This window comes from Cnephaeus nilssonii (assembly GCF_951640355.1).
Source record: "Cnephaeus nilssonii genome assembly, chromosome: 9".
In the NCBI taxonomy this organism is placed as follows: Eukaryota; Metazoa; Chordata; class Mammalia; order Chiroptera; family Vespertilionidae; genus Cnephaeus; species Cnephaeus nilssonii.
The window spans coordinates 77,193,456-77,337,634 of NC_137080.1; the positions used below are offsets into that span (position 1 = coordinate 77,193,456).

The window sequence follows — 144,179 nt, forward strand, 5'->3', positions numbered from 1 at the left end:
CATGGGCAGCATGCCTGAGCCAACATGACACCTATAGGTGCTCATAAATGATGAATCAATAACCGGAGTGGTTGAACTATTAAGTGACAACAGGAGCATTTGCAAGCTGCCCAGCACCCTTGCTGGTGATAAAATAGATTTGTTTAAACAAGAGGGACATCCATAATTCTACCAGAGGAGCCTCAAGCCAGAGAAACACCATTTTCTTACTGTTATTGGGATAGTACTGTCCCTGAAGCTACCGTAGGCTAGAGAATCACTTGTTTTTTTCTACAGCTATTTAAATCTAATAGTCAGGCCACAAAATCCTTTGGTTGATGGGTGCCATATTTCACAACATGTACACTATAGTATCTGTGATAGTATAATTAAAATTTGTAGTTTTTAAATCTAAAAAATGTAGTCCATCAATTCAAAATTTTGAAATATTTAACACTGTTATCCATGAAACTAGGAATATTTATTCAATTAGATTGAAATCCTCAGAGAAATCCACTCCATAGCTTTTGGGGGTGAGAGGGAATATTTGATCGGCTTACAAGTGAGGATTTGGGGTATACCAGTATGTGTGATTTGTGGGGGTTGGAGATTTTTAATTATTTTATACTTTCCTACTTCTAGGGGCATATCAAGTATCATGACCTTCTCCTGGCAATGACTGTCTAGATAAAACCTTTCTTTAAGATGGGCCTTGTCAAAGTAGCCCTGGTCAAGGGTTGTGGCAAAGAGATGTTGACAGTACAACAATCCATATACAAAATCAGTTTAATGGTCATTTCTGTAAGTAGATTTAAATAAACAGAAAATAGTTCCAATGTTTCCTTGCCAAGCAATCAAGCAAAACACTGTGTCCAACACTATCTGCAGGCTGAGACCTTGAGGGCAATGGCTGGGCCCTCTCTGAGTAAGACGTGAGTGCCATCTGGAGGGTCTACTTGAAACTACAGTGCAGCAATTGTCAAACCTTAAGGTACAATTTGTGAAAAGGTGGGCAACATAAGCAGGAATGTAGGACCTTCATTGCGTGGCCTGAGCTCCTGCTGTTTTTCAAGCTTCCAGTAGAGGATTGAAAATGTTGCAGAATGAGGTACTTTCAGCCGACGTGCGAAATGAAACCCTACCATTGAAAGAGTATCAACATCAGCTTGCTAATTAAATATATAGGTCAGGAAGGACTCGGCAAGGGAGAAATGGGCAAATATGTCCCCAGTCTGGTACGTCCTACCGTCCCCTCATCCTACTCTGACTAGGGTCCGATATAAATCCATTAGAATTTTTATTCATAATATGTAAAATGACTGATAGATTAGTTTTTTCAGAGGCATTTACATTTTAATAGGTTGAAAGTATTTGTTTAAAAAAGAGAGAGAGATAATGAGCAGAATTTCCAGCAGATGCCAATTATTTGAGGGTCTGGTGGAGAAAGACAAGCACTTATCTCCTTTATCAATAATTATTTCTTTTAAATAAACCAAGTCGGTTCCTTACCATACACTCGTGTTAATGAAGATGTTTTAAAAGAGTATTTAATCCCTTAAAAGTCTGAGTATTAACGAACAGACATCTGCATTTCCTGTGTTTACATATTACTATCCCCTACCTCAAGGCTTCTCAAATATCTGTGGTGAAAACTTTTAAAAAAATTCAATCACTTGAGAGACCAACACTTGTGCAAATTAAACTAAGAATTGGATGGCAATATCTACAAGTTTGGTCTATCTTGTACTTACCTTGTTACAGACCATTTACAGTGTGCAGGCTGGCATTGGTCTACATTTCGAAATCACTGCCCTACTTTCTGTTTTCTCTTTTTTTAAAAAGACCTGCATTTGGCCTCAAGATCTCGGCCACCAGGACCACCAGTTACATCCAAGAGCTTGACTTACATCTTCCTTCCAACTTTTAAAAGAACATGGTCTTTGAATCCATACTAATGAACATTTCAAGCACTTTCTATTCCCCATTTTAAACTGACCCTCTACTTGTAATGTGTTTGCACAACTCCCCCATGCCCTTGCTTAGTCCAACCCCATTCAGTTTGCTAACTTTATTTGTGGTGGATTTGGCCTAGACACCAGAAAGCTCGTGTAAGACACTTGGGTAGCACAGAAGTTCACGTATTATTTGGGGATTAAAAGAGGCACCCAGCTAGGAAATCTACATAGCTGACAAGACATACATTTTCTTGATATAAAGATTATAGGAAAGCTTCAGTTGAATATTTTTCTTTCTTCTCTTCTTCTTCTTCTTCTTCTTCTTTTTTTTTTTTTTTTGCCAAAATAAGCAGGTTGAAAGAGTCTTTTGATTGATGAACAATCCTTCATCCACTGGTTGAAAAGCAACAAATTCTTTCTTTCTTATCCCAGTAACCCCAAACTGCAAGTTTCACATGGCCATATATTAAGGAGTGTTCATACATTTCCATTTATAAGGCACAAACCCACACATCTCTCAGAGAAAGAAAGGAAACAAAGATTTGAAGACAACGAGATAATCTAGTAATACAAGATGTTTGTCAAAGTGGAGTGAAAACAAACCACTTCCCTTTTCGGTAAATAGGAACCTTATACTGATAGGAAACGCAGCCTCCCGCGGCTCCTCTGTCAATGCAGCCCCTTTCACTGGACTAGAGCGAAGTTGGTCCTCAGGAGGCTGCATGGCCAGAACACATCAATGGCAAGTACCACTTATCCCGTAGAAGCTGCTGGGCAGTGATGTCCGAAATAGGACATTCTAGCTACAGGGTTCCCAACTCACCATTCATTCATACTCAAAGGAGTCCCCGGTGACCAACCCACAGAGCGCACACACACTTCCTGTCCTGGGGCTTGACTATTTTAAGGGTTCAGCGCTCAGCTGAGGCTAAGTGCCTGTCTGAGGACCCTGAACTGGGCTAGTTATGTGGGTCCTTTGTGGTGTGGCATGTACTTAAAAGGCTGGACCTTGGGTTCCTCTCGAAATAATTAGAACCAATTCATTCTACCAGGGGCTTAGAACCAATTCATTCTAACACGCTGGCCAACATCTGGAGAAGACTCCCTGGAGCAAGCCCCAAATCTTCTGGCCTGTCAGGCAGCTGTAACAGACCTCAAGTAATCCTCCAGTCCACAGGTATAAAACAGTGGGCCCTATGATACCAAACAGTATCCAAGCTTATTGGCTGGGCCTCCTGGTGGCTCTTGGCACTGTACTTTCTAGTACTGTTTGCATTAGTATTATATGAGAATAAGCTTCCTGGGTATCACATGGATCCACGCAACTACTTCACAGTCCTGTATATTACCAAGATCTGAAGGGAGTGAACAGCACTTTATAGGAAATAGCCAGAGAGATGTCATCCTGAGAAAAGGGTCAGAGTTAGAGTGGGTGAGAGATGAGAGATCAGAAATCAGATGAACTAAATAATTCACTGTCTGAAGGTTTCACTGAATCTTGAAGAGTCTGAATTCTCCACCTTGGACAATCTGAAACCCAAAGGAATATGGGTCCTTGGGTCAATTTATTCAGTTACCAAAGACCAGCATAGTAGGATGGTCGGTCCAGTATGGTGTGGACCAGCCACCTCCTTGTTTTCCAGTTCAAGTTTATCATCCCTCCAGCTCCAGGACTTGCCCCTGGAGGCCTTAGTCAGAATTTTACTGAATTTTCAGGTATGAAGAAGGTCCTTTATTCAGTGCCCCATAAATTCTTAGCCAAGGTCCCTTCCTTTCCTGTGTCTTGAAAGGCTATGACCTAGACGGAAAAGGAACACTCCTTTTATTAACAACTGTAACAACATAACTCTTGAATCCTTTGGCTTCCCAAAGCCATGGCCATAGCATATCCTTGGCTATATGTATTAATGTCAAAGCCATTAATACACATTAAAACTCTTAAAAACAAAAAGTCAGCTCCTGTTTTTGTATCACATTTCCCCCAAATCGCAATGGGGTGCCTCCACAGCCTGCCCGCCCTGCCAGCCTCAGGACTCTTTCTTCATCAGTCTGGCCTTGACTTTGCGCCTCAGGAGGGCTGCAGTGGTGGTGCTGCAGGCGGTCAACAAGAAGAAGGACAAACAGGCCACGTAGACAGACAGGGGGCTGTGGCGCTGCAGGAAGATCTCCTGCCGCCCCTGGTAGTCCAGGAGGATGGCCTCCAGCTGGGAAAGCGTGCAAATGGACAGAAACACGTGGAAGAGCTGATGCCCGTGGCCCACAATGTCACAGGAACCGGGGAAGTACTTCTCAGGAACCGGGCAAGAGAAGAAGTAGGCGCTGACCAGGAAGAAGAGGATCTGGAGGGTGTGGTACCAGGCGGCCTGCTCCTGGCAGCCAGCCAGGTGGCACAGGGCTACTCGGTGGGCCACGGGGCTGATGTCCAGAATGAAGGCCAGCCCTGAGGGCACCACCTGACATACCTTCTTCATGATTGGGTAAGGCTTCTGATAACGATACTTGGCATAACAACAGCCAGCGCAAGACAACCAGCCACAGAAGGCAGCTGCTGGCAGGAAGAAGAGCCAGAAGTGCTCGTACCAGGCCTGGTCGGAGGTGTAGAAGAAGTGGACCAGGGCGCTGCCGTACTGGTAAATGCTCACCCCGACGTAGTCCACGAAGTAGAACGTGTAGTGGGAGAGCTCCGACTGGGACTGCAGCAGGTGGGCCAGCACGCTGAACAGGAGGTACGTGATGGAGGACAGGACGTAGAGGAGCAGGGGCAGGGTGCTGGCAGAGGCCCAGGGCAAGGCCTCGGCCTCGGCAAAGGCCCAGAATCGCAAGAGGACGGCCAGGGCCGCCAACAAGTGGGTCCAGACGTTGACCACCTCGTTGTGTTTCTGGAAGAGGCTGAGGAAGTAGTAGCGCCACCTGTGGCCCGTGGGGCGGTAGCCGGTGTGGATGTAAGGTTCCCGGAACAGCTGGGGCACATCTGTCTCGGGGACGGTGCAAGGCATCTTGGGAAGCCCATTCTCCAGGATCTTGGGCAGGCGGCGCAGCTGCTGCCCACTGACCGACAGGGTGCTCAGGTGCTCCAGGATGGCCGTCGTCATGGCTGCCTGGCACGGCAGGGCGGGGGATGCAGCCTAAAGACAAGAAAGGAACATCAGCAAAAATGCAGCGAGAGAGGGACGGAGCTAAGGGAGCAAAGCAACTATGGGTGTTCCTAATGAATCGCAGCTTTCTAGTGCAATTCGGAGGCAGAAAGCTGCAGGCAGCTCTTTCAGCCTTGGTTCTTCTCTTTTAAAATTTAATTATTTATTTTTTAATCCTCACCTGAGGATATTTTTTCATTGATTTTAGTGGAAGAGAGAGAAAAATACCAATGTGTGCCCTACCCGGTTTGGCTCAGTGGATAGAGCGTCGGCCTGCGGACTGAAAGGTCCAGGTTCGACTCCGGTCAAGGGCATGTACCTTGGTTGCGGGCACATCCCCAGTGGGGGGTGTGCAGGAGGCAGCTGATCGATGTTTCTCTCTCATTGATGTTTCTAACTCTCTATCCCTCTCTCTTCCTCTCTGTAAAAAATCAATAAAATATATAAAATAAATAAATAAATAAAATAAAAGAGAAATCATCTCAAGATTGCTTTAAAAAAAATTAAAAAAAAAACAACACAAAACAACAACAATGTGAGAGAAACACATTGATTGGTTGCCTCTTGCACAGCCTGGGCCGGGGAGGAGCCTGCCAACCCGAGGTACATGCCCTTGACCAGGCCCTTCCTCCCCAGGCTGAGAATCTATCTTCTGAGCCAACTGGCGAGGGCCTTTTTTCTCCTTGACAGAGTTGGACCAAGCTCCCTTACTCCCCCAACATTCTAATTTTACCTCTACTACCCACCACACAGTGTAAGGCCAAGTCATAGCTTATAAAATGGGAATGTTAGCCACCCTGTTTTAATGATATTTAGAAAGTAAGGGTCACTTTAAAGGCTTCGGAGTTTTCTAGATGCTATTAAAATGTAATCATCAGACAGGCTCTACTAGTATGAAACATTATATTAAAATGTAAGAATTACAAATATTGATATTACTAATGATAGCCTACATTTCTTGAGCACCTAATCTTAAAATATTCACTGATTTCACTGGTCACTTGAAAATCTGAGATAAGCAATAGTAACTTGAACTCAAAGTAAAGACAAACACATGAATCATCAATTAGGTTGGTAAAAACCCATGTATATTCTGGGAAATATTTGACGAGTTAAACAAATTTAACGCGTGGCCTAAATTTAACATAAACTCTAATTGCAAAGATTGTTTTTAAGTTATGCTCTGGAAAGGAGCTAGTTTTGGGTTTGTCTCTCCTGGATGCTTAAATCTCTGCTCAATGAATTTTAGGTCCCCCAACTGCTGAATGTACATTTGAAATTTTTGTTGACAGGTGAGCCAGCTAAGCACGGCAATTATTTCATAAAATAGCTGCAAAGTTCCAAGTGAAGTTGCTGAGTCAAGAAATGGATTTTTAGCATGTCTACAGTTACCTTGTGTAATTCATATTTCCCAAACGCTTTTTTCTCAGAAAAGCGCAAAACCTTCCTTCAGAACCCTCCGCTGGGAGAGATACAGCAGGTGCTCCTCAGGGCACTACTAACTGGAGTGAAAAAAATGTCATCTTCCTACTCATACACCGTACTCAACATTGAAAAAGAAAAAATATCGAAATGGTCTAAAATGTAGGACATGGAAATGAATAAAATGTGAAAGAAGTTCAGGGAGACCTGGGGTCAAGCCCCCTGGCTTTTTGGCCACTTACTGGGTAACCTTGGCAACTTACAGAGCTCACTAAGCTTCAGTTTCCTCATCTGCAAAGTGGGAGTAGCAATTCAACGTATCATATGGATGGTTGGGATGGCTAAACGAGAGAATTTAACACATCAAGTGCGTAGCACCCTGCCTGGCCCAACATGAGTGCTCAGTAAATGCTAAGTACTGCTGTTATTTGTACCCACCATGAGCTGGGTTTTGTGCTAGGGACACAAATACTAAAAAGAGATGCTGCCTGCTTTTCAAGGTCAGAGTCTACTGAGGCAGACGAGTAGGGATGTTATGACCAAAACATGGATGCGTGCTCCACGGAGGCGAGCACTGGTTCACGGTGTCTCTGCAAACATAAGCAAAATAGACAGTAGGCCAGGGAGGGGTGTGCAAGCCTCTACAAGTGACCCCTGAACTGAGTCTTGAAGGAAAATCAGAATTCCCAAGAGAAGATGAAGGGGAAAGAGAGCTGTAGGCAGAGAGCAAGGTCAAAGCACTTATGCCAAAATAAGGACCTGCGCAGCCTGGAGCAACCGAGGAGGTGACGGGTGTGTGGTCTGAAGTAGGACATCGGCACCAGAGACCTGAGCCCCACCCTCCACCAGGACAAGCCGTGAGCTCCAGCCTGGGCTCTGTCATCTGAGGAGTCGAGTGACTGATAAAGAGAAGCTGCCTCACAGGCTGATGTAAAGACTATTATGACGTAATGCCTGTAAAGTGTTTAACAGAGTGCTTGGTTCCAAGTCCACAAAAACATCTGCCATTATTACGACTATCTTCAGTGGGAGAAGCGGGGGCGGTTCATGAGTGGATGACCTAATGCCCCCTACGTGCCTTGTACCTACTTGTACGGTGGCCCTGTAACCTGGGACTAAGTCATTTCTTCAGCTGGTACTGGCCAGTGTGTCCCCACCAGGACCGGGCCATCAACTAGTGCTCAATATAAAAATTAGAGAACCTTATTAAGAATCAGAGTGTCAGCCAGAAAGACAGATAAGGGTGGGAGAGAGAAAATTGTCATCAGAATACCTTAATTCATTCAAAACGAGCAAAACAAGAAAAAGCTAAGCAGTGCTTTTGCCGCCAGTGAGCAGAGGGATTGAGAACCTGGGGGTTAATAGATGGAGATTCCAACTGACCTGGGTGGCAGTTGGTGACAGAGCACAGCAGGGGTAAGGGAGGGGGACACCAGAAGGTGGAACAGGTCGGGTACACTGTGGGGTTGGGCCCGGGACATGGGACGACATTTCAAACCGTCCTGATGCTGGTGACTGACAAGCATGTAATCTGGGGGCACTGGGCTTGTTGGAGCTCTGAGGAATTAAAGAGCTCTACTCTTTAAATACAAACACGGAGGGAAATCAGATGAAAATATTGGTTTAATTTTGTGGCTGGGATATGAGCTGTAGGACTCACTGAAGATGCTCCTCAGCACGCGCCCACCTGCATTGATCAAGAGAGTTCCCATCATCTCTGGGCACCCAAAGCAATCGCAGGCCATTCTGCTCCCAGAGTTGAATAATACATGACTGCACCATTTCTGCTCATCTTTGCATCCTCGAAAATAGGATGCCTGGCACAATAGCAGGTTTTTATAAACTGATAACACAGCTGAATTTCTAAAGATTAAAACCTTGGGTCTCGGTTGTCTATTGGTTGGAACTAAGTCCAGTTCAGACCTGGGAGCCAACTGGCACCTGTTTGTTCTGAGGAAGAAAAGAGAGATTATGATGCTGCTTTATTGGCAATTTCCAGAAAACCCCGTCTGACCCCGAGTTCCTCCAGCCCTCATCTCACCAACCTAGCCTCATGGCTTTATATTGACAAGTCCTTATCATGAAATCATTGCTACTTCTCTCTCACTTACTGAAACTGAACTAGGAAGAGGTTTATAGAACTAAGAAACAGAGAAGTGTAAGACCAAAAGGATGTTCACTTTAACTTCAAAGGAAAGGGTGCACAGAGGCCTCCTTTCTCAAGGACCCTTAGAATGCAGCCACACCAGTCTCAGGGGCTCCTTAACTCCACCCTCTGGAGTGTGTAACCCAACACTCACCGCACATTCCAGGGACCTGACCTCCAAGGCCTCCAACTCAGGACACCATGTCTTATCTCCCTCAGCAATGAGGTGATAAAAAGATCTAGGTCCTCTATCTGTGGGCGACAAGGACCTCAATTTCCCTTTGGAAGTCCAAGTTCATAAAAAATTCTAAACTGATGGTTGCAAATAGTGGGAATTAATTTTTGATCCTTTGCTTAGCAATTACCACTTCCACAGCCATAAAATTCTCCCTTTGTGTGAGAGCAGCCACCACTGCCACAGTGATAAGTTACAATTCTTTATCATCATTAACTTCAGAAGCCGCTGTCCAGTGGGGTCCGACCACCTCCCTAGGCAGGCCTTACTTTCAGATAGGCTTCAAAGGGCCAGCTGTAAAGTTTGGGAGCCCGTTTTGGAGGAAGCACATATTGGCATCATGATGTTGGTGCAGAAACACATTTCTCAGCCTTCCCATTGCCTCCCTCATTCCTGGCCTCTGTCCCCATGCAACCTCGCCAAGCTCATGTAGTCATCAGTCAACTAAGGTGCTCCCTTAGAATGGTCTCCCTGCACAGGGTGCACACCAACTCCTCTGCTGAGGCAGCTGAGATGTAGATCTTCCTGAAGAGGCCCCAGCATACTTCTCTCCTGGGCTCCTGATCACGGGTTCACTCTGCTCACTTCCCAAGCTCCTTCAGGGGCAGGGACCACATGGTGCACAACTTCCCCTGTCTAAAATAATCACACACCTTGCCCAGCCAGTGTGGCTCAGTGGCTGAGCGTCAACCCATGCACCAAGAGGTCACCGGTTCGATTCCAGGTCAGGGCACAATCTCTGGTGGGGGGCATGCAGGACGCAGCCAATTGATGTTTCTCTCTCATCAATGTTTCAATCTCTCTCTCCCTCTTTTTTTAAAATCGATTAAAAAAATTAAATAATCATACACTCGATAATCATTACTGAATGGATAAATCCTTTAGGCCCAGACACATGGCACCAATTTCCTTCTTTTGGGCAAGACTGAGGAATAAAAGAAATAACAGCTTGGATGTTGGGAGGTCGGGCTGTTCCTGGCCAACTCCTATTTATCCTTCACGACCCAGCTCAGGTTTCCCCTGTGAAACCTTCCCCTCAGGTACTACTTTCCTGCCCACTGCACTTGTAGTCCTCCATTACAGCAATTTGCAACCTTTTCATCTCATGGTACACATAAGCTAATTATTAAAATCCTGCAGCACACCAAAAACTATATTTTTTGCCAATCTGACAAAAAATAGGTATAATTTTGATTTATACACACTAGACGGCTATTGTGTTGGTTGTCATTTTAAAAAATTTGACAATCTAGGGAAAAGAGATCAGTGCTCCTGACTAGTCAGGTATTGCATGTTTTATAAATTCTTGCAGCACACCCGTGTGCCATGGCACATGGGTTGAAAAATTGCTGCTCCCTTACAGCACTCTCCCTACCGTACAGCTCCAATGTCCCACTTTATATTACCTGTCTCTCTGCCCACTACACTGTAAAGATCCTTTGAGGACTGAGAATCTTTTATCACCTATCACTGTGTCTAGCACATGGGGGATGTTCCAATAAATTGTTGATTCAATGAATGAATGGAATGAAAATGTCAAAGTAATGACAAGGACAAACACTTATATGGTGTTTATCATATACCCCGTAGTATTCTAGGCTCTTCACAAATACTAGAAGCCCAGTGCATGAAATTCATGCTCTGCGGGGGGAGTCCCTCAACCTGGCCTGCACCCTCTCATAGTCTGGGACCCCTTGGGGGATGTCCGCCTGCCGGCTTAGGCCTGACCCCCTTGGGGATTGGGCCTAAGCTGGCAGTTGGACATCCCTCTCACAGTCCGGGACCCCTCACTCCTTACCGCCCGCCTGCTCGCTGCTCCTTACCGCTCAGCTCGCTGTTCCTTAGTGCTGCCGAGGAGGCAGGAGAGGCTCCCACCACCACCACTGCGTTCGCCAGCTGTGAGCCCGGCTTCTGGCTGAGCAGCACCCCCCCTGTGGTAGCGCACTGACCACCAGGAAGAAGCTCCTGCATTGAGCGTCTTCCCCCTGGTGGTCAGTGCACATCATAGCAACCGGTCGTTCTGGTCATTCCACTGTAACGGTCACTTAGGCTTTTATTATATAGACCAGAGGCCTGATGCATGAAAATTTGTGCAAGAGTAGGCCTTCCTTCCCCCAGGCTGCCGGCACTGGCTTTCCTCCGGCACCTGGGACCCAGGCTTCCTTCTCTCTGGCCAGCCACAGGCACCCAGGACCCTGGCCGGCTTGCCCTGGGCTGGCTGCAGGCCCCCGGGCCCCCGGCTGGCTTGCCCCCAGCCCCAGCTTTGTCAGGAAGGATGTCTGGAATGACATTCGGAAGACGTTTGGTCTAATTAGCATATTACCCTTTTATTATTATAGAAGATTAACTCATTAAACTTCCCAACAACTATCTGGCATTGGTACTATTTCTTTTTCTTTTTTAAAATTCTCACCCGAGGATATGTTTTTATTGATTTTTAAGAGAGAGGATGGGGTGGGGGGCAGGGAGAGAGAGATGAGAGAGAAACATTGATGGGTTGCCTCCTGTTGGGGATTAAACCCACAACCTACATATGTGCCCTGACCAGTAATTGAACTCTCAACCTTTTGGTATATGGGAGGACAATCCAACCAAGTGAGCCACCTGACCAGGGTGGTACTATTTCTTATCATCATTCTCATTTTACAGATGAGGAAACAGAAGCACAGAGAGATTCATTAACTTGCCCAAGGCTACTCAGTAAATTGCAGAGTCAGGAAGTAACATGAAGCAGTCAGCCCTATGTCCTCAAAAAATGTACTCTATGATTAAACCCAAATATTTTTCAGCGATATGCAACTCCGGATATGCTACTGCAACACTGCTTTGCTCCATTAACAAAGATACCGTATTTTCCGGCGTATAAGATGACTGGGCGTATAGAAGATTTTCCTGGGTTAAAAAGTCATCTTATATGCCGGAAAATACGGTAATTGGCAGTTGGCCCTACAAAAGCAATCAGTATTTCAAAGCTCCTCAGTTCTTTGCCACTGAGTTTATTTGTAAATCAGAGTCCAGTAGTCTCCAAGAGAAGAAAATGGGACAGCCACATAATCTGAGTGGCATCTACCAGACAATCCAAGTGGGTGTGCAACCCAGAAAAAAAGTGACCACACACCCTGCGGGCCTCTTCATCTTAAAGAGACCTGCGTCCTAGCGGCTGGCTTGCAGACTGGTGTGGTAAGACATTCCAGTGATAAACCTAAAGATAAGGTTGCTGACCTGGCCTGCTGGAGGAAAGCACACAGTCCTGAGAACAGTCAATGATTCCGAGGCACCCACAGCATGCTCTCTAAAACCTTTCCCCGGGTAACAAAGTAGAGAATGAAATAAAAAGCTCCATGTTTGGGAAATGCACATAGTTTGGTGCCATCTGGTGACATTTTTATCTGAAGGCCAAAGAGAAGCGCTCCAAAACACTGGTGTTCTTTGGTCTATTATAAGGACCTTACTGGAACAGATCGCAGGTTTGGATTAGCGGGTGCCCTGGAAAAGCACTGGACGAGGAATAAAAAGTTTCCACTTCTAGGTCTAGCTCTACCGCTAATGATGGGACTGTAGGCAGATCACTCAACCTCTCCCTGTCTCAGTCCTCTAGTCTATAAAATAGGAGTACAATCTCTATAGACTCTAATACTGTAAAAGTCCATAATTCATCTGGGCTGTGTTTTGCTTTGTATGGAGGATCAAGCAGTGTGCTAAAACCACCAACAAAGAGCTCCTGTGTCATCACCTCACGTCACTGTGTGTGGGCTCGCACAGATGGCAGGGAGGCGGCCTGCTGCTCATTGGACAGAGGACAAAAGAGCAGCCATTTCCATCACAGAGGGCAGAAGAAACGCTTCCAGAAACCACAGAAACCCAGCTCCCACACCACTGCATAACTATAAATGGCCGAGAAGGAACAGCAGCCAAAGTGCCAACATGGTGTCCGTTTGTTAAGAACTGCAGCCATGCTTGGGGCAGCCTTTGGTCCAACCAAGAGACAGAGGTGGCGTTGCAAATAGCCTCAGACGCCACTAGGATCTCCACAGTCGTCCATCAAGTGAGAGGCGGCTGGGCCCACACCAACCTTTGCAGCCACAGCTGCCAAGTATATCACTGTTTACAAAGTCACTTTTTAAAGAATGGCACCCCTGGCAGAATCCTATTATTAGCAGAGATAATTTTAACATGAACTCAGATTCACCCATGGTCAACACATATCCTCTCTATACTCAAGCAAACCTGCCCTAGCCGGTTTGGCTCAGTGGATAGAGCGTCAACCTACGGACTGACTGGTCCTAGGTTCAATTCTGGTCAAGGGCACATGCCGAAGTTGTGGGCTTGATCCCCAGTGTGGGGCGTGCAGGAGGCAGCCAATCAATGATTCTCTCATCATTGATGTTGCTATCTTTCTCTCCCTTTCCCTTCCTCTCTGAAATCAATAAAAATATATATTTTTTTTAAAAGAAAACCTGACAAACACAAATAGTATCTTGATATCCCCAAATGGGAGGTCTGATTTAATAAATTATGATAAATCTATAAAATGGGATACTATGCACATATTCAAATATTTATGTAGATATATTTGCCTTTATTGTTACAGAAAGGTGCACATGAAATACATGTGCTCCATTTTTTTTCACTGTAGTGTCCCCTGCATTAGATTGACCAGCACATAGTAGATGTTCAACAAAGATTTGCTGAATAAATAAAGGAATGAAAGATATTATTACAAGAAACGAAGCAAATTAAAAGTATGTGTCCCACCCTGGCCAGTGTGGCTCAGGTGGAAATTATGAAGAAATCTGCCCTAAACACCCATGTGCAGGTTTTTCTGTGAACCTATGTTTTCAACTCATTTAGGCAAATACCAAGGAGCATGACTGCCAAATCTGAATTTTCTTTATTTCTACTTCTATACTCTCCACGTCTCAGCTCATCTTCCCACTTCAGCAGGTACTGTTTTTCAAATAGCACAGCACCCACCTTCCACGTGCAATAAACAGTACCCGTGTTTAATTGTGGTGGAAGAATTCGGAGGAGCTGGGGAATTTGGAACACACTGAAGCAGTCTAAGGTCAACCAACAGTTAGCTGGAGGTGATCCTTTTTCCTGAGAGACTTCCTGTTTGGGTAAAGGTGAGCTCTGCTACCTGCAACACCCGTTAATGAAAGCCGAGGGACAGGAGTCTCCCAGGACCTTCCGCAAGAGTGTAACTAGCAGCTTCGTTAGTGTGGCTTGGCTTCAGCAGCACAGCCTCTCGGCTTGATCTAGCCTTTCCGTCGCCCATCTATCTGCAAACCTGCTGGGACCTGGGCCAGCCCAGGTGAACCCTGAATCGAGCTGCAGATTTCCACTGGCAGGAAATCCATCTTGGAACCGTACTTTCCATAGCAGAGGAATCCGCTTAGCAAATTAAGTCTGGGTTGGAGCACTATGTGAGGAATGCGGTCTCCTAGCTGTGAGAAGCTAACCCTTTTGCAGCTGAGACAGTGCACTCCCTGGGTGGTCCCAAGGCGAGGGCTTTTTATTTGCTAAGAAACAAGCAAGTCGCTTCATTCTCAGTTTCTTTTAGATATCCTCAAGGCCTTAGTTCTATTCCACATTGGCCATGAAGAGGTCTTCTCCAGCCCGGCCAGTGTGGCTCAATGATGGAGCGTTGACCCAGGAACCAAGAGGTCACTGGTTTGATTCCCAGTCAGGGCACCTGCCCGGGTTGCAGGCTCAATCCTCAGTAGGGGGAGTGTGGGAGACAGCTGATGGATGATGTTTCTCTCCATCCCTCTCCCTTCTTCTCTCTCTCTCTAAAAATCAATAAAATCATATTTCTAAAGAAGCTTTAAAAAGAAGTCTTCTCCAAGTCATCTTGATTTCTTTGCTCCCTGAACACTTACCTACCTATTCCCCACGTTTGGTATCAGAGCATCGGGACTCACGTGCTTCCCCGCTGCTGTGTGTGGAGAGCCTCGTCTCTCCTGTGTGTTGGGTTGCAAGCTCCTTGGGACAGAAACACTGACTTACACATTCTCTAGTTCTCCTATCAGCAACTCTCAGAGGAAAGCTGCCCCAGAATGTGTCAATAGAAAATTGTTCAAACACAAAGTGAAATAAGACTCTCCTGTGGCCCTCTTTGCTTCTAAAGGTAAAACTGGTGAGAGGTGAGATAATGAAAATGGAAGCATTTTTCAAAAGGAAACAACATTTGAGTTGGCTCTTGTTTACCTGAAGTAATAGTTCATAATCAGTAGCTGATCTGGCAGACAACCATTCGTTATTGTACAGAGTGAATCATCAACGTGGTGAGTATCCTTAAGCGTATTTAAATTGTTAACTGATTTCCAATCATCCGCTCTCATTGGGCCTATCTCCCCTTACCATTGGTAGTACTTTTGTGCCCAATAATGCCTAAGCAGAGATGCAGGAAATAGAGAGGCCAGGCAGAGAGAGAAAAAAAAAAGGCAAGATAACATTGAAGCAGGAGTCAGGAGACCTAGTTTTTTATTCTTGTTGCTCAGAAGGCAGAATAGACTGTCCTGGTTCCCTGAACAAGCCACACACATCACATTGCCAATGCTAATTGTGCCCCTCTCTGCCTGGCAAAGCCTGCTCTCTCACACTCAGGCTGAGATGTAATCTCCTGTGAGATTCAGCAACAGCCTCAAGCAGAATGAAACACATCCTGTTACATTAAGCACATCCAATGCACTCCCCAGCGTTATGCTGTAAGTGGATGTACTTGCTTCTTCCTTTATAAAACTTTACAAAAAATGTTTTTAAACTTGGGGTAGTGAACACACAATACAATATACAGATGATGTATTATAGAATTGTACACCTGAAACCTATATAACTTTATCAACCAATGTCACCACAATATATTGAATAAAAAAAAATAAAACATTAAAACGTTTTTAGTTTGTGTTACTTGATTGTGAGGATAACTGAAGCACAGAGAATGTAAGCGACCTACTCAAAGCCCCAACCCAAATCAGCCCTAAGGTGGGCAGACCTCTCTGCTTCTGATTTCTGTGTCCCAAAAGCCCAGCCACCTGTGCCTCAGGAAAGAAAGTCCATCAAACACGAACAGAAAAGGAAGAGATAGCTGAAAAGTGAGTGCCCGTCTGCCTCTGAGCTGACGACAGACTAGGAATCCCGGCTCTCTAACATCCTCGGTGTATTACCCAGGACACCTATCCCAAAACCTTCCATAAGGGCTCCTTCTCCTAAGGGCACCCCTGACCTCACTCCACTTCCCAGCATGGCCTCTCCTACAGTGTGAAGTAATAGTTCATAATCAGTAGCTGATCTGGCAGACAACCATTCGTTATTGTACAGAGGAGCTTTGTTTGAAAGGTCTACCTACTCAGTTCAGATCAATGGCTGTGAACTGTCACACAGCTCCACTCCCACCTCCATTATGTGACAAGTGCCCCCCCCCCAGCCTGCAGGTCCTACCTCCGTGTGATTGCCGATCCGTCGGGATTACTTTCACTCCAAGATCTCAGATGTGAAGTTCCCCCTTCCTGATCAGAACACTCCTGACTCCCACAGGTACCATTCCCGCACGTCTGCGAACACACTCTGGGCTCCTCACCCTCCAGTCCTCCGGCCTTACTTCTCTCTCAGTCCACCTGCCTCATCTGGCCCCGCTGCCATCTCAACACAAACTGGGCCCCGAGCCAGCCACTTCTCATCCCCCCAAGCCAGACTCCTCACCCCCACCCTTCGCTGGGTCCACCTGCCTGACCCGCCTTGCTTATATCTGACTTCTCTTTCTTCCTCACAAGGTGCTGTGTACAAATATGGAAAGTCATAAAACATTCTGAGACCACTACGAATCCATGCCTTTAATCCTCAACTGAGAGGTCACCTTACTCATCTGGATGTCCCATCAGCACTTTAAGCACTGTGTGAATAAAACAAACTTTCTCCTGCGGTCCCTAGTTCTAGTTATTGGTGGGACCAACCTCCCAGTCACCAGCCTTGAAAGCAAAGTAAAATTTCTCCTTTTCTTTCTCCTCCTCACAAATCCCAGACATCAAATCCCTTTTTTTAAAAAAAGTGCAGCTTATCCCAAACCTATTCCTTCTTTTCACTTCTCCTGTAGGCCTGTGTCCTGTCCCAGCTGCACGATGGTGGTAACCTTCTTCCTACCTGACCTTGCATCCTCCAGGCTCTGGCCCCAGTTCCATCTGACTGACTGGGCTGAAGTTCAGGCCTGATGATGCGACGTCCCAAAGCCGCCAGGAGCCCTCTCCTCTTTGCCAACTAAAGCTCACATTTCTGAGGCTCGCAGCTGAGCCTTCCATGCCCTGGCCCTAATGGACCCACAGCTTGATTTCATGCAGAACAAAACAGAGGAAATAGAACAGAGCATGTTAGGGTGCATTATGCATATTAAAGTACTATCACGAATCTCCTGGTTCCTGAAATAAAATATATTTCTTAGCAAGGTTCATGTTAAATTTTGAAAACCACTGATCTACCCCATCTAGTATTCCTCAACATGCCCTGTGATTTTCTCTTTCATTTAAAAATTATGAAAGACTTCTAGCACACAGAAAAGTACAGAGGATAATACAGTGGTTTGTCAACTCTTAATATGTCATATTTATGTCAGATTAAAAAATATATGTATACATATACATGAGTGTATGCATGTGTATGTATATATATGTTTGTGTGTGTGTGTGTGTGTGTGTGTGTGTGTGTGTGTATATATATATAACAGATACAACTGAGAGCTAGCCTCCTATTCCCTTGTTCCCCAGCAGCAGCCACTATACACAGAATTTGTTTTTCATTCTCATGAATGTTTTCACATGAAAACGTTATGACACTTGAAATTATATAACTACTGTATAATTATTATATAACTAGGGGCCCAGTGCACGAATTCGTACACCTTGAAAGGAACTGTGGGCCGTGAGGCTGCGGTGGGCACAAGGGTGAGTCTCAGCCCATCCTTCGAGCCCCCCCCCCCCAGCTCCTCCCAATGACAAGCGATTGGGGCCGGCGCCAGGCGCTGGCAGCAGGTATGAGCACCAGGCGGGACGCAGCACATGGGAGCAAAGAATTTTCAGTAACCACCAGAGGCTCGCCCTAATGACAGCAACCAGTGCCCCACACCTTGGTCTAGCGCCCCCGCTCACCTGCTCCACCATCCTGTTGTGGCCTACGCCCGCCATGTTCCATGTGCGCCCCCTGGTGGCCAGCACACGTCATAGCGACCAGTTTGTTTGCATATTAGGGTTTTATATAGAGAGAGGCTATAATAAAATCATGAAATTAAATACAGTATCCATAAACATATTGTTTTATATATTTTTAACCTTTATGTAAATTTTTTACCTAACATTCTGCAGCCTTCTTTCTTTCATTTAATACATGCTTTTTTTTTTTCACATTAATTATGACATGATTCTCTAATTGACTCATTTTCTCTGCTGAATATTTCCTGAATGCCACAATTTATCTGTCCATCCTCTTGTGGATGGACATGCAGGCTGTTTCCGGTTATTTTCCATGACAAGTAAGGCTGTGGTGTAGTTCGTACATGCCTTCTTGGCACGTGCCTAGAAGGGGCTTCCTCTGCAGGTCTCTGCCCAGGAGACTGCTCCCTCCTTACCCTTCCCTGATGGCACCTCTCAGATGCCGAGTCTCCCATGTAGCTAACTCACCCAGTCAGAGCTACAGTCTCCGTCCGTTCTCCTGCAAACTTCAGTTTGCATCACTTAAATGATGCCATTACATACAATCTGTCCAGTAGATATTTGGGTACTTGGAATTACATTCCCTCTCCTCCCCGCTTAGAGCCTGGCACATACACTGAGTGGCCAGATTATTATGATCTCTGAACGCATAATAATCTGGCCACTCAGTGTATGTCCTATATAATAAAAGGCTAATATGCAAATTGTCCCCTTGACCAGGAGTTCGATCAGCAGGCAGGACAGCCAACCGCCCATGTCCCCTCCCCCTGGCCAGGCTGGCCGGACTCCACCCATGCATGAATTCATGCACCGGTCCTAATATATATACATATATATACACATACACACTGAGTAGCCAGATTATTATGTGTTCAGAGATCATAATAATCTGGCCACTCAGTGTATATTTGCCCAGAGTGGACCTTTGATGAATATCCGTTGAATCCACTGAGCTTTCCTTCTTTTGCTACTAAGTACTGCTATCACCATCTAAGGACATACCTCCCATGATGACAATACACACACACACACACACACACACACACACACACACACACACACATAATGGCTGCGACATTCCCATGTACTATCATTTCACCACGGGGGTCAGGAGAAGCCTGTCTCTATCATCCTATGTTGGGAGAAACTGGAGGTCTGGGGGGACACTCCCAGCCAGATGACTGCCTGGGACACTCCCAGCTAAATGACGATAAGCAGTCACTTATGAGTAAGGTAAGGAAAACATTCTCCCTCCTCTCTTTATTGTCAAAGTACCCAAAATATTACATTTATGCTAAAAAAAAAGGTATAAGAATTTTGTTCAGAACTAAAAATCAAATACTGGTCAGATAAGAATGTTACTAAAAATTGGAGGCGGGAGGGGCATTTTCAAGATTGGTGCTGTGCTTATTTTGGTCAACCAGTGTTAATTGTCATCAGTAGAGACAGGATTTAAAGAGGAAATCTGTTTCTCCTCCTCCCACCTCATCCTGTGACCTTAGCAATTATTATACAACATTAGCCTGGGGACAGAGTCACAAATAGCCACGTGTGTGCTGAATGGCTGTGGAGTAGTTCCAGAATCCTTGGCCAGGGACAGGCTTGTGGAGTGGCAAAGGTGGCTGTCTACCCACAGGTGTCCACAGCTCCTCCAAGGCCAGTGGGGTGGGGGTGGGAGCATGGCTAGAGACTTCTTCCTGATTCCAAAGTAGAGATTCATACTCGTTACACTTCTTTTTTATTAGATATGGAAGTGGTTAAAAAGTGAGATGTGGAAAAGTCAATTCAAGAATCCAATACGGCCATAAAAAAGGATGAAATAGCACCATTTGCCACAACATGGATAGACCTTGAGAACATTATGCTAAGTGAAATAAGTCAGACAGAAAAAGCTAAGAACCATATGATTTCACTCATAAGTGGGATGTAAAACTGAAATTCGTGAACACAAACAGCAGTGTGGTGGTTGCCAGAGGGGAGGGGATGGGAGGGAAGAAGGGGGGGTCCTAATATGAGGTGACAGGAGATTTGACTTTGGGTGGTGGGCACATGGTGCTATATACAGATCTTGTAACTTAGAAATCCACGCATGAAACCTATATGTTTATGTTGACTAATGTCACCCCAATAAAATTTAATAAGAAAAAAAAAGAATCCTGTACCACAACGTCTCTCAACTTCTTCATGAATACAAAGTATTGGCTTAAATGATGGAGAGTTGATGCCTGTTTATCCTAGCCTCATAAATTAGTAATACAACATGCTCAGGTCACAGGATTTACAACGAGAAGCCATATTACCTACCAGACGGAGAATAACTCAAATAAGTACCCTTGAGCTGCCCTCCCTAGTTTATGGGTTGACAGAAAGGTCAGCTGAAGTCTTGAAAATCCTCTTCTTGAGAAGGAGTTTAAAACTTGTATTGGGGGTGGCTTAAGCAACAATATGCAAACTCAGGACTAACTAAAAAGTCAAACTCCTGATGGTCATTGCTAGGTTATAGAGCTTCATTTTAGAAAGGGCCAAGTATAGAAGCAGCCATTTCTCTTTACTGTAACATAACCTCAAGTCTCAGGTGACATGTGATTATAATCTGTGCAAGTGCTACCCGAGGGCCCGGATTGTTTTTCCTATCGAGTTGAAATGCCCACAGCCATGACTTCTGCATCAGCTGCCCACCAGCATAAGCTTTAAAGACATACACCACTTGCTCATGGCCTCAGCACCGCCACACACCACCTGTGGGCCCTGGAAGATGCAGACACTGATTACAACAGCAGCCAGGAGGAAAACAACTCCTTCCAGTGCTTGCTCAAATACCACCTTCTCTCAGCTGCACCCTCCCCAGCACCCTAGAACCCCCTTCCTCTGCTCTTTTTCTGTTTTCTGTATCACTTTTTACCTTGTGATTTATTATGTTCTCATGCTTTTAAAAAATTGTGGTACAATACGCCTAACAAAATTTCCCCCCATCTTAACCTCCTTTACGTGTACAGTTCAGGAGTGTTAAGTATATCCATACTGCTGTGCAACTAGTTTCCAGAACTCTCACCTGGCAGAACTATTAGATAACTCTCCATTCTCCCTTCCTCCAACCCCTGGCAGTCACCCTCTACTTGCTGTTTCTATGGAGTTGACTTCTCTAGATACCTCGTATTGTGGAATCAATCATGCAGCATTTGTCTTTTTGCGACTGGCTTATTTCACTCAGCATAATGTCCACCAGGTTCATCCATGTTGTAGCATGTGTCAGAATTTCCTTACTTTTAAAAACTGAATAATATCACCTTGTAAGTATATACTAGATTTTGTTCATCCACTCATCTGTTGATGGACACTTGAGTTGTTTTCCACCTCTTGGCCATTGTGAATGCTGCTGCTTATACACATAGGTGTTCAAGTATCTCTTTAAGACCCTGCTTTCAATTCTTATGGGTATATACTCAAGTGGAATTTCTGGCTCATTGGCAATTCTATTTTTTAATTTTTTGAGCACCTGCCATACTGTTTTCCATAGTGGCTGCACCGTTTTACAGTCTTATCAACAGTGTATAGGAGTTCTAATTTCTCTGCATCCTTGTCAGCACGTATTTTCTGTTTGTTTTTCACTGTAGCCATCCTAATGGGTGTGATGTTAATATATCATTTTTATTTATTATGCTTATTATCTGTCCTCTCTAATACTGCTGCTGGTCCAAAATATAAGCCCCATTAGCACAGGAATCTTTGTCTAATCTGTTCATTGATATGTCCCCTGCACCTAGAACAGTACTTGGCATACCTACAGTAAATGTTCAGTAAATATTCATTGTAAGAATCTATAATAATAAAAGCATAATATGCTAATTAGACAGAACATCCTTCTGGACAAGGCGGGGCTGCGAGGGAAGCCTGGGTCCCGGGTCCCAGGTGCCGGAGGGAAGCTGGTGCCGGTAGCCGGCAGCCGGCAGCCAGGGGAAGGAAGGCCTACTCCTGCACAAATTTCGCGCATCAGGCCTCTAGTGAATAAATAAATCGGTGAAAGACACACTGAAAATATACTGGCTTTTACTTTCCTTGTTTGTATGTCAAAATGTCAATCTGACTTTGAACTAATATTTGTGTGTGTGCTTATGCCTGCATGTGTACTAGTATACGGTATCTTCAACCAAACTACTTAGGACCTTATGAAAGCAATTATCCCTTTAACAAATAGTTGCTGAGTGCCTACTATGTGCCATTATTATTTTCAACGTTATTCAGATGGGAATTCTGTAGCACATGGAATTTAGTTTTTTTGTAGAGCTTACAAGAAAACAAAGGGGAGAATCTGTAGTACACAGAACACTTAGTTATTCTCTGGCATGGGGTATATACTCATTTGATAGCTAATTCATAACAAAGATACCTCAAAATGATCACAACCAAAAGAGAACTGGGTGTCCCCCACTGACCCTGCCTCTGTCCCGTTCTCCTTGTTCCTGTCTATGTAGTAAATGATAGCATCCAGGTGCTCAAGCCAGAAGCCAGAGATGCATTTTTCTTTCATCTTAACCTGGTACTCCTCTTTATCTACTCTCTAATCTCAGTATAATGACTCACATATATTGAACACTCACTCTCTGCTAGGCACAGTTCTAAGTTCTTTGCGTGTTATTAAATCATTTATTCCTCATGACGCTGTGAAATGGAGTTGAAGGGGTTCAGAACAGGCCTCCCCAAGACAGGCTACTTTGCATGTGGATGTTTTGGGCTTAAGGAAACCAAGACCCTGGAGGCTCAGGAGAAACTTTTATCTCTCCCTTGAAGAATTTAAATTAGGGGCATTGTCCATCATCAGAGTTATTACAAGAGATAACTTTTTATGATCTATCATATGGCAAGTCAAACAACTAATTACTGAACATCTGCTCTTCTTATTGTCCTGGAATTACCCTCTACCCCTCTGAAGCCCAGGGCACCTTACCTCATTCTCAGTATGTTACACATACCTCATTTTTACCTTACCATTCTGTCTCTAAACTTTTTTTTTTTTACAGGGGACAGGGCCAGGGACAGAGAACAAGGGACAAGAAACTTCATATATATATATATCATTGGAGTTGCAACTTTTTAAAAATTAACTTTTTCAATTACTGTTTACATTCAATATTATTTTGTATTAGTTTCAGGTGTACAGCATTATAGTTAGACAATCATATACTTTACAAAGTATTCCCCCTGATATTTCCAGTAACCACCCGGCACCATACATAGTTATTACAATATCATTGGCTGTATTTCCTATGCTGACTTTACATCTCTATGACTATCTGTACTTCTCAATCCTTTCACATTTTTCATCCAGCCTCCAAACCCACTCTCCTCTGGCAACCATCAGTCTCTGTATCCATTAGTCTGTTTCTGTTTTGTTTGTTCATTTATATTTTTCTTTAGATTCCACATATAAGTGGAATCACATGGTATTTGTCTTTCTCTGATTGACTTAATTCACTTAGCATAACACTCTCTAGGTCCATCCATGTTGTCGAAAATGATAAGATTTAATTCTTTTTTATGGCTGAGTAATGAAACACAGCTTTTTAAAAATATATATATATATTTTTTTATTGATTTCAGAGAGGGAGAGAGATAGAAACATCAATGATGAGAATCACTGATCAGCTGCCTCCTGCACGCCCCCTACTGGGGATCGAGCCCACAACCTAGGCATGTGCCCTTGACCAGAATGGAACCTAGGACCCTTCAGTCCTCAGGCCAACGCTCTACCCACTAAGCCAAACCAGCTAGGGCTACCACAGCTTTTTTATCCACTTGTCTATTGATGGGTTGCTTCCATATCTTGGCTATTGTAATAACACTGCATGAAGTTTTTATGTATATGGTGTTTCCATACATACCTATGTGATTAAATTTGGTTATTTTCTCTTGTTAATCTGTCTCAGGTTGATTTAATTATTAGACCAGCTGAAAAAAGCTAGCAGAGTAGAGGAATGCTGGAAGCTAATTCCAGCATGTCATAATAAATGCAAGAAGTCCTCAAAAGGTTGATGGGCTTCTATATTCAGCAGGGATGAATCACATGGCCTTTGATATGTATATCTGCTTTGCCTTAGGGCAATTTGTGTTAATAAAAAGCTAGGGGTCCAGAGATTCAGAGAACTTGGTTACTGAAGCTAGGTTTCCTCTGGCTCCCCAAAATGTCTTCCAAATTTATATTTCATATCTAGTCTCTCTATTAATTTACATACCGTCCCTTCTCCAGATTCCTGAACCCTTCTAGTTGCCGAGAAACCCCTGGCAGAGGAAGATTTCTTCCTTCCCCACAGAGCACCGATGAGGAAACAGGTTAAGTCCCTTGCCCAAAGTCACCCAGCCAGGAAGTGGTGGAGCCAGAATCCGCACACAGGAAGTCTTGCTCCAGAGGTAATTCCTGAACTTCTATGCTACTCAGGAAATGCTATTTCTGCTTTATTTATTGAAAATCATTCTAAAATGTGTTTGTTTACTTTACTAAATGTGTAAGTGAAAATAATTTGGGTAATTCAGAACTATCCGAGTACTTCATCTCCTTCTCTATCTCAGTGATCCTTATGCAGCTCGGATGATGGACCTACCAATGGTTGAGAAGACTAGATGGTGTCTCTGGTGAGCCTAGAGCCCTACTGGGAAGTTGATCTTAAATGAAAGTTCTAGTAGGACTTCATTTCCCTGTGATTTCTGTGTGTGTTTTTTTCTTCAAAGTGGACGATGTCAGTAAAAATTAGCTTAATTGAAGACTTTGGTTAATCTAAGTTATATTGTAGTAGATACACTGTAATTAATATCAATAAGACACATCCATTATACAGTCCATTTAGAAATGGAAGAACTTTTCCTTCTTTGAGGTTATATTGATCTTGGAGGCAAGGCGAGTTGGAAGGCAAAAGGCCCAAATCCTGCTCTCATCAAATTAAATGAATCACATACTTAAAAATAAACCACAATCCTTCTGGCACCAGTAGCACCATCTGTAAACTGAAAATAATAAAGGCCAATGACTTAAGATTTCTGAATTAAAGTTGAAAAAAAAGAAAAAGAAAAAGAATGTAATTACATGCCTAAGACAAGATGACTGCAGGTCCAGAAAGTATCACTTCCCAGCTGTAAGCTTATTCAGTATGTAAAAGCCAACATTACATAAGTTCACCACGAAATTAACATTCAAATAAAATGCTTTTCAATAAGAGGATTTTAACCCCAATGAGTGCATTTTAAAGTTCCTGTGTCTTTAGAATACAAAGGGTACAGTGCCAGCCAGAAGCTATTCCAGATCATATGGTCTTGGGAAGAGACAAGCACTTATTGTTACCAGAAAATTCAAGATCAGTATTTACAGTTTCATTTCCAACACCCCAGCGGCTCCCTTGGACAAAGGATTGTAGTATCTACTGACAGTTGCAATTATTCCCCAACTCTGTTTCAGCCTCACCAGCCATTCTTCCCATTCAGAGAATCTGACTACTTCGGACTATTTGTTATTCCAAAATAACAACAGCAAATGAAGTTTTGTGTTTTGTTATTGTTGTTGATTTCTTTTCATATTATATCCAAAAAGATGGAGAAATTAAAGAATAATAGTAAGCCAGAAGTGATTTCTCTGATTTTTTAGATAAGCAATGCTAGATAAAAGTACACACTTAAAGGGGGGTGGGGGGAGCTCTAAATTTAACGTGATTCTTTACATATATATCTTTAACATACCTGGCCAATCTAATGCTTGTTTGACCTGGATGGCTCCCCCCATCTTTCTCCTTCCAGTTGAGACTTCTGGTATGGAAAAGGACCTCTGCCAGTCCTTCCTGGTAAGTCAGAGCACCCCAGAATGAGCCTTGATTTAACTTTTTTTTTCTTTTGGCAAAAGAATGTTCTGTTGATTAAAACAAGAGAAAACCACACTTGTACTCACACAGCCTGATCCTAACCACCCAGACAGCAGCCTGGCATCCTCTGTCAATCTTCCAGGGGCGGCCAGGCCTGGAGCAGCCCACACAGCTTCTTCCCCCACAATTTACCAGGAGGTAATGATTCCTGGTGACTACAGACTAGCCCAAGCCGTTCCGTTCCTACAGCCCAGTGCACTATCTATAATGTGGTCATGAACAGTTAACACATCTTCTGTCAAGGAAATCCTGTTGCTTCATATTTTCTTAATACCCTCCAAGTTTCTTCAAAAGTAAAGAGAATTGCTAATCACCTGAGAGTTAAGTAAATTTCTTGCTTTCGCATCTCATTAAACGACACTGAATTTTAACTCAGCTTAATACAACTGCTATGCCAGATTAGGAGCTCTAGGCTCTGGGCTTCCATTTCCCTTATATTCCTCTTACGCACTAAGCATTCCATTTCTCCCATGAAAGTTGGTTACTGACTAAACCAACCAATCCTACAGACCTACTGTGGGTTGAAAAGGGAGAGTCACGACCTCCAAGAACCATCAACATTTAAAATATTTCCCCCTGTCATCTGCTCTCCAGAAGGGTTCAGCATTTTCCCTCCCTCTGATCTGATTTTGGTGAAAGAGGAGAGAGCTGGTCCCTAGCTGTTAGCGACCTAATGTGAGCACAAGAAAGGCTCATAGGATTTTCCAGACCACTTACTTAGGAAACAGCAAATGGATTTCAATCCTCGTGCCAACCTGGTTGGTAAAGGCTTCCTGAAGTCCCACACCGAGAGGTATTCCAGGCCTGGGCTGAGCTCAGAGGAGGAGGTGCTGTGACGGATGCACCATGTCTACCCCAGGCTCTCAGGGGCACCAGGCTCAGGAGAGAGCTGGGCACGGAGCCAGGTATGCGCCATCCCTGAGCAGACTCTATTGTGGAGAGCTAAGCAACTTGCAACCCGCTGTTCCCCTCCCCTCCCCCAGACTTCTTAAAAGAGTGGAAGTCACATCAATCATAAAAACAACAACAACAACACTATTTTGAAACATTTACAATAAATGTATTTAAAAAAACAATCCCAGAAAAAGGACAAGGGCTGAGGTCCTCACTGGCATGTCCCAGAGAGAGCCAACGGTGGAATTTCTAAGCTCTTTCTGAAAAGTACCTCAATGGCATCTCAACAAGCACCACCTTTCAGTGTTCCAAGGGCTAGGGGCTAAGAAGGAGCTGGGCAGTTCTCCAGGAGCTATACAGCTTCTGTGATGGGACTGCCTGGGGGAGGGGGAAGAAAAGAGACCAAGAGCTGAGAAGCAAGCAAATGTTAGTGATCCCAAAGACAAAGGAAAGTGCTAATCAGACCAGTCAATGCGATGTTTGTTTCAATAGGGAAAAGGGAGACTCAATTTCTTTAACTTGAACTAGCAGAGCTCTCTGGATCAACCAATAGTATTCACTTGCTTTCTGCTTTGTTCTTAACACCAAGTGGGCACATACAAGGCAAACGACATGGTCCCTTTCATAGCCAGCTTATATAACCTCTCTCCCGCTCCCCTGAGTGGGCAGAACACCAGAGGCCAGGTCAGACCTCTGGGAGAGACAGAGTTGGCCTCTCAACATTTACTCCGTGTTGTCAGCCAACTGGCTCCCAGGTGAGGAGAATGCCTTTGGCAGCCACAGTATACACACAGACAAGAGAGCTCAGAAAAGGCAAGGGAGAGGAGGCAGACATGTGACTCCGGAGACAAATAAACACAATTAGCTGCGCTTAAAACAAACTGAAAAGACTCAGTGGGACGACTTTGATTCCTTCTGCCAAGAGAGAAAACCAAAGGAAAATTCATTTTTAAAAATGCCTTTTACTGGGTCCTTTGGCAGCCAAGCCCAGTGACTGTCATATTTTCTGTTGAGTCCTTTTCATTGCGGGCTTCTCCAACATTTCAAACACTCTCAGAATCGTGTTACTTTATCAGTTTTGCTGTCCAATGAGGATCCATTAATATTCCAGACTTTCATTCTTGGAGATGACAATTCCAAGCCTTTCACAGCCATTCTGCCCCTATGTACCTAAACAGACCAATTCGCTACAATGGTCCGGTGGTTGAATTCACAGAAATGAATTCGTGTTTTCACAGAAATGAAGTCGTGTTTCTGGTAGTGTGCACTTCTAACTCCAAGGTCTGATTCCACCCTGGAGGATCGGCAACAGCAGAGGGGTTGGTTGCAACCACCTAGTAGTTAACAGGATGGGCTCAGGATATAGGCAACTTGGGTTTGAATCCTGACTCTGCCACTGACAAGTTGGGGGCCTTGGGCGCATATTTTAACCTCCTTGTGCCTCATTATTTGCATCTATAAAATAAGGATATAATGGTATCTGACTGACAGGGTTGCTGTGAAGTTTAAAAAATTATCATAAAAGAGTCTTTATCTGCTCAGCTGGTGTGGCTCAGTGATTGAGCGTCGACCTATGAACCAGGAGGTCATGGGTTTGATTCCTGGTCAGAACACATGCCCAGGTTTCAGGCTCAACCCCAGCATGGGGCGTGCAGCAGGCAGCTGATCAATGGTTCCCTCTCAACATCGATATTTCTATCTCTCTATCCCTCTCCCTTGTTCTCTGAAATCAATAAAAATATATTTAAAAAGAGTCCTTATCTTTCAAAATACATTCTGAAATGCTCACAAATAATGATAAGATGTCTGCAGTTTACTTCAAAATCACCTGGCTCTACAGCAGCGGTTCTCAACCTGTGGGTCGTGACCCACAGGTTGAGAACCGCTAGCAGTGTCGCCTAAGACCATCGGAAAAAACAGATATTTACATTACGATTCATAACAGTAGCAAAATTACAGTTATGAAGTAGCAACGAAAATAATTTTATGGTTGGGGGTCACCACAACATGAGGAACTGTACTAAAGGGTTGTGGCATTAGAAAAGTTGAGAACCACTGCACTAAGGTCATCCACTATTGTCCAATCTTTTCACCATCAAACCTGTTTTAGATTATTATTAGTTTCTATATTTTGAAAGTTTTCTAAATAAACCACAGCCATTAAGTAGTCATTATCCCATACTTTTTAGTCAGATACACATAAGCACAAGTCAGAATTTTGAGTCAGAGTTTAGATGAGGTCTAAATTGATCTTTTATTGCCCCAGCCAAAAGAAAGCACTACTGAGTTTTAATGGCCTGTGCAACTATTTGACCCGCATATATGCGGTTTTGTAGGCATATGAAATAATGAAAAAATAGCTCAATACCTCCCCCAACCCTGCCCCCTGCCCCCTGAGTCTATGCCTCCAATAGGTTCAGGCAGCCACATATATAAATCCAGAGTCAGTACCAGAATCTCCCAGCTTCTGGAATCGCTTACACAAGCTGATGCGATGGAGGGATAGGAAATGCCAGGCTGGACCAACTTCAGGCTAGATATGCACTCTAAGAGAATTAAATCCAAACTCATCTGCCCCCTGCCCTTTCACAGACAAGGAATCTCCAATCCCAGCTGTGACACTAACTGCAATGGCCTTGGGCTAGCCACTTCATCTTTGTTTTCCCCTGGGTAAACTGGAATATCTCCCTCCTATGGTTGTTTTAGGACTTAGAGAGAATGTAAATAGAAGGCATTGCACAATGCCTGGCACATAGTAATTACTAAATACTTAGTAGCAATGTTACGTCTCTATATGCCTTCATGTACAAATGGATGTATTATCATTACCTCCTTTGTTAATTTAGTTATATATCTAGACACCACTGGCTCTCCAGGTTATGAGACATTATCACAAACACATAATTACACACAGTTTAAGATTTTCTTCTTTCTTTTATGCGAAAAAATTTTAATGCACATGTATTCAATCTTCTTCACAGAGCTGATAGATAACAATGTTATTGTGATCAATAACCACATATACTCTCCTATGTGGTTCCCTCTTCTCCTTCCATAAATGTCTTGTTATAATATCTTTTATAATTTAAAAAATTATTTTTTAAAAAGTCATGAGAAAAATATGACCAAATTCAATTGTAGCCAGGCCATTCTTTTTTAAAAAAAGGTGTTTTTATTGATTTTTTAGAGAGAGTGGAAGGGGGAGGGATAGCAAGATAGAAACATCGATGAGAGAGAAACATCATCAATGGGCTGCCCCCTGTATGCTGGGGATGGAGCCAGAAACCCAGGCATGTGCCGTGACAAGGAATGGAATCGTGACCTCTCGGTTCTTGGGTCAACACTCAAAGACTGAGCCACACCAGCCGGAAGGCCATTCTTATTTCTATTGTGAAACACTTGCTGCATGTCCACAGTGTGCATCATATATTGTTGAGAGGATCAATGGATGAGACAGGTGTAAATAATAAAGCCGGAACTCCATTAGCAAAGACTTTAGTCATCATGCAGGATGTTTTAAAGAGAGAGAAGTCCATGTGATCCAAGAAATATCTATAGCACTTTATGAACTAACCTGAACCTCTGCAAAAAACTGAGATTTGATGAATCAGTTTCCAACTGCCTGAAATGCTGTCCAGTTTCAATGTCATTTTTTTTTTAGGTTGTCATTTGGGGGTGTTTTCATTTTATTGTATTGTATTTTTTTACATAACAAAATCACTTTTGTTGGCATTGTATAAATAGATATATATTTTTCAAATCAATAGAAAACATTTTATTATTCAACACATGATTTTTAAAAATAATCTCATTTCACCAATGTCATTTTTGGAGCTTTACCTGAATCTGTTTGTCTGGGTGACATTCGAGTACTGCAGCCAATTCCAACCTCAGTATTAGGCAGGCATGAAACTAACTAATTCCACTTTCTAAAGTGCTCAGGATTCCTGGCAACCCAAGAGAATAATATCAACGCCTTTTATCTTGCTTAAGTGCAGAAATAGAAAAGCTAAGATGGGGCTCCTGGAATGAATTCTGTGGACCAGAGTTAAATATACCACGAAGAATATAAATTTTCTAATTCAAGAGCCATTACACTCCAATTCTGACTTTACACCATCTTCCCTTTCCTTCCATATTTTATACAACTTTACCAATTCTCTTTAGAATAAGCCTAAAATGAAAATGAGATAATAGTTTTCACCAGCAAAAAGTTTTATTTCTCATGTAAGTATGTTCTACAGGCAAGATTCCACAGAGCAAGTGTATTTTTATTCCATCTTGATTGAACTGGTGTGGGTAAGTGTAGCCGTCTTCCAGTTTCCTGACTATGGACTTACACTGAACCTTGGGAATTCTCTTAGACTCCAAAGAGCAGGTGCTACCATAGGGCAAATACAGTTTCAAGCTACTAATGAAAAGCAAGAAATTCTTTATTTTTTCTTCTTTCTTATTTATTTTTTACCTTTTTAAATTTATTTTTATTGTTGAGAGTATTACAGATGTCCCCCATTTCCCCCCCTTTGCCCTCCTCCTGGCTCCCGCCCCACCCTGGCCTTCACCGCACTATTGTCTGTATCCACGGGCTATGCATATATGCATATAAGTTCTTTGGTTCTTCTTAATCTTGGCCTATATCACCCTAGAACAGTGGTTCTCAACCTTTCTAATGCCGCGACCCTTTAGTACAGTTCCTCATGTTGTGGTGACCCCCAACCATAAAATTATTTTCATTGCTACTTCATAACTGTAATTTTGCTACTGTTATTAATCGTAATGTAAATATCTGTGTTTTCCGATGGTCTTAGGCGACCCTACTAGCGGTTCTCAACCTGTGGGTCACACTGCCCTAGAAGGATAAATGTCATTGCCCTTAATGCTATTTGTGTCTCAAGACCCACAACAATCTCTTAAACCAATAACCCTACGTCTGATCTTCAAATTCTTACAGTCCTAGGAACTGGGGACTGGTTACAGTCAGGAACCGGTTCAGCCTGGAAAAGGAGGAGAGCTTGCCTTGGTTCTTCTCTGAGTGTACTCATCTCGAAATCTTGGCATTCCCCATTACCTCTATTATACTAGTATACCAACATTCATAATTATTATAATCATAATTATTATTCACTCATTTGACAAGTTGCACTCTTATATAGTATTGAATCCTCCTCACATAAGAAAATAGGGACAGTTATTATTTATCTAGATAGCTAGGAAGTTTGAATCCTCCCAGACAAAGAAGAAAAGTCTTCCTAAAACCTGATCATCCAACCCAGGTGACTTATTACAGCAGAGAGCAGTTCCCCCACCGGTGGGGAATTGTGGTTTCTAAACACCATGTGTGATAATGTGAAGTCTAACTCTTTCTCTCTTACTTTCTGAGTAGGGAACCAACCAGTGTCCTCCCCTATTGACATGTGGCCAGAGCTTGACTTTGGCCCTGTGCACAAGAATTTAAAAGCCATAATAAATAATTTATCTACCTATCTTTGTATTGGAAGGTCACATCTAAAACTTACCTATAAACTATAACCTTCATAAGGTTAGGGACTGCATTTTTGCCCATCATTCTATCCCCAGTGTATAGCATAGACCCTGGCCCTTAATATTTGATGAATGGATGAATGGATGAATGAATGAATAAATGAATAAATAAATAAATGATCGAATGAACAAGATATCCTTTGGTTCCCAGACCACTGATCAAAATCTCACTCCACAAGGTTTAGTGTTCAGGTTCCTCCTCAGCCAGGGCTACCTAAGCTACACAATGAATTTCAGTAATTCATGCCATTAAGTATCACAAATAGCCTGAGCAAATTTCCATAAAGTAGTTCTACGCAACAGAGAAGGCTTTCCTGCCTTAATCACTGGGTGGTTTGGGCGGGGATTTCTAGCCACACACACAAGGAAAGGTGAGTGGAAGCTATAGGTACTAGGGTGTTATGAACTGAATGTTTGCACCTCTACCATCTCTAATGTTATGTTGAAGCCATAATCCCCAATGTGATGGTATTTGAATCTGGGGCCTTTGGGAAGTAATTAGGTTTAGATGAGGTCATTAGGATGGGGTTCGGGATGGGAGTAAAAGGGACTGAGAGCTAACTCTTGCTCTCTAGGGCATTCACCCAGTGCTCGCTGTCTGTCTGTCTCTCACACTGCCACGTGAAGAACAGCAAGAAGGTGGCCATTGACCCTGCCCTTAGCGCTGAGGAGGCAGGAGAGGCTCCCGCCAACCCCGCTGCGCTGGCAGCCATCAGCCCAGCTTGTGGCTGAGTGGAGCTCCCCCTATGGAAGCGCACTGACCACCAGGGGGCAGCTCCTGTGTTGAGCGTCTGCCCCCTGGTGGTCAGTGTGCATCATAGCGACCAGTCAGGTTGTTCAGACGTTAGGGTCAATTTGCATATTACCCTTTTATTATACAGGATTTCCTGACACTAGTAAGTGGTCCATCAGTAATTATTTGTACAATGCTGAGGCTAGACTCATGCTCTATCACAGTTCCTTTACACAGGCTCTGCTAAATAAGGAGAGAAAGATGTCATCGACAGAGCCTGGTGGCAGTAATCTGAAGCCCTGGGTTTGAGTCTTTGTTTTTGCCATTTTCTCATTATGACTTTGACACATTTTATACCCTCTCCAACTCCAAGTTCCCTTCATCTGTAAAAAAAATAAATAAATCAGTATAATGGTATCTCCTCTCTACACCTCCTAGGTTAGTTGCAAAAGTCGTATTACAGATCCTTGCATGGAAATATTGCAAGAGGTAAATTTGTCAATATTCATTAAATACCTCTAAGGCTCTAAAACAATGGTTTTCCAACTTTATTTTTTTTTTACTGGAACCCATTTTAAGAAATATATTTTACATTACAGGCATACATTGATCACTAAAATGAAAGCTTAACAAAATGTTACTGTTATTTTGATATTTTTAATTTGGTTCTGTTCCTTTTTTTTTCTTTTTTTCTTTTTAAAGCAGGTCATTTATTTCACAAGGCATAGTCCTGACCCTCAACTCTTACTGGGCATCAGAGTCATCTGAGGAGCATTTTAAAAATCTGATTCCCTGGGCCCTACCTGCCAAGATTCAGAATCAATGGTTTGGAGTGGGGACTGAGCAATTCTTAGACAGCCCCAGGTGGTTCTATTATTGTGCAGCCAGGACTGAGCACCACAGAACTAATGGCTTCAATCTAGCTCCCAGCTAAAACACCACTGGGTGAATTATTTACATCCCTGTCTGCTAACACTCAGCACCAGGATGTCACCCCACCCCCACCCTGCTGAAGGTCTGCTGGTGCCTGTGAGTGGATCACTTACTCCTGTGGCTTCAGTGTGCTCCAGGAAACCCAGAGAGGAATCAAGGTCAAAGTGGAGCCTGGCTTTACGGGAGGCCTCCTTTCTCCTTCCAGATGGCTGGGTGACTCCATGCAGAGCAAAATCTGGAATGGATTAGGAGGATATTGCTAAGAGTGAAGGGACCCCTTATAAGAACTTTTCGCTTGAGTAGGAGGAGCTAAGGAAAAGTAAAGGGAAACTGCTGGCCTCCTTGCCTGCTCTGACCTCGCAGAGACAGGGGTTTCAGTAGAGCGTGGAGATAAGCTCAGTTGAAGGGTCTTCATGGCCTGGCTGTCTCCTTCTAGGTGTAGCCCAGATGAAACAGAAAGCTCTCCATCCTCAGTTCATCGTTGCTGTACAGAAGAGAGGTCTGGGGACTGTCCTGTTCACTTGGTTGGAGTGATCTGCAGTCTACACTGAGCTGCCTAGCAGAACCAGGCAGAACCTGGGCCAGAATGCAGAAGGTACCACGAATGGTGGAGGCCGTGAGTCTGTGTCCCTGCCCTTTTCTTGGACACACGGATGGGACTAAGAAACCTGTACTGGTTCTGTACACAATTGGTTAAACACACACACACACACACACACACACACACACACACACACACACACACACAAATGGCCCAGCCAGCGTGGCTCAATGGTTGAGTGTTGACCTATGAACCAGGAGGTCATGGTTCAATTCCTAGTCAGGACATAAGCCCAGGTTGCAGGCTTGATCCCCAGTGTGGGGCGTGGAGGACACAGCAGATCAATGATTCTCTCTCAACATGGATGTTTCTATCTCTCTCTCCCTCTCCCTTCTTCTCTGAAATCAATAAAAACATAATAATAAAAAATACACCTCAAAGCCGTGTCTGTTTGAGGCATATAGTCCCTGGATTTACTAACCCAACATAATAATACTAAGAGTGACCATTTACTGGGTGCCTTCCATGTACTATCTCACTTAATTCCATGATGTCTCTTCAGACATGCATTTTATAGATTCTCAGGTTTAAGGTACTCACCCAGGGTTGTGCATTTAATAACTGGTGGTGCTAGGATGCTAATGCAGGTTGATCCCTCACTCTAGATCCCATGCTCTAGACTAGGGTTTCTCAGCACTACTGACATTGGGATTGGATAATTCTTTGTTGTGAAGGTTTGTCCTATGCATTAGAAGATGCTTAGCAGCATTTCTGGCGTCTACCCATTAGATGTAAGTTATGACAATCAAAAATGTCTCAGACATTGCCAAATGTCCTCTGGTGATTGGGGGGGGGGGTGTCAAAATCACCCCTCCTCTACTTTAAGAACAACTGTATTGTTTCCTGGTACTTTGTAAGTACAACAACAATATCACCCTATCTATAGTTATATATCATTTTACAAATCACCAAGTACTTTTTAAAAATATATATTTTATTGATTTTTTACAGAGAGGAAGGGAGAGGGATAGAGAGTTAGAAACATCAATGGGAGAGAAACATAGATCAGCTGCCTCCTGCTCGGGATGTGCCCACAACTAAGGTACATGCCCTTGACCAGAATCGAACCTGAGACCTTTCAGTCCGCAGGCCGACGCTCTATCCACTGAGCCAAACCAGTTAGGGCTCACCAAGTACTTATATAGCATTATATCCTTATGTGCAATTTGAGCACATGCTAGGACTTAATCCTGAAAGAGTTAATACCCCTAAAAATTATGACCACTATAAAGAGATCTATATATTTAGCCTTCTCCAAGAAATTGAGAGAAAAGAACATGAGTGAAGTCCATTTAATCTTTGGCCCACAAGCAACTGGGAGAAAAACACTTTTGCTAATGCATATAATCCTTCGAGAGCACATTATGTGACTTTCTGGAGGACGAAGTCTGTTCTTATACATCTATCTTCTGCACATAGAACACAGAGAAGTCTCACTAAATGTCGAACATTTCATGGAACATCTACCTCATAGCAACGCTTAACCATTTCAATAATTTAAAATTATATTCCCACAGTTTGTATCTTCCTAGTTTACATATGTTTTAATAAAATTAATATTCTGAAAAAAAAATTAATGGCAACATTGACAGAAGAGCTGAGAGCTCAGTGCTAGGTTATCATTGAAAAAAAACACAGAGCAAAACTCAAGTTTAAATGGAACAAATGTTCACTAGAATCATCCCTGTCAATACAGGCCAAGGGAACTGTAGCTGTTTCATTCGAGTAGTATTTTATTGGATCACAGAAAAAAAATTCCAGGAGAAGCTTTTACATTTTTTCCTTCAGATCTTCACTAAACTATTATACCTAACAATCAAAACAGGAATGCTTGTTTTTAAAAACATCTGAATCAAAAATAAAGTAGCTAACTACAGCTGCTTTTAAGGTCGCTCTTTAAGAACTCCTAGGAGGCCAGGAGAGTAGAAACCAATGTTCTCATTCATATATCCATTTGCCCAGCTGAAGAGAACAGCATTACCCGGAAAATGATAAATCCATTCATGGCTTCAAAGAAATTTTAATATAACTATCAATAATCAATATTAATAACAAAAATAGCTGGACTCTATGGACCATTTTTGTGCCAGGCACTGAACTCGTGTTCTACATGCATAAATCTTACTAAATCTTCATTCCAGCCCATGTGGTACATACTCATTAGCATCTTCTTTTTAAGGTAAGAAAACTGAGGCCAAAAGACATGTAATAACTTGCCCACGATCACTGCCAGATCAAGAGTCAAGCGATGGCTGTATAAAGCTTTAGGTTATAGAATCTGAAAACAACAACCACTGGGAAATTAGAAAAACAATGGAAGAAAAGGGAGATGTCATGTCAGTTTTTCACAGTGTGTGCCTTAGAATCCCAAGACTGAAATTTTGGGATTTCAGAAACCATTCTCTTCCTCTTGCTTCTACTAGTATATAGATCCTTTCACATAAAATCTCAAGTACTGGGCATTAACTATACACATGGGGTTAAGTAACTTTCTGGGTACTTTTTTTTTTTTTAGTGAGAAAAACACATTTTTTTGGTTTTGTTTTCTGTAAAAATGCACAGTGATGAAAAGGGCCCGGTGAAGAGTAACCACACGGGAAAAGAAAGACTTACGTTCTCCGGCTTACTAGGCCACAAAGCACACCAACAAAGCCATAGGACCAATTTTTGCACATACATACCAGAACATATACACCCAAAGGACGGTTGCACTTCCATTACTTTCAATCCTAAGCACATACTACACACACCTTCACTGGATGCCTGTTTTGGAACCACCAGTCCCTCAAGGCGTCTCTCATTACTTTAATGGGCATACTTTCTATGACAACCTCGACTCCCCACCTCAGAGGCCACAGTGGGCCCCGCATGGTGTTTGGCTCTTTCCCAAGTGAGGAAGGTTTGGCATCAGGAGGCAATTCAGTTAAATGTGTTGCAAACTCTGCAGGCAGTGCCAAAGCACGAGCTCCCAAATTATTCTCAGCAATGACAGCATCCCCGGAATTAGTGCACAGCTTGCCAAGACAGGGCTTTTGAAGGGGAGGAATACTCACTTGAATGTATAAGTGTTGGCATATTTCTTTTAACATTCGGGTAAAGAATTGGAAGAATCGGCTAGCTTTTAAGTCCAAGTGAATAAATATTCTGCTGCAATAATGATAATGCAGATTTTTGGGTAAGGTTCTGACCACCCCCTTAATGAAAAATAGCTTGTCCTGAAATGATACTTGTAAAAAGCATAAATCACTTTCCCGTCAACTTGCATAATTATTGAAGAGATTTCCTTTTCATGAAAACACACACACACACACACACACACACACACACACACACACAAACCTGGGCCCAAACAAGTGTTAGTTGCCAACATAGTCCTGGATTCTCCCAGGAAGCTCAAATCTCAGTGTGTGCTAGAAGATGGATCTATATCCAGGACAGAGGAGTGGGGGGCATCTCTCCTCCCCTGGACCCCCAAAGCCTAGAAACCTTCCAATAGAAAAATCCACATAATAGAATCCCGGGCCCTGAATTAGCTGTTATAACAAATAAACTAATTACCATACAGAAAGGGAGCTGGCGCCAAAGACAAACAACAGAGAACAGACAGACACTGCACCGGCCATTTGTTTATCTTCAGACACACTTGGACAGCCATCCGCTGAGGTCCTGAGCAGCCTGGCTTCCTGCCAGGTGACCTGGGCACCTTAGGGCTGGGCACAGCTGTGGACGTCTTAGGAGGGCAAAGGCAGTCCACCTTCCCAGTAGATAACATCCTATTCACCTCGGTAAGGGAGCCCTAATGAGCACAAACGATCCATAAACTGTACAACACTCCTGGTGTTTACTTGGCTGAAGAATGCAGCGCGTTTGTGGGCGGGTGTGTGTGTGTGTGTGTGTGTGTGTGTGTGTGTGTGTGTGTTGTGTGTGTGTGTGTGTGTGCGCGCGCGCGCCCGCACATTGCTGATTTTTACTCAGAAACAGCCTCTCACAGAGAACAGGAGAGTGGGGAGCAAATAGCTCATGTAGATGAAAAAAAATTACACACCCCTTTGTAGATCTTACTGTGTATTTGAACTCTCACTCCATACGTATCCTCTTAACTCCCTGACCAAAACCACTTCTAACCCAGTTCAGCAATACAGGGTGCAACAAAGAGCCCTTCTGGGTCTCCCCCTCGTCGGCCGGTGGTTGAGGGGCCACAGCCGCCTTCAGGTCCCCGCGCCGGGTTTGCGAGGTGCACCGCCCCACCCCGCCTCCCCCACCCGAGTTGCCGAGTCCCGTAGCTAGCTCGGGGTCCCCACCTGCGCCGCCTGGGGGGCCCGGTCTTGCTCTCTCGAGTGACTGCCCTCTTGAGGTGCCAACATGGATGTTTCTATCTCTGCGCCCTTGGCCGAGACGGTCCGAATCTCTGCCCCACCACCCACCCGGCCACCTCGGGTCCCCAGCCGGGTCCCACACTTCCAGGCCCCTGTTCTCCACACCGGACCCAGCCGCCCCGGGCTCCCCGCACCACTCCGCCTCCCCCGCCCACCCTCTCAGAGAGGCCCCTTCCATCTTTCCCGGAGACGCCACAGCCTCGCCCCACCCTATCCTTTCTGGGGTTCCCCTCCCTCGGGCTCCCCCTCCCGCCCACCCGCCTCGGGTTTCCTCTCCACTGCATTCCCCTCCCGGGTTCTGTTCTCCGCCCAGCGGGGGGCGCCCCAAGAATGCAGACAGAGCACCCCCGGTTCCACACCCCCCCCCCCCAACCCCCGTTCCCGCACCAGAGGTCCTCTAGGTCGCGCGCGGTCCTGACCCCTCAGCTCTCCAGGTTCGGGCTCCGAGACTCCCCACCGTCGCGATCCCGATCCGCCCTCTCGCCCTCGGGGTTGGGGTTCAGAGAGTCCCCAACATAGGGGCATTGACACTCCGCCCCGGGCTCGGGTTCCTCAACATCGCGACCCCGAACGCCCCTCTGGGCTCGGGTTCTGGTGCTCCCCTAAGTCGCGATCCTGACATCCCCGCCCCGCGTGCTCGCGCCCCGGGCTCCCCAAGAACGCAGTCCTGACCCCCGGCCCGACCCGCTCCGCGCCTCCAGTGACGGGACACAGGGGCGGCGCTGGGGCGGTGCGCGTCAGGACTCACCGTCAGGGCAGCTTTGGGTCCCCTGGGTTCCCGGCTCCCAGCTTCCCACAGGCGGCTGTGACCCCGGCCCGCGCTGCACTGGGGAGCGGCCAGGAAAAGGGGACGGCCGGGGGCGGGCACCGCCGGGCTCCGCCTCTAGCCGCGGGATTCGCAGACCCGGGCAGCCCCCCCACCCCCCGCACTCCACCCCCGCTGCCTCCCGTGCTGCCGCCGCCGCGGAGGAAGTTGGCTGACGCCTCTTCCTTCCACCCGGGGCTCCGATCCACGCAGCCCCCTTTCAGCTGTTGAAGGCCCGAGGGGTTGGGAAAGAGATACGGGCATCAAGTGCATCGCTGTCCAGTTCTTTCCAAGACCCCACCCTGGGGGGCTCTCCCAAGTATTTCAGGAGGGGGACAAACAACAGCAAACTTCGCCTTTGATCTCAAGACTGATTCACATCCTCGTCTTCTCTCCACTGGTGTCTGCACATGCAGGGTCATTCTGCCTGTGAAGTCATGTTATACCACTCCCGGGAGGGCCCTTGCAAACACACACGCTTTCGCACCCTGAGATACATGGGTGAAGGACTCTCCCGTGACTTACACACAAACACACCTCTTACACTGCCATGCTGGGAATCCATTTCTATACCACTTTATTCTCCTTCCTCAGCTCTCTAGCCCGTCCTTATATAGCAATGGCCCACACATACAAGCAGCAGGGAGGCAGAGGAAATTCCACATCTGGCCCCAGACTTGCTCCTGACCCACAGTCTATATTTTACCATGAGAAAAATACACTTAAGCTGCAGGAGCATCGATTAACAAATCAAATGGTCTTTGGGGCTGAAGAAGCGGTCTTCATTATCTGGAAAAAGAGAAACTGATCAGATCCTGGAAAGATGGCCAACGTCAGTGCTGCCCCAAGGGGATCATTTACTAGTAATTCATTTCATTACATTTCCGAGACAATCAGGCCTATTTCCTGGTCTGTTGATGCCTGGCACTTTCCCATTACACCACTCTGCTTCAGTGACCTGTCTAACAACGCCTCACGTGTGTATAGTGTCTTCACATTTCAAAACACTTGAATATCCATTATTTCCTTTATCTTCAGCAAAACATCATGGAGCAAAGGTAGTAGGCTATCCCGTTGGGGTGATTTTACTAGGAAAGAGTCAAGCGCCTGGCCTTCAGGGCCTCTGTTCTTCCCACAGAACCACGAGCCCAGCACACATAGGTACTGGTGGAAATGTCCCAGTAGGCCTTGGAAGACTTGCCCTCTCCATCCCAAGATATCAATGAATTCTCCGTATTCACAAAATCTCGAGCCTCCACTATTATCAAGCATTTATTTCCAGCCAGAGGTCATAACTGTACAACAGAGCTGATTGAGAGGAAGTGAAAAGTCCCTTTTCTTCCTTTCTCTGCCACTCTCGAAACAAAATTGCAGGTCATGAAATATGAGGTTCCAACCACAGGCTCAGTACAACTGAAGTGAGCTGTTGGGTGTGAGCTGATACATCTGTGAAATACATGTTGATTACTCTTAGTTTTGTTTTGTTTTGTTTTGTTTCTCCCAGAGAGTTCCTCTGGCACAAGTGTGGAGGAGGTTCTCTTGTTTTAAAAGAAGATTAACAAGTCTTGTAATGCCTTTTCAATGTCACAGTAAGAAAGTGGTAAATGAGTGAAATAAGCCAGGCAATGAAAGAAAAATACCACATGATCTCACTCATTTATGGAAAATAAAGAACATTATAACCCGATGAACAAAAAGATAGATCCAGCGGGAAGGCTGGGGAGTGTTGGGGAGTGGGGGGAAAGAGATCAACCGAAGGACTTGTATGCATGCATATAAGCACAACCAATGGACTCAAGACACTGGGGGGACGGGGGGCGGGGGGGATGAGGGCATTCGAAAGGGGATAGGGGAGGCTGGGGGAAGGTCAATGGGGGGGGGGGAGAAAGAAGATATATGAACTACTATGTGTAATACTTTAAACAATAAAATAAAATTAAAATTAAAAAAAAAGAATATGGTAAATGTTCCTTTCCACCGAATCTTCCTCTAGGGGGCAGGTATGAAAGTGTAATGGGTGTTAGACATTTTTACCTGTCGGGGAGGGGTGCTGTCCAGAGCCACTTAGATAAGAGCAGCAGTTTCTCATCCTTCATGCTTTTTTGTTGTTGTTTTTTAAAGTGTGGTAAAATACATATAACATAAATTTTACCATCTTAACTTTAAACATATTTTTAATTGTGGTAAATATGCAGAATATAAAACTTACCTCTTTAACCATTTTTTAATGTACAGTTCAGTAGTGTTAAGTACATTCACATCCCTCATGCCTTTTAAAACTACTGGTATCTCACAGCATGGAGGGACCTGGAGAGTACCATGCAAAGTGAAATAAGTCAGTCAGAGAAAAACAAATATCACATCTTACTCATATGTGGAATCTAATTAACAAAATAAACTAACAAACGGATCCAGGAACATGGAAGCATGGAACAGAGTGTGGAATCTCAGAGGGAAGGGGAGGGAGGTAGTCAACCAAAGACCTGTATGCATAGATGCATGACACATGGACACAGACAATAGGGTAGTGAAGGCCTGGGGCTGGGGGTGGGGGCTAGCTGGAGGGGGCCAATGGGGGGGAAAGGGGAACATATGTAATACTTTCAACAATGAAGATTAAAAAAAAAAACTACTTGGATCTTACACTAGTTTCTTCCATATTCTACTCTGAAGTGATGGCCCAGTTTGGGCAATACAAATGATATTTTGGTGACTCTGGAAACAAGAATCCTAAAGTGACCGTAATATTTTTGAATCATAATAAAAAGCTCTTGGATCTTTCATAGAGGACAGTCAGGAGTGCCTTTAGTATATGGAAATTCACAGTCAACTTCCCGCTATGAAACACTCTCATCTGGCAACACAATTTTGACCTGTGGTTCTTCCAAAAGCTGGAAATAGGCAAGATGTTGGATACTGCAATATTCCCTCTAAGAGGAGAATGCTAAACTGCTAATCCAATCAACATTCTAGTAGATGTGTTTCTCTTTCAGAATGCCCTTGAAAGCCACAGACACAGGGCAATATACAGCATGATTAAAAAATAGACATGTAAGATTAAGGAGCTATTTTTGTCTCAAACTCTAACAAAATAATCTGATCTATTTTATGTTGTATACATACCACACTGCCACTGTTTTCTGTCACTTCTGCTGCATGGTATTTTTTATCCTCATTCGAGGATATGGTTATTGATTTTAGGGAGGGAGAGAGAGAGAGAGAGAGAGAGAGAGAGAGAGAGAGAGAGAGAGAGAGAGAGAGAGAAACATTGATGTGAGAAACATCACTCAGTTGCCTCCTGTATGGGCCCTGACTGGGGATTGAACCCACAACTTTTTGGTGTATGGGACAATGCTCCAACTAACTGAGCCACCCAGCCAGGGCTCTGCTGAGTGTCTCCATAGCATCCCTTTTTCAAGAAGTTCAAAGTACATGTGATGATAGTATATCACTGAACTTCATACATTTTATGTGAAGAAGGAATAGGTAGGAACTATTGGCCTGACTGTAACATGGAGAAATGGCAGTGTGAGGTAGTTAAAACATTTTCCTGAAACATCTTAGTATACAGGTTTATCCACAGGTCTATCCTAAAAGAAGACCTACTCGTGAAAACTCTTGCAAGAAACAATTGTTTAAAAGCCCTACCTATTTGTTTTCTTTCTACATCTTATGAAAAGACTGAGGGCTATCCTTCACCATCTTGGAGAGGACTTTGCACTGTGAACTTGGAATTCAGATCTTCCTGAGTCTGAGTCCCAGTACCACCACTTAGAGCTTTGGTAAGTTTTTACCTATCTGGGCTTCAGGCTCCTTATCTGTAAAATGGAAATAATAATCATACCCACTGCATATAGTTATTTCTGGGATTAAATAAAATAATACACATTAAGCACTCAACACTGCGCCTATCACATAATAAGGGCTTGATAAATGTGGGTGAAAAGGTACTGGCTTCATGTAAGTGGTAGTTTATAGGAACCTTGCTCCAATGTTTTTCTACTGGAAGAAAAGATGTACTACCCCTGCAGGCTGCCTGGGGGCAATTCGAAGAATCTTGAAGATTTGTTTTTCTATCCCTTAAACCAAATCTCTCCATTCCTTAACGTTTCATAACAAATAGCCATCGATACTTAGCTTATCTATTTAGACGCTCTGCCAGCTGGCCAATTTGAAAAGCAACCATGACACTAATTTTACCCACAGGAAGCTAATGAGCTATGGTTGAATCGGGTTAAAAATAAAAATCAGAAGAATGGTTTTCCTGTGCTGCATATCTATGTGATCGCATTTAATGGTGAAATGGTAAGGGTTCATTCATTAAAGACTAATTCCATCTGGAGTGGTTCATTCCTTTTTAATTTTTTCCATTTTATTTCTTAATATTAATAATTAATTGAAAATTCAGGGAGCAAACCAATTAACATGTGTAGACAAGAGAGATGAAATGCAGAAATTGTTCTTGGGCCTTCAGCAAACCTGGACACCTGTGAGGCTGCCCCGCCTTGCACCTGCTCTCCTGCTCTCTGAGGATATGTTTATTGATTTGAGAAAGAGAGAGAGGGATGGGGGGGGGGAGGCATCAATGTGAGAGAGACACATCAATTGGTTGTCACCCACGCATGCCTTGACCAAGGCCAAGTATTGAACCTGCACCCAGGTATGTGCCTTTGACCGGGAATTGAACCTGAGGCCCTTCGGTGCATGGGCCGACTCTCTAACTACTGAGCACACCGGTCCAGGCTGAGTCTTTTGTTTCTTACCAATAATCTGCTTAAAATAATATCCCTAAAGGACATATTTTGGGGTGGCAAACTCTATTCTCCCTCAGTGGAAACCTGAGGCTTGAATGTCTGGACTTTGCCACAACCCTGCTGGTGTGTTGCTAAGGGAAGGACACAATCCCTTACAGCTCCTCATTCCAATCTACCATCCATCATCTACATTATGCTAAGGAGTACATCCACAGACTTCCTCTGTTGAACAGCTTGGGTCAGAATCCCCAGTAGTGGCCAAGTGTTCTGTCTGTAGCTTTTTAGTTGATGTCTGTCTGGAGGAGACTTATCGTGGTTCTCAGGTCCTTTAACTAGGATGCAAATATGAAAATTATGAAAATAGCAATCTTGGACAACATGATAACAACTGCATTATTCATGCTTGATTCTGGCTTGGTTTCAGGGTTTTAATGTAACAATTGACCAGTTTAATTCAGTCCATGTTTGCTGACTGTTTTTGCTGCCTAGGGTGAGCTAGGGGGCCAGAACTGGCTTTCTATGTGGCCATCTGGAAGGCCTCTCAGAATAGATGAGACCTGGGCTACACCCCAGCCCCTACCTCAGGACTGGGGGAGATAAATTAGAGTCTTCACCAGTTCCTATGTCTACCTCTCTGAGTGAGTTCAGGGACACAGATATTGGGCCAGGTTTTAAGTTTGTCAAGGGTGACCTCTGCTCCTATGAGACATCGCATCTTGAGCTGACCTCTCTTACATCATTTCATTGTTTTGTAATTCGCTATTTAGTTCTTCGGTAGACTGTATGCACCTGGAGAGCAAAGTTGGTGTACATGCTATTCATTACCAACCCCATATGACCTAGTACATAGTATGCGCTTTAAGAATATTGTTGACTGCATGGACCTAGTACTGTGAATGCTTAGCCTATTTGGAATTCAGTTACTCTAGGAGTGCATGATAATTTACTCCAGTATTGCCGAAACCGGTTTGGCTCAATGGATAGAGCGTCGGTCTGCGGACTGAAAGGTCCCAGGTTCGATTCCGGTCAAGGGCATGTACATTGGCTGCGGGCAGGTCCCTGGTAGGGGGTGTGCAGGAGGCAGCTGGTCGATGATTCTCTCTCATCGATGTTTCTAGCTCTCTATCCCTCTCCCTTCCTCTCTGTAAAAAATCAATAAAATATATATTTTAAAAAAAATTTACTCCAGTATCCTTAGACAATGCTAGCATAATCTAGAAATGCACTAGAAGAGAATATGCTAGGGGTGGAAATAATGAGGATAAGATAAAGCAACTGAGGAGAAGCACATTTTTCCACCTGGGAGAGGGGAGAGAGAAAGAAAAAGAAAGAACAGGGGTAATTCTGGGTTCCCAGCAGGATGTGCTACAGAAATAGACCACTCCATTTTTTTTTAAGTGTCCAAGTGAATTGAACTGAAGCAAATTGAGTTGCAGGAATTCGGCCTACTGAAGGGGCATCCTGAAGAGTTCAAACTCCACTAAAATGCTTCTTCCCCTTCATTCCCTCTCCCAATGAAATTGAAAATCTCTGATTACCCTTCCCACCAGAGAGATCCTTCAGCTCTGAGGACACTCAGGGAAGATTCTGGAAACTACCTTGGGTGTGGAGACCCAACTTCATTGGATCTTTCTCCCCAAGTGTTCCTGAGAGCCTCCAAGAATTCCCTAACAGCCTGGGAGTTTTGACCTGAGCCTTAGACTCCTGGCAGTGCCAACTGGAAATTCCAGCAGGAAGCTTACGAGGCAAGTAGTCCCCGGGGTAAGATATGATGACTGAGGCCTGACCAAATTAGCGAGGGTCCATGCACGAGATGGAATACTGTACAGCCTTTAAAAATTATAGAGACCATATGGCATAAAGAAACATGCAGTGATATCCAAATTAAATATATGCCCTAGATGTTGATATTCCAGAAGAGCTTACTTTTCTTTTTTAAAATAATTTTCTATGTTTTAAAAATATCCTTAATAAAATACACAATATGAATGGCTGCTATTCACTGATCCTATCTAATAAAAGAGTAATATTCAAATTGACCATACCTCTGCTACACCCACAAGCCACACCCACCAGGCAATCAGAGCGAGTATGCAAATTAACCCAAACAAGATGGTTGCGGCCACGGAGCTGCAGCAAGCAGGAGGCTTGGGTTTCCCCAGCAATGGAGGAAGCCAAGCTTTACACCTGCCCTGGCCGGCCCGGAACTCCACTCAAGGCTACAAAGTTTCAATTGTAGAAGATAAATAAATCCCAGATACCAGGGCCTCCGCTTGGGTTGCCGGGGGGCATGGCCGACCTGCAAACCACCACAGGCCCCTCACCCAGACCACCCCATGCCCCAAGGGAACCCCCACCCTGATCTGGGATACCCTTCAGGGCAAACCAGCTGGCCCCCACCCATGCACCAGGCCTCTATCCTATCTAATCCTATCTAATCAAAGAATAATATGCAAATTGACCATCACTCCAACACACAAGATGGCTGCCCCCATGTGGTCAAAGATGACTGCCCCCATGTGGACATAAGATGGCCAGCAGGGGAGGGCAGTTGGGAGGGACCAGGCCTGCAAGGGAGGGCAGTTGGGGGTGATCAAGCCTACAGGGGAGGGCAGTTAGGGGTGACCAGGCCAGCAGAGGAGGGAAGCTGGGGGCAACCGGGCCTGCAGGGAAGGCCAGTTGAGGGGGAACCTAGGCCTGCAAGAGAGAACAGTTGGGGGCGACCAGGCCTGCAGGGGAGGGCAGTTAGGGGTGACCAGGCCTGCAGGGGAGGGCAGTTAGGGGCAAACAGGCTGGCAGGGGAGCAGTTAGGCATCAATCAGGCTGGCAGGGGAGTGGTTAGGGGGTGATCAGGCTGGCAGGCAGAAGTGGTTAGGGGCAATCAGGAAGGCAGGCAGGCAAGCAGTTGGGAGCCAGCAGTCCTGGATTGTGAGAGGAATGTCTGACTGCCCATTTAGGCCCGATCCTACCTGGATCGGGCCTAAACGGGCAGTTGGACATCCCTTGGGGGGTCCCAGATTGGAGAGGGTGCAGACTGGGCTGAGGGACACACACCCCCGTGCACAAATTTCGTGCACCGGGCCTCTAATCTATATATAATTCCCATGAACTATAATTAACTGAACATTATTATAGGTGAAAATATCATGCAGTAAACTGTTGCAATTGTGATGTGTGTGGTGCTTTATGAACACCCTGTGCTTCTGAGCTAATAACAAAGAAGAATCTTTATTCTCTTTTTAAAATATATGTTAAAAGAGGTAACCTGCTCAAAGCAACCATAACGGGGTCAGGGTCACTCCGTTATCAGTGGTACCATGGGAGGAGGTGGCAAAGAGGTCAGACTCAGCATGCTCTAAGTCCAGGAACCTGGGCTTCTTGGGGAGGACTGAGTGTCATAGGCAATGTGCCCCTTCTCCCAACAGCCACTAATGGGCATGACTGGCTGCTTCGGAGCTGAGCAGTCTCCCTTCCTCCCATACTCCTCTTTAATGGTGCACTCACCATCCCTTGTCCCCTCTATTAAATCAGGGCTGGAAGAGAACTGCCACTGACCCAATTTTATTGAGATTGATTTCAGTAAACTTTGCAACAAGATGAGGTCTGGCTGCTTTACATCTCCCTCTTCCTCTGTCTTTCTCTTTAGACAAACCCAATTAGCCCTGATCCCTCTACATTTCTGACAAGGGATCAGCAAATGGTTTAGGTCAGAAGCAAAACACCTTCTCTGGAGGCTGTGAGGATACTAAACTAGATTTAGTCTGGGGACAAATGGACATGTGGTTATTATTCAACTAGTGACCCGGTGCACAGATTCATGCACATTAATTAGAAGGTGGCTGGCGGGGTGGGACTGGGTGAGACGGGCTGGACATGCCCTGGAGCCAACCTCCTGATCCCTCCTCAGCTGGCTCCACCTGGAGCTGCGCCATGGCTCAAAGGGTGTCTGCGCCATGGCTCAATGGGGTCCCTCTGGCAGTTGGGGTCCCTCAGCCTGGCCTGCAGGGATCGGGCTAAAACTGGCTCTCCAACATCCCTCGAGGGGTTCCCTGAGTGTAAGAGGGCACTCTGCAAAGTTGCTGTCGTACAGGGTGTGGAACGCAAATACAAGTGTGCAGTAAACCAGGTTCTGGGTCCACAGTGCCCCAGCAACAACATAACCCATGGCCAAAGGTGGAATCACATGGCCCCAGGAGGAATCGGGTTCCCTCCTCTATAGTTTTGGGGTGCATCACCCGAGAACCACTGCTGCCAAGTCACTGCAGCTCGGCAGCTCCTGCATTGAGCATCTGTCCCCTGGTGGTCAGTGTGTGTCATAACTACTGGTCAGAAGAACACTTAGCATATTAGCCTTTTATATATATACTAGAGGCCTGGTGCAAAGATTTGTGCACTGGTGGGGTCCCTCAGCCTGGCCTGCAGGGATCAGGCCGAAACCGGCAGTCCAACATCCCCTGAGGGTTCCTGGAGTGTGAGAGGGCACTCTGCAAAGTTGCTGTTGCTCTGCAGCTCCTGCATTGGGTGTCTGTCCCCTGGTGGTCAGTGCTCATCATAGCTACCGGACAGTCACTTAAGCTTGTATATATATAGATAGATATGCAGTATTCTATTATTTATTCATTCATCTATCCAGAAACTATTTATTATATATGCACCATTATATGTACAATATTACAAGGAACAACACATATAATAGAATGCTACAGAGGCTGTAAGAGAGGTACACTGGGTGTTATGGAAACACAGAAGACTCGTTCTCTAGTCACTTGGCATTTTAGTGTTGGGAAGGCTAGCAAAAGTTCCATTCTGAGTCATGAAGGATGAGACCTAAAAAGCACACAAGTGGGAAAGTGAAGCATTCCAGGCTGAGGGAATAGCAGGCTCAGAAGCTCAGAGGTAGACAATAGCATGACTGCAGGGAATGACAATGGCTAGTATGTAGGGCACATACGGGTGCAACCCCTGCTTACAGTCCTCCACATGAAAGGGGAGAGATGGTGCAGTTCATAACCACAGGGTTTTACTGTTAGTCACCATTAACACACAAGGAACATAAAACCAAGTAAAAGCAGTCCCTTTACTCTGGGCTCCAGTGGCATGTTCTGACTCACAAAATCCTCAGGGGAAGAGATATTCAGAAGTTCCTCTTGCCCGACAAGTTCCTCTCACCAGCACCAGATGAGTTAATTCATGAGGCACCAATAGTCTTGTTTATTGGGGGATAAGGATTGGAAGGAGAAGAGCTACTATATTTTATTCTTTTCTCTTCACCCCCATTCTACCAACTCCCAACTCCTTTTCCCCAGGCTGGTGCTCAGCTAGCATGCTGTAGCAGTCATTAAATATTGTGAATATCATCCTTGCTTCTCAAAGCTCCATGCCTGCACCTGCACATACCCTTCCCTGCTTCTCAAAGCCCCATGTCCACACCTGCACATACCCTTCCCTGCACGCTCCTGCCACCACAAGAGGATGTAGGATCAGAATCAGGTTTTGTTTGAGTGGAAGGACATTTACTAATGTGCCATTCCTTGCACTCTAGAATGTTAATAAATACATTTTATTTATTAACTTTATTTATTATTTATGTACTAGAGGCCCAGTGCACGAAATTCATGCATGGGGGGAGGGGGTCCCCCCAGCCCAGCCTGCACCCTCTCCAATCCAGGACCCCTTGGGTGATATCCGACTGCCGGTTTAGGCCTGGCAGTCGGACATCCCTCTCACAATCTAGGACTGCTGGTTCTTAACTGCTCACCTGCCTGATCGCCCCTAACTGCCCGCCCTGCCAGCCTGATCACCCATAACTGCCTTTGCCTGCCAGCCTGATCACCCCTAACTGCCCTCCCTGCTGGCCTGGTCGCCCCTACTGCCCCCGCCCCCCCCCCCCCCCCGCCAGCCTGGTTGCTCCCAACTGCCCCCCCTGCCAGCCTGGTTGCCCCACACAGCCTGCTGTTCAGTCATTTGGTCATCCCTCACTAACCCCCCTGCTGGCCTTGTTGCCTCATGCAGTCTGCCAGCCTGCTGTTTGGTCATTACTGTTACTGTTTTGTTGTCCCAGACAATTTGCATATCCCTCTATTATTAGTATAGATTACTTTTATCTTTGCTATCTCAAGCGAAATTCTGTTATTGATAACCAAGAGTTCTAACTCAGAATGATTTTAGTAGAGACCTTAATTTTTTTTACTGGAGTTGGAAGAGACTTTAGAAATCACTCCATCATCTGAAAGATGTGAAAACGGAGATACTGAAAGCAAAGGAAACTGGTCTGATATCACACAGATGTGTCATATGGAGACTATGGTCCCCTTGCATTCACTTCAAGTGTCTTTCCCCTTCAACATTCTCGCCTCAGTCCACAACCCTCTCATCATGCAAATATGGATGCATTATTTAATGGCAAGAGAAATATTAATTAGTGCTTGCACTATTTACCATGATCATTGTCACTCATAAGGAGAATATAACTGTATTTTAGGGAGGGTCTGTGGCCACTTTGAATCTATTCTTATTAAATGGCTAGGAGATTTTGACTATGCTGCACACAAATTTACTGCCAAATTAGTGGCTTAAAAGAAAGCTTTTTTTTTTTTTTAATATCACAGTTTCTATAGGTCAAGGGTTTGGTCACAACATAATAGGGTTTTCTGCAAAGCTGCAATTGAGGGGTCAGACAGCTCTAGGTTTTCATCTATAGGCTAAACTGAGACATAGTCCATCTCTAAGCTCATTCTTCTTGGTAGAATTTGTTTTCTTGCTGTTTTAGAACTGAGGTCCCTGACTTATTGCTGGCTGCCCTCAATTTCTAGAGTCCACCCACAGTTCCTTGCCGAGTGAGCTTCCCCAACATGGACACTTAACTTAATCAAACCAGCAAGAAGAATCTCTAGAGCAGTCTAGCAAAAACAGGTCTTACATAAACACAGGAATGACAACCTTTACCTTTGCCATAGTCTACTGGGTAAAAGCAGTTCATAGGTCAAAGATCCCACCCATCCTAAGAAGGGAAGGATGAACCAGGAAGTGAGGATCCTGAGGTGCCACAGACCTAGTATCGGTCTGCCACAGACACCATACATAGCCAGGCCTGCATATACCCAACTCATTTACCAGAAGAAGGGTGATGGGAAAGTTTTCTGGGAAATTAAAAATATAAGCTCCTTCAGTTCACATGAAAGTGAAAGAGACATTATGAAAATAGAATTGCTGAAATTTGGCAACTATTGAGTTGGTATAGGAAATGGAAGAGAAAGGTGACTCGGGGCTTAGAGCCAGTGACTGGAAAGAGGACAACACTATCACTAAATCTGGGCACTCGAGCAGAATGAGTGAGAAAGGAGGAATCTGAAGAGATTCATTTCAAGTTCCCATGGGATGTCCACCTGGAGTTGTGGATCTAGAGATAAGGATAGAGGCCTGGGGCACAGATTTGGACAGCATCAACCTAGAAGTAGATGAAATTTACAGGTGTGGGAATGGATGGTACATTTGTATATGTAGCAGCAGGAAACCATGTTACACATTCTCCTGCTAAAAGTCTTTCATATTTCCACTCATACTCCTTAAGCCTGCAAGGTCCTTCATGGTTTAGCTTTTGCTCACTTCTCTATATTCTTTTATTTTAATGTGTTTTTTATTTTATTTTATTTTAGAGAGAGAGGAAGGAACAGGGAGAGAAACATGGATATGAGAAAGAAACATGATCGATTGCCTCTGGTACACACCCTGACCAGGGATTGAACCGGCAACCTGGATATGTGCCCTGATCGCGAATCTAACTGGCAACCTTTCTCTTCATGGGATGATGCTCAACCAATGAGCCACACTGACCAGGGCCTCTCTACACTCTTATAGACTCTCTCCCTAGAACTCTATTATACTCCCTACAGGTCTCCAAAATGTCCTGCGCTCTGTTTTCTCCGAGCCTTTGCTTACCATTTTCCATTGCATGAAACACTTCATCTCTCTCCCCATCATTGCCTGGCTACGTATCCTTTGAATCTCCATGTAGATTATGCCCTTTGGAAAGACTCCAATGATTCCATTAAATAACTTAGGTATTCCCTCTTTGTGCTTCCAGAGCATGCTGTATAACCCCTTTCTGTAGTTCTATATCACTATATTGTCATTACGTAGTTACTTGTCTCTTCTAGATGACAAGCTTCTTGAAGGTAGGCATGGGGTCTAGCCCACAATTGGATGTCCAGACCCTAGCATAGTCCTCAGCACACAGAAGATGCTTAATAAGCACTTGTTGAATGAATGAGTGAATGCTAACCTATTTCTATCTTGTTTAAATTTATTTGCTTACAACTATTAGAAAACTCAATCGAAAAAGGAATTAATGCTTAAGCAGAAAGGAGATCTAATGGCTCATGTGAGCAAAGAAGTCCAGAAGTTATGCTACTTTTGAGTGTGATTTAATGCAGATTCCAAATGATGTCATCAGGTTCCTTTGGCTTTGCCTCCTCTAGCTTACTTTCATTCATGGACTGGGTCTCCCTCATCATAGTAGGATGGCTGCATTTGCACCTGGTCTTACATATTTATACTTCATTCTCAGTGGAAAAAGTGCCTCACTCCCAGAAACTGTGTAGAAGTCTCTTGGAGTCTCAGTGATTCTAAGAGGAGTCCCTGCCCATTCCTGAACCAGTCACTGTATGCCCAGGAGCATGCAGGACTCTGATTGGTTAGGCTTGGGTCACATGCCATGCCCAGATCTGTTCCTTCAAAGCCACTCAGAATGCGGGCAGAGGATGAAGATGGAGGTTGGGAAGAGGTAGGCTCTCCAGACAGAAATCTTGGACTTTTCCTGGAATTTTGGTGAGGGCACTCCCCAAAAGCAAATTTCCCTTAAGCAATGACTAAACAGGGAGATAAGGAGGACAAAGATCAAGCAAAAATTCTAAATGAGATAAAGCAAAGAACTAAAAAAGGAAAAAAAATGCATAGTGTCATCCAGGAAAGAAGACTAATATTTGTTTAGCATCTACCATGTGACAGGAACTTTTCATACATTATCTTATTTAATCGTCACAATAGCCCCAATACACAGACTTTTTAAATCCTTAGTTGACAGTATCTCAGCGTAAACTGAGTCTCAGAGAGGATATGTGACTCCCCCAGGCCACACAGCTAGTAAGCAGTGCAGCTGGAACAGGAGTTTTCTGCCTTCAAAGAACTGTGTTGTGACAAGAGTTCAGCAAGATGTCTAACCTGGCAAGAGTGCTGAGATGAGTCAGTGCTAAAATGAGGACTGGCCATTTGGAAAAAGGAGGTCCCAGCTGACTGTCATGATGGCTATTTCAGAAATGCTGTGAGGGCCTCGGGGACTAAGCAATGAGCAGGTGGTTACGCTCCCAGGAAGCTTGACAATGAAAAGAACGAGAAAGGTGGTGGCAATAGATACCTGCTTCAGTGTGTCTCCCCAGGCACAAAGTGATCTCCTCAAAGGCAAGGACCTTATCCATTTTTATGCCTCCAGCCTAGGAGAGGTCTTGCGCATAATGCCTATCACTAAGCATTTGTTCAATGAATAAGTAAATCATGGATTGGATGAATGAAAGAAGAAAAACTATATCCCAAAAGGAAAGGAAGACAGAGAAAGAAATGTAAAGATAGGTTAATTTAAACATATTTCTAGGGCACGTACAAAGAGGTTGACAATGAAAGAAAAAGTTGATGAATGAAGCCAAGTCCCCTGTGAGGCTCAAATCCCATGGAGGAATAAGCCTTAGATAAGATTTCAATTTTTTCCTCCCCCAAAGCAAGGGGGAGGGAGGAAAGGATGGGTTGTGATCTTTAGAACATCTGCAGTGAAGGGGAAAAAAATCAAGAGCACTTTTATCTACAGCCCTCAGTTGTCACTGTGAAATAGTAAAGTTGCTCATTTCTCTAACTTAGCTGCATGTACTTTTGAGGCAGGCCCAATATTTCATCCATGCCTTCTCACCCCCATAGTCCCAAGACAGAATAGATGCTAAGATAATTGTATAAACTCAATGGGTTGAGTAGAATAAAATTAAATTATCCTATATAATAAAGAGCTAATATGCTAATTAGACCGGATGGCAGAATGACCTTCCGGAACAACCAGTGGGCGGGGGATGGGGCCATGGGGCCTGAGACAGCTGGGGCTGCGAGGGCCGAGGCAGCCGGGCCCTCGAGGGCCAAAAGGAAGCCGGGGCTGCAAGGGCCAAGAGGCAGCCGAGGCAGCCGGGGCTGCGAAGGCCTACACTTGCATGAATTTTGTGCATCAGGCCTCTAGTCTTTCATAAAAATCAGAGCACAGCCTGCAGAAAGGACGGCTACAATATAATTCTAATTTGGGCTTGTAGGGTGCTGTGAGAAGATGGAGGAGGGCAGAACAATGTGTACTTGTGATCTGCTCTACAGAATCTTTGCTGAGCAAATAGCTCCTTATCGTTTACTTTTCTAATACAGGCTGACACCCCACTCCTTCGGAACACCTGGGCTTGGGCAGTGATTATTAGGTTGAGCGATGGTAATCACAGGTCTGTCTTGGGAAATGATAGACTGTGAGGTCTCAGAGATTAGCAATCAATAGTGATTTACTAAGGTGCCTGTGGGTCAGGGCCTGGGCTCTCCCTCAGTGGGCCTGACTCAGCCAGCATTGACCCAGCTCAGCAGGTAGCAAAACTGATTGCACCACCCCGACCCCATGCCTACTCCCTACAGGTCCCCGACAGTAGCCAGAAGAGTAAATCCTAGGGCTGCATGGAGTGCCTCCAGCTGCAGAAGGTAGCCCAACCTTGAACTCTAACCTGACTTTAAATTATTCATCTCCTAGAATGAGGTAACAGGGAAGATGGATGGCTACTAATTAGAACAATGGTGAACTGAAGAAATAAAATAATCCACAGTGAAAAGCTCCCTCCCTTGTCTGTCTAACAGGAATAAGGATAAAGTAAGTGGTGGGGTGAGGTGGTGGCATCAGCAGGCCCCTCTTTGGGTGTGTTCCGCTGAGGAGGAACAAAGGAAGGGCACTGGAGAGAAAGGAGTTTAAGTCCCTCTTTGTGGTAGTGCAGGGCCAAGGGCAGGCCGGGTTAGGCAGGGAAGCAGAGCTCACTGCTTACCTCCAGGGATTTCTGGTCTTCCTATTTGTACACGCAGGTGGTTTATCTCTGTGTAAGCTATGTTGGATTCTTACTTTGCCCGGAGTTGGTGTGTGCTTTCTGCTGAGACCCAAAAGGGAGGGGAGGGAAGTTGGGCATTGGAGCCAGCCAGAATGAAGCTCTGGATATATGAATCTTTTACCTAATTTTAAGCAAATAGATCTGCTCTCTTTACTCCTTCCACTCACCCAGCTCTACAGGCACAAAGTTTCCATCTTTACCAAGAGGTATATGCTTTCCAACTGCCCCTTTACAGTGGAGTGTCTATCACAGCAACAAGGGCCAGCCCTGGGCAAAACTACGCAACAACTGAAACGAATCTCCAGCTCCTCTTTCTCTTGTTCCCACCTCCACCAACTCCATAGCACAATCTAGTTGTCAAGGAAATCCATCAATTTCTGGATGAAGGGATGACCTTCTCCTGGTGTATTTTTATTCTAATAATAGGCCTTATATTTTGATCTCCTGTACCTCATCTCATTTGGCCAGCAACCCTGTGAGGAAAGCAGTGATAGTCATATTTCCCAAAAGATATTTTTGAGCACTTATAAAATGAACTATCATTTACTGAGTATTTTACATGCCGGCCGCTGTGCATGGCAATGCCTTACATACCTCAATTAATCATGATAACCGCTCCTGAGGTTTGGGAGTATCATCCCCATCTTACAGAGGAGGAGCTAGGTCTCAATAACTTTCCAAAGGCCATTCAGCCAAGTGGCAAGCCAGGATTAAGCCCTGGGTCTGGCCAAGTCCAACTCCTGGGCTTTACCTCCTACACCCTCTGCCTGTGCCAAAGGCAGGCTCCACCTGTGTGCCATTCTCTAACGGGCTTTTCCTGTTTTAAAAAGGGCAGTTCAGAGGACTGTTTTATAGAACTAACAGAGTTAGGGCTAAAGGCCCATGGAATAAATGATGCCAGAAGACAAATTCCTGCATCTGGAGGGACTGAACCGCCAGGCCGCAGTTTCAGGCACAGTAATAAGCATGTAACAATCTCCTTTGTACCTCTCAAACCGCATAATAACACAGGTTTTGCTATCCTAAAGCAAACGGTCTTATGGAACCTTTAGTAAGCTGAAATGGCCTAAAGTGAAGAAGCAACTACTATTAATTTATATGGAAAAATTTTTGAGCATTCCCAGACCCAAAGAGTAACCTACCAAATCATACCAAACATGCTAATTTTGTCCAGTTTTACACTAAGCATAACACCCTTACGAGCTCTCTTAGTCTCCTCTGATGCCTCCGGACACATCTTGCTAACAGATGCACAAAGCGAATTGAGACACACACAGATGCTCACAGACACAGAGCAAAGCGCTGGTGGCTTGATGCTGGGATGCCGTGTGTGGTTCCCAGGAAGGAGCCTGGAGCAGCCACTCCCGCTGCTCGGGTGCCTGCTGCCTCTCTAACAGCTATTTTTGGGTTTGCACCTTTTTTTCATAACAGTGAAAATCCTCTTCAGATTTCTTTTGATTGGCAAAAACAGGTCTTTTTTTAAAAAAAATGTTAGTCTTTTGTGAAAGCCAAGTGGCGAAACACAAGTTTTCGAAAAGCGGGGGATTCCTGTACCCGACTCTAATAGCTGACTCTTACTTCATTAGTTGAGTCCAAATGAAATGGAAGAATGTCCTAATTCCCCTGCAGCCTGGTTTCCTCCCCTTCCATTGCACTGAAATTGTTCCTGTCGAGGTCATACCTGGCTGAGCTATTTTACTTTACATTCGCACCTGTCTTGGCCCCTCTGCAGCAGCATTTAATTGCTGACCACTTTTTGAAACCCTCCCTCCCTTGACTTTGAGGCAGCAGCCTGTCCTGGTCCTAGTGCTATTTCTTTGGCCTTTCCTTCTCAGCCTCTTTCAAAGGCTCGGGCTTCTCTGACTATATCAGTCATGCAAAAGGCAGAATCCAGCCTGGCGAGGGTAAGCAGAAAGGCATAATTACAGGTATTGATTGGGTTATAGTATCCAGGGGATTCCTGAAGAAGCAGACCCTGGGCGGAACCAAGCCACTCTCAGGAGTGAACTGCCAGGGGAGTTGCTGCTTCTGCCATGATTGTGAAGTGCTTGCTGCACCGGGAAACTGCGCTACAGCTGCCATCCTGAGATCTAGCATTGCTGCCCTCCACACCAGCTCAGTGGCTGCCGCCTGCCAGGCCTGCCCCCCACCCCCCGCTTTCTCCCCTTCCTCAGCTCTGAGGTTGGAGTCTCACGTGAGTGGGTCTAATGCACAGAAACTAAGTCACACCCTCAGAAACCCTAGCTACAAGGAATCTGGGAGATGTCCTTTTAAGCTTTGCAGTATGGGAAGTCTTACTAAAAGGTGATTGAAATAGATACTGAGTCACACAGTCCCTTGAAATTTTGGTGCTCTTCAGAGTTATGTTCTCAGCTCTTTTCTTTCCTGGCGCTAAGACTATCAACCTCGTGGCTTCAGTCACTATGTGGGTTACCTCTAACCTTGAACCCTAGACCTGAGTGTCTAGCTGGCTGCTAGGTAGCTCTACTTCCTCTGAAGTCAGCATCCTCCTATATTTTTTTTGTATCAGTGAATGGCACCACCATCTATCTAGTAACTCAAGTCAGAAACTGGGGACAGTGCTCTGTCTCCCGTATGCTCATATAAATGGTTGTGGTATGCAGTTGGTCTATATTTCCCAGTCCTTTTGCAATTAGCTGGGGGCATCTGACTACCTCCCGGTCAATGTAATTTGAACATAGGTAACATGAGCAAGTTCAGGTGAAACCCATGGAAGTAATAACCTTGCACACATTATCTGCACTCTTTCCCCATCTACCAACTGAAGGGAGAGCACTTCAGGGACCTAGAGGAGGGCAGAGCCATAGATGGCAGGAGCCTGGTTCCCTGAGTGACTCTATGGAGCTCTGCAGCTCTCAGAATTGATCTGCATTGTACTGTGAAGTGAGGGTGTGGGGGTCACAAAAGTTGCCCTTCAGATCTCCTACTGGAGGGAACACGATGTACTAGTGCCCCAGTCGCTGCCCCGTTGGATATATCAATTGGCTATACTTCCCAGGGGCTGCTCCCAATGACAGAGCATGCAGGGCATACAAATTTGAACCCATTCCTGCAAGACACTGGATGCCGCCAGCAGGTGACTTTGACTCATGGGTTCTCCAATGGTGTGGCTGAACTTTTCTGGGAATTACAGTGAAGACCATGACTCTTTCTACCCAATCCTCCTTCCCTGTTCCTCACCTTCACAGGAGTCAGACCTGTCCTGTGGTCTGAAAGCTCTCCTCACCTCCCTTAGCATCCTCCTACTTGTCTTCCACAGGTATTTCCCCCAATAAAGCTCTTGCATGTCTAATCTCATCCTGGTATCTGCTTTTCAGAAGACTCAACTAACACAGGGGGAGAAATATATGTTTAATATATCACACCATAGAGATTTGTTTTAGTTCCAGTAGTGAGCCTACCTTAATGTGATAATCAAGTTTTGAATATTTCTAAAAGTTATTCTTTCTCCTCTTTGCACATGCCTTAGTTTAGGTCTCCTGAACTGTCTTCTACATCTCGTCTTGGTCAGCAACCCAGCTTCAGAGTCCACGTCCACATCCCCTTCACGGTAACTGTTCTACTACTGACCACCCATTTTTAAACACCTATACCAGCACTAAATACACGTTCTTTCCCTTATCACAGCAATCCTGCAAGGGAATAATTATTAGCTCCATTTTACACAGAGGGAACTGATTTAGAGAGGTGATATATCTTGCCCTATGTTACATGTCTGGTGACTAACAGAAGTGGGATTTGAACTCAGATCTGTCAGCAAAATGTGTGTTCTTTTCACTACCCCAGCATTGCCTGGATTAAAAAACTTTTTTCATGTTGCAGTATATCATAACCAATGACTTTCACATACATTACCTACTCCCTCGAGTTTATCTACATTCTAATGCAAACTGAGCTGGAAAGTAGAGCAGATAGACCACAGACTACTTGGGAAGGACTATTATACTCATAAAAGCATATTATAAACTAGAAGCCTGATGCACAAAGATTCGTGCAAGAATGGGCCTTCCTTTCCCTGCTGCCGGCACCGCCTTTCCACTCTTTCCGCTCTGGCCCTGCCTTCCCAAGCTTCCCAGAGGCCCTGAACAGCTGGGGCGGTCCAATGCAAGTGTCCATCCTGCCCCCGGCTGCTCAGCGCCTGTGTATGCCAATTAACCCACCATCTTTGTTGGGTTAATTTGCATACTCACTCCTGATTGGCTGGTGGGTGCCACGAAGGTACGGTCAATTTGCATCTTTTTCTTTTATTAGTGTAGATGTGTGTATAAGTATCCATTTAATGATATTGATGCTCTATGCATTTTTTATTCATTTATATTTTCTCTCCTTTTAAAAATAAAAATGTAATCATTAGAAAAAATAAAGAAAGTGGAAATAAATACAAAACTATAAGTGAACACAATATTTCAACCTCCACTGGTATGAGAGGTTATGTCAGGTGCATCTCTAACAGCAGGAACAAAGATAAGCGGGGATGCAAGTTATGCATGCTACTCCTGCAGCTCTGGTGATGATTCCAAAATAACATTTTAAAAGCAAGTGGCTTAGAGCTCTATTATAGGAAGGTACAAAAATGTACCTGTTTTAGTTTACTAAAAGCAAGTCATTTATAATCTCAATTATTTATTATTATTTTCAAATTTTAAATGCAACTGAGAGAGACAGAAACAAGCTCCATGCATGGTGTCAGTACCACACCTCACTGGGCTACCTACAGATCTGATTATGTCATGCCCTGCTTAATACCTTTCAGAGGCTCTAAGTCCCATTGAGCATAAGGAGTAAATTCCTCAGACCAGCATCCCAGGCCCACTGTGAACCGGCCTTTGCTTCTCTCCTGTGACAGTCTTCGCATCCGCACTCCACTCCTCCAGCCCTGGCAAGCAAGGGACCAGCTCTCCAATGCACCAGGCTCCTCCTGCCTCTGGGTCTTTGCAAATGCCATCCCTGCTGGAGGGAACATCTTCCTTCACTCTTGCCATCTGAAAACTCTAAGAATTTCTTCACATACAATTCATGTGTCACCTTCTCCAAAAAGCTTTCCATGAAACCATTCTCAGCCATACCCAACTCCCAGGCTGAAGCGGGCACCCTCCCCACTGCTACCCTCTCTTCACCCCTTTCTTCCCTCTGTTACAGCACACTGCTGTCATTGTGTATTTCCACTCCGTTCTCCCCATGAACTGCTTTGACTCAGAGATTGATTTTATGTCAATGTATTACAGTAAGTACTTAGCAAACAAATGTTTGTTACATGAATGAGTGACTAGCAAACAAATTTGGCTTCTCTAGTTCACAATCTATGTATGCTTTATGTAATTTATAAGGACTATTCATTTGTCAATAAAAAAAAGACTTTGCATCCTGTTGTGGACATGTAAGTGTATTATTACTTTAGCTAACATTTTAGGGTTAGAATTTCAGGATCTGAGAGTGGTTATGAACTGGGACTTTTTCAGGGGTCCATGAACTAACTGAAACCATATGCAGACATGTGTTTGTGTGTATATGCACAAGTGTACACCTCATGTCCATGTGTGCTTCCTTCCCAGGCAGGTCCACAGGGATCCTTTAAAAGGACACATGGAACACGGCCGGGTCTATTTCAGACAAAATGCCACGGAAACACGCTCATGGAAAAGGAAACTGGGGACAGGAGAGGTGGTCATTAGAATAGGAAGTTGGCAGCTCCGAAGAAGGGATAATTTATACATTATAATTTATTATTGGGTTCTTGTCATCTGTTGAGGTGTATCACCATCAAAAACAGCATTAAAAAAGTATAATGTATTTACCAATTCAAGTATGACAGGATCAAACTTTACATTCCCGCCCTGACCAGTTTGGCTCAGTGGATAAAGCATCGGCCTGTGGACTGAAGGGTCCCAGGTTTGATTCTGGTCAAGGGCATGTACCTTGGTTGCGGGCACATCCCCAGTAGGGTGTGTGCAGGAGGCAGCTGATCAATGTTTCTCTCTCATTCATGTTTCTAACTCTCTATTCCTCTCCCTTCCTCTCTGTAAAAAAAAAAAAAAAAAAAAAAAAAATCAATAAAATATATTTTAAAAAATATTTACATTTCCCCTGCACTCCCAGCAAGGAGTCTGTGTTTGCCCTTTGCATGCTGTTGAGGGTAATAAGTAATGGGGACAGGAAAACTGAAAGGTGCAAAGAAAGACTAAATTGATTTACATACATAAAACCGATTTGCATAGATACTTGGGGAAAGAAGGACTAAATCCAGAGGTGGAGTTTTGCCAGCAGCAGAAAAGAAAGATTTGGAAAGCAGCAGCTTGGGAGGATGAAACCTAGGCATGAGCTGTTCCAAACAGGCTATTTAGGAAGTGTAATATTTTTTAGGAAGTGTGATGAAATGTCCTCGGCCACATTTCCATCAGGCTTTGGTAAAGACATAAGTGATTTTTCAAGGTCGTGGGTGTCAGATTTATGTTCCTTTTTAGCGTGGGTGCCATATGTCAATAAGCCTCAGAGCAGAAGCACACAGGCCTCGAGTTATTTGTGCAGGTTATACAGGTCTGCCTGTTTGTTCTGCTAAATAGCAGCCTGGAGTCGTCACCTGACACACCTATTTTTGGTCTGGGCTGGGCAGGTTGAGGGGAGGTGAGTCATGAGAAGATCACTGACCCTATCAGCAGTTCCACTGACCAAGCTGCTCCAAGTTTCTGTTTGTTTTGTGGGAGGTCTCGGCATTCTTCAGATGGGGAAACTTCCTCAGGAAGAACCACGAAGTCTCTGGACAAAAGGACACAAAGGATGTCACCATTTTCTCCTGAGCAATTTTCAGAAAAATCACTTGATTTCTTTTACTATTAAAATATAACTATAACAGCTTTAAAAATGTTTGCAGGGAATGCTGTAGTGTGCTGCCCAGACCCAGGTCTGGATTCCTTCAGCTGCTCAGAGAGTAGATGGCTGACAGTAGCCAGTCCAGAGCTCATGGTAAGAGATGTCATTATAGAATTGGATTATTTAATAATAATGAGGATGACAATAGCCTGAAATATTAGAGGTCAGGTGGCAGTGTTTAACCATTAGATGCCAGCTAAATCCTTCCCCTGTGATCATCCTCTGCTGATGTGAGCCACTTTATCCAAAGTTATGTGCCCTTCCCAGAGGCTACCTACACTCAATGACTGGTCAACGCCCTCAATTTGCGGACAACTTATCAGGGCCCTCTCCGTTCCAGAGGCCCTCATGGAACCTGCCTCGGCTGATGTTGTGACAGCATCACAGCCAAACTTCTCTTGCTCAATCCTGCTTCTTCACACTCCTATACGTGTTGATCCAAGAGCATCCTCCAACAAGGCTTCTGTTGTTAAACACCACTGCCGAATCTGCCTCCAGATGCTAGAGCTGGGCCACCACCAGCTGTCTGGAAGTAAGGACCCCATTGTGGGAGGTTGGTAGAGCATGGACAAAGCCGGGCACACAGCAGCAATGAGACTGTTGTCATACCTTTGGGAGGGAATGAACTGGCCTGGGAAATGGAGGCAGTATTTGAGAAGTATGGGGGACTTAGTGATTATAAGGACCATGGTATCAGACAGCTGTTGCTGGGGGAACGCAGTGTTCTGGAGAAAGAAAAGGAAATGCTGGGTGAGGGTGATTAATCAGCAATTAAAGGCTAAACATAAAAACCAGCCCTAGCCAGTTTGGCTCAGAGTGTCGGCCTGCGGACTGAAGGGTCCCACGTTCGATTCCAGTCAAGGGCACATGCCCAGATTGCAGACTCGATCCCCAGTAGGGGGCATGCAGGAGGCAGCCGATCAATGATTCTCTCTCATCATTGATGTTTCTCTCTCTCTCTCCCTCTTCCTTCCTCTCTGAAATCAATAAAAAAATACACTACCCCCCCCCAAAACAAACAAAAAAACCAGAGGGCCTCCTTGACAAATTACAATGGGATTTCATCTCCTATAGCTGAAAGGTAGAAGATTTGGACTTAAGCATCAAGAAGCAGAGCTCCAGAAAAGATTAAATCCCCAGTGGCAGGTCTGGTATACCTGGATCCAAGCTCTAATTGGGAAAGAGTTGGACATTGATAAATGGGATGTGGGTGTTTGGGTTGATGCAACGAAAACCTTGTATCTGCATATCCCACAGAAGCCGCTAGGCCTGCAGAAAGGGCCCACTCCTCCCTGTCAAAGGCCAGTGCTCATCAGTCACTTGAGGACAGTGCCTAGGTCTCTGCCTTGCAAGACATGTGCTACCATCAGATCTGCTACTATCATTTCCCTTCCTGGTGGTAGACCCATTATAATCTACTGTAACATAACCCATTAAGTCGCAACAAACCCAGTCAAGGGATGCACTGGGTCTTCTAAAGGAGGAAAATGAACTGTGCCCTGAAGGAGCCACAGCTTCTGGCTAATACTCTACCAGCAGAACTAAGAGAGCATGTATGGGCTTAGATTCTGAGGAATCAAGAGGAAGTAAAACATAAATTTGGCCAAGGAATTGTTGATTGATATGGGAGCATTCTCCGGGACTACAGCATTAGTAAGCTCTGGCTGGGACCCCAGCACACACTGCTAGGATGGCTCTTAGACACTCACAGAACGTGATGTCCACAGTCAATTAAGAGTAAATGCCAGAAATCTTTTGCAGATGGTGGAAAAAGAAGCAAATGTTTCATAGAAGAGGGCATGCATAAATGGGTTTATTATATAAGGCTGCAAACCCCACCAGAAGACTATTTTCCCTGAGAGGGCTCAGAAAACACTCCCTTTACCAACGCAATAAGAAAGGACCTAGTAAGAGGGACTCAGATTCACTGATAAATGCACTGGTGGCTGTCCTTTATAGTCCAGAGCTCATGGTAAGAGATGTCATTACAGAACTGGGCTCTTTGTTAATAATGCGGATGATAATAGCCTGAAATATTAGAGGTCAGGTGGCAGTGCTAACCTATTAAAGAAGCAAAGTGGGTTCAGTTATTTGTAGTGAGAGGCAAGGTTGGAGAGGGGCCTGACCCACAGGAAGCTATGGAGATGGTTAAGAACAGAGCATCCTTACGGGCGATATAGATGGACAATCGATAAGAGCATTGTTCAGTCTACTTAATCAAAGTGATCCAGGGCAGCTGCCCCCACAAAAAACTCGATCCTTTGCTCAGTTTCCAGATCTGCGTCAGTTTTCACAGCCAGAACTCTTGACTGACCCACAGAAGACACTAAGCACTGGGCAGACAGAATGACTCAGCCAGTTGACGTCAGCCAGCCTCTGTGTCGTGCCTCAGTGTTGCCATACAACAAAAGAGCCATGGTGGCTGGGATGGAAGCTATGCAAGGGCTCAAAAGAATGGGCTCCCATTCACCAAGACTGCTCTAGCTACTGCTGTTATCAAATTTCCAAAATGCCAGGCAATAGGGACTAACTCTATGTCCCTAATATGGCACCATCCCTTGAGGGAAGCCAAACAGCCAATTAGTGGCAAGTTGACTTCATTGAACTCCTTCCACCCTAGAAGGGACAATAATTCGCCTTGTCATGTTGACTGAAATCAATAAATATTCCAGCTCTGAGTTTGCCTTTCCTATTTACAGGGCCCCAGAGAGCACCATTTTCAAGGGCTTCCAGAGAGTTTAATCACTCACAGGGGATCCTACAAAAGATCACATTGGAAAAAGAAATACACTTTATAGCAAATGAGATAGTGAGTACAAAACCATTGGATCCACTGGCTTTTTCCCGTACTTCACAAATAGAGCAACGGAATGACTTGTTCAGGAGTGTTTTGTGCAGGTCTCAGCCTATGAATAATAATGCTAGAAATCCCCAGTAAGCTTCCCACAGGTGTCTCCCCTCTTTCCAAACCAATGTTGGAACAACCCTTGCAATTCTTATTATGATTCCAAGTCCTAAAGCGTCCAAGGCATGAACAGCAAAGTTGCTCATAAAGGGTGAGCAGGGGCCTGGGGTTGTAAAACATAATACAAACAGACCCACTTCACAGTGGAGTTGGAGCTGCCATCCCAGAGGAAACTCCTTGCACATCTTACCTTTGGAATGCTAAAACTAGGCAAAATAACCTTCGAACTGAGCCTAAAGCAACACTGCATCTGAAACAACTGTTTGCTATGATTACAGAACTGAAAATGGGACTAACTGACTGAAAACTAAAGACATTTTTTTTAGAATTACCGTCATATGCTAGCTTATCTGCCATCGTATCAGGCCGAAGACACTGATTCATTCCCCCAGCTGCTCGAGTGCTGTTTACTTAAGACTCCAGGCTAAATTCCTCCCAAGGAATTGTTCTTCTCAGCCAATAGGAAGTGACACTCCTAGGGTCAATGGTATCCAATGACAGATTTATGCAGGACTACAAATGCCTGGCCCTCTTCTCTCATTTTAAGACAACTCTGAAAACCAGTTCAGTTCAGAGCTCATGGAATTGGCTGAAGCTTTATTGCCACTGCATTTTACTTCGACTTCTCCCTCTATTCAATTTTGCTTCCTTCACTCCATTATAGGTGTGATTCCTGAGAGTATTCCTCAGCAAACTTCTTGCTCCCAAATTTCTGTCTCAGAATCTGTCTCTTGGGGAACCCAATCGTCAAAAGGTCTTTCTTCTTTTGTTGGAGGCACACCTCACATATTCAACTAGAATAAATTTTAGCTGAATCAAAGCTTTGAATGTAAAATTTTAAAAAATTAAATTACACATGTAGTGGAAGAAACTAGAGAATTCTTTATACTCTTATTTGGTTTTAAGTATCTGAGGAAAGAGTAAAGACACAAATATATAAAATGGAGTCACTTTAACCAAGCTGCTAAAAGTATGAACATTATGAAGGTTGAGTCATGAGAAGAGATTCCATTCCTGTTCTAACTCACCTGGAAACTTAAACTTTTTAAAATTTTCCAATCCTGAGTCAATGCCTGGATATATATCCAGATAACCCTCTAATTGCTCCCAAATACACACATATCTAGTCGCCTGATTTTTGCCTGAAGGGCTCACGTGTACATCCACCTGACATCCATCATCCTGACTGCATGATATCTGACTGATAACCATCCTGGACCAATCCAGCCTAAGAACGCAGGACTGATAATTCTCAAGAATGTACTTTTTGCTATAAGAACTTTTAACTTTTCTTTTGAACACTTCCTGGTTTTTGCATAGCTGTTTCCAGTTTATAAACACTAAGATCTTGAATAAGTCTCTCTCTACCATTTACTTCTAGCAAAGCCTCCAGACTCTTTTTGAATTTGACATATCAGAACCCATTTTTTTTTTAAAAAAAGATGGACTTTTCCACATTGGAATAAAATTCTGATGAATGGATAAACAAAATGTTACATATGTAAGAGATGTCATCAGCCAGCCTCTGTGTTGTGCCTCAGTGTTGCCACACAACAAAAGAGCCATGGTAGCTAGGATGGAAGCTATGCAAGGGCTCAAAAGAATGGGCTCCCATTCACCAAGACTGCTCTAGCTACTGCTGCTATCAAATTTCCAATATTATTCAGCTTTAAAAAGGAAGGAAATTCTGACACATGCTACAACATGGATGAACCCTGAAGACATGGTGCTAAATGAAATAAGCCAGTGACAAAGGGCAACTGCTGTCTGATTCCATTTGAATGAGATACCTAGAGAGTCAAATTCATGGAGACAGAGAGTAAAATGGAAGGTACCAGGGCCTAGGGGGAGGGAGAAATGGAAAATTATTATTTAACTAGTGACCCGGTACACGGATTTGTGCACTTTGAAAGGAAATTAATTAGAAGGTGGCTGGCAGGGTGGGACTAGGCAAGACAGGCCAGACACACCCTGGAGCCAACCTCCCGTGGTCCCTCCCTGGCCGGCCACACATGGGGTGGCGCAGTGGCTCAAAAGGCGTCTGCAGAGTGAGTGGGATCCCTCCAGCAGGTGGGGTCCCTCAGCCTGGCCTGCGGGGATGGGGCCAAAACCCGCTCTCCGACATCCCCCGAGGAGTCCCAGAGTGCGAGAGGGCACTCTGCAAAGTTGCTGTCATACCAGATGTGGAACGCAAATGGAAGTGTGCAGTAAACCAGATTCAGGGCTGACAGTGCCCCAGCAACAACAAAACCCATGGCTGAAGATAGAATGGCGCAGCCCTGCGTAAGGAATCAGGCTCCCTTCTCTCTGGTTTTGGGGTGCAACACCTGAAAACTGCCGCTGCCAAGTCACTGCAGCTTGGCAGCTCCTGTGTTGAGCATCTGCCCCCTGCTGGTCAGTATGCATCATGGCGACCAGTCAGATGGTGGGACACTTAGCATATTACCCTTTTATATCTATAGACTAGAGGCCCGGTGCACAAAATTCAGCTCAGCCTGTACCCTCTCCAATTGGGACTCCTTGGGGGATGTCCGACTATCAGGGATCGGGCCTAAACTGGTAGTCGGACATCCCTCTCACAATCCTGGACTGCTGGCTCCTAATTGCTCACCTGCCTGCCTGCCTGGTCGCCCCTAACTGCCTCCCCTGCCAGCCTGATTGCCCCTCACTGCCTCTGCATGCCGCCTGATCGCCCCTAACTGCCTCCCCTACTGCCGGCCAGGTCACCCCCAACTGCCCCCTCCCTGCTGTCCTGGTCACTCCTAACTGCCCCCCCCCCCCCCCGCACTGGCCTGGTCACCCCTTACTACCCCCCTGCTGGCCTGATTGCCCCCAACTACCCCCCTGCCAGCCTGCTTGTTCAGTTGTTTGGTCGTCCCTCACTACCCCCTCCCCCCCGCCAGCCTGGTTGCCCCATGCAGCCTGCTTGTTCAGTTGTTTGGTCGTCCCTCACTAACCCCCCTGCCAGCCTGGCTGTAGGCAGCCATCTTGTGAGGGCATGAGGGTTAATTTGCATATTACATCTTTATTATATAGGATGGGTACAGAGTTTCTGTTTGGGATTCCTGTCCTAGAAATGGGTAGTGGCAATGGTTGCACAATATAGTGACTGTTCTTAATCACTGAATTGTACACTTACAAATGGTTAAAATGATAACCATTTTGACATAATAAATAAGTAAAATTCTGTTTGGCAAAACCCACCAAAGTGAAGAGAAACAAAATATTTGAAACTTCTATCAGAACAAAGAATAAATTTATCTACAAAGCGATAAGGAAAAGGCCCAAAGTACAATAGAAAAATGGGGGAAATGAACAGAGAATTCACATAAAAAATAAAATGGCTCTTAGATAAATAAAAATACATTCAAGTTCACTCTTAAAGAGATATGCAATTCAAATCACATTGAGATACCACCTGACAAACGTATTAGGTTAGCTGAGATAAAACAAAGTTTGTAAGATGTCTTGGCTGATGTTTCTCAGTGGTTAGAGTGTAGGCCTGCACATCAAAGGGTGGAGTGTTCGATTCCTGATAAAGGGTATGTACCTGGGTTTTAGGTTCTCTCCCCGCCCCCTGATTAGTGTGTTTCTCTCACATTGATTTTCTCTCTCTCTCCCTCTCTTTACCACTCCCTCCCGTCCTCCTTTCCATTCTCTCTGTAAAGCAAAGGAAAAAATATGCTCTGGTGAGGATTAACAACAACAAAAAAGTTTGTAAGATAATAAATGTTTACTGTTTTAAGTAAAAAAAAAAAAAGTAGTGAGATTGTGGAATGGAAAACATGAGTGGGCATTTCCTCTTTTACAAGCAGCAAATGACAGTCAAACCACACATGATGTCCACATTTCTCATGGATATCCTGCGAAACTGGCAAGTTAGCCCTGAAGTGCATGGCCAAAACCTAGACATGGATATCTAAAGACCATCTATTTCTCACCCTGTCTCTAATTCTGAAACCAGCCAAAGTAAAGCCATCTTGGTGATTCATAACAACCATCTGCAGAAGGGACAAAGGTGCTTTCTTCTCTGATCCGAGGAAGAATTAATGAGCTGTTTTGTATTGCTAACTTCTCAGTCAGGATGCCAAGATGGCTCTCTGCCTTCCACCTGAACTATGGCCAGTAATCCATTCTAACCTCTCTTGAATTCTTAATAGCAGCTTCAATGACTGAAAGTTTGGGGACAACTTTTTGAGCCTTAAATATGCACAAATAAATTAGATGGCTATTCAATATTGGGCATTCTGATCTGTATCTGTAATAAAATAGATAGGATATATGCATTTTTTACATTGTCCTGTGAATTCAATTTTGTAAGATTTATGAGATGGTGGATATGTTTGCACTTGAATTAAATTAAAAACAGTGGCCATCATCTATCACGTACACTTAATTTAGACTTTAAGGCCATAATTTTCCATTTTTATAGCAGAGTATGCCTTTATCCCTCAAGATCATGTCAAGGGCACCAAATTGTGCCTTAGATCACCCAGGACATTTTGTTTCCACTGGGTGGTTCCACTTGGAAGGCTATCAAAACTAAATTTCATCAGGGATGTCAGTTCTGCAATGTGGCCTCTAAGCCCAGTTTTCATGCCCTGGAGAGCTCTATGACCTTCCCAATATTTAAAAAAGAAATCCCCTTTGTGTTTAAATCAGCCAGAGTTGGCTTCTGTAGCTTACTACAGAGAACCCGAAATGATATATACCTCTCATACATCAGTAAAATGTGAGTAGTGATAATTACATTTACTATGTTAAACAGCTGGTCTAAATACCTCTCTTGCTAATATTACCAAGAAAATTATTTCACATTTAAAAATGAAATTAATTTGTATGGAACTACAAAAGACCTCAAATAGCCAAAGCAATCTTAAAAAAGAAGAACAAAGCTGGAGACATCAGCTCTGGGATGTTGGGTATATAGTGACTGTTCTTAATCACTGAATTGTACACTTACAAATGGTTAAAATGATAATTTTTATTATATTTTACCTCAATAATAAGTAAGTAAAATTCTGTTTGGCAAAACCCACCAAAGTGAAAAGAAACAAAATATTTGAAACTTCTATCAGAACAAAGAATTTATCTACAAAGCAATAAGGAAAAGGCCCAAAGCACAATAAAAAAATGGGCAAGTTCACTTTATGAGTGAACTTGAATGTATTTTTATATATCTAAGAGCCATTTTATTTTTTGTTCTGGAGTTTTGAAAAAAATGTATACCTTGTTTTCACATTATTTCTCACACATCCACCATCTCATAAATCTTACAAAATTAATTTCAAACTCTGTATAGAGCTACAATAATAAAAAATAGCATGGTATCAGCATAAAAACAGATACATAGATTAATGGAACAGAATAGAGAGCCCAAAAATAAACCCACATATATATGGCCAATTAATATACAACAAAGGAGCCAAGAATATACACAGGGAAAAGACAATGTCTTTAATAAATGGTGTTGGAGAAACTAGACGGCCACATGCAAAGAATACAACTGGACCACTATCTTACATTAGATACAGAAATTAATTCAAGATAAAGATTTGAATATAAACCTGAAACAATAAAACCCCTAGGAAAAAAACATGGAAAAAAACTCCTTGACATAGATCTTGGAAATGATTTTTTTAATTTGATACCAAAAGCAAAGGCAACAAAAGCTAAAATAAACAAGTGGGACTACATCAAACTAAGAAACACAGTGAACTATCAATAAAATAAAAAGGCAACCTACTGAATGGGAGAAAATATTTGCAAATTATATATCTGATGGGGGTTAATATCCAAAATACATAAAAAATGCATACAATTTAACAGCAAGAAAACAAACTATCTAATCTAAAAATGGGCAGAGGATCTGAAGACATTTTTCTAAATAAGACATACAGATGGCCAACAGGTACTTGAAAAGATGCTCGATATCAGTAATCATCAGGGAAATGCAAATCAAAACCACAATGAGATATCACCTCACACCTATAGAAATGGCTGTCATAAAAAAGACAAGCAGTAATAAGTGTTGGAGAGGATGTGAAGAAAAGGGAACCCCTGTGCGCTGTTGGTGGGGTTGTAAACTGGTGCAGCAGCTATGGACACCAGTATGAAGGGTCCTAAAAAATTAAAAATAGAACTACCATATGATCCAGAAATTCCATTTCTGGGTATATTTATACTAAGAAAAACAAAATCTAATTCAAAAATACCATGTTCACTGCAACATTATTTATAATAGCCAAGATATGGAAACAACCTATATGTCCATTCAGGACAAAGAAAATGTGGTATAGATTTGCAATGGAAAATGGTTCAGCCATTAAAGGAATGAAATCTTGCCATCTGTACACCCAGCAGCACTGAGAGCCTCTACAGTGATTAATGCTCAGATGATGCTGTATCGGGCAGCATGAGAAAAATGACAGCAATATTTGTGCCCAAAACACAAAACATAGTCCTAATTTTCTCCCTCTGTGCCCCTATTTTCCATCCTTGCAATGGAGATTGAATAATTGTGTCTTGATTTAGAGAGAAAAAAATATACACTCATGGTCTAATTACCTCAGATTCTCAATGATAAAAAAAAATAATACAAAGTAAATTTATGGCTCAAATTGTTATGGAGTTTTGAAAAAATGTATACCTATTTTTTCAATTTAAGATTTTTTAATGAACATAGGGGTGCATATATCTTTGCAAATACAGGATTTTGAGGTGTTCGGGTATATACCCAGGAGAGGGATTGCTGAATCATATGGTAGCTCTATTCTTGATTTTTTGAGGAATCACCAGACTGCTTTCCATAGTGGTTGCACTGGAAACAACCCAAGTGTCCTGCAATGGAGGACTGGATAAAGAAGATGGGTACATATACACAATAGAATACTACTCAGCCATAAGAAAGGATGAAATAGCACCATTTGCAACAATATGGATGGACCTTGAGAACATTATGCTAAGTGAAATAAGTCAGACAGAAAAAGCTAAGAACCATATGTGGAATGGTTTTCACTCATATGTGGAATATAAAACTGAAACTCGTGAACACAAACAGCAGTGTGGTGGTTGCCAGAGGGAAGGGGGTGGGGGGAGAAGGGGATCCTAATATGAGGTGACAGTAGAAGATTTGACTTTGGGTGGTGAGCACATGGTGCAATACACTGATTTTGTAACATAGAAACCCACACCTGCAACCTATATAATCATATTAACCAATGTCACCCCAATAAATTTAATAAAAAAGGAATATCAGGAAAAAAACAAAGATTATTTAGTGAATCCATGTCAGATTATCTATGCTTTCTCACCTATGCCAGCTATGGTTGAAACCTTGAATACTTCGAAGTTAATAAGGTGTAGTAAGGACATAAGAGAATGAAAAATAGGATCCCTGCTGTCGAAGAGCACTTAGAATCTCAACTGTGGATGACAGTGAGGATTTGCAGAGCGGTGTCCCTAAAACTCATCTCTGTTCTTTCCCCAGTTCACTGTCTACCCTGCAGTTCATCTCCCACTCCTTTCATCATGTCTCACCAACTATTGTCAATGGTTCCCCATTATTACCAGAACAGTTTTCAAGGCCCTCTACGATATGGTCTGAACCTACCTGTCTAATTTAGTCTTCCACCATTTCCAAGTGATAATCAGATAGCCAGGCCAGTGTTCAACTTTCTGAGACCAGCAAACCTATCTTTTGTTTTTTTAAATATATTTTATTGATTTTTTACAGAGAGGAAGGGAGAGGGATAGAGAGTTAGAAACATTGATGAGAGAGAAACATCAATCAGCTGCCTCTTGCACACCCCCTACCGGAGCTGTGCCTGCAACCAAGGTACATGCCCTTGACCGGAATCGAACCTGGGGCCGTTCAGTCTGCAGGCCGACGCTCTATCTACTGAGCCAAACTGGCTTCGACCAGCAAACCTATCTTTACAACTGGCTTCTCTTCACGCTGCTCCCCAACTCAAAAAGCCCAGTCCCACTTCTCCATCCATCCAAATCCTGCCTATAAGTCATCTTCCTTGTCTCTTTCTTGATTTCCTTTTTTCTTGTTTGAAGACTTCTTTTTTTTAAGTAGTTTTAGGTTCACAGCAAAATTGAGAGGAAGGTACAGAGATTTCTCACACATGTATAATCTCCCCCATTATCAACATCTCCCATCAGAGTGGTGTATTTGTCACAACTGATGGACCTACATTGACACATCATTATCATCCCAAATCCTTAGTTTATATTAGGGTTCACTATTGGTGGCTATTTTATGGAATTGGACAAATGTATAATGACATATATCCACCATGCCAGTATCATCGAGTGTACTGTGATTTCCTTTTAATTCTAGGCATTTTCACATTGCTACTTACTTGCTCTAAGAGTATGCCCTTCCTCTCTTGTTTATTAAACATACTAGGGGCCCAGTGCACGAATTCGTGCACCTTGAAAGGAACTGTGAGCCACAAGGCTGCAGTGGGCACAGGGGCAGGTCTTGGTCCATCCTCCTGGCCCCTCCCACTGGGGCCCCTGGTCCCCTGGGTGCTGGCAGCCCTGCTCCCACCGCCACCACTCCCACACGCTGGTGACACTCGCACCCACTGACGGTGTGGAGCAATTGGGGCAGGCACCAGCAATGGGTGTGAGCTGCGGCTGCTATCCTGATCACCCCTCAGGAGCAGGGGGAGGTGGAGAAGCCCTCAGGGGCGATCGGGGCCAGCAGCCACCACTCACACCCGCTGACAGCGCTGAGTGATCGGGAGGGATCGGGACCGGCCCTGGGCGCTGGCAGTGGGTATGAGCGGCAGCTCCAGTGCTGGCTGCGGTTGCAAGCAGGGCTGGTGCTGGCAGTGGGTGCAAGCGGCAGCTCTGGCACTGGCAGTGGGTGCAAGTGCTGGGCAGGACTGTGGTGCGTGAGAGCAAAGAATTTTCAGTAACCACCAGAGGCTTGTCCCGATGACAGCGACCGATGCCCCACTTTGGTCTGGCGCCCCCCACTCACCTTCTCCATCATCCCACCCCATTGGATGCCCCCCATGTTCCACACACGCCCCCTGGTGGTCAGTGCATGTCATAACGACCAGCTGTTCAGTTGTTCAGGTTGTTCTACCATTCGGTCTATTTTCATATTAGCCTTTTATTATATAGGATACTTAATGAACACTTACTGTCTGCCAGACAATGTGATTTACACTGAATATACAGCAGTGAACTAAACAGACCCGGTTTCTACCCTCCTAGACTTTATAATTGAATGAGGCAAGTTAGACTGTAAGTAAACAAACAAAATAAACAGAAAGTAATTTCAAGTGGTAAGTGTTGCAGAGGCAAAACACAAAAAACTGAAAAACATTAGAAAGCTATGAAAGAACAACAGAGGGGACCTAAATTAGATAGAGTGGAGGGTGGGGGCAGGGTGTGCTCAAGGAAGGTCTCTGAGGAAGGGATATTTAAACAGATAAATTAGGCAGCCAGGATAAGATGGCAGGAAGAACATTATAAGGAACAGCATCTATAAAGGCCCTGCGGTAGGAAGGAAGGAGCTCAGTGAATATGAGGGACTGAAAGAAACCAGGGAGGCAAAGGAGAGTTGGGAAAGATGAGCTCCTTCTAACCAACTAGACCTTGAACACCTTATGCCTGGGGTTTTTCCCATTTTATCATTTGTGTATCATTTTATCTTTTTTATATTAGGCTTAAATGGTCTGAGTACTGAGCATAGTACTTAGCTTACAGTAGATACACCAGTAGGTTGAAGGATTTGACCACTTGTTGATACACAACTCAAGTGACATAGGAAATTAGAATAAAATATGAAATAATGCATAATCAAGCAAAGCTGTCTGAAGACTCTGGAAGATCCTCGGCACTCTCACTCTCAGATGCCCTACTACTCCCACACGATTAAAAAATGAACCTAGGGTGGGCTGGAGGGGTCACTGGGGGAAAAAGGGCGATATATGTAATACTTTGAACAATAAAGAATTATTAAAAACAAAACAAACAACAAAAGATAGAAAAAAATGAACCTAGAGTTTACATCAAACATTAATTGTATGTTATCACCTCAGAATAGAGTTGAAGTTCATTGCTTTCCATAATACTAAACTATGAACATTTAAAGATACAAACATTAACTTTTAGTTTGTAAAGTTTGTTTGAAGTCCATTTTTTTTCACCTCTCAAACACCCTTTTAGACCTTATAGAACCATAGGTCCTCAGCACTTTGCCTAATGGGCACAGCCCTGTAATCAAGGGCTGAACTCAGTAGAACAAACAAAATGCTACAGGAGTCAGGGAAGAGAGACATCAACAGGAGCAGGAAGGCTCACATGCTGTGTATCTAGTTGATTTGCCTGGCCAACAACTACAGCTCCTAGAAGACAGAGCAAGTAAGAGGCCCTGTTAGTCTGGGCCCAACTTGGACCCCAAAGCAGAGATTAGTAGGTCAATTTGAAGCACTAGGGGTCTTGGGAAGAAGTAACCATGTCTTTTTAAAGTATGCAGTACCTGACAACGGACAGATTTTATGAAGGTAAATGTCAAACCATTCAGAAAAAAAGCATAGGTCTGTTTACCTGGCCTGAGACACTGCACAGGAAGAGAACTATCCAAGCACAACACGGAGAAGACAATGGATAATGGGAAGGTGGGAAGCTGCGTAGGCCGAAATGCAAATTCAGTAATGAGGTCAGAGTCGAAAAGGCCACACTGGGATAGAGAGGGCATAGATAGAAAGTGTCTTAGTCTGTTCAGACTGCCAGAACAAGATGCCACAGTCTGGGTGGCTCAAACAATAGACATTACTTCTCACAGTTGTGGAGGCTGTAAGTAAACAAACAAAATAAACAGAAGTCCAAGATCAAGGTGCTGACAAGGTGGGTTTCATTCTGAGGCCTCTTTTCTTGGCTTGTAGGTGGCTGTCATCTCACTGTGTGTTCACCTGACCTCTTTGTGGGCACAGGAGAGAGAGAAGGAGAGAGAATGCACATGGTAGCTCTCTGGTACATCTTCTTTTAAGGGCACACATCCCATCAGGAGGCACCCACTATCAAGACCTCATCTAATCCTAAGTAACTCCCAAAGGCCCAATCCCCAAATACTGTCATATTGGTGTTTAAGGCTTCAACGCATGAATTTTGAGGGAACATAATTCATGTCTATAGCAGAAGGATACACCTAAAAGAGAAACAAGGGACGGAGCCAAGGGTTGAGAAAAATAAGCACAATTCTTTTTTAAAGGTACTGTAATAGAGCAGGAGCTTCCTAGACAGTGCTGGGCTGAATCCCAGCCTTGGACATGTTACTTAATATCTGTGCGCCTCAGTTTCCACAGCTGTAAAATGCAGATAGAAATGCTCGTGTTATAGGGTTGTTGTAAAACTTAACAGGATAGAGGGGTTAAAGTAGCTGGCACAGAGAAAAGACCTTTCAAAGGTTTTGATGGAACATGGAAGGTACAGGTATGTTGCTCAGGAGCAGAAGTTGTGATGGTAACTTGTGACGGAAAAAAACTGTTGAATGCTGAATGCACTGTGTCATAGGTACTAGTCTCACTGAGTGGAGTGTGGAACCGAGTAACTTCTCCAGTACCTTCCAACTCCTGTAAATCCACTTATCTCTGAGGAAGCAGATCTATTCATCTCATCTGCTTTGTTGTTGCTATCAATTCCTGCTCAGCACTCTTACAAACATTATCTCCTTTAATCTTCACTACATTCTGACAACCAAATAATAATAATCATAGCTCTTATTATTCCAATTTTATAGATGTGCAAACTGAAGCTCAAAGAATTGGGTAACGTAGTCCAAGGTCAGACTGCTAGAGAATGACAGAATCTGGGTTTGCATCCAGGACTTCCCGGCTTCTAGCCCAGAACACCAGCTTCCCTGCTCCCACTTCAGTGGAGCTGCGTGTTGGTCATACAAATACCAGGAGGAAGATGGTAAGAGAACACTAGGCTTTGAATGAGCTTGTGTCTCCCAGCTTGGACAAATTCTGGCTGGGCTATCAATAGAATTCATATACGAAAAGACTGTTGGCAGTTTTTCAGGGACTATGGAGCCAGGGAGAGATGCCAGAAGACTGTAGATGGTACACACTGTTCCAATTTGTGAAAAGGGGACGAAAGTTGATTCTGCAAACCGTTGATGCCAGTCCTGGGCAGAGTTCTTGAAGGGCAATTTGTGAACATAAAAAAAAGAGAAGGAAATAAAAGTTACTAGGCTCTAACAAATATTCACTGAGAAGAAATTATTCCAGATGAACCTCACTCTCCTTTTTGATAAGGTACAAGACTGGTATGTTTTTATTGAGACAATGCATTTTGTCCATTATAATGAGCAAGTTAGAAATGTGTGGACTGGAGGTGTATATATAGATGGATTCATAACTAGTTGAAAATTTATTTTTTCATATTAAGAAACAATTTTAAATTTTGTTTCCATAAAAGAATCATTTTTTGGATTTACATACAGTTGTAAGAAGTAAAAGAAAGAGAGATCCTCTGTACACTTTGACCAACTTTCCCTACTAGTTATATTTTGCAAAACTATAGTATAATGGTACAATCAGGATATCCATATTAATATAATCCACTGATTTTATTCAGATTTCCTCAGTTTTACTTGTACTCATTGTGTGTGAATTAAATTCCATACGGTTTTATCAACTACATAGAATTGCCTATTCATCCACCACATCAAGGTACTAAATAGTTCCAACTGTAAAATCATTTTTAATGTAGAAGATAAATGTTTAACTAAGCCTTGAAGGACAAAGGAGGGGGAAATATTTCAGGTGAGAGAAGAGCAAAATGAGCATCTGCGACATGAATGAATATTGGATGTGGGGAGGGCATCAGTGCTATTAAAGGGAAGGACTGCTAAATTATAGAAGAGGTAATTAGGTTAGGTAGGTAAGATGTATAGCCATATTATAAAAGGCCTTGACCATCACTCATATTAAAAATAGTATGCCACCTAACTCTTAGAAGGCACTCAGAAAGTCATCCTTGCACCCAATGTTACAAAGGGGCATCGTGTTTTGTGCTTGTTGTTCTTTCCACCTGAAAACTCTTCTCTGGATACTCAGGTCTGGACCCATCTCATTAGTCAAGTATAGCTTAAAGGTCACCTCCGCAGGGAAACCTGTCCTGATCACCCATCCTAGGGTGCCCACCCTGCTCATTCTACCCCAGCTCCTGCTTTATTTCTTTCATAGCTCTTATTATTTTGTTAAACTTATGTTTACTTGTTTATTATTTCTTTTCCCCCACATACATTTTATGAGAAAAGAAATCTTGACTGTTTTGCTTACTGCTGTATCCCTCTGCTGAGAAAAGCACCAGCACACAGTAGGTGCTTACTAATTGTTGAATGAATAAACAGGTTGCCTGCAGAAGTTGTGGCATATACCGTTTCTGAAGCATCTGTAGTCTTCTCATCCTTCTTCCTCTTCCTATCCTTCCTATTCTCTCTTACCTTGTGGGTTCAGAACAAGAAAATATGAAATGGGGGAGATTTCATCATTACTACTGTGTATGTTTCCCCAATTTCACTTCAAACCATACGAAAATCAGATGCTGAGTAGTGAAAGGATAGAAGGGTATTATTTGTTAATATGTGATCAGGCTAAAAAAAAAAAAAAAAAAAAGACCATTCACTGATTTACATATTTGTGCCCATCTTAAGTTCAGGCAGCCACCAAGAGACCCTATCTTCAAAGAACTCAGAGCTTAATGTGGGAGACAGGCATGCAAAATTATAGTAAGTGCAAAAAGCACTATAACGGAGGCATGAACTAGGTGCAACTCGGACAACCACTTAACATCTGAGTCAAGAAGGGATTAATAGAGGAGAGACCATTGAGATTGGGACTGGAAACAAGAGTGGGTATTTACCAGGTAATCAATCAGAAGTAGAGAAACACAGGGCAGCTTCACATATTCTGGAAGATAACTCTATACCTCTCCCCAGCAGTTTTTCCCTCCCTCCCTCCCTCCCTCCCTCCCTCCCTCCCTCCCTCCCTCCCTCCCTCCCTCCCTCCCTTCTTTTCTTCTCAAAAATTCAATAGTTTTTTTGAGATATGTAAGGGAAGATTCACCTCCCTGACCTCAAGGTGTTCCAAGGTACAGACACCAGAGCTCCCACCCTAGAATCAGACCCTGGGTTCAAATCCCAGTTCTACCAGCTCATTAGCTTTGTGAAGTAACTCAAACTCTCTATTCTCTCAGCTTTCTCATCCATAAAATGGGGATAAAAACAGTACTGTATTAACCTTGTAGGGTTGCCTTGTGTACAGTAAGTATTCAATAAATATGGCTGTTATTATTTTTAACAAACTATTAAGAGTTATGGGACTAGAGAAGAGGGAAAGGAAGAAGCACAGGACCCCAATGCTAATTACAACCATATTCTTTCATAAGTGTTTTGATATTCTCTTATTAGGTCCTTCTCATTTAGACTGAAGTAATATAATTTTCTGTGGCCAGATTCATTTATTTTTCTCGTTAATCAATTTGTATAGGTTTTATATCAATTGAAGGCTTCATCTTGGTTTCCCAAAACATTTTCTCATGCTTGGGAGAGGTAGATCAAGGTCCCAAAGAGTCCCTATGAAGTATGAGAGTGAAGATGAAGATTACCTGCTGGGAAGTGGTGCCCCCAGGTGGTTAGACCTGGGGTAGAGCAGAAGCCCTCACAACAAATGCCTGCAGGGAACTGGCAGGAAGCAATGTGTGAATCTTGTTCCGTAAGAATTTTATCTACCGTGTCTGATAACTGTCTTTTGCTGATATGTGGAAAATACAGGTTCAGTGTTTATGGAAACTATGAATCTTTTCCCCCCAAAAAAGCTAGAAATCCAAATTTTGTAAGAAATCTAGTATTTTAATGATAGCAACTAATTTAAAAAATTAAAACAAGTCTGCAGGCAGGACCCAGCCCATGGGGCCATGAGTTTGGCCTCTGGGGGTTCGATGTTCAGGTGCAAACAGCCTTCCAGCCTTGTACATGCTCCCTTGCAGAGGAGGAAATGACGGTGGAAGCCACACAGCTGTTGTAGAAGCCACAGGACTGGAACTGTGCTGACAAAGCCAGAGTAATCTTGCTACAGGTTGAATTTAAGCATTTATTTCTCTATCAGTCAAAGTCCTGTAAGGGCCAACTTCTCGCACTAAGGATGATCACTTCTGTGAATTTTGTTTGTAATCACTCAGGGAGCTCTTTCTTGAGAGAGGAAGTGGAAAGCCAGAACTTGTAGGTTTTATTTGTTTTAGTTTGAATGCTTTTTTCTCCTCTCACTTTTTTTTTATTTCTATCTGGCAGGGCTGCAGAGTGGGTACGGGTTGGAGGTGGACACCTCCTGGGCCACCGGTTTAGGGTTCCCCAGGGAGGGAGGAGTGAGGCAGATCGGGGAACCGGGGAACAGCTGGTTCTCACCTGCCCTCCCTCTCCCGAACCCAAGTTCAAACTCAGTGAACAGAAGCCCTTCTGCGAGGTGAACCAGTCAGTCAGGAAAGCTAGGCATTTAGGTCACGGTTCATCTGCATCTTCTGCATGGCCCTAGTATAGGTTTTCAAGTTTATCAAAACACACCCTTTCCTTCACACACCACGGGGAGGGGGTAATGTGGGTAGGGAGGAGAGAAGAGCAAACCTTTGGGAGAATGGAGGGATTCTAGCAGTTAGTGAAGGTAAGATGAGAAAAATAAAGTTCTTCAACTGTCTTTATCCATTTTTCTTCCTTTTTTAAAAATATGTTTTTAAAAATTTTTTATTTCAAAGAGAGGAAGGGGAGAGAGAGAGAGAGAGAGAGAGAGAGAGAGAGAGAGAGAGAGAGAGAAATATCAATGATAAGAGAGAATCATCGATTAGCTGCCTCCTGCACACAACCTACTGGGGATCAAGCCCACAACCCAGGCATGGGCCCTGATTGGGAATCGAACTGTGAACTCCTGATTCATGGGTCCACACTCAAACACTGAGCCACACCAGCAGGTCTCTCTTCATTTTTTAAAGGTGTGTGTTGGATATGGTGTTAGCTAGGAGCCCTCATTTTTCATAGAAAGTGGTTCATCGGCAGCAGAAGGACTTGCTCATAGGTAGGCAATGGGATGGGGAGAAAAAAAAGCTGGGAACTCCCTTCACCTCCATCTCTCCTCATGGAGTCCAATGTGACCAGACTATGACCACTTAGAAAAACTTTAAATGATTTGTGAAAAGACCTGACATCTCAGATGGTAACTTGAGTTAATAACTAAGGAGGAAGTGGACTCCCTAGGCAATGAATTCTGAATATGTTAGGAGGACGTATTACTCAAGAGTAATCATGAAGATGTCTTCTGTCAAAGGAAGCCAAAAGGCAAAGAAAGCAGAAGAGACACTCATGGTTTCTCTTGATCAGTGGGGGTTGGTAAGTTGTCATTTCCAAGTGGAAGATGCTGGATAGTTTAGTAAGAGGATGATTTTTCCAAACGGATGGGTGGGGAATATACTCTTATAATGAGGCTACAGTAAGCCCCAATGTGTGACAGTAACTAATAAACTCTTTCCAACCCAGATAGTTAGAGTTTTAGAAAATACATTTAATTACTACATGAAAGGAATCATCTAAATCATTAAAGTGCCAAAGTGTTTAGTCCTGCCTAAGAATCAGCTACCAATGGTAAGCACAGACTTTTCAGTTAGAAACAGCTACCTAGGGAGGAATGACTAAATACCACATATCCTTTCTCCAAGCTCCTGATCTAATAACCCACATGGCATTCAGTGTGTCTCATGGCTGTCTCATTTTATCCCCCATGCCTATCACAATTTCTAACACATATGACTCAGTAAGTATTGGTGGAATGCATTGTTGAGTCCATAATGTTTACCACATTATATTTATGAGCCCACCTTAGAAATAAGCTCTGGGATGCAGTTTCAGCCATCTTGGCTAACATCTTATGGGATTTGGCGTCTAAATTAACCTCAGGAAGTTAGGTCAGCAAGGGACCTTTAGGCTCAGTGCAATCTATTTGTTTAACAAGAACACTTGAGACACAGAATTCTCTTAGGATAGTAACTTTCCTAAGATCACACGATCTATGCAACCGGATATGAACACTCCTAGTCCTGCCTAGGATAGACACCAGCCCTTCAAGAAAGAGAAGCCCAATTGTAGAAGTAGATTTTCATTAAGGAAAAAAGTCAGGAAAGGCATTGCAGTGGTGTGTAGAAAAGTTCTTTGCAGCCTCTTAGTTCTAGCATCAGGCAACTTGCACAGGCATTCTAAGTGACTTGGCCATGTCGAAATCTGAGGTCTACAACTATCCAGTGCTAATGATGAAATCTATTTTGCCTTATGGTTGTTCATTCTGAAAACTCTAAGGAACAACTGATCTTTCCTTTTTTTTTTTTTCCACTCTTGTAAAGTAGGTCCTTCTTCATAATAAAGAAGTTGAAATCCAGAGTGAATTTTTTAACTGAAAGTCAGGTGCCAGAATTGAAAAGGATCTTGTCTTTTGTCAAAAACAACAACAAAACAAAACACTAACTAACCATCTCTTCACGTTGCTTCCTCGTGAGGGCACCAGATGATCAGGGCAAGTAAAACTGACTGGTGAAGTAGTTTGGTTTCTCTGGGCACTCCATGATTTTAGTGCGTGAGAGGGGACTTCTGGTAGAATTTCACCAATGTGTTTGCTTGGTGAGGAAAGAAAGCCAGGAGAAATGAACAGTCCTCTAGAAGGAGTCATTAAGGAGAGGAAGTCAGTCTCTGAAGAAAAGAAGGCAAACTGATACCACACTAAGAACCTAGTCTTGTTTGCTCTGAGCCATTTTATCCTGACTCGTACTGTAGACCAGTGGTAGTCAAACTCATTAGTCAACAGAGCCAAATATCAACAGTACAACGATTGAAATTTCTCTTGAGAGCCAAATTTTTTAAACTTAAACTATATAGGTAGGTACATTGTTATTAACTTAATTAGGGTACTCCTAAGCTGGCCTTTGCTAAAAACTCAAGGGGCCAAAGAGCCGCATGTGGCTCGCGAGCCGCAGCTTGCCGACCACTGCTGTAGACCAACAGTCGCCAACCGGTGGTGTGTGGACCACTGGTGGTCCGTGAGGTCCGAAACGTTGATGGCCGTGCAGGAAGCCATCCACTGTCAACACTATCATGAAAGTGCAACAAGGAACTCAGAAGGCCAATGGACCTTGGACGATTAGCAGGGCTAACACCATGCACCAATTGTTCTGTTGAGATAGTGATGGCTCGAAGCAATTTCCTGACCTAATAGTCTCAAAGTAAATCTTTACTGATCTTCTACTGACCTTTGATTTAGTCTGTCTGCTACCGGTTTGCCGTGCTTAACTGAGGGCAAGATGTGTATCTAAACTTGAATAAAAGCTGAGAGGTCCAGGGTTTCGGAGAGCTTCTCCACTAGAGGGAAGTTTCCGCCTGGCCCCCCATGCCTTCTAAATTCACATTTCTTGTCTAGTGTTTTCATTTGTGCGTCGGCCCCTTCTTCAGATCCTGAACCCTAGCCGTAAATGGATGTGGCACGACCACTGCTGTAGACTGAATCTGTAAGAAAATGGACAGAAGTTGCTGATATGTGGTTTACACAGATGTAATTACATTCGTACCCTTGGCCAATTCATAATGGTAGACATGATACTCATCAGCTAACTCAGCCCTGAGCTTCCTGGTGCTCACACCTGCCTGGGAGATAAGTAGTTCATTGGGAAAGGCATATACACCCACACATCACTCTGCCCAACTCTGCTTAATGGCACCCCTGACTCCCAATGCAACTTCAAAGGAAAGTCACCCACATGAAGTTGGCTCTCTCTGGGGCTCAGAAAGTGGCCAGTGGACTGTATCAGCCGGCCTCCTCAGTGCTTCTGCATTGTGTGGCCAAGCTACTGGGGAAGGCAGATCTAGAGGTAGGCGTGCCTTCTGTGAGGTATGGATGCCATCTGTGCTATATTTCAGCACCTCCAAGAAAAGCAGCCTGACAAAGAGGGGGTCATGAAGAGGTTCTGGACCAAATGTGGCTTCCCAGTGTGCTGGGGCTACTGGAGGCACACACATTGAGGTGCCCAGCCCTAAAAGTCAGGAAAAGAACTATCCAAATGGGTGTCAGTACTTTTCAGTAATTCCTCAAGCCATGCTGGTCCTGACCTTCATTCCATCCAAATGTTTGTCAGCTTCCCAGGATTCAGCCATAATCCACAAGAATTGGAGGAAAGTCAGCTTGGCTATAGGAGAGATAGAAGCACTCTCTCACCCCCATCCAAAATAAATATGGGGCCTGTCCTCAGCGGTGAGGGAGCATACCCTCTCCATCAGTGGCTGACAGCCCCATTCCACCAACCCATCACCCCTGAAGAGCTGAATTTCAACCAGCAGCTCTCGACTGTGGGGGCACCACTGAGCAGGCCTTCAGGCAGTTGAGAGGACAGTGGCAGAGTCTCCAGGACAAAGCACTATGCTAGGCAAAGAGCATCTGTGGGGTGGCCACTGGCTGCTGCTTGCTCCACTACCTGTGTGTCGACTGAGGTGAAGCCTTTTGCCTGGAGTGGGACCAGAGCTTCCAACCTTGCTGTGGCATGGAGCAGAACCAGCCTGCTAAGCGGCAGGAGGCACAAAGGCAGCTGGGGTTCTGGCCAAGCCATCAGTTGGCACCTGTCATTCCAGGCCCAGACAACTGAGGATGATCCCACTGCCGGAAACCGAACATTGTCACTAGGTAGTTATGTGAAAAGGGAACCCGGGAAGGCTGGTCAACCTTGAAACTAAAGGTCAGAGCAAACCACTCCCTATCTAATTGACAATGGTAACTGAGGCAACTTCCCCACCAAATAATCATGTAAATCCTTATTGATAAGATAATCTGTCTGTTACTGGAATTACCTGCCTAAGGGCAATGGGTGTATCTCAAAACCCCAATAAAAGGGATGGCAAAAGCCAGAGCAGCGGCAGTCCTCCCACTAGAGGTGGGCTCCCGCCTGGCCCCCCATTTACCCAAATTGAATTTCTTCAAGTCTCCATTCATTTGTGTGCGGCCCTTCTCCAGAACTCGAACCCTGAACTGGAACCCTGGACCACGCGGGACGTGGAAAGGGATTTCTACATCTGGCGCCCAAAGTGGGGCTTCTGGAGGAGAAGGTATTTTTCGCCTAAGAGCGAAGGAAGAAAAAAGTACACCGAGGAAAGGTGTGGAAAATTCACCGGAAAAAGGTGAGGGAAGTTCACCGCACACAAAAGCCCACGGCCAGCTGCAGAGTCGCGAACTGTAAGTAGGGTGGGAACTTCTTTTTCAGCCAGGCTAATGGGGAAGAATTAGGTTATAAATATAAAGTAAACTTTATTATAGAATTTTGGTTTTGTATGCTTAAAAAATGTGGTTTCTTGTTCAAATTAAAATCTTAGTTTGTATTTGGAATTTAAAATCTGTAATAAGAAATGAAACTCCACTGCTGAAGCCGCCTCAGGTGCGGAGGAGAAATTCAAAGGTGGCAGGAGAGGGCAAGGCTATCTGCTCTCCCGCAATGAGATTACTCAGTGCTTTGTTTAAAAATTATAAAAGAACTCGAAGAGAAGTTCAAATCTTGGCCAAATTGGGTGTTAGTTATTATTTTGGAAAGAAAAAAAGGAAAAAAAAAATTTAAGATCTGTCTGTCTTTTAAGTATGAAAAGAAATTCGGCCAGATCTGTTGCTGAAACTTCCCCCAAAGTAAGTAGGATGTGGGGGAAGGGAGACACGTGGTGATCCAATATGGACGCCACTCCCCAAGAAAGCCACTTCTTCGCCTCATCTTCGCCATCTTTATTTATTTTCCAGCTAATGACTTAAAGCTTTTTACAAATTCATAAATGCATCCGGGATTTCTGTGCACATGTAAGGGGAAAGGGTCAGTTTAAAAACGAGTGCGCATAGTTTTGAGCTGAACTTGACCTTTTGCTGTGTACAGAATAAAAACCCGAGACTGTTTTGGCCTTTAAAATGGCGGAGATGAACCGGGGAAAGAAATACAGGCTAGTTTCCCAAGGAAATGTATTGAAATTTACATGTGAATAGCTATGGGTTTGTTTCTTGACTTCCCCAGCAGGAAAAATTCTTTAAAAAATTTAGTGGCTGTGCCAAGCCTATTGGCTGGAAATTTAAAACTTTTAAGTTCAAATGATCTAAATGTATTGAAATTTAAAATAATGAAATGTTGATCTGAGTATGCCTAGTATGAAGTCTAGGTGATATAAGTTAATCTATTAATTGAATATGCCTTATATTTTATTTGAAATATATCCTTAAAAATGTAAAAGTATTATTGATTTGAGAAATGCTAAGTATTTAATTTGCTACCTAAGATTTAAAGCTCTGAAAGTTTAAGGTCTCTTTCCTTGCCTTGAAAAAGTTTTTAAAGCTACACCCTTTGTTTATGGAGGGAGGGGTGGACACGCCCTTCCCCTAGCGTGCAGGTAGGCTGGTTCCAGCTAGCGGCCATCTTTTAAAGAATGTTAATTTGCATTTCAATGGCTACACCTTTTGCTAGCCGACCTTCCCAGGAAAGGTCAAGTGGTTTTTTCCTGAAAAGGTGGCTCGTTTAAAATCACCTTACCACCAGTAGTCATTTTTTTAATACTTATAAGTTTGCTTCTCAGTTTCCCTAGGCAGAAAAAACATGGTTTAAAGTTAATTATTAGATTTTAAACTGCTAAATATTTCACTTACAAACTCTGGAAGTTTAAGGTTCAGATTGAATTGGGAGAACTTACATAATTGTGGTAACTAAATGCCTAGAGTGTAGTAAAATGTGTTTTTGAGAAAATAAAATGTTTTCTCTTAAATAATTAGGAATTCAAAATATGTTACTTCTTGGTCTGATTTAAAAGAGAGGATTAATTCTGTGATCCAGATTAAATTTAATTGATATTCTTTAAGATAATTTAAGTATATGATCTTTAAATCATATATGTAAATATATATATTTGATCTTTCCAAGTTATTTCAAGGTTTTGAGAGTGACCTTTGAACATTTCATTGGGCCCTGGAATGTTACAAAAGTCTATTCTCTCTTAAAAGAAATATTTTTTTAATTAAACCAATTGATACTTAAAATCTCATGGAAAGCTTTATCAAATAAAAATTAATTAATATATTTTACTTACATACATATATATTAAATGTTATGAAAGTTTTTTGCCTGTAAGAAGGGCAAAAACAATATATATCTAAATACAGCCAAAATCCAGGAATGCTCAGGGCTTTCTCAAGGATGCAAAATAATCCTTTTCATTAATATTTACAGAGTAAACTAAGATTGTTCTTAGAGTATTAAATTTGACAGTAAAATAGTCAAGTTTTCAAATTAATTTAAATTAGCTAAATGAAATAAGTCAATATTCCAAAAAAAAATGTAATTGTACAAAAGCTGTTCCTAAAGTATTAACCAAAATATCTATTGATAGTTCATTTCATGGTAAAATTACTTAACATGCAATGAACCTAAAGCAGTCATATTTTTGTGCAAAAAATTAAAATTTAAAGTTATCAAGACTGCATTATAAAAATTTTCCAAAAGCCTCCTAATAATTAAATAAAAATAAGGGGGGATAGTGGAGTAATATTCTGTAAGGAAAAATATCCTAAAAGTAAATTACATCTAGAAATTTTTCACTTTGAAAATTAATTTTCATTTGTAATGCAAACAGCAAGACACCCATGAAAAACATATATGGTGTCAAAATAAGCCAAAGGAAAATTATTTGGGAAAAAAAAATAGGTTCCCAAGAAAAATTTATAGAAAAGATTCCTTTATTAACTTTTGGTCGAGAATATGTTTGTATATTTTCAGAAAACAACTCCGAGACTATGTGGATTCCTGCAACAGAGAGGAATTGACAGGAGTGCTCCAGCCATGAAGTCAGAAGATAAAGAGTCCAGAGATGGAAGACGCTGACCATGCCTTGCCATACTAACAGTCAGCAGATGTGCGTCACTGCAGATTGCCCAGGTCCAAACCACAGAGGTAGGACCTGCATCGCCACCGTTTGTCCACCATCCAGATATCGTTGCTGACATGTACACTTGAGGAACTTTTGGACATTGAAACTTTGGACTCAGAACTTTGGGACATTGAAATTGGGACTCAAACATATTTTGTTCTTATGTTTATTTCTGGTCTGTAAATGCAAGATTTTTTTAAGGAAGGAATTGGGGGGAGATGCCGGAAACCGAACATTGTCACTAGGTAGTTATGTGAAAAGGGAACCCGGGAAGGCTGGTCAACCTTGAAACTAAAGGTCAGAGCAAACCACTCCCTATCTAATTGACAATGGTAACTGAGGCAACTTCCCCACCAAATAATCATGTAAATCCTTATTGATAAGATAATCTGTCTGTTACTGGAATTACCTGCCTAAGGGCAATGGGTGTATCTCAAAACCCCAATAAAAGGGATGGCAAAAGCCAGAGCAGCGGCAGTCCTCCCACTAGAGGTGGGCTCCCGCCTGGCCCCCATTTACCCAAATTGAATTTCTTCAAGTCTCCATTCATTTGTGTGCGGCCCTTCTCCAGAACTCGAACCCTGAACTGGAACCCTGGACCACGCGGGACGTGGAAAGGGATTTCTACATCCCACTATCCATCCTGCTTTTTCACTTGAATTTCTTCAGGTGTTCTTTCTTCTTTCCATGTTAACCTTCCCTTCTCCCCTCCAGAGAATAAAGCACTGAGGTTAATGTTTCTAACATTCTAAGCTTGCTGTATCTTTGTATAAAGTGTCTGGCCATCCCCAACAGAAGGGGAACAAATTGTCTGGATGGCTAGAGTGGCCTGTAAGAAACGGATTACAGGTGTGTGGCTGCTTTATAGTCCGAGCATTTTATAGTGGCAGATCTAAGCATCTTAGTTCTATTTTAAATTTCTTGAGTGCCGATTTTATCATAAAGTCATATGCATTTTCATAAACATCTACATTTACACTTGTACACACATACACACGCACGCACACACGTCTGTCCTTATCTGTACTAACCTTGTTCAAATACTAATAACCTGTATTAGTTTCCTATTGCTACTGTAACAAATTGCCACAAAATTAGTGGCTTTGCCCAGCTGGTGTGGCTCAATGACTGAGTGGCAACAGGAGGTCACAGTTCGATTCCCGGTCAGGGCACATGCCCGGATTGCAGGCTCAATCCCCAGTTGGGGTGTTGTACAGGAGGCAGCTGATCAATGATTCTCTCTCATCATTGATGTTTCTCCCTCCCTCTCCCTTCTTCTCTCTCTCAAACCAATAAAAACATATTTTAAGAAATTAGTGGCTTAAAACAACACAAACTTATTATCGTGAAGTTTTGGAGATCTCAAATCAGTTTCAGTGTGCTAATGTCAAGATGTGGGCAGGGCTATGTTCATTCTGAAGGCTCTAAGGCAGACTTTGTTCCTTGCCTTTTCCAGCTTCTGGATCCCACCTACATTCCTTGGCTGGGGTCCCTTTCTCCATTTTCAAAACCAACTACATAGCATCTTCTCTCCTTTATGACTTCTGCTTCCCATTCTCCATCCTACTTTCCCAGCTACTATCCACCCTGCTTCTCTTGAGTTCTGAAGTCTCTTCCATCTGACAGTCAATGATTCCAGTTTCCCCAGCTCAGATAAAGTACTTAACAACTGGGAGAAATACACAGGTATGCTGAAGGAATCCTTCAAGGCAATAAGTCATCTTCCAACCTCTCCTTCCTGGGTAGTGCGTATATCCTTGAGATCAGTCATTCACTAAACTTTTTGTGTGCCTGCTAGGTATGTGAAGGTGAAAAGGCGACAGTCTTTGCCTTCAAGAATTTCAGTTGGGTGAAAAGCTGAGCAAACCAATAGTTGAAAAACAGTAAGACATGACACAATTAAAGCTGGGCACATGGCTACTTAGAGGAGGGGGTACCAAATTGAGTAGACTACATCAAACTAAAAAGTTTTTGCACAGATAAGGAAACTATCAACAAAATGAAAAGACAACCTTCTGAATGGGAGAAGATATTCACCAATGATACATCTGATAAGGGGTTAATATCCAAAATATATAAGAAACTCATACAACTAACACCAAATAAACCACAATCCAATTAAAAAATGGGCAGAGGACCTGAATAGACACTTCTTCAAAGAGGACATACAGATAGCCAACAGACAAATGAAAAGATGCTCAACATCATTAATCATCAGGGAAATATAAATTAAAACCACATGAAATATAACCTCACACATATTGGAATGGCTATCATCAATAAATAAAACAAGTATTGGAGAGGATATGGAGAAAGGGGAACCCTCGTGCACTGTTTGTGGATTATAAAATGGTGCAGCCACTATGGAAAACAGTATGGAGGTCCCTCAAAAAATTAAAAATAGAACTACCACATGACTCAGTAATTCCATTTCTGGGTATTTATCCAAAGAAATCCAAAACACTAATTCAAAAAGATATATGCACCCTATATTCATTGCAACGTATTTACAATGATATGGAAGTAACCCAAGTGCCCATCAGTAGACAAATGGATAAAGAGGATGTGGTACATATATACAATGGAATATTAGTGATAAAAAAGAACAACAACAAAAAAATATATATATACTAGTAGCCCATTTGCAGGAAGAATCCTGCAAGCGGCCGCTGTGGCCGCGTGCGCCGCCGCCATTGCGGCCGCCACCGTTGCGGCCACCGTGCCTGCACCCACGTGCTGCTGCCGCCCGCCCCGCCCCGCCCCACCCGACCCTGTCCCGCCTGGGCTTTCCCTCTGGCAGCCACCTTGCTTTCCGCTTTTCCTCCCTCTTACTTCTAAGTTGTCTTCAGTCTTCACTCCTCCCTTCCTCAGCGTATACAAATTAACCCCCATCTTTGTTGGGTAATTTGCATACTCACCCTGATTGGCTGGTGGGCGTGGCTTTGGCTGGTGGGCGTGGCTTGGGCGTAGCGAAGGTGCAGTCAATTTGCATATTACTATTTTATTAGGTAGGATTGACTTCAGAGAGAGGAAGGAAGAGGAAGAGAGAGATTGAATATCAATGATGGAGAGAATCATTGATTGGCTGCCTCCTGCATGCCCCCTACTGGGGATTGAGCCTGCAACCTGGGCATGTGCCCTTGACTGGAATTGAACCCGGGACCCTTCCGTCTGCAGGCTGATGCTCTATCCATTGAGCCAAACTGGATAGGGCAAAAAAAAAAAATAATCTTAACATGTGTGACAACAAGGATGACCTAGAGGGTATTATACTAAGTGAATACCATATGATTTTACTTATATGTGGAATTTAAAAAACACAAAATAAATTAACAAACTCATAGATACAGAGAATAAATTGATGGTTGCCAGATGGAAGGAGGATTAGGAGAACGGCTAAAGAAAGGTGAAGGAATTAGGAAGTAAAAATCGCCAGTTTTAAAAATAGTCATGGGTTGTAAAATGCAGCATCAAGAATATAGTCAATAATTTATAATAATAAAAGCATAATACGCTAATTAGACAGGACAGCTGAACGACCTTCCGGACGAAGGTGGGCTGTGAGGGCCAAGGCAAGTCGCTGCAGCTGTGAGGGCTGAGCCCCTTGCATGAATTTCGTGCATTGGGCCTCTAGTATTGTAATAACTAGGTATTGTGTCAGATGGGTACTAGACTTTTTGGGGTGATAACTTTGTAAGATATATAAATGCCTAATCACTATAATGAACACATGAAACTAATATAATACTGTATGTTTACTATAATTGAAAAAAGTTTTGGTTAGTCTGTTTTATTTCCTTTAAGATTTATGGGTTACCTTGGCAGAGGTGATAGGTAATTCATAAATGCTTTTTAATGTTAATGATAATAATAAGGCAGAGAAGATAGTGTTATTTTGGTTAGGGGACACTGTTGCGATAGAGCAGGTGTTTAATTATTTGCTAATTTGGGGGTGAGAAGAAGAGGAATAAGCTGTGTGCCTGAGCTTAGCTTGTTTCAGGCTAGAGGAGAGAGAAAGTCTGGTCTTAGGGGTCAAAGAATTCTGGGCCAAAGAATTCTAAGCAGCTGGAATCAGTGACCAGTAGAGAGGGGCTGGGACACAAACCTTGGATCAGAAAAGTAAAACCATATCTCAGGCCCATCTTTTCCTTGCCCCTGCTCTTTGCTATGGGGCTGAGATAGAATGAAATGTAAGAAAAAAACCCAAATACTAGCTTTCATGTGAAGATCTTATTATTAAAATCCTAAACTCCTCTGTCTTTTATTCACCCTGTTATCTACCCCTTTCCTCTATTCAATTTCCAAATTTCTCCTAAAAGAAAAATGAGGAGAACAGAGAAGCAAAAATCCCAGTTTCAGTGGAGAAATCTCCCCAAGGTCCTGGGGAAGCAGGATATGGCAGAGGCAGGAGGTCTCAGTCCTGGCTCAGGTGGCCTAGAGATGACTTTAGGAGGGCTACTCCCTCATGGACATCACCAACAATGTCCTTAAGAATGGCCACCACTCCTGGCATTGGATGTAACTGTTTCCAACCACCATAGACCAACACAATGCCCACAGGATTGCCATGTGCTGGTCTATGTGGCACTGCAGCTGGGCAGCTGATTCCCCAGCCAATTTGCTGACCAGGCACTTGTTCTCTGCCATTTCAATTGCAAGAATTGCAGCAGCACTCTGGTGGCGCCTGAGGGTCCTGCCTTTGGGCTGGAACTGGCACACTTGGCCTGCCATGCTCTAGGGGACACTGTCGACACCCCTGGAGCCTCTGGGACTAATGATGGAGTCTCTCTCTGAGGCTGGTTTCCATCTGGAGATTCTGGCCTCCTCTGGACTTTGGTTGGAGAAAAAAGAGCAAAATTCTAACTGCTCTCCTGATCTTATTCTTTGCAGGTGCCATAGAAAAGATTACCATGATGCCCAGTTATCAGCTACAATTAAGGCAAGAGCCAGTTACAAGTCAGTGGAAGGGTGACTGGGCTTGGGTTCTAGTGTCAGCCTTAGCATTAACTGGGAGTGTCACCTTCTGCAAATTACTTTCTTCTGAATTCATTTTCTTATCTGTAAAATGCAATGGCCAAAGATGGTCTCCAGCTATCCCTTCCAACTCTAATATCTGTAGTGAAACCAAGCTTTCTTAAATTTCCAAGAACCCTGAGGGGAAACCAACCTTGGTTTTATCGTTTATAACTTCCTTCTCCTCTCAGTTCTGTGGCATCAAGGCTTTGGTAGAACACATTAGGCCACTTACCTGTCCCAGACCCTTGGACATCCTGGCTTATGTCCATCTCAGTTGTCTTGTCCACCTGGGCTTTCAGGACTGAGGCCCCTAGACAGCTCTAGTGCTTCTATTTACAGCTTAAAATGATCCTCTGTCTCTATCTCCACCTCCGGTTCTGGTGCCTCCTGCTACTCTTGTGGAGAGTATCCTTCTGCTCACCCACCTTCTTGCTCCTTGCCTTTTTTCCTTCCCTGGGTCAGCCAGTGGTGGTGGTTGAGATTACAAGGCTGGGTCGGCTCCCAGAGGTGGTCTGGGCTGCTGCCACCTGTGAACTGCTTTGTAAAAGGGGCAGCCTTGAGGGGCTCTCTCAGAGTGTGGGATGTCCATGTGGGCATTCTTGCAGGCCACCTCATGGGCCTTGAACTTGGTTTGACACTGATATGCATGTCGGACACATCCCTGCTCCTGAAGGCACCTGGCCACATCTTCATAGACTGAAGTGTTGTGGTGAAGTGTCTTTAAGCACCTCTTGATGGCAGGCTTCTCTGTGATGGTGAGCAGGTGCTCAGATCTCCACTGGAGCCCAGTGGACACCTGATGGATCCTCCATGGTGCCTGGGATGGTTCCACTGGTTCCTGGCCTGGGAGCATGAGGGCTGAGGTCATCAGTACATGTTCTAGACATGTCCTATCAAAGAGAAACAGCATTGGATACTTGTTAGGTCGGCAAGACAGATTTTATTCAGGTTACTGCAGTAGGGGAGAGAAACTCCAAGATAAAGTGAACTCAACACCAACTAAGACAAAGGTGAGTAAGGTTTTATAAGGGGCAAAAGGGAGTTAGCCCATTTAGAGATAACTAACAGGGGCTTAGGGGAGTGCAAAGGGGAGAACAAAAAGGGCTAGGGAAAGATGGAAAATTACTGAAAAGTTTGGCTACAAAGCATATTTTGTGGTTTTGGCAGAATTGTGGTTTCTTGAGTAAAGACTCAGCACAGGGGCTGAGGTCACTTTTAGGGACACAGAAACTGGGGTCATCTTTAGGGACACAGATTAGTACAGGAGGAAGCCAGACTAAAGTTTGGTCAAGTTTCTTGGCACAGTGTTAAGGCAAGTCTTTTGCAACACATGGGAGATAATAGTTCACAGTTCATAACTGGTGCATAGTCTCCCCTCTGGAGCAGTCTGGAGGCTGTGGGCCAGTAAGACTGGGGTTCTTGAAGGAAAAACCAAGATGGCGGCATAGGTAAACACCTAAACTGCTGCCTCGCACAACAATTTCAAAACTACAACTAAAAGACAAAACGTCTATCACCCAGAACCACGGGAAAGCTGGCTGAGTGGAAGTTCTACAACTAGAAGGAAAGAGAAAAGAGCATTGAGACGTGCACAAGAGCTGAAAAGCTGAAGTACAGAGGTGCGCAAATCGGGCTGGTGGCGGGCTACTGGCTGCAATGCCTTTTTCAACCTGAAGGGAGACAAGCTCCTGATTACTCTGAACTCCAGTTTCTGGGGAGACGCTGGGGACCCAAACTCCTACAGGGAGAAGCTGGACTGTCTGCCATCGGGTCGGAAAGTGAGGACAGCTTACTTGCAGAGGTGCGCACAGCAATCATTGTTTACTGCACTGGGGCGCAGGGCATGGGGACTTGGAAACGCAGAGACGGCTGACTGGCAGCCATCGCTGTTTGCCACGTCCTAGCCTAGTGACTCCCTGAGACCCCGCCCTGCACAATCTACAAACCCACCCAAGCTCCACGCAGCAGCTTTTGCATATAAATGGTCTGCCCTATCGCAGCTTAACCTAACAAACTGCAGCTCTGGTCAGACAGCTGCAAAACCTCCAAACCCCAAGCAAAGAGGAGAAAAGTGTAGTTCGCGCTGTAGCTCTTGCTGGGTGGCCTCAGACAGTAGCCGACCTGCACCCCATTGGAGATCCAGAAGCTAGTGTATCTAGTGGTCAATGTGAGACGACACCAGATTTCAACTACTCACATCCATAAGAGACACATTCAAGAGGCAGACTCAGTGAGCACCAAAGCCCCATTGAAACAAGTCTTGTCTCATAAGGGTGTCTCCAGCACAGCAGTTCTTCCATTATAGACACAGCGGGTCCTCACAGCCAACTGGACTGAAGGTCACTTCCTCCCAGTGATACCAACAACAATCAAGGCTTAACTACAACAAGGCTGTCCACACAGTCCACAAAGGGGTGCACCAAGAGTGTCCACCTCAGGTAACTGGGAGGCTGACCCACTGGGCCATATAGGACACCTAGCACACAAAGCCATCCTACCAACTCAGGGAAGCAGCAAAAATGCGGAGACAAAGAAACAGATCACAAATGAAAGAAATGGAGGAAAACAAACGACTGGATATAGAGTTCAAAACCACGGTTATAAGGTTTTTCAAGAATTTTCTAGAAAAGGCCAATAAATTTAATGAGACCCTTGAGGATATGAAAAAGGACCAACTAGAAATTAAACATACACTGACTGAAATAAAAAATATTATACAGAGACCCAACAGCAGATTAGAGGAACGCAAGAATCAAGTCAAAGATTTGAAATACAAAGAAGCAAAAAACACCCAACCAGAAAAGCAAAAAGAAAAAAGAATCTAAAAAGTTGAAGATAGTGTAAGAAGCCTCTGGGACAACTTCAAGTGTACCAACATCTGAATTATGGGGGTGCCAGAAGAAGAGAGAGAGCAAGATACTGAAAAGCTATTTGAAGAAATAATGACTGAAAACTTCCCCCACCTCATGAAAGAAATAGACTTGCAAGTCCAGGAAGCGCACAGAACCCCAAACAAAAGGAATCCAAAGAGGACCACACCAAGACACATCATAATTAAAATGCCAAGAGCAAAAGACAAAGAGAGAATATTAAAAGCAGCAAGAGAAAAACAGTTAGTTACCTACAAGGGAGCACCCATACGACTGTCAGCTGATTTCTCAACAGAAACTATGCAGGCCAGAAGGGAGTGGCAAGAAATATTCAAAGTGATGAATAGCAAGAACCTACAACCAAGATTACTCTACCCAGCAAAGTTATCATTCAGAATTGAAGGTCAGATAAAGAGCTTCACAGATAAGAAAAAGCTAAAGGAGTTCATCACCTCCAAACCAGTATTATATGAAATGCTGAAAGGTATTCTTTAAGATGAAGAAGAAGAAAAAAGTAAAGATAAAAATTATAAACAACAAATACATATCTATCAACAAGTGAATCTAAAAATCAAGTGAATTAAAAATCTGAGGAACAGAATAAACTGGTGAATATAATAGAATCAGGGGCATAGAAAGGGAGTGGACTGATAATTCTCAGGGGGAAAGGGTGTGGGGGGTGCGGGAAGAGACTGGACAAAAATCGTACACCTATGGATGAGGACAGTGGGGGGGAGGTAAGGGCAGAGGGTGGGGTGGGAACTGGGTGGAGGGAGCTATGGGGGGAAAAAAGGAGAAACAATTGTAATAATCTGAACAATAAAGATTTATTAAATTAAAAAAAAATACAGATCCGTGTGAAATACAACCTGTGTACCTGATTGCAGGTAACAGAGTTAAATGTGCCAGCCATTTCAAACACAGTTTGATATTTCCTATAATAAAATATAATGCAAAAAAATTAAATATCTAATATCAAAAAAAAAGGACTGGGGTTCCTTTTCTTCCTTTGCACCCCAGTCGGTGATGGGAGGGGGAGGGTGGACCACACCTAGGCCAGCTTAACATGGAGCGCCCTGTACTCTGTTTCTACATCTATTGCAGAGAGCGGCTGGAATGGCAATATGTGAGGGACAATGTTATTGAGGAAAGGACTCCCAGAGAAGCCCCAGTGCTGCGGAACTTGCTGTGGCCGCGGCTTTGGTGTTCCTTTAGCTGCTGGAGCTTATCATGGATGTGCCTGGTACAACAGATGATGCTATGGAGGTTCTAAGATAGCAGAGCTCGCTAATGCCATAGGCCCTTGTGCTCTGCCCTGCTTTGCTCAGGTTAGAGCCTACGGCAGGGAGGGGCATAACCAGAGAGCTGAACCTCCCGGGGTGACCCTCCAGAGACTGCAGACCTGCCCAGGACCCAACAAGACTGGCTATCAGTTTCCTTGGCCAGCCACAGCCACCCCAATCTGTGACAGGGAGAGATACATATGCATTTGTCTTATTCCCTCTTGAGGCAATGGCGGGCTTCTTCTAAGTGAGCCACAGGTGGCTTTGCCCACTTGTGTCTGTCTTACCAAGTGTGCAAATGTCTGGCCTTCATTTACACTCCCTGCCTCACTTCAGCAAGGCTCCAGAACAGCTCACTGCTAAAAGGCCAGCAGGTCTCCCACGCTGGATGTCCAATGAGCAAGCAGGCTCAAGGTGGGGCCAGTCATCCAAACAGACCATTTGCATAAATGTCTTTGCTGGAAAATCCCTTCAATGGCAGCCAAATTGAATAGACCATTTCCCACAGCACAGATAACAGAAAATATCTTGGGGGCCAGACTGCTATCTCCGTTAAGATAGTACCACCCACACCTGTAAGCACCTGCTGATTTCTCTTGAAAAGACAGGGTTGTTATCAGACCCGGGCTGGCTTTGGAAGGCCAGGACTGGGTGTGAGAAGGTGGCTGGGGCCCCCACACTTCAGCCTGGGACATGGGAGGAAGGGCATGAATCCTCTTGACAATAGCTCCCTGCCAGAGTTCCCACAAAGTAAAAAAGTCGGGTTGACACAGCACTCGGCAAAGCCCAGAGGCTGGTTTGAGTGTCCCAGCTTAGAGGTAGTGATAGAAAAGGCTTAAGTATTTCAAACTGTGAGGGCCTGAAAAAGGATCCAAGAAGGTGGTAAAGCAAAAGAGAAAGGCTGGGGGTGGTGGTGGTGGGGGGGCTTAAATAAGATGCCAGGAGGAAATGATTTAAGATCTGAAGCTGTGTATTCAACGATAATTCAACATTCATTCATTAGGGCAGTGATGGCGAACCTATGACACGCGTGTCAGCACTGACACGCGTAGCCGAGGATGAAACATTTGCTGCTCCTGAGGATGAAACATTTACGAAATAATGTTTTTTCCTCAAAGTGACACAGTACCCGAGTTATGCTCAGTTTTTTGGCGAAGTTTGACACACCAAGCTCAAAAGGTTGCCCATCACTGCATTAGGGCTTACTTTATTTCAGGCATTGTGCTAAGCATTCAGGTCAAGAAGTAGAATAATACATAGTCCAGCAGGGGAGACAGACATGTAAACAATAATTGCAATACAATAAAAGGAGCAATAGAAAAATGTCAGGATTTAGGAAAAAGATGGCGACCGGCAGGAAGGTAGGGAGAGAGAGAGTGTGAGTGAGGAACCCATAGAGGAGAGTGTAGATGTGTGTGGTGTGTGTGTGTGTATGAGATAGGGTCAGTTAGATTCTGCAGGTCTTCCAAGGGGCTCCCGAACAGGGCAGCCCTAGACGGCGGAGCCCCGCGCACAAAGCGGACACTTCTCGGCGGCTGGTGCGGACGCAGAGACCACGCCATCTTGGGAAACAGAGCTGCCCGAGACTCGGATCCTGGCTTCTGACACAAACCAGGACCCTGCAGCCACTGGGGACAGAGAACTGCTATCACAGCTTCAGACAAACAAACAAGAATCCAGACTTCCCGGCAGATTTCCGTGAGTCAAAGAGCCTATCCCCCTCCTCGCAGGCGCTGATAGCGCCATAGTAACTGATAGACGCGCCCCTCCCCCAAGCTGCTGAGCGCCCACAGGCGTGCGGAAAGCGCCATAGTAACTGATAGACGCGCCCCTCGCCCAAGCTGCTCACAGGCGCGCGCACAGACAGCGTCATAGTAACTGATAGACCCGCCCCTGGCCCAAGCTGCCGAGCTTTGCGCAGGGACGCGCTCCCTCTTAGGGAATTTGGCGCGCGCTCGCGCACGGGACAGAAGCAGCTCCCCGTCGGGGAAATCTGTCAGTGCGCACAGAGGGCTCCCCTTCGGGGAATTTGGGGGAATTTGGCTCGCGGGGCACAGCTCCCCCTTTGGAGATTCTTAAAAGCGTGCACAGAGGGGCTTCCCTTTGGGGAATTTGGCGCACAGGACGGACTCCGCCCCCCTTCTGGGACTTTGGGAGAGTGCACTGAGCCGGCTCACCTTCAGGTTTTTAAGAATGTGCGCTCTAGCCGGTTTGGCTCAGTAGAGAGAGCACACACAGGACGCAGCCCCACTTCAGGGAATTTGGCACGCCGGACACAGCTGCCTGGGATCCCTGACTCACAGCGCATTCACACTAAGAGCCAGCGACCCCAATTGTTGGTGCGTGCACACACGGGGACCCTGATTCTCAACGAGAAACCGCACAAGGCAACAGAGACTTTGACACTCGAGTCTTGGTGCAGACACAGGGAAACTCTGACTCCTGGCACATGCTAAGGATCTCATTCTCGGCACATACCAACAGTGTGGTGCAGACAGGGCCCCTGATTCTAAATGTGCACACGAGACCACACGGAACACTGGGGACACTGATCCTGGGCAAGTTTGGTTCCCACCAACCAAAGACAGTCACACGTCCTAGTGTCAGAGCACTTCAGTGAAACTAGGGTGGAGCGAAGTCCCCACAGCACACGACCCAGGTCCACGCAAACAGAAGCTTGAGCTTTCTGGTAATAGCCAGAATGGGGAAACGAAATAACTCACAGAGGAAAGAAAATGTGGAGTCGCCAAGAAAGGAAATTAGTGAAAATGAAGCTTGCAACATGACCGAAAAGGAGTTCAGAGTAATGGTCATGGAATTTATACATCGGATGGATGAGAAAATCAACAACTTATGCAAGAATCAGGAAGAAATGAAAAGTGATATAGCTACAATCAAAAACACCATGGAAAGTTTCAACAGTAGATTACAAGAAGCAGAGGACCGAATTAGTGAGTTAGAAGATCAGGTACAGAAACAAGCTCAAGCTGAACAGCAATTGGAGAAAAAAATTAAAAAGCAGGAGGAAAGCCTAAGGGAGCTTCGGGACAACATGAAACGAAGTAACATGCGTATAATAGGGCTGCCAGAAGGACAATAAGAGCAGCAGGGATTAGAAAATCTATTTGAAGAAATAATGACAGAAAACTTCCCGGATATGGGAAAGATAAAAGTTACGCAAGTAAAGAGAGTCCCAAGCAGGATCAACCCCAAAAGACCCACACCAAGACATGTCATAATTTCAATGGCAAATATAAATGATAAAGAGAGAATCCTAAAGGCGGCAAGAGAGAGACAGAGAGTTACCTACAAAGGAACACCCATCAGATTGTCAAATGATTACTCATCAGAAACACAACAAGCTAGAAGTGAATGGAAGGAGGTATACAAAGTGTTGCAAAGCAAAGGACTGAATCCAAGAATACTATATCCAGCAAGACTATCAATCAAAATTGAAGGGGAAATCAGGAGCTTTGCAGACAAAAAAAGCCTCAGGGAGTTTATCACCACCAAACCAGCAATGCAAGAATTGCTAAAGGGAATACTGTAAAAAGAAGAAATAAACAGGTAAGAAGGAATACAGACACAAAAATAGATATGACTGCAAACAAATACCTTTCAGTAATAACTTTAAATGTAAACGGACTAAATGCTCCAATCAAAAGACATCGAGTAGCTGAATGGATAAAAAAACACGACCCATATATATGCTGTCTACAAGAGACCCACCTCAGAACAAGAGACTCACACAGATTGAAAGTGAAGGGATGGAAAAATATCTTTCAGGCAAATGGAAATGAAAAAAAAGCTGGGGTAGCAATACTTATATCTGACAAAATAGACCTCAAAGTAAATGCCATAACAAGAGATAAGGAAGGCCACTTCATAATACTAAAGGGAGAAATCCAACAAGAAGAAATAATTCTGGTAAACATATACGCTCCCAATATAGGAGCACCCAAATACATAAAAAAACTCCTGGAGGATATCAAGGGAGAGATTAATAGCAACACAATCATAGTAGGAGACTTTAATACCCCACTATCACCACTGGACAAATCCTCTAAACAAAAAATCAGCAAAGAAACAGCAATCCTAAATGACTCACTAGACCAGATGGAATTAATTGACATCTTCAGAACATTTCACCCCAAAGCCACAGAATATACATTCTTCTCAAGTGCACATGGGTCATTTTCAAAGATAGACCATATGCTGGGTCACAGGCAAAGTCTCTTCAAATTCAAGAAGATAGAAATTATATCAAGCATCTTCTCAGATCACAGTGGCATAAAACTGGAAATCAACTACAATAAAAACAATCCAAAGAAATCAAACACATGGAGACTAAACAGCATGCTATTAAACAAGGACTGGGTCACCAGAGAGATCAAGGAAGAAATAAAAAACATCATGGCAACAAATGACAATGAAAACACAACAATCCAAAATCTATGGGACACAGCGAAAGCAGTCTTGAGAGGGAAGTTCATAGCTCTACAGGCCTATTGCAAAAAACAAGAAACAATGGTAATAAATTACTTAACCCTACAACTCAAAGAGCTAGAAAAAGAGCAGCAAGAAAAGCCCAGTGTAACCAGAAGGAAGGAAATAACAAAGATCAGAGCGGAGATAAATGACATAGAGACCAAAGAAACAATACATAAGATCAACAAAACCAAGAGCTGGTTCTTTGAAAGGATAAACAAGATTGATGGACCTCTAGCCAGGCTCACCAAGAAGCAAAGAGAGAGGACCCAAATAAACAAAATCAGAAATGAAAGAGGTGAAATAACAACAGACCCCGCTGAGATACAAAGGATTGTTACAAAATACTACGAACAACTCTATTCCAACAAACTGGACAATCTGGAGGAAATGGACATATTCCTAGAAAAATATAACCTTCCAAAAATCAATCAAGAAGAATCTAAACAGCTCAATAGGCCAATAACTATGGACGAAATTGAAGCAGTCATCAAAAAGCTTCCAGCAAACAAAAGCCCGGGGCCAGATGGCTTCACAGGAGAGTTTTACCAAACATTCAAGGAAGAACTAAAACCTATCCTCCTCAGACTATTCCAAAAAATTCAAGTGGAAGGAACACTTCCAAGCTCCTTCTATGAAGCCAGCATCACCCTAATACCAAAACCAGATAAAGACAACACAATGAAAGAGAATTACAGACCAATATCCCTCATGAACATAGATGCCAAAATCCTCAACAAAATTCTAGCAAATCGGCTCCAGCAGTACATCAGAAAGATCATACACCATGACCAAGTAGGATTTATCCCAGGAATGCAAGGATGGTACAATATCCGCAAATCAATAAACGTGATACATCACATAAACAAATTGAAAGATAAAAATCACATAGTCATATCAATTGATGCAGAAAAAGCATTTGACAAAATCCAACACCCTTTCTTGATAAAAGCTCTCAACAAGGTGGGAATAGATGGCTCATACCTCAACATAATAAAAGCTATATATGATAAACCCACAGCAAACATCATACTCAATGGACAAAAACTAAAGACATTTCCCCTAAGAACAGGAACAAGACAGGGATGCCCACTCTCACCACTCCTGTTTGACATAGTACTGGAAGTATTAGCCATTGCAATTAGACAAGAAGAAGAAATAAAAGGCATCCATATTGGAAAAGAACAAGTAAAGCTGTCTTTATTTGCAGACGACATGATATTGTACATAAAAAATCCGAAAGACTCCGTCAAAAAACTCATAGACTTAATAAATGAATTCGGCAATGTAGCAGGATACAAAATTAACGCCAAGAAATCTATGGCCTTTCTATACACCAATAGTGAACTTACAGACAGAGAGACTAAAAAGGCAATCCCATTTACCATAGCACCAAAAAAATTAAGATACCTAGGAATAAACTTAACTAAGGAGGTAAAAGACCTATACACGGAAAACTACAGGACACTGAAAAAAGAGATAGAGTAAGACGTAAACAGATGGAAGAACATACCATGTTCATGGATTGGTAGAATCAACATCATTAAAATGTCCATACTACCCAAAGCAGTCTATAGATTCAATGCACTCCCCATTAAAATACCAACGGCATATTTCACAGACCTTGAAAGAACTCTCCAAAAATTCATCTGGAATAAAAAAAGACCCCGAATAGCCACAGCAATCCTGAGAAAGAAGAATAAAGTAGGAGGGATCTCAATACCAGATTTCAAGCTGTATTACAAAGCCACTGTTCTCAAAACAGCCTGGTACTGGCACAAGAACAGACATATAGATCAATGGAACAGAATAGAGAATCCAGATATTGACCCAAACCACTATGCTCAATTAATATTTGACAAAGGAGGCATGAACATACAATGGAATAAAGACAGTCTCTTCAATAAATGGTGTTGGGAAAATTGGACAGATACATGCAAAAAAATGAAGCTTGATCACCAACTTACGCCATACACAAAAATAAACTCAAAATGGATACAGGACTTAAACATAAGACGGGAAACCATAAAAATACTAGAGCAATCCACAGGCAGCAAAATGTCAGACATATGCCAAAAGAAATTCTTCACTGACACTGCCCCTAGGGCAATGGAAGCTAAAGAGAAAATTAACAAATGGGACTACATCAAAATAAAAAGCTTTTTCACAGCAAAAGAAACCATCAACAAAACAACAAGAAGGCCCACTGCATGGGAGAACATATTTGCAAATGGCATCACTGATAAAGGTTTAATCTCCAACATCTACAGGCAGCTTATACAACTTAATAAAAGGAAGATAAATGATCCAATAAAAAAATGGGCAACAGACCTAAATAGAATCTTTTCAAAAGAAGACAGAAGGAAGGCCAAGAGACACATGAAAACATGCTCAAAGTCACTAATTATCCGAGAGATGCAAATCAAAACAACAATGCGGTACCATCTCACACCTGTCAGAATGGCTATCATCAACAAATCAACAAACGACAAGTGTTGGCGAGGATGCGGAGAAAAAGGAACCCTCGTGCACTGCTGGTGGGATTGCAGACTGGTGCAGCCACTGTGGAGAACAGTATGGAGTTTCCTCAAAAAACTGAAAATGGAACTCCCATTTGACCCAGTAATCCCACTCCTGGGAATATATCCGAAGAAACTAGAAACACCAATTAGAAAGGATATATGCACCCCTATGTTCATAGCAGCGCAATTCACCATAGCTAAGATTTGGAAACAGCCTAGGTGCCCGTCAGCAGATGACTGGATCAGAAAACTGTGGTACATCTACACAATGGAATACTATGCTGCCATAAAAAAGAAGGAATTCTCATCATTTGCAGCAACCTGGGAGGAATTGGAGAACATTATGTTAAGTGAAATAAGTCAGTCAATGAAAGAAAAATACCACATGATCTCACTCATTTATGGATAATAAAGAACATTATAAACTTGAACAAAAAGATAGATACAGAGACAGTAAAGCATCAAACAGACTGTCAAATTACAAGGGGAAGGTTAGGGAGAGGTGGGGGAGATAAGAGATCAATCAAAGGACTTGTATGCATGCATATAAGCATAACCAATGGATGCAAAACTCTGGGGGGTGGGGGCATATATGGGAGTGGGGTGTGGGGAGGGCAATGGTAAGATATGTACACATATAATACCTTAATAAAAAAATTGGAAAAAAAAAAAAAGAAAAATGTCAAAGCAAAGAGATGAGGTCATTCCATCCTGCTTTCTACTACAAGGATATGCTGGGGGTGAGCAGTCAATTGGTAGCTCTGAACCAAAACTTTCCCCTCTCCCTCTCTCTTCTCCCTTTTCCTCTTCCACAGCTGTCTAATGGCCCCCAATGCACTCACTGGCCCCTTAGCAGAACACAGTAAAATGAGTTGTTGACCCCTGTCCTAAGGAAACAGAACTTCCCAGTGGAACTGGGCTGTCCAGCTCCTTAGTCCTCTGCTGTGAGAAGGACTCATTATGTTAGATTATTATTTTGTGGACAGATGTTTTCTAAGTGACAGGAAATCAAATTCAAGTCCTAAGATCTAAACCAATCAGAGCGAAATAGTCTAACGCAGAAAAAAGATGAAATATATAAATGTTTGGTCTACTGTATTTCTTTTGAATTTAGATTTTTATTTATGAAAGATAATAGTTTAAAACTCTTATCAGTTTCAGAAGATATAGTTTGAAACCCAAGAACTTGCCACCAAAATTTTATGTTAACATTTGGTCATGTTTGCTTCAAATCTTTTAAAATACTTTCAGCTATAGATCTCCATTTACCTTTGACCCTCCTCCAGAAGAAACCACTATCCTGAAGTTGGGTTGCACCATTCATTTTAATACATATTGTTAGAGTTGATATTTTGTGTGTTAATAAATAGTAATAATTTATTAATTTACTAGAAGCATGGTGCATGAATTTGTGCACCAGTGGGGTCCCTCGGCTTGGCCTGTGGGATCGGGCCAAAACTGGCTCTCTGACATCACTTGAGGGGTCCCAGATTGCGAGAGGGCACAGGCCAGGCTGAGGGACCTCGCTGGTGCACAAATTCATGCACCGGGCCTCTAGTAAATTAATAAATTATTACTATTTATTAACACATTTTGAAACTTTATATAAAAATGCATATCTTTTGCTATCCCACTTTTTCACTCAGTATTCACTCATATATATATATATATATATATATATATATATATATGTATTCACTCATATATATATATATATATATATATATATATGAGTGAATACTGAGTGAAAAAGTGGGATATATATAATAGATTTCAGAGAGGAAGGGAGAGGGAGAGAGAGAGAGAAACATCAATGATGAGAGGGCATCATTGATTGGCTGTCTCCTGAATGCCCCACACTGGGGATCAAACCCGAAACCAGGGAATGTACCCTGACTGGGAATCAAACCATGACCTCCTGGTTCATAAGTTGACGCTCAACCACTGAGCCACACCAGCCAGGCACTCACTCGGTATTCTCTTGACATATAAGGCTACATTCAATTTCTGTATTCCATTGTAAGAATAAACCAGTGTATTTCTTATTTCTTTCTGTCATATTTCTTATGCTTTCTATTTATCATGTTTTCCTTTGTTTTTTTCCATCTCTTTTCCTATCTTCTGTGTAGAGATAGTATTTTGTTTTTCTTCTCCATCTACTACTTTAGAAATAATACATCGTACTTCAATTTTCTAGTCTTTATCCTTAAATTTTTAACATGAATAACTGCCTTCAAAATATCAATTTTTCTTATGAATAAACAAAGATTTTACAATATTTAACTTTGATCTACTTTAGCCATTTGTCACATTATTATTGTCTAAAGCTGAGCTCTTTAATATGGTCATCATTAGCCACAAAGTGGCTACTTAAATTTAATTAATGTTAAATAAAATTTAAAATTCATTGTATTGGTTACATTTTAAGCGCTTAATAGCCACATGTGGCTAATGGCTACTATCCTGGCCAGAGCAGATATAGAAAATTTCCATCATCATAGAAAGTATTATTAGACGAAGCTAGTTATTTCCATTTAGTTTTTACTTCCTTCCAAATTAGTTATTATTAGTAGTATTGATTTTTAGAGTCAACACTTTAGATTTACCTTCTGTGTTTATCAATTTCTTTGCTCACCATTGTTTTTTCCTTACTTCTATATTTAATTTCCTTTTTCCTGAAATGTATGCTTCAGGAATCTGCTATGGACTGAATTATATATCCCCCAAACTTATATGTTGATGCCCTAACCTTCAATGTTGCTGTATTTGGAGATAGTGTCTTTTGGAAGTAATTAAAGTCAGGGTTCATTATGATTCTTTAATCTGAGGATTCTTGTCTTCGATCAATTCTGAAAAATTCTTAGGTATTATTTGTCTTATTTCCTTTATTTTTATCCATCTGGAATTCCCATTATATTTACTTGAACCTTTTTATTCTATCATTCACTGCATTTAACTTCTTTTACATTTATCATTTTCCCCACTCTGCTGCATTATGACACTTTCTTCAGCTCCATCTTCTATCTTACTAATTCTCTTTTCAAATGTATCTATTCTGCTTTTAATCAGTTCATTAATTTATCCTTTCAAAAACTGTATTTTTCAATTCTAAAAGTTCGATTTGTTCAAATTTACCTTTCTTTACAGGATCTTGTGTAGTATTTCTTTACCTTTTAAAGAAAAAAGAAAAACACTTCTTTTTTTGCATTAAGTATATTGATGTTGGAATCTAACTGAATTTCTCAGGGCTTCAGTTGTCTAGACTATGAAATGGGGCTTTATATGAAATGGCCTCTAAGGTGACTTCCAGCACTAAAATTTTAGTATGCACCCTGATATTAATTTTCTTAATGAGTATTGCTGGCTGACTTTACAATTCCAATTAATGAATGTGGCATTAGAGCATGGCAGTGCATAAAGAATGGTTATTTTCAAAGCCATCATCCCCAGACCTCTGGGGCTATAAGCCAACACCTTCTGTGTGTGTGTGTGTGTGTGTGTGTGTGTGTGTGTGTGTGTGTGAACACAGGACAGGAAAAATATCCATCTGGTTTTGGTTTCAGATCAGAGATATTTTTTGGATGCTTATCAAAGAATCCAGTGAAAGAGTAGGGAGAACGGGTAAAGACTAAACCTCTCAGCTTGTCAGAGAGTTTTTGTTTTGATCTTTATAGCACTTAAAATACAAAATTAGAGTGTTAACAGTTTTTCTACACTCTCTAAAACCAACAACATATTAGAGTGCTGAAAGAAGAATAATATAGCTTGTATTTCTTCTTATCTAAAGATTCCCACAATTGAGCTATAGGAATGTAGAAAGGTGCTGAAGTGAACTGTGGGTATGAGCTGGAGTGGGGATGGGTGATCTCAGTATATTCCTATAAAGGGCAAGTAAGTGATCAATGCAACCATTTCTGGAGCTTGTATCCCAAGGTGCCTCACAAGCACCTTTGAAATTCTACTCCCATTTTGTCAAATATTCAGTGGTAGAGGATGCTACCAAACTAATTGTGAATGCTGTAGACAGGAACTTAGTCAAATGGCACAGAGCCAATTAAAATTAATATTCAGTCTACTTCAAAGAGGCCTGGCTCTCCTCCAACACTGACAGCTGACCAGATATAGCCATCATGCTTTTATGATTTATTTGTTTTTGCTTAGATTTTTAGAATAAACTTGATTGACATATAATTTATATATGCTTTATTGAGGTATAGTTTATATATATTCTGTTTTAAAGTTCAGCAAATAAAATTTTCCTTTCTTTTCCATATTGTCCTGGACAAAGTTTTGGAACTAAATGTCAAAGTTATATTCTCCTGATTATTGGTATTTTGAGAAAGTGGGTTATCTTTTAAATTTCTATTCCTCTGTTGTCTTAACTGCAAAAACAACTGTTCATTTGAAATTAATATCTTACTAAAGATAATTAACATCTACATGTGTTTTGTAAGCCCTTGAGGCATTGTGTGTGAGGCACATGTATTTATTCTATATACAAATATGGAATTCTTATCCCCCTCTCTCCCTCATTCCTACTTCCACCCAAATAGCTTTTAGATCTGCCCATTTTTTTCTGAAATGTCTTACTCTCAACATTTTCTTTTTGTCTTTTCTTTGAACACTCCAGGCATCATTTCTTTTTTATCCAATTTAAGTAAGCCATTCTAAGTAACCCATCCTCTGGCCAGATTAATCTTCCTAAAGCACAATTGATATTGTCTCTCTTTTGCTCACAAGTCATCCATGGCTCCCTTTTGCCTCCTAAATCAAGCTCAGTCTTCTCACTCTGCTGTTTGGTCTCCTCTTCAGTCAGGCATGGTACACCCACTGCTTCCAGTCCTACCTGCACTCACCTCTTGTGCTGACCTATCATTCCAGCTACCTTCGTTTTTCTAGGACTTGGTCATTGTTGCCTTTACATTTTGCTTACAATGTCATGGCTGCCCCACCTCCCTGGAAAAATACTGTCCACCTTTTGATTCTCACATTAAATCCTTTTTTTAGCTTTACCTCACCACACCTGTGTAAATTTACATCTGCAATTTTTAATGCAGGTGGCACTTCGTACCATGCCTAGAACACACGTTGCTTTTTCTCATGATTATTTGTACTTGCACCTTATTTTCCATATTTGACTGTAAACTTTTGATCTTTTACCCCCTACACACTGAAATAAAATACAGACAGTATAATTTATAGTGTGAGTAAATACCAGCATCGCAAAGCCATGTTGGTTGCACAAAGACAGTCATTTTAAATATTTTGAAACTTCACAATGATGATGTGCAGTTTACTTGAAGGATAAGGTAAATAAAAACTGATTATAATAATATCTAATTTACTATGTTTTACCTAGCTCACACATAATTGATTAAATGAATGAATAAAAAAATGTTACAGGACACATACAGATGCTAGCCCATCTATAAGACAGCAGAAGGTATTCATCATGTCCAGAGAAAGGTCTCTTTATACCTTAAACAGTAGAATGAGTAAGAAAATCTACAATGCACTAAGGTAAGATACAACAGACTGTTTTTTAAAAATCAAGTAAAGGATTTTAAAATAGAAAATATCTGTTCACTTAATATTTAAGTATATTCATTGTGGGTTTTTTTAAAAAAATATATTTTATTGATTTTTTACAGAGAGGAAGGGAGAGGGATAGAGAGTTAGAAACATCAATGAGAGAGAAACATTGATCAGCTGCCTCCTGCACACCCCCTATATGCCTGCAACCAAGGTACATGCCCTTGACCAGAATCGAACCTGGGACCCTTCAGGCCGCAGGCTGACGCTCTATCCACTGAGCCAAACTGGTTAGGGCTCATTGTTTTTATTTTAAAATATTTTTTTATTGATTTTAGAGAGGAAGGGAGACAGAGAGAGAGAGATAGAAATATCAATGATGAGAGAGAATCATTGATCGGCTGCCTCCTACATGCTCCACACTGGAGTTTGAGCTGCTGCAACCTGGGCATATGCCCTGACCAGGAATCAAACTGTGCCTCCTGGTTCACAGGTCAACACTCAACCATTGAGTCACACCAATGGGCTATATTCATTTGTTTTTTAAATGCTATTGGATGTGGCCATATAGACCTGGGTTCAAATCCTGCCTATGTCCCTTACTGGTATAGGATTCTGTAATCTTTTAAACTCTAGTCTCCTCATCTGTAAGATGAGGATTAAAAATAACCACATTGCAAGGTATTATAAAGAGTAAATAAGATTATATCATAAAGTGCATAGCATACTATCTGGCATATAGTACATGTTCAATAAATGATTATTGTTATTTCAAGTCAAATCGTAGCTACTTCAAAAGATAGATTTTTATACTCTAAAGTCATGATAATATGGTAGCCACTAGCCACATATGCTGACTGAACACCTGAAATGTGGCTCATCTGAATTGAGATGGGGTAAGTATAAAAAAACACAGTAGATTTTTAAGACTTAGCACAAAAAAGTAAATATTTAATTAATACTTATAAAATATTGATTACATGTAAAAATGACATTTTGGACATATTAGGTAAAGTAAAATATATTATTAAATGAATTTAATGTGTTTCTTTTTACTTTTTAAAAATATATATTTTATTGATTTTTACAGAGAGGAAGGGAGAGACATAGAGAGTTAGAAACATCAATGAGAGAGAAACATTGATCAGCTGCCTCCTGCACACCCCCTCCTGGGGATGTGTCCGCAACTAAGGTACATGCCCTTGATCAGAATCGAACCTGGGATCCTTGAGTCCGCAGGCTGATGCTCTATCCACTGAGCCAAACCGGTCAGGGCTACTTTTAAAAATGTAGATACTAGAAAATTATATAAGTGACTTGTATTATTTCTATTGCCAGCACTGATCTAGAGTCTCTGGTCAAAGACAGAATTAGGTATACAGATGGTCAACTAATGCTTGATTGGTATGGCTAAATCTTTTCATTTCATGACATAGGCACAATATAAAGAATTAAGGGACTATACTTTTTAAAATGCATACTTACATCTAGACAGAATCAGAGAATGAAGTTATTAGAAAATCTCATATACTGCATTCATATTCACTCATTATGGTTTGGGAAATTTCCTCCTGCAAATCTGTGGCTCTCTGCACTGAAGCAGAGTTCTTCAATCAGAGCCTCAGTGAAACTGTGCAACTTAAAATGGGGATGACTTTTCAGTGACTAAGAAACTAGATTGCTGAAATTAACCTTGGCAAATGACAATGAATCACAAGTTCTTGGTAGGCCCAACTGTGTTGTCAAATTTCATGGACAAATCAGTGTCACCAATGCTCTCTGGCTTCTGGATTTTCCTACCTTTTGTAGCATAACTTACCCAAAAGCATCTAGGAAGCAAAAGACAGGGCAGAAGCTATGGGACTATCCCATCTTTATAAGACACACTGGCTAACTCCAGGGACCATTTCACTTTCCATTAAACATATATCAAATGCCTCTGATTACATTCAACACTGGCAGATTTGGAGCCAGACAACCTATGAATGTATTACTCCTTTAGCCAGATGGATTTGTAGCAAACAAGGTCTCTCAAAAAAGTGCCTGGATTGGTTCTATTATCAACTTTTGAAAAGGAGTGGGAAGGACTTGAATTTGATTGTCTGAATTGTTCAGTAATGCACCAGGGAGCTTCTCTCTTTTCTCCCCAATATCTCTCTCTCTTTTTTTAAAAAATATATTTCATTGATTTTTTACAGAGAGGAAGAGAGAGGGATAGAGAGTTAGAAACATCCATGAGAGAGAAACATCGATCAGCTGCCTCTTGCACACCCCCTACTGGGGGTGTGCCCGCAACCAAGGTACATGCCCTTGACCGGAATCGAACCCAGGACCCTTCAGTCCGCAGGCCGACGCTCCATCCACTGAGCCAAACCGGTTTCGGCCCCAATATCTCTTGACCCCTCTCCAATCACTCATACTACCACCACCACCACTACCATTTATTTAGTGCAATCTCCAAAGCCGAATAAACACTAGGCGGCTCCCTGAAGGGCAGAAGTTTGCAGGAAAAGAAACTGCAAAATGTATATAATACTTCCACTTTTCTGTGTCCTTCAACAAAAAGTACTTGAAGTTGATTGTCTGAATTGTTCAGGGACTTTTCTCAGTATTTTATATCTATTATTACCTCACTGAATACTCAAACCATCCTTTGAACTAATACTTCTATCCTCATTTTAAAGGTAAGAAAACTGAGTTACAGAATGATTAAGTAGCTTGTTCCCAGTCATACAGCTAGTAAGAGCAGCCAGAAAGAGAAAGGAAGTCTGCTTGTCTTGGTGCTCATGACCCCAGACTACAGCATCAGGAGAAGATTCTGACTAGTCCGCATCACAGAAGAGAACAGATCTGCATGGCCAGGGCAAGCCCAGACCTGCAGGTTATGCCTTAAAATGCTCTGGCACTAGAGATAGAGTTTTTGAAGTCTAAGCTTTTGTGGCCTTTGAGTATCAAAGGACTATAATGGATTATGGTGCTTTCCTGAGTGCTGAAAGCTAGTTATTAATCATAGGCTTTTTAGGATATTGTTTGAAAAGTTTTGTTGCATATAATACTGTTCATTGGGTTATATATATATTTAGTGAGCATAAATAATATTTATGAAATATTTTAAAATTATATAGTGCTTTTGGGTACTTTTTGTTGAAGGACACAGAAAAGTGGAAGTATTACATACATTTTGCAGTTTCTTTTCCTGCAAACTTCTGCCCTTCAGGGAGCCCCCTAGTGTTTATTCAGCTTTGGGGATTGCCTTAGGTCTGTCAAGGCCTAGGGAGAGAAAAGGGGGGAAAGCAGGAATGTGAACAAAAAAGAAAACCATAGATACACTACTTTATTGGATTACATGTGCTTCTTCATTGTGAATAAGAAGTGGAAAAGAGCCATTGGCTAAACTCAGCTGGACTTTGTATGAGATATGTACAAATGCCTCTAACTCTTAAAAAGTAACTATCTGATTGATTATTCTCCCCTCAGTTTGAAGGAGCAGGAGATAACAAAGAAAACATCCTTTCTGTACTCAAACATCTCATGCTCCTAAGAAAAGAAGAGAGAAGCACCAATTAAATATCCGCATGTCCTTCATGGATAAAGATGATGATATTAAGGACTTTGTAAATAGAATTGTCATTACAGTTTTCAAATTTGCCAAAGGCTCATGGAATGTTTGAATGGGATAGATTATTAGGAATATTCTAATTTTCTCATCTACCTAATAAAAGAGTAACATGCTAATTGACCGTACAAACGCGACACCCACCAGCCAATCAGGTGTGAATATGCAAATTAACCCAACAAAGATGGTGGGTTAATTTGCATATGCAGGTGCCGAGTGACCATGGCTGCAACGCAGGCGTTCTGCATCACCCCAGCTGCTCCAGGCCTCTGGACAGCATGCAAAGGGCGAAGGCGGAAAGGTGGCTCCGGGCAGAGAGAAGGCGCTGCTGGCAGCCAGGGGAAGGAAGGCCCATTCTTGCATGAATCTTCATGCATCGGGCCTCTAGTATTTTATATAAGGAAACTGAAGCTCAGAGAAGTGTGTTAGAGTCAAATATTTGGTTTTCATACTCCCACTCCACTTTTTATTGCAAGTTTACTTGAGTTTTCTTTGAATTAAGCTTCCTGGTTCTTTCACTGTTAATTTCAAGTTGTTTCCAGAACAGAGAATATTGTTAGTATTGCCTTCAATATATCCACAATATGACAATTATGATCAAGTGATAAAGACACTCTTAAGTTATAAGTAATTATCCCTTATGTTATAACTAGAAGCCCAATGCACAAAATTGGTGCAAGGGGCTCGGCCCTCGCAGCCGTGGTTTTGTCCGAAGGTCCTCCGGTCTAATTAGCATATTATGCTTTTATTATTATAGATTGCATGCAGAATCCTCATTCTAGAATTTTATTTTATTTTGCCTGTTAAAAGAAAGGCAAGCAATCATGAGAAGCTTGTCTTTTTTCTCTAAGGATCAATTTACCTGTCCACTAGGATGATACAAAACTATAAACTGTATAATAACTAAAAATACACATACAAATCGATGGCATTTTTTCCCCCGTTTGTTTGTTTAGGCAGATTATACTTAAAATACTTGTCAGGGCACCATCTGCCTTGGAGACCTTCAAACAAGCTAATAAGTAGCTTGGCCAAAATTTCAGATATAGAATGACCAGGTGTCTAGTATTGGGCAATCTGGTATTTTTGTTTCCTGTTCCATAAAATTAAAAACATGCTGGGGCAATGAGACTGTTCTTTATTGTGCACTGGTGGTTACATGGGTGTATGCATAATAAAATTTCATTGAATTGTACACTTAAGATTTATGCATTTTACTATATATAAACTATAACTCAAAATAAAACGGAATAATATAAAGAAACTGCAAAAGAATAAAAACAAAACTTGGAAATGCAATTGATCTCTTTTATTTAATTTCAGATTTGCTTTATCTTAATTACTGATTGGTACTTGAGAGTGACTTGGCAAATTTTTTTGTCTTTGTTTCTCCTTGTGTTTATCTTTCAGTAAACTGTTACTTTAAAAGATCCCGTGATGTTATAAGGCGAGAAAGCCTCAACTTACCCGTTTGCAAGATGGTGTAGTAATTACGTCCAAAATTTTAACACACGAGGCCATCTCTGGGGCTGCGGGATACATATCACAAGTTTTTCTTCATACTCCTCCACCGCTTACATTTTTGTGGGGTCCTTCAGACAACGGTATTCAGATAGCAATTGGGTCGCTGAATTATATGACTTTTCCCAAAGATGCTATGATTTTATTCTTAATCCCAGAGTCTCAAAATTCACTTTATTTCTTCTGGACGCTACTTAAGAAAGATATCCAGCACACCTGATTTGAATATATACTTAAAAACTATTTGCTTTTATGTTTCACCTTCTTGCGTTATAAAACTCTATTCGCTTATGTTTAGTGTTTGAATCCAACCGCCAGGCTCAGTTTGTTCCCCCTTAGGCGAGTGAGGGTACAGCCAATTGGAAAAAAAAAAAAAAAAGAAGCCCTGGAAACATCCGGGAACTGGGGGAAGACTACTATTCCCAGAATGCATCGCTTCCAGGTTTTCCGTCTTCGGCTGCCCAATGACCAGGACCTACAAGACTCCTTTCGGCCCCATTGGTCAGTTTTCCCGTCAGTGAGGGCGGCACAAGGAGGGGATAAACCCCGGATGATCCATTTCCCGCCACCGCGAGGCGCCGCTAGTAAACGCGAAGAAGAAGCAGCTCTCTATTGGATAGCATTTAGTCTGAGAAGAGGAATTAGCCAATCAGAATGTGCATACCCTCCCAGAGACCCCGCCCCTTCCTCATGGTAACTTTTGGTGGCGGGAAAAGTTCGGAAGTTTCGCGCCGGGGCGGGGTCAACCTAGAGCCTACGCGGGGCACCGGTAGAATTGACAAGCATGGCGGGGACCGTGGTACTGGACGATGTGGAGCTGCGGGAGGCGCAGAGAGATTACCTGGACTTCTTGGATGACGAGGTGAGAGAGGCTCGGGTCGCGCGGTTCTTGAGCTTGGAGCCCGGGGAGGCGGACGGGCCGAGGGAGGCCACGCCGAGCAGCGCCGGGGCCGGGAGGGAGAGGCCCGCCAGGCATGCAAATGCCGCGGCCGAGCCGGCGGGCGCAGGAGCCTTCCACTCATCCTTTCAGATGCTCTCGCGGCGGAGTCAGTCCTCAGTGGGTTCTCTACTGGTGAACCTTAGCGAGCGGTCCTGTAACTTTCTCCTAAGTCCAAGTGATGGCTGGGTCGCGCGAAATTTGACAGGCTTCCTTCAGGGACAAACAAAATGGCAAAGTCCACTTGGACCTTTTGGTAGTCACTCCCGGGTCTCTTGATTTGGGGAGGTTGGGTCGGGGGGAGCATTGCTACCGTAAGGTAGTGGATCCGCCACGTTTAGGTCCCCAGACTTAGAGAGTGACTTCCTGTTGGGAGGAAGACTTCCTAATTTGACAGTATTTTTCTTTTTTTCAATACTAAGTGAGATGCCGAGGAAAGGTGGTTGTTATACAGGTAAAGGGTTTCGTGTGCAACCCGAGATTGAAAGCCATAGAATGTTGGTAAAGCGTCTTGAAGGGTGGCTGATGCTGGACCTGTAAACCAACAGCTGAGGCTCCCAACTCCTTTAGGTCCGGATATGAGAACTCTTTTCTGTATTATACAGATGATCTGGAAATAAAATATTTTAATCCTGTGTGTAACTTTAAAATGAAAACTCACTTTAGTATGAGTTTTAAAAGCCCGTTTAATTTACATTTTGACAAGGTTTGTATTTATTGGACTTTAAAGGTTGAGAAATGACTGCATGCAGAAAGCTGTTGTTAATAGGAATCATAGCATGGACTGTGAGGAAGTAATAACCCCACACTGTCCCCTTTGGGTGAAGATGGAATCGGAGGCTAGTGAGTGAAGATATGGGAGAAATTGGGGTTCGGCTCTGCTGCAGAGATGGACATTTATCTTGCTGTGAGAGCTGCCTCTATTTAAAAACAGTTTTGAATTGTGGCTGTTGTTTTATATGGTGGTGGCTATTTTGCAGGAAGACCAGGGAATTTATCAGAGCAAAGTTCGGGAGCTGATCAGTGACAACCAATACCGGCTGATTGTTAACGTGAATGATCTGCGCAGAAAAAATGAGAAGAGGGCTAATCGGTGAGTGGCAAGGGTTTCCAAGGGGTATGCTGGCTCTGGGTGAGAATGGCTCCCTTCTCTCTTCCCCACCTTGGAACTGGCTTCCCAGGAGAGGACCTGGATGAAATATTTTTTTACCTTGAAGCCCTCTTTGCCTCACCTGCTCCTATGTTATTGTTTTTAAAATCCTCACTGGAGTTCATGCTTTTTTATTTTAGAGAGAGGGGGAGGAAGAGAGAAACATTGATCAGTTGCCTTCCCATACACACCCCGACTAGGGACCAAAACTGCAATTTAGGTATGTGCACTGACCTTGGAATCGAACCCACAACCTCTTGGTGTACGCTCCAGCCAACTGAGCCACACCGGCCAGGGCCCTGCTCCTATCTTTTTCTCTTCCAAAAGTAGGTGGTAGGCATTTTCCTCTCAAGTGCTCCCCTTTCCGTGTTCGAGTATCCTGAGTCTTGTAGGATGGGAGGAGAAAGTAGGAGCCAGATTACCGTCCTTGGCCTTCATCATTTAAGAATGTCCACTTCTGTTTTGAGGGTCAGCTTTTTTTGAGTTCTGCTCTCTGCCTAATTATTCTTTCTCTTTTCCACATGCAGCCTCCTGAACAATGCCTTTGAGGAGCTGGTTGCCTTCCAGCGGGCCTTGAAGGATTTTGTAGCCTCCATTGATGCTACCTACGCCAAGCAGTATGAGGAGTTCTACATAGGATTGGAGGGCAGCTTTGGCTCCAAGCACGTCTCTCCCCGGACTCTTACCTCTGTCTTCCTCAGCTGTGTAGTCTGTGTGGAGGGCATTGTCACTAAGTGTGAGTGTGTTAAAGTAAGGGTCTGAGGGAATGGAGGTGGGGTAGACTGACAGGGCCTAGGATAGCAGGAGAGGTGGAGTAGAGCTGGGTAGCTTGTGGTATCAGAAAGGTAGAGCATTTAAATTACCAGGTGAAAGTTGGAGGAGCTCCGAGTGATTAGGAGGACCTTGAGTGACCACCTGTGCTCACAGAATGCTGAATTCTGCTGAGAGTGGAGGAGTCTTGGCTCTTGGCAGTCTCCTCTAACCCTGAACTCCTACTATTTCTCATTTGGGATCGGTTGTACTTAAAGTTTTACATGGGTATGGTGATGTTCTGTATAGAAATATAAAGGTGAATACATGACACATATTACTGAAATAGCTTAAACTAGTTGGGGCAATAGTATTTGGAGTCATCATAGGCTTGCCTGGGTTAGGTCCCACCTTTATCACTGTCTAGTTGGATGACTTCATATGCATGTTTTCCATTCCTAGGCTCTCTAGTTCGTCCCAAAGTTGTCCGCAGTGTCCACTACTGTCCTGCTACAAAGAAGACCATAGAGCGACATTACTCTGATCTCACCACCCTGGTGGCCTTTCCTTCCAGCTCTGTCTACCCCACCAAGGTGAGGGGAATGAATTGATTGAGCTTCTTTGGAGGTTGTAATCAAATATGTCTTTTAATGCAAGTAATTGGGTAACATCTGAAGTCTTCTAAAAGAAAATAGAGTGAAAGTTAGGACTGAGGATTAATCTAAAGGAGAGATTGATTGTTAGCCAGAGCTTAATATGGAAAGTTCACAGTTTTTTTTATAAGAATAAATATTCACTGTAGAAAATTATGGAAGGGTTGAAAGAAGGATGTAATTTTATAGACTAATATGGAAAACACCTATGCTACAACATTACTATGAGCTCTTTGCGGGCATTTTACTATAGGTTTGAGAGAAGGTTGGCCTAAGCAATGGCTTTATTCTTAGTGTGCAGGTTGATCTGAATTGAGAATGATGTGAAGCCTTACTTAATGAGACAAAAGAAGATAATTACTATTGATTACTTGATGTCTGAACTCATTCTATCAAAGAAGAGCTGTCTCCATCATTAATTTTAATTGAGAGCTACTGTATCCAAAAAATTGTTAGGCACTGTGGAGGACACACGTATAAATAAGACCCAGTTCTTGTCTTCAATATTATTAACTGGTAGAGGAATCTTACCATTCGTCTTACTATATAAACAACTAAAACAACAATGAGTATCTTAGAATTATTACTGCAACTTACTTTAGAGTCATTTAGTCCACCTCCAGATGATATGTTGAAGTTTGGAGAGGTTAAGTGACTTCCTTATGTCTTAGTGATAATTCTAAGGAGGGGACCTATGTCTTTTTACTTTTAGGCCAGTTGCATTGTCTAAGTAATCCTGCTCTCTAGAATCCTTTCTAGAATTTCTTCTGCAGGAAGTACTCAAGGAGTACTCTTGTACCAATTACTGTGGCCAAGCTTCTTTGCTTGAGCTGTGAAATACATCAGACCAGGCCTCTAGAGGTGTGTCTACTGTAGTACTTAGAGCTTGGGTTTTGGAGTTATGTCTGCGTTGAGTCCTGGCTCAAGTACTTATGGTGTGATCTTAGGGAACTTATTTAACTGCTCCCAGCCTGAGTTTTAATAATCTATTATAAAATGTGAAAAATACCTGCTTTACTGAGTTGTGATGATTACATGAGATAATTCCATGAAATAATAGCACAGTGTTTTGCACATAGTAAGCATTCAGTAAGTGTGGTGGTGGTGTTTTTTTTTTGAAAACTCAAATGGCAAGTAAGTAAAACTTTAAAAATGTTTTTACTAAAGTTTAATACACATACAGCAGCATACAACTTGATGAATACCTATAAAATCAGCATCCAGAACAGGAAATCAAACCTTACCAGCAATCAAAAGTCCCTCTTGAGGGCCCACACTGCCCTGTTAGTCTATCCTCATGTCCAGCAGTATAAATTATTTTTGCCTATTTTTATATTTTATCTTAAAAAATACTCTTGTGTTGGCTTGTGTTTGTGAGATTTATCCATGTGTGTAGGTGTATTTCATTGTATAATTCACTTGTGTGAATATACCACATTTATTTAATTGCTCTGTTGCTGGCATTGGGATATTGTCTAACGTGGTCATCAGGAATAGTGCTGCTGTGAACTTTGTAGTACAAGGCTTTTGTTGGGTTTTACATAGGCGTGGACATATTGCTTCATGATGAAAGTATGTATTCAGCTTTAGTAGGGGAAGGATCTTAATTTAGATGTCATATAGCTGTGGTCCATTCAGACTAGAGATTGCCTCTTCCATCTAGATGGTTTGTTAAAGGTTGGAAAAGCTGGAGAAGATATTTGGCTTTTTTTGCTTCTGGATGTTAAAAATCTCATGAAGTCATCAAATTATACTTGTTTCCCACCACAAATAAGTGTGGTGTTTCTAAGACAGGGCTGAGATAACTGTGCTTTTCTGTGTGCCTTTTCCAGGATGAGGAGAACAATCCCCTTGAGACAGAATATGGCCTTTCTGTCTACAAGGACCACCAAACCATCACCATCCAGGAAATGCCGGAGAAGGCCCCAGCTGGCCAGCTTCCTCGCTCTGTGGATGTCATTCTGGATAATGACTTGGTGGATAAAGTGAAGCCTGGTGACAGGATCCAGGTGGTGGGGACCTACCGTTGCCTTCCCGGAAAGAAGGGAGGCTACACCTCTGGGACCTTCAGGTAAAGGGTCAGTCATGAAGTGTTTGGAATGCTGCTGGCAGCTTCCATATTTGGTAGTATTCTTTCTCCAGTTTGCCATGTTCCAGAGAGTGATAACAGACAGGTGGCGCACACTACCTGCCTGGGAGATGGGATACCTGTTTTCTATAATATAAAACTGGCAATTCTATCTCATGCTAAAAGTGGGAGTTACTGGTAATATGATTATAGCCTCATGGCTTACCTGGGGGTATCTCACATATTCCCACCTCACCTCGTTCCTATATACACTTCTACTTGAAACTTTGAGTTAGCAGGAGATGCATTCCTGAGTTGAGGCATTGCTAGATGTTTAGGTCATGGATAAAGAGAGAATCAATTATTTAATTCAGAACAGCTTGCTTTCTTTCTTTTTTTTTCAATTTGCTATTCTAGATTATTAACCTAAAAAGGCTCTGATGTTTGGAATTGAAAATAGCAGGCTTTCTCTTCATTCTCCTCTTTATCCTAGGACGGTTCTGATTGCCTGCAATGTGAAGCAAATGAGCAAGGACATTCAGCCTTCATTCTCTGCTGAGGATATAGCCAAGATCAAGAAGTTCAGCAAAACCCGCTCCAAGGTCTGGGTGTCCTTCGGGGCTTGGAGGGTGGGGATGGAATTGTACGGGTTGTGTTTGGGCATGGCCATCTTTGTACTGGACCAGGAGGAAGGTTAAGGTTTTTCCTCTGAAGTATTTGGTGCTAGTTTCTAGTTTTGACCCAGTGAGCAACAGGGTGTTTTTGCTGTTTGTTCTTTAATTTTTCTGTTGTGCTACCTGCTGGGCTGCTAAGTGAACCTAATATAAATAAAGAATAGGATTTAGAATATCAGTGTACCAATGAGTCTTTACTGAAGACATTAGTGATACATTGCTACTTAAATTTAAAATAGTGGTTTTATTTGTTTTAGTTCTCAAAAATATTTTTCTTTTTAAAGAAAATGTTAACATTTAGAATTGAACAAAATATAATGCATGTGTGACATAGGTTACTGCTGAAGCACAATACATATTTTTATTGAACCTAAAATGTTTTGAAACTGGAAACACTTTTTCTGGCTTAAAAATTATGATCATTTATGATTAGTATGAATGGAGAGTACAAAGATAAGCAGATTTCAGTTTTGATGAGGGATCACTTTTTTTCTTAAAGATTAAACCTCTAAGCAAGATATGGAATCTAGGCTTCCTCTGTAACTGCTTTGAAAATAATTTGATCAGTGAGATTTGTCTTAGCGAGGAAGATTTTACTATTAGAAACAGTATTTATATTTGTGTATATCTTCAAGCATTTTGAATAGGCTACACTGTAAAGTGGAGCTCAGTACAATCCCATGGAATCTCATTAGACTTTCACACCCTGTAGGATATCTTTGACCAGCTGGCCAAGTCGTTGGCCCCCAGTATCCATGGGCATGACTATGTCAAGAAGGCAATCCTCTGCCTGCTCTTGGGAGGGGTGGAGCGTGACCTGGAAAACGGCAGCCACATCCGTGGGGACATCAATATTCTTCTTATAGGTATGGTACTGGGGATTTGCTCTAGACTCCTGATCTTCCCTAGTGGAGTGTGGTTGAGGACTCTATAACCTATACCTGGCTATATTTCAGTCCCATAAAAGGCCTCCTGGTTTATATATCTAAAATATATGTTTCTGCAAATGATAAAGGGAAAGTGAAGGAAATAATGTTAATAACCTATTACTGTATATTTGTTATGTCAAGAGCTGTTCTAAAAACTCAGAACTTGGGGAAGTGGAGACTTAGAGAGTCACCACTGCCCCTATCCAATTACAGGAGACCCATCGGTTGCCAAGTCTCAGCTGCTGCGGTATGTGCTCTGCACTGCACCCCGGGCTATCCCTACCACTGGCCGGGGCTCCTCTGGAGTGGGTCTGACGGCTGCTGTCACCACAGACCAGGAAACGGGTAAGAGAGGGTGTAAGGGTCCTTGGCAAATGTCTAGCACTGAGACCAAGCGTGTAGAGAACTAAGTATCTGACAATAGTGGGTGAATTATTTATTTTAAGAGTTTTTGAGGAGAAAGCAAATTGGAAGGGAAATGAAAACGAAGATTGTACTGTTTCCTAAGTTAGAGTAAGGGGTTTGAAGACTAGTGAAAAGACAACAGATCTAGTTGGGAAATTACTTGAGGATGAGGATGAAGAGAGAAGAATCTATAAAGGAAGTTGGTTGGAGTCTTGCTGCTTAGGGGTCAAAGTGGGACAAGGAATTACCCACCAGGGATTCCTTAAGTCTCTAGGCGCTGACGTCACTATATTCTCATGTGTGACAGTGAGAGGGTCCCAGGAGGGGGTTGAAATCTCTTTCTCTGTCCCCTACAACCTGGATTATAGCATGTATATTTGTCTCCCTACTTCCCAGGGGAACGCCGTCTGGAAGCGGGGGCTATGGTCCTGGCTGACCGTGGTGTGGTTTGCATTGATGAATTTGACAAGATGTCTGATATGGACCGCACGGCCATCCACGAAGTGATGGAGCAGGGTCGAGTCACTATCGCTAAGGCTGGCATCCACGCTCGACTGAATGCCCGCTGCAGTGTTTTGGCAGCAGCCAACCCCGTCTATGGCAGGGTCAGTGAAATCAGGCACTTAACCATTGTCCTCACCGTCATTCAGTTTTGCTGAATAACTGGACTGAGAAGTTCAGTTTAGGTAACCCAGGGAAACAACAGGCCAAAGACCAAAGTAAGCTTACCATCTTCAGGCCCTCTTGTTGCTGTCCTTGGTTTAGGGCCATGGTTCCTCACCCACTCATACACACTAGAATCCCCTGGAAAGTTACTTACTTAAAGTAACTTTTCAGAAAGACAAAGACGAAAACAAAAATGACCTGCAGTCTCACTTCCCAGGTAACCTGTATTGACATTAAAATGAAAGTACTATGGCCCTAGCCGGCTTGGCTCAGTGGATAGAGCGTCAGCCTGCGGACTGAAGGGTCCCAGGTTCGATTCTGGCTAGGGGTACATGCCTGGGTTGCGGGCTTGATCCCCAGTGGGGGGGCGGGGGGGTGCAGGAGGCAGCCGATCAATGATTCTCTCTCATCATTGATGTTTCTATCTCTCCTCCCTTCCTCTCTGAAATCAATAAATAAATATATTTTTAAAAATAGTTTATAAAAAAATGAAAGTACTATGTACATGTGGTAGGAGGATTTATATACAGAACAGAGAGGTACAATATGGAAATTCTATTTCCCAAGAGATAGCCACTAACAGCTCCCGAGTGTTTTCAGGAAACAAAAATTAAGCATCTACCAACAATGCACTATCTCCATGTTAAAGATTAATCTATCGTTGGGTTTTAGATGTAATCTTATAATGTTTGGGGTTTGCTGAGTTTGCCTTTTTTTTTTTTTAATAGTCTAGCATTTCATTGTATGGATTTACAGTAAATTTTTTTAACTGGTCTCCATTTGATAGGCATTTGCTGCTATCTCTTTGTGAATGAAGCTGCAACAAAATCCCTTCATGTGCGTTTTGTTATACATTTGGGAGTATGCTTGTACGATAAATACCTAGCAATAGAATTACTAGATTGAGTTAAATGCATTTTTATTTTGGTAGAGATTGCCAAATTGCCCTCCTTAAAGATTGTGTCATAATAATACTATTAACTAATAGTCATAAATGCTTTATATTTATCTACTCCTTTCATCCTCACACTAACCCCTGTGAGGTGTAGGAAGTGTCCTCATTTTACAGATGAGAGAATGGAGGCATAAAAGTTTAAGTAACTTGCTCAAGAGTCACAAACTAGAAAATGGCAAAGCCGGGATTTGAACCAGAGCCTATGCTATGCTCTGGCAGTTTTTCTCACAGTGTGTGGGAATACCAGTTTTGGTGGTGTTTTTTAAACATACAGGTGCATGATTCCTAGCCTAGAGTTTCTGAATCCAAATCTCTGAGTTAGGGCTTTTGGTAACTATGGTTTAGAAAGGTTCTACACGTTGATTCTAATTAAGAGTGTGCATTGAAACCATAGGTTTTTAGATGAATGCTAATGTGTATTTACATTATTCTGAAGAATTGAATTATAGGGGAAAATGGCAAGTCCTGAAATGTGAACATGGTCATCAGAATGATTATTAATCTTACCCCCAAGATTGTTAGGCCCTCTGAAGTGTATGTGGGAGGGTTGGCATCAGCCTAGTGGGTCCTGAAATGAAAGATAAGAAAGAATACAGGGATTCTTGACTCCCAGGGGAAAACTCCTATGATTCTTTTTTTTTTTTTAAATTGATTTCAGAGAAGAAGGGAGAGGGAGAAAGAGCTAGAAACATCAATGATGAGAGAGAATCACTGATTGGCTGCCTCCTGCACGCCCCACACTGGGGATGGAGCCCACAACCCACGCATGTGCCCTGACCGGGAATCGAACCGTGACCTGGTTCATAGGTTGACACTCAACCACTGAGCCATGCTGACCGGGCTCCTATGATTTTTAAAACATAATTTAGATTATTGATAATTTTCATTTTACTCATTACTTTCTGAGTAAGGGACTCCAAAGTTTCTAAGTGCCTCTGGTTTAACCAGCTTGTCTTCAGGTTGGTCCTGCCTTGGGAATGAGAGGAACAGAATAAAGCTGGGGGAGGAGGAGGCTGGTTTTGAGACCCACACGCAGCCTGATGGAGGCACCTAAGCTAGGAGGTGGGGCCTGGAGTCACTCAGGTCATTAGCTTCAGTTAGAGAAGGGTTGTGGGTAGAGATGAATTAGTATTTTAATGGTGTTAAAATTTTCTACTTCACTGCTTCTGGCTTTTTTCTCTAAGGCCTAGGCTTTCATTCTCACTCCCAGAATCAATCCAGCCTCCTTGTCCTTTCTATTGATTGTTGCCTTCACTTTCCTTTTCTCTTGTGTTCCCAGTATGATCAGTACAAGACGCCTATGGAGAACATTGGGCTGCAGGACTCACTGCTATCCCGATTTGACTTACTCTTCATCATGCTGGACCAGATGGACCCTGAGCAGGATCGGGAGATCTCTGACCATGTCCTTAGGATGCACCGTTACAGGACACCAGGGGAGCAGGATGGAGATGGTGAGACCATGAGAAGAGTAAGGGAGGGAAGGGAACCTAAACTGATCCCATTATCTGAGGCGCAATCCAGGTGGTGGGGTGTGTCTGGGTTGATGTCGAAGATGCCATTCCTGGCCTGGCCACCTTCCCTTGTTGCTCACTGGAGGTTATCCTAAGGTGTGTCCTTTGTCCATTTCTGGGCTTGGGAACACCTTTGAGCATCTTCTGTGGGCCAGGTGGTTCCACCTTCCTTACTTTTGGCCTCCGCATGTCTGTTTCCTTGGGGGTCATTGCTTTGTGAGTCTTTCTCTTCCTCCCTATGCAGTTCCCTTGGTTAAGCTCTTTCTTACTCTCCTTTCTATCAACTTGGGTTTTCTAGCTATGCCTTTGGGTAGTGCCGTGGAAATGTTGGCCACAGATGATCCCAACTTTAGCCAAGACGACCAGCAGGACACCCAGATTTATGAGAAGCATGACAACCTTCTGCACGGGCAGAGGAAGAAAAAGTGAGCATTTCTCATACCTGTCCCTTGAGGGAACCTGAGATTTGTGTCATATTAGAACATGTGAATATCTAATATTATATCATATTAGGGCGTGGGTGTATATTTATGCTGTCCAGGCTAAGATTATGCTGGAATCATAACCATGTGGACCTGTTTTCTTCTGGATCTACAGAGACTCCCCTTTTCCAGGCCAGTTGCCTTATAAATGTTTGTGGGTGATTGAGCTTAGGTTCTGATCTTTTCCTAAAATAGAAGATTGATGACATGCCTAACTGATGGTGTGATGTCATCCTCATGTGAAGGATTGCGCGTCATGTAGCTATTTATGTTGAGTTCATGGTGAAGGGTCAGGAGATGGCACGCACTGGAGGCTTTGCAAGTCGATTTGGATAAAGGAAACTTGCGACCAGATGCTCAAAGCATGAAATGTGAGCTCTTATACCTCTATTTTTGGCCACGGTGCAGTAGGAAACATATCATCTTCAAACCTATTGGTTTAAGAACATGATTTCGAGCCAGAAAACTGAATTTGAGTCTATTTAAGCTTCTCTGCGCCATACTTTTCCCATGTATGAAATAGGGCAAATAATACCTAAACTTCTTAACTTACAATACCTAATTATTAATAATATTTATTAATATTAATTATTAATAATAATATTAATAATATTTTATTTAATATGTGAAAGGGCCTTGACATGCTCCATATGAGATTTATGATAAATGGGTTCTAGGCTGTCTCTACTTTGCCACTTGATCTTGACTTCTCTGAGGAGAGGCAGAGCCACCATCTCAGGCAGGTGCTGAGTGTGGCAGGGCGGGGAGTTCACTGTGTGTGGGTCTAGGGAGAAGATGGTGAATGCGGCTTTCATGAAGAAGTACATCCATGTGGCCAAAATCATCAAGCCCATCCTAACGCAGGAGTCGGCCACCTACATCGCAGAAGAGTATTCACGCCTGCGCAGCCAGGACAGCATGAGCTCTGACACCGCCAGGGTGAGTCCCCAAGGGCAAGAGGGCCCTGGGAGTCCCTTAAGCATATGGCTGGGAAGAGTCCTTACTATCCGGGGCTCTGAAGCCATTTTAACATAGTGATTCTTTACCTTTTTCTCCTGGTCTTGACACAGTTTTAATCACATCCTTTTACAAAGGAAAATGAAATGAGAGCCCCTGAGATAATATGTACCCGATCAGTTCAGATGATGTTGGCCTCCAGAAGCTGTGGTCTATTTAGCAACCATGAGCCACTTCTGGGAACTGAAAGAGTCTATTCTTATAGGCAGTGTTAAAATAAGAGCTCAGATCTGGGCTGGGGAGGCAGAAAGGCAGGTAGAAAGATCATGCATACATATTTATAAATATACTAGAGGCCCAGTGCATGAATTCATGCATGGGTGGGGTCCAGCCAGCCCGGCCCCAGTTGGGGCGGATCGGGGCCGGGCCTGTCGGGAGGAGGAGACAGTGGAGGTTGGCTGGGGGGCCCAGTTAGGGCTGGCCCGCTGGGAGGAGGGGCCGCGGGCAATTAGCTGGCAGGCCCTGCCCCTGATTGGGGTGGGAGGGTCGATTGGAGGCTGGGCCGGCCATGGGGAGGGGCTGTGGGTGTGGGCCGGCGTGACCTCCTATTGGGGTAGGGGAGGCGATTAGGGGTAGGGCCACCTGGGGGGAGGGCTGTGGGCCGATCGGGATGGTGGGGGCCCATCAGGGGCGAGGTCGGCCGGGGGTCGGGGCTGTGGGCCAATCGGGGTGGGAGAGTCTGATCAGGGGCGAGGCTGGCTGTGGGGAGGGGCTGCGGGAGGTTGGCCGGCCAGCCCCACCTGGTTCACTGGCTGTAGTGGGTGTCAGAGCGACCAGCCGTTCTGGTCGTTATGGTGTTCTGGTCACTGGCTTTTTATATATATAGATACCACAGTGTGGTACTTGAAGATGAATGCATGTGAGATTGTTGGAAACAGATGAAGAAGCATTAACTTTTTCCTTAGACATTCCAGAAGGTTATGAATATCAGGAAAGGATTCCCAGCGTGTGATATTTGAGCTATACTTTGACAGATGACTTGCAGTTGGACAACTGTGATGGTTTTCCAAAGCTATTTCTAGAAACGTTACATACCAGCCCATGAGTTTATCTGAATCTTTTGGGGCCCTTTAGTTCATACAGGATTTCACAAAGAAACTCTAGTCCAAAACCCTCATTCTGCAATCTTGGATTCGATGTGATCCCAGATCATCTACTTCAGCCTCACCCAGGACAGGAATTCCATTTTCTAGAATTCCTTCTGGAACTTCATTGACACCCCCCAGGGAGAATATGCCTAGTATACCACTGCATTGAAATGTTAGGATAGTCTTCTACTTATCAAGCTTAAACCTACTTCCCTGTGATGCCTACCCATGGGTCTCAATGTTGTTTTCTGGAGATTTTGAATGACTCGTCTTCTTCAATTAAACAACCCCCTTTCTTTTTAAGTTTCTCACATATGAATACACTCCAGTGTGTCAAAGGCCTCTCACTGCACATAATATACCAACCAGAGCTATAATGGCGCACATAAACTCCAAACTCTGGTAGCTTTCTAAATCATTAAAAGTTTTGGTTAACTTACATAAATATGAATATACTAGAGGCCCGATGCATGAAATTCATGCAAGAGTAGGCCTTTGCAGCCACGGTGGCCTTGATCCTGTGTCTGCAGCCCCGGCTTTGTCCAGAAGGACATCCTGTCTAGCATATTATGCTTTTATTATTATAGATTTGTTTTTGAATGTCAGATTGGATTTAAATGATAATTTTGAAGACTTGAAAGTAGAAGTGACCACATACTTCACTGGTGCATCATACAGCGGGTGGTGTGGTAGTACAGCCCTTCGTTCTGGCCTGATGTTTCCAGCTAATTTTTGGATCTTTCACCTCTCTGCTCACAGTTTCATTATTCATAAAATAATGAGAAGGTTGGATAAAGTCAGGGATGGTTAATGAGGAGGGCACATCAGAATCACCTGGAACTTAAAAAAAGTACAGGTGTCTAGTCCTGAGTTCTAAGAAACACAGACATTCTGATTCCTTAAGCCAGGGGCCCTGTTCAGACAATAACAGTTAAAAAAGGTGAAGGCACCCCAGTTTCACATGCACCCTCTCCTGTGAGAACCGTTTGATAAGAACTTGTCAGAGTTCTGCTCCTCTGGACTTAGTGACTTCACCCAACTTTTAAAAATGTGTTCTCTTTCATGCCCCTCATTAGCGTGGCCTTGGACAAGTTACTTGAGTCCCATTTTTCTTATCTATAAAATTTTTCCTAGTAATGAAGAGCATTAATGACACAAGGAATGTAAAAGCACAGTTCTCGGTGCGTTGTAGGCCTGCAGTAAGGGACTCTTTCTCCCTTCACTTTGGTACTCCTCCTAGGCCTTTTTTAAACCTTTCCAGCTGCAAGATGCCTAATTTTCTTCTTTCCTGTTCACCCACTCCTCCCTCCCTCAGCACTCTCTCACACATATTTCCTTGATAATTTTCATGTTTCTGAATTTCACATGGTAGTTGTAGAAAATACAGAGCTCTGAATCCTTTGCTTGGACCTCCTGGAGCTTTTTTGGTGGTGTCATTATTTCCTTATCGGTGTGGTGGGAATGATGGGTATGCTTAAAAAATATGTGTAATTCTGGATAAGGAATTCTCGTTTTCTCCCCCAGACCTCCCCAGTTACAGCCCGGACCCTGGAAACCCTGATTCGGTTGGCCACGGCCCATGCCAAGGCCCGCATGAGCAAGACTGTGGACCTGCAGGATGCAGAGGAAGCTGTGGAGTTGGTCCAGTACGCTTACTTCAAAAAGGTGAGGTTTCGGGTGCTTGCTGAGAGATCCTTCTGAAGAAACCATTGGCGCTTGGGCTTCACAGCCTCCCCGGCCGTCAGCTGTGTTTGTGTCATCAGCAGAAAGTAGCATCTATCTGCCAGTGCTCAGTTGGCCTCTGTCCTTTCTCTGGGATCTGCAGCACCAGTGGTTCCCAATCTAGCTGCATGTGAGAAGCAGCTAGAGAGTTTTAAAATACCGATGCTAGAGCCAGAGGGATTCTGGTTTCATTGATGTGTTATACCTTCTCTACTTCCTTTGCCCCTTAAAAAGGTAGATGTTTCCAAAGGATTGACCTTGATAATCTTCCTCTTCTATACTTTTCCCCTTGGCACCTCTGCAGGTGTCCCATTGGCACCTCAAAAACTAATGTCAGAAGTTGAACTCTCAGACTTGCTTCTTGTATTTCTGCTTGTGACATTTCATCTCTGTCATTTTAGACACCAAGACTTGAAACCTCGACTCCCTTTTTCTCATTTCCTCTGCCCCTCAATCGAACTGTAGCTCTTTTGGGTTTAGTCGTGGGTCTAATAAACTTTTCTTGGCTATTTCTCTTTCGAGGGTGGGCATAGTCTTAAATTTAAATTGAACACCTGATTTATAAAGAAGTGAATTGTTTTCCACTTAACCATTATGGGCTGGACTTTTTTCTCATTCATTTCTTTATTCAGTAAACACTCATTAAGTACCTATTATGTGAAAGGAATTAAACACACCACTCATCATTTCTAAGGATGAGTAGCAGCCTGTCCCCTGGTCCTGGGACTTGGGGACAAGAGAGGTTAGATGCGTCCTTAGACCCATGGGCATCATTTCTGCTGATGGTGCAGAAAGGACTCTTATTCAGAGTTCTTTATTCAGTTCCCTGGCATCAGTGACCCCTCCCACCACCCATCCATACTTGGCTTGGTCCTAGGTTCTGGAGAAGGAGAAGAAACGTAAGAGGCAAAATGAGGATGAATCAGAGGCAGAAGATGAAGAGGAGAAAAGCCAGGAGGACCAAGAACAGAAGAGGAAGAGGTAAGGTTGGGCAAAGAGAAATGGAGAAAAAGACTTCACTTAGGGCTGGGGGAGGCTGAAGGGTGAATCAAGTCAGTAGACATCAGGTTCTTCAGGGGAAGGGTGCCTGGACCTGCACGCCTTGAGGGTGAAGGTAACCGGGGCAAAGGAGAGAATGAGCGTGCCCTCGCTGTCTTTAGTGTGATGCTTTGTCTTCTTGCCTGCTAAAGAAATGCTGAATAGCAGGAGCAGTAACTCACTCGAAGGTTTTTGAATGTATGTTTCAGAATTTTTCCCTCAAGGTTATTTATTCCTCTTGGGCCTATGGTTGAATTTTTGAGGATGGGTGATAGGGAAAAAGCATTAGGAAGCAGAAAAAGTAACAGTTTGTACAGGCCTGGGCTTTTTAAGTCCTCACTTGATCATATGTGTATTTTTTCCACCCATTGATTCTAAAGAGAGAGAGAGAAGTTGAGGGAGAGAGGGAGAGGAAGAGAGAGAGAGAAAGAGAAACATTGATGTGAGAGAGAAACCAACCAGTTGCCTCCTGTACTCGTCCTGACTAGGATTGAACCTGCAACTTGGGCATGTGCCCTGATTGGGAATCGATCCTGTGATCATTGGGTGCGTGTGGGTGACACTAACCACTGAGCACACTGGCCAGGGCCCTGGTGTTTGACTTTGATTGTAGAAGGTTCTGGTTCCTTTTCTTCATGGTCAGAGATACAGGCAGGGCTCCCTAAAGCTTTTCTTAACTGCTATGGGTCTTTTAGGAGGAAGACTCGTCATCACTCAGATGCTGGGGAAGGGGACTCATATGACCCCTATGACTTCAGTGACACAGAGAAGGAAATGCCTCAAGGTAAGAGAGTGTCCCCTATTGATAGTATTTTTAGTTGCTCTGTGCACTGCATTTTGTGGGGACTCCCATTTGGTTCTGCTTGGGACCCTGTGTCCAACAGGTTTGTCCCAAGAGAGCCTCAGGAACTCAGTGAAACTGGAAAATAAGCTCTGGTCAGTTGTTTGCTTTCCTCTTTGATGAACTGTGCTCTTTGCCAACCTGGTGTAAACATCCCAGATCATGTGTATTGAGCGTCTCCTGCCTGACACATGCTTATATTGTTCATTCATTGGAGAGTTCCCTTTATCCTAATTGTCCTGCCTGGCCCCAGAATAGCCCTAGGAAATGGTGTTTAGCAGGCTCAGTGAGGGTAAAGAGCAGAGATCAGTTCTCTGGTGTGTGTGCAAATGGCTTCCCTTGTTGTCCTCTCACCCTCTGCCACCATTTATCCTCTATAGTGCAAACTCCGAAGTCAGTGGACTCACAGGAGACCAAGGAATCCCAGGAGGTGGAGTTGAGTGAATCCAGGTGAGTAGGGAAGTGATTCTGTGTGTCCCGCTGAGGCAAGGACTTCTTCTGGGGAAGAGGGTATGAAATAAGCTGCTTGTCAACGGAGCTTAAAACCAGAGGCCCAGGTTACTGGGCACCTAAAAAACTCCATGGTTAAGTTTTACTTTTTTCTTTTAGTACCTTAAACACACACACACACACAACACAATATGTTTACTGAAGAAGTTTGAAAACTTTAAAAAGTATTTAGGAAAAAACATTAAAATCAATTGTAATTCTGCTCATGAGAGAAAACAATTGTACTATATCTGAAAGCACTTTTGAATCAGCTCATACAGATCTCTTTTTAATGACTGCAGGGTTTCCATAGTATGGATGTGTAAAATGTTGACATTTAGGTTCCATAAATCTGCTGTTTACAGTAAAACATCCTCATTTATCTGTGCACTTGTGCAAGTGTAGCTAGCTGTAAAGTTAATTTCTAGAAATGGACTTCCTGGGTCAAAGGATATGTATGTACTTTAAAATTTTAGTGCATGTTGCTAAATTGCCTCCCAAAGATGCCATCCCAGTTTACATTTCTACCAACAGTGTATGGGAACGCCAATTTCCCACACCCTCAAAGGCCTCTTATTTTAAAACTAGAGGCCCGGTGCACGAAATTTGTGCACTGGGGGTGGGGGGGGTCCCTCAGCCCTACCTGTGCCCTCTTGCAGTCTGGGACCCCTTGCTCCTTACTGCCCGCCTGCACGCTGCTCCTTATTGTTCAGTTCGCTGCTCCTTAGCGCTGCCCTGGAGGTGGGAGAAGCTCCTGCCACCACCTCTATGCTCACCAACCATGAGCCCGGATTCTGGCTGAGCGGCACTCCCCCTGTGGGAGCGCACTGACCACCAGGGGGCAGCTCCTGCGTTGAGCTTCTGCCCCTTGATGGTCAGTGCGCATCATAGCAACTGGTCTTTCTGCCATTTGGTTGATTTGCATATTATGCTTTTATTATATAGGACTAGAGGCCCGTTGCACGAAGAGATTCGTGCAATAGGCCTTCCTTCCCTTGGCTTCCAGCACCGGTTTTCCTCCGGCACCTGAGACCCAGGCTTTTGCTCTGGCCGGAGTCTGCTGCCTTTGCTGCAGATTCCGGCCAGAGTCTGCCTTCTTTGTCTTTGCTGCAGGCTATGGAGTCTACAGTCTTCGTATTTGCTGCAGCTGGAGTGCTGCTCCTGTAGATCCCTTCACCCTGCCCCCTCCCTCTCATAGCAGGCGCCCTGCCCGACCTGGCCACTCCGCACCTGGCGCAGCTGGGCGCCTGCCATATTTGTCCTTCTAATTTGCATATTCCCTCCTGATTGGCTGGTGGGCGTAGCAGAGTGATGGTCAATTTGCATGTTTCTCTTTTATTAGTGTAGATGCTATTGTTTCTCAGTGTGCTCAAATTGAAGGTTTCAGGAAGCTCTATAATATAACAGTTTAGTTTTAAAGGGAGAAACTTGTGTGTGGAGCGGTCATCAAAGGTGCGTGTTTGTGCGTGCATGTTTGTGTGTGTGTGGCAGGGGCACAGCTATACTGTACTAACCCTTAGGCTTTCCCAACACAGATCTTGCATGAAAGCATTTGGGTTTGTTTAATCCTCCTTCACCCATTTTTTTATGTTTGGGGCAGGTTGAAAGCATTCAAGATGGCCCTCTTGGAGGTGTTCCGGGAAGCTCACGCCCAGTCAGTGGGCATGAATCGCCTCACAGAATCTATCAACCAGGACAAAGAAGAGCCCTTTTCTCCAGAGGAGATCCAGGCAGCGCTGACCAAGATGCAGGACGACAACCAGGTCATGGTGTCTGAAGGCATCATTTTCCTCATCTGAGGAGGCCTGTGTCTGAACTTTGGGGCTCTGCCAAGAAAACTCTCATCCCACCCCACCCTCACCCCTATCTTAGGCTTTGCCTTTATTCCCTGAATAACAGTGTTTAATTAAACCGAAGTTGAGGGTCACGTGCTGAAGCTGAATCAGGACTTGGTGGAAGCTTTGGAATGAAAGCTGCTGTGTGGTAAAGCAAGAGTCAAGTGGGAAAGGACCAAGACGATTGGCTCTCATTGTCAAAGACAGGATCACATTCCCCACTTCCATCCCAAAGCAAAGCCACTTATTGTTTGCTATGAATAGCATATGACTTCTGAGTACTTTGGGGCACAGCGGGTTTTTGTTTATCCTCTCTGTTGGTTGGCTTTTATTTCCTCTGAGCACTTTGGTCTAGAGTGGGCTTTGTTTTATACTGGTGGGGAGATGCTCTGAAGCAAGGCATGAAGGCCAAGGAAGCTTTGTTTGAAGAAGCACCAGTTTAAACTAATATGAACCTCTGACCTAAATATCCAAGACTTTGAATAAACTTACCCATTTTGTACTGTGTACATGGCCTTAACACTGTGTGCTGTTGCACATTTAATTTTGTTTTCCTTAAGCGCTCTGCCCTACAAGATTTGCTGCTCCCACATTTGCACCAAGCCACCACAAGGTGGCAGCAGGCTGCTGTGCACTCGTTGAGGATTAAGTCTTTAGGTAGTTTTCTTCAGCGACACCAAAATTTATCAGTTAAGATTGTGCAAACCAAACCCTGCTGATTTGAAAAAGATAAATGGCCACAGGAGGCCAGTGAGTGAAAGTCCAGGAGCAGAATTGACCCTCTACCAGGCTTTTCCAAGCCTGAATCAAATCCCCTTCATGAAGAGATGATACCTGATATATCAGATACCTCTAAATCATGTCAGTTTTCTCCATAGAGATTTTCTTACAGGATTCTTGTGAAACCTCTTATACCTGGGTGTCCAGCCCTTGGGATTTCTTAGTCACTTTGCACAGAAGTTTGTAGATGGGCCGGGGCAGTACTTCTCTTCTAATTTCTCTTCTAAATTTTGTATTTCCCAACTTAGAAAAACATAAAAGAAGTTGGTAAGCACTTAAAGAATAGGTTCTTATTCATTGTCAAGAGCTCTGGATTCCTACTCTAGTGTAGGGTCTGAATCGCTTCTGGAGAATATTTAAGGTTACTTCAATAAATAAAATGTGTGACTATGGGGGCTAGGTCTCATGGATTGGAAGCTGCTCGCAAGAATAGAGGTTTTGCTGGTTCTCGGCTGTGCGATTGGTGAGGGACTTCTTTCTTCCTTTGTGCTGGGAGGAGCCCCTCACCCTGAAGCCACGAAGCAGAAGATTCTCTGCAGGGAAGACAAAACTGTTGGGGAGTTCAGTGTCATCTTTGTGACTTATTTTCAAAGACTTGAATGCCCAGTCCTGATGGGAGTGGTTTAGAGTTCCAAAGGGGAAAGGGCAGTGGTACCAGGGGCGGTTTGACCTTGAGCTCTGGCAATGAGTGATGTGCTGGGTGCAAAAGTAAGTTTTTTGCCCTAGCCGGTTTGGCTCCGTGGATAGAGTGAGCCTGCAAACAGAAGGGTCCTGGGTTTGATTCCGGTCAAGGGTACTTACCTTGGTTGCAGGCTCCTCCCCAGCCTGGGCTCTGGTTGGGGCTCGTGCAAGAGGCAACCAATCTATGTGTTTCTCTCACATCCACATTTCTCTGTCTTTCCCTCCTACTCTCTAAAAATCAATGGAAAAATGTCCTCAGGTGAGGATTTAAAAAACAAGTAGGCTTTCATTCTCTTGAGCTCTACAGGTTGAGAAGATGTGTGCCTAATGTGTTGGCATTCTAAAAACGGGAAGTGTAATTATACAGGGGTGGGCAAAAGTAGGTTTGCAGTTGATATATCAAATGAGGGCACACAAAATAGCTACAGGAATTGAGGGGCCATGAGAGAATCAGGAGGAGAGTGGAAGCTATTGATGGGGTGCTGGTATACACAAAAGCTAGGGGCTTTCATAAGTCTTATCAGATCTGTTCCAGAAAGGGCAAACATTTTATCAGTAGCACTCTTGCTCTCCTTCACTCCTGAGGAAATGAGACACAGTGTGGAAGAGGAACTAGGTGCACCGAGCATTTTGTTAATAGCTGTAATACCTTGCAGAGCTCAGTTCTTGGCAAGCTAACAAAAGAATAAAATGTAGCAGACTGTTTTTGGCAGCCACAATAGATATTAGTTGTATTAAAATAACTTGCTTGTAGGGACTCTCAGTACTCCAAAATTTTGTATTTCCCAACTTAGAAAAACATAAAAGAAGTTGGTAAGCACTTAAAGAATAGGTTCTTATTCATTGTCAAGAGCTCTGGATTCCTGCTGGGGGAACCTGAAGGGCAGCTCAGGCCAGGCTTACCCATGGGTCGGTGCCCTCCACGGCAGTGTTGCAATTGTACTGGTGACCCGGATTCATCAGGGAAAATACATGCCGCCTTCCAAAAGAGAAGCCTTTAATTTAGCTTTGTATCTGAAATAGTTAAAATGATCTGTGGGGATTAGAGAAATAAATTGTACCTTGAAAAATCATACCGCCTCATTCCTTAACTCGCCTGGATAAATGAAGTGTCAATATGAATGGATAGTTTTAAAAAAAGACAATTTGGTTATTGTCACTGGGATTGAGTCTCTTCTCTGTTACCAAATAATTTCCATTAAGTTTTGTGCTGCTTGTTATTTCATCTGTAAAATGAGATAATTACTGCCTGTGTGTGCTTGTGAGACATAACTGAGCAAGCGGATAAGTGCCTGCCGGCATGGAACTATTCCCAGATATTTTCTTTTCTTTTTTTTAAAATCTTTATTGTTGAAAGTATTACATATGCCCCTATATCCCCCCATTGACCTCCAGCCCGTCCCCTGCCCCAGGCCTTCCCCACACTATTGTCTGTGTCTATAGGTTATGCATATATGCATACAACTTCTTTAGTTGATCTCTTCCCACCCACCCTCCCTCTGAGATTCCACCTGATATTTTCACTAAAACAAAATGATTCATTTTGGTAGCTGTTAAAATGGTTTCTCCCTTATTGAGTTCCTGAAGTCTGTTCCCTTCCCTACCCTTCATGTCCTGTGTGGCTCTGACTCATGTGCTTCTAGTAGTGGGTTCTGCAGCCTTCTCCCAAGGCCTGAAATCTGCCCAATGTGGGCAGGGCCACTTAATCTTCCTAACAGCCCTGTGAGATAGGGTCATTAAGACAACTTGGAGGAAGGAGATTAAGGTGAGCCACTTCCTTAGAAGGAAGTGCTTGGTTTCTTTCTCTGGAAAAGGAGGTGGTTGGATGAGATATCTCTGAGGTCCTTGCTGGTAATGCTATGACTGGACACCCAGAGTCTGTCCTGCCCACAGACACGTTAGCCCTGGCACCGATTGGAGCCAGGTCAGAATGAGTTTTCTATCATCTCGTTAAATATCTTTTGCAGGGCACTGATGTGTGCACTTCTCTATTCTGTGGGTAGAACTGCAGGATGTTTCCAATTATCTCGAGATTAAAATTCCTAGAAAAATGTTAGAACAAAATTAATTTTTGTTCAACTCCACTTGAATTTGCTAAAATTTAAACATGGTTCACTTTCTTCTTCAGGTCCAATGCCTCGGTGAAGAGGACTGGTTTCTGCCTGTTTCATTATTAACCAGCATGTAATCCTAGCTCATTCTCAGTCTTTACTCAAAAAAGAGAATTAAGATGCTCAATTCTTTTCCTAAATATTTTTGCTAGTAAATCCTGAGTATTTTCCTACAGCCTGCAGGAGGTCATTAGCCTCTGCTGAGATTGACCATCCTGATAATAATTCTCCCGGCAGGTACTTCTTGTAGCAAGCTAAGCCTTCCTACCTTTAAGTGCCAATGTTTAACCTTGACATAGAAAGGTCAGCTCATGCCATCTTGCACTATATGTGTTTCTATTCTAGTCATCTAGGTGGATGCAGCCCTGACTTAGAGCTATTAGAAAGCTGGATAATACAGGGTGGGGCAAAAGTAAGTTTACAGTTGTTTGTATGGAAAATAATAAAATAATAAATAATACAAGAAGCTGTGTTTCATGTACTCACAACTGTAAACCTACTTTTGCCCCACACTGTATATCCCCAAACAGCCTAAAGTTGCATTTACTGTGTGCATAGGTTCTATCTTTTAAAGTATTGCTATGTCTAATAAAACATAACATGGACTGTTTAGGAAAATGGAGAACAAAAGAATCTTACCACCCTGACATAACTTACTACTATTGTTTCTTTCTGGTGAACTTTAAAACCAGTTTTAAAAGTGACACTTTATAATACAGCCATGTATCACCAAGTAATAGGTTAGGCATTTGAGACTGAGATTAATAAACAATAGCCTGTTGGAGTCTAGGGGCTGAGATTGTTTCCCAAATGTTGAACTTAAAGTCAGAATTCTGAAAATCCATACCGCAGAAGAAATGCAAGCATTCACATGTTATCACACTTCCCTCTAATGGACAATAAAAAAGCAAACAGGTCAGAGCTAGCATAGGGATGCTATATAAAGGTGCAAGTTTAAAACAAACAAACAAACAAAAAAAGCCCTAGCCGGTTTGGCTCAGTGGATAGAGCGTCAGCCTTCGGACTCAAGGGTCCCAGGTTCGATTCCGGTCAAGGGCATGTACCTTCGTTGCGGGTACATCCCCACTAGGGGGTGTGCAAGAGGCAGCTGATCGATGTGTCTCTCTCATCGATGTTTCTAACTCTCTATCCCTCTCCCTTCCTCTCTGTAAAAAATCAATAAAATATATTTAAAAAATAAATAAATAAAGGTGCAAGTTCCCACACACACACACACACACACACCCGCCCCCCAGAAACAATTCCATGCACCTGGTGATTGGGTGGGTGAGCAGGTGTGGCTGCTAGTAACCATCATTTAAGTCCTAAGCATCCTATAAATTATCTCATTAAATCTTCCCTATAATTTTATGAGGTGGGTTTTATTTTCCCAACTTTATAGACGAGGAAATAGGCGTAGGTAAGATAATTTGCCTCGGGTTTCATAGCTAGTCGGGGTTATCGGGATTCAAACTCAGGGTTATCTTTATTCTTAACTGTCGTGTTGTAACCACTGCACTGTGCTGTTTCCTTTACAGGACTTCAAAGTGGTGAGATTGTTTTAGGAGCTGGAGGTAGTCAGAGCTACATCGATGAGTAAACCTGGGGTGATAAGGTCTGTGGTTGCCAGTGAGTGTGCAGAGGTGAAATCAAAGACCTCCCATAGCGGGTAATGCTCCCTGCGTAATCTCAGCGATTTGCCCTAAAGGCCAAGACACTTACTTGACAATGACGCTTATCATCCCACAAAGGGTGTGCTTGGTGGGCACCATAGTAACCAGGAAACTACCCTCTTGGAACCTGTTTCAATGTTTAAAATAAAAAAAACACACTCAAATATAATTTTTTATTATTACAAAAACTATCTTTTCATTAGAGAAACACTAGAAAATAATCATAAGAAGTAAATAGAAACACCTATAATCTGGCTACCAGAGAAAATATGTCTTGGTTTTTCTCCCGGTACATTTATGTATATACTAGAAGCCCGGTGCACTAAATTCGTGCACGGCGGGGGGTTGTCCCTCAGCCCAGCCTGTACCCTCTCCAATCTGGGACTCCTGGAGGGATGTCCGACTGCCCGTTTAGGCCCGATCCTGGTGGGATCGGGCCTAAACGGGCAGTCGGACATCCCTCTCACAATCCAGGACTGCTGGCTCCCAACTGCTTGCCTGCCTGCCTTCCTGATTGCCCCTAACCGCTTCTGCCTGCCAGCCTGATCACCCCCTAACCACTCCGCTGCCAGCCTGGTTGATGCTTAACTGCTCCCCTGCCAGCCTGTTTGCCCCCAACTTCCCTCCTCTGCCAGCCTGGTCACCCCTAGCTGCCCTCTCCTGCAGGGTTGATCACCTCCAACTGCCCTCCCTTGCAAGCCTGGTCCCTCACAACTGCCCTCCCTTGCAGGCCGGGTGCCTCCCAACTGCCCTCTCCTGCTGGCCATCTTGTGGTGGCCATCTTGTGTCCACATGGGGGCAGGATTTTTGACCACATGGGGGCAGCTATATTGTGTGTTGCAGTGATGATCAATCTGTATATTACTCTTTTATTAGATAGAATAGAGGCCTGGTGCACGGGTGGGGGCCAGCTGGTTTGCCCTGAAGGGTGTCACAGATAAGGGTGGGGGTTTCCTTGGGGTGTGGGGCGGCCTGAGCAAGGGGCCTGTGGTGGTTTGCGGGCCGGCCACGCCCCCTGGCAACCCAAGCAGAGGCCCTGGTATCTGGAATTTATTTTCCTTCTACAATTGAAACTTTGTAGCCTGGAGCGGAGCCAAGCCTGGGGCTCCGGCAGCCATTTCTGTGGCAGTTAATTCACCTTCTACAATTGAAACTTTGTAGCCTTAAGCGGTAAGCCCGGCCAGGGTGTGCGGAAAGCTTTGCTTCCCCTGTTGCCGCTGGCAACCCTGGCCTGCTCTCTCAAGCTCCATTCTGCTGCCATTTGTTTGAATTTGTTTACCTTCTATAATTGAAACTTTGTAGCTTGAGTGGAGGCTTAGGCCTGCAACGGCTATGGAAAGCTTGGCTTCCTCTGTTACCTGGGAAACCTTGCTCTCTGGCTGTAGCCATCTTGGATTGTGGTTAATTTGCATACATGCCCTGATTGGCTGGTGGGCGTGGCTTGGCTGGTGGGCATGGCTTATGTAGCGGAGTGATGGTTAATTTGCATATCACCATTTTATTAGAGAGGATGATTAGCACCTGCTTATTTACTTCCTTGGGATAATTTCCTAGAAGTGTACTTGCTAGACCAAAAATATGAACATTATTCAAGTTTTAGGTATATTTTCCTAAATTCCAAAATTATATCCCCACATGTACATGTGAGGATGCTCTCTGTCCTACATCCTTGCTAACACTTGATATCATCTCTATCCCCATCTCTTCCTTTTTAAAATTGCCAGAGTTAGTCTGGTTAAGATTTTAAGTTTATAAGATCTCATACCACATACTTCTCACATGGTACCTTTATTAGTACGTGCAGAGTTGTGGAAGCGTTTACACATTCTTCCTATGGTGAACACAGCAGGTGCAGAAAAGGCAACTTCCCACCACATGTAATCTTTGAGAGCTGGAGGTGACACGTTGGTGGAGTTGTCTTCGAAACCATCTGGCCTGATCTTGTCTCTATTTGTCTTGTTAATACACAGGTAAATGTGCATAAGATCATGTAAAAGGCTAAAAAGGGTTCAGAATAACATGGTTTCATTTCTCGTGTTAACATTAGAAACATTCAAACCTGTAAAGAATGTTTGTGACTTTATTTGAGCCAGACTGTGGACAATTGCCAGGAAGGAGAATCTCAACGTATTGAGATAATGCTCCAGAGAATGGCAGTTTTAGTTTTTTAAAATATATTTTTATTGATTTCAGAGAGGAAGGGAGAGGAAGAGAGAGAGAGAGAGAGAGAGAGAGAGAGAGAGAGAGAGAGAGAGAAACCCCAATGATGAGAGAGAATCACTGATTGTCTGCCTTCTGCACACCCCCTACTGGGGATCAAGCCCACAACCGGTGCATATACCCTTGACCAGAATTGAACCCAGCACCCTTCAGTCCATAGGCTGATGCTCTATCCACTGAGCCAAACCAGCTAGAGGGCCAGAGAATGGCAGTTTTACACCTTGTTTTATACATTACAATCAAACACTTTACAATTAATAACAAAGATTTGTGGTCTCCGCAGAGCAGTGCTTATGCTTTGAGGGGTCTAGGGAAAGGAAAATTACTATGATATTCCAAAGATATGTTATTGTAGAAGCAAAAAGACAATAGGCTCAGTTAAGGTAAAGATTGACCTTTGTCAAGGAAGATACTGGCCTAGGTATGACTACCCACCATAAGCTACTTTTTAATTAAAATATTTTTAATTTCAGACCATCCTTTCTGGTTACTTTTAGGTCTCTGAGTTTGCAAGGCTGCCACACAGGCCTTCCCTGAGCTAGTCAGGTTAGCATGTGGCCCCTTTTCGCCAAAACTCACGACCTTCAGAAAACAGTCAGAGTCACCCAGGTGTCCTGACTCCAGTCCAGACAACGTGAAGCCCGTTGCTCGCTCTGTAAGTCTGATCTCTGACAACCATCACCTTTCCACCAACCCCTGCGCATCTTTGTTTCAAATATTCTCCAGCCTGCATCTGGGGGACGTTGTTTCTTCTCCTCTGGGCTTGTCAGCTCCGCTGTTTAATAGTTGTGTGGCTTTGGACAGTTTCCAGGCACTCTTTAAGTCTCAATTTCTTCATCTGTGAAATGGAGAGACTTGTCTTTTTCTCATGGGATTGTTGTGAGAATCAAATACAATATGTCTATGAAAATGTTTTGTGAGCTGTGTGGCTTCATCTACAATGTAAGGCTATTGATATTATAATCATTTTCTTCCCTTGGCAGCACTTGGTTAGAAATATGGACCTGGAAGACTTAGAGAGAGGAGCCCCCTTATCTGCAGATGGAGACTAGAGGGAATCAAGACGCCCCATCCAGGCTAGGGGCTACCTGCAGGAAAGCCATTCAAACCCCATCATCAGCTGAGAGGGCTGGGCCACATTATCTCTAAAGACCTGTGCAGGTCCTGAAATCTATGATGGAGCAAAGGTGACAGAAGTCTACTCTGCCTTAATGTAAGGTGACCAGATTTTAACATTGGTAAAGTGGGACACCATTGACCTGGGGGGGGGGGGGTGGTGGTGGTTTCTTGATTAAAAATTTGGTCTATATGGAGCAACAAAAATTTTCATAGAACGTAAAAATAGTATTGTAATATATTTTTTTAAATTTCAACATAAGTACAATTTACAAATATAATAAATAAAAAAATTATGTATAGTATTATTTTATTCTTTGGCATATTTCTCATTTGAGTGAATTTTTTTAGTAGATTGCTGTCGTTTAAAAGGTCATGAAATTTTTCACAAGAATTTGTTAAATTATATTTCACACATAAAATGGCTTTCAAAGTCTCAACATTTAATTGTGATTTTTCTGATGTCCACACTTTATTTACCGTAGAAAAAAAACGCGTTCAGTCGCAGCATTAGTTCCTGGTAAGGACAGCGCGTATTCCACAATTTTTAGTGCATTATTTATCCTGGCTAAATAGCCACATGGCCCCCGAAAACCATATATTCCCTTCCCGTTCTCCCGCCGTTCCCTAGCTTGTAGTGCATTCTTTCCAAAAATCGGGACTTTTTTAAAACGCCGCGGGACGCGGGACAAATTGTTAAAAATCGGGACTGTCCCGCCAAAAGCGGGATGTCTGGTCACCTTACCTTAATGGCTAACTTGGGTGCCAGGTGACAGGGTGCTTTGGACCTGTAGGGTGTGAGAGGTGTCATGGGATAAAAAAATCAGCGGTGGCATTCTCCTCTGGGTAATTTGCTCAGCCCAAAACCTGCGTAATGGACATAAATGTGTGCAATCTACAGGAAGCTTTCTCTCCCACGTAAA

At 43.3% G+C, this 144,179-nt stretch overlaps 2 protein-coding genes across 5 annotated transcripts; one reads left to right on the top strand and one right to left on the bottom strand.

Annotated features, from left to right (window-relative positions):
* Window positions 1-519: 519 nt before the first annotated feature.
* PAQR8 (progestin and adipoQ receptor family member 8) lies at window positions 520-94,010 on the bottom strand. Of its 3 annotated transcripts, XM_079779892.1 has the most exons (3): window positions 39,799-39,897; window positions 34,187-34,308; window positions 520-5,059 (listed from the first exon to the last, which is right to left on the bottom strand). In XM_079779892.1, exon 3 carries the CDS (start codon window positions 5,024-5,026, stop codon window positions 3,962-3,964), a length of 1,065 nt encoding a protein of 354 aa, XP_079636018.1. In that variant the 5' UTR covers window positions 5,027-5,059; window positions 34,187-34,308; window positions 39,799-39,897; the 3' UTR covers window positions 520-3,961. The 3 variants fall into 3 exon arrangements, with proteins under 3 accessions (XP_079636018.1, XP_079636016.1, XP_079636017.1); XM_079779890.1 differs by lacking the exons at window positions 34,187-34,308; window positions 39,799-39,897 and adding an exon at window positions 93,863-94,010; XM_079779891.1 differs by lacking the exon at window positions 34,187-34,308 and having other exon boundaries at window positions 39,799-39,923.
* A 22,163-nt stretch (window positions 94,011-116,173) lies between these two features.
* MCM3 (minichromosome maintenance complex component 3) lies at window positions 116,174-135,195 on the top strand. Of its 2 annotated transcripts, XM_079780767.1 has the most exons (17): window positions 116,174-116,324; window positions 117,380-117,492; window positions 118,077-118,285; window positions 118,762-118,892; window positions 120,785-121,023; window positions 121,514-121,622; window positions 122,407-122,560; window positions 122,837-122,968; window positions 123,425-123,633; window positions 125,929-126,103; window positions 126,462-126,588; window positions 127,434-127,584; window positions 130,275-130,415; window positions 131,350-131,453; window positions 132,206-132,294; window positions 132,732-132,801; window positions 134,441-135,195. In XM_079780767.1, exons 1-17 carry the CDS (start codon window positions 116,247-116,249, stop codon window positions 134,637-134,639), a joined length of 2,430 nt encoding a protein of 809 aa, XP_079636893.1. In that variant the 5' UTR covers window positions 116,174-116,246; the 3' UTR covers window positions 134,640-135,195. The 2 variants fall into 2 exon arrangements, with proteins under 2 accessions (XP_079636893.1, XP_079636894.1); XM_079780768.1 differs by lacking the exon at window positions 117,380-117,492 and having other exon boundaries at window positions 116,257-116,324.
* Window positions 135,196-144,179: the final 8,984 nt, after the last annotated feature.

Bases quoted from the DNA above. Each gene is read 5' to 3' on its own strand.
- PAQR8 (XM_079779890.1), bottom strand. From the start codon at position 93,883: ATGTCCAAGGGTCTGGGACAG. The intron at 5,060-93,862 runs GTAAGTGGCCTA...TCTTGTCTTTAG, and splicing joins TGTCCAAGGGTCTGGGACAG to GCTGCATCCCCCGCCCTGCC.
- MCM3 (XM_079780767.1), top strand. From the start codon at position 116,247: ATGGCGGGGACCGTGGTACTGGACGATGTGGAGCTGCGGGAGGCGCAG. The intron at 118,893-120,784 runs GTGAGGGGAATG...TGCCTTTTCCAG, and splicing joins GCTCTGTCTACCCCACCAAG to GATGAGGAGAACAATCCCCT. The intron at 122,561-122,836 runs GTATGGTACTGG...ATCCAATTACAG, and splicing joins CATCAATATTCTTCTTATAG to GAGACCCATCGGTTGCCAAG.